The sequence below is a fragment of the Schistocerca serialis genome, chromosome 3 (assembly GCF_023864345.2).
Source record: "Schistocerca serialis cubense isolate TAMUIC-IGC-003099 chromosome 3, iqSchSeri2.2, whole genome shotgun sequence".
NCBI classification, from domain to species: Eukaryota; Metazoa; Arthropoda; class Insecta; order Orthoptera; family Acrididae; genus Schistocerca; species Schistocerca serialis.
Genome location: NC_064640.1, coordinates 468,831,680 through 468,975,858, shown reverse-complemented (window position 1 = coordinate 468,975,858; position 144,179 = coordinate 468,831,680). Strand labels below are relative to the sequence as shown.

Sequence of the window (144,179 nt, the reverse complement as noted above, 5' to 3'; positions counted from 1 at the left end):
ATCAGTTTCAACAGACGGAGAGGTAATCTTCGAAGGTTTCTGAGTAGTAACCCGAAAAAACTCAACCTCTTCAGATGCGGAACCAGTTGACTTCATCATGGTGATGGCAGGGAACAGTCACTCTTCTGCAAAACATCTGACCCATCGACAGGTTCACTGGACTTCGGTTCCAGTGTGTTTCTTGCAGTGGTTTCATCTGGCGTGGATACATATCTGAATCATAAGCACATAAATATATTAATATTTGCCATCAATGTGACAGTGAGTATGCATCTTATTTATAGAATTGAGGGGGATAGGGTTATCATTAAACTTCCACTACTTGGGTCAGAGTGAACCGAAAATCATTTACTGTGTGGTTACCAAACTTTATAGGAATGATGTTCAGAATGTGCTCAGCAGCATTTGCGTTGTTAGTAGTGTTAGTGTCTCGTCCTGCCGTTTGGCGTCTTTACCGATGCGGCAGTATAAATTTGAAACACAAGCATCAGTGTGCGTTACAGTTGCGGACAGTCAATATGAGCCCGGACAAGATGACCAGGGCTTTGCTCGTACGGTTGTTTTATCAAAACAACAGTAACAGTGCTGCTGCTCTTCACAAGTGTCCAAGTGTTGAAGCAATACTGAGGGGTCATCTCTCCGCTCAGGGGTTGAAGAACATGATTCGGAAGTTCGAACTATTTGGCATTTTCAGAATTGTTCTTGGGAGAGGTCGACGGCCATTTGCGCAATAAACTGTCGAAAGAGTTCCTGTTGCCATGACTGAGAATGCAGTGCACAATGTGCGATATACAAGCATTGCACTAGCGGTGTTCTGAGAGTTGTACATTATATGTTCCACCGTTAGAAAAGTGCTGCGAAAAATTATGAAATGGTATCTGTAGTGCAGTTCCAGGCTGTCGTTGACGCAGATTGTCATAACACTGAGCACTGTTTGCAACCTGTAACGTTTTCATGGTAAGCAATTGACAAATGTTACCATCTAATGTGAATATTAAAATATGTTGTTCTCAATAGTTTACTCATTATTTCTCTTCTGCGTGTCCTGATAAATGTTTCCTCGAAGTTTCAATCTCCTACGTTCACTTGTTTGTCCCAGGGAACATCACCAGTAGTGAATGCTTCGTTACAACCACTAACTGCTTTCCAATCATGGCAGTCACTACTTAGTGGAAAGTGGACGATGATCTACATTCCAGTTACCACTTCCCGGTCTGAATAAATTACCAAAAGAAAGTCGCCAAAGCAGGGGCAATATTGGGCCCGCGAGTTCGTAATGAATTCCACTTTTGTAAGTAATTAAATAAATAAGATATTAGGAACTAGTTTTAAGCGTTAGTTGTTGTTATAAGTATTATTGGAGTGTAGTTACGTAAGTGTAAGTGTTATTGGCGTCGCAGATAAGTTAAAACTGTGTGAAATATACTTTTTCTTCTTACGCTTACATTCCTAATATTAAGTCTGACTTTACACACAGGAAACATATGAAAATAGTAATATAAATTCGTATTTCATTACATCTATTACACCACATCCAGGTAACAGAAAGCTTACACCATTGCGTAAGGAAATAACCTGGTAAAAATCGGAAAATTCATAGTAGAGGTGATCGAGAAAAAATCGAAGCCGCTGCTGTGGACAGAAATACGGCTTTTGTGGAAGTTTTGCGGTACCACGATGAGTTCCGTGTTTTCTCTACTCTCACGTGAGGAAACATGGTGCTGAGGATGCTCCTTTAGACGGATGTCGAGTATCATATTAGTGCTGTTCCAGTAGTTGCTGTGGGAAGATGTGAGACACCAGGCTTAGGTCAACATCAGCGTTAATACAGACAGTGATAACCTAAATTAAATCGATAGAAACTGTCAGTTAATATTATAAAAATAGAATGAAAGATAAAATCAGTCTGTATCATCAGAATACATGGGGGTGAAAAACAGAGAAAACTATTTTTTACGATATATGGATGGTCCTATTACTTGGAAAGAAATTGTTGTCATTCGTCTCTAAACTATAGAATGAGAAGGACAGAGAATTTATATGTAAGTAGTTATGAATTAGCTGCACACTTATGTAGATACAGTATCGGTAGAGGAAGAGCTGTCACATTCATAAAGCAGGAATATAAATAAAAGGATATTGAAATAAATGAATTACATATAGATCAGTGTACAGAAATATGTTCTTGTGAGTTAATGTTGGGAAATGATATATTTGTGTTTGTCTGCGTAACTGTGAATCACCGATAAAAGTTTTTGATGGCTCATTGTGATTTTTGTCACACAGAATGACGGTATTATTGATTTGTTGTGACTTTAAAGTCGATTTCTCGAGGGAATCTGACATGAAAAGTGATCTAGTGGTGCTTACAGCTACTTGTAAATTAGTCATAAACTTCCCTGCTCGACTTGTAGAAGATAATAGTACCGTTACAGATATTGTATTCATACAACAGGTGGAATTTAAGTGGTAAGTGGATTATGAGATCACGATGTGTAGTGAATCACATTACATAACATACTCCATCTACAATTAAGAAACAGGATGATATATGAAAAAACGAGTAAATATTCTAAAGAAAACATAAAAATATTACCTGGAGTGATGTCTGCAATGAACCTAATGCTAGATTTAAATATAAAATATTTCTTAATAAATCTGTATCCAACTCTGAATGTAGTTTTCGTGGAAAGATAATTAAATGCAATATCGGGAAGTCATTAAAGAGACCTCAGTGTACTACAGGTATCATAGTATGTTCCAAATGAAAAAATAGGAAGAACTGAGAGTGTTCCTAAAAGAGATGGATGTTATAAACAGTACTGTAATATTTTAAGAAAAGTTGTAGTAAAACCCTGGAGCATGTGCCTGCTGTCTGATGTTGACTGACGAGACAATTAAATCAAATCTGTATGGAATATTGTTAAAAGAGACATGGAAGAAACCCATGGAACATGACATCATTTTCCTGAAAAGACAGATCTTGTGTAGTAGAAATTTTTAATCATAACTTTTGAGCTACTCGTGGAAACAGTTCAGAAGAGAAAGCTAGTTAAAGAAACGATACAGAAGGTATTTAGTGAAATTACAAGTGATCCTACTCTCTCCTCTGTAATCTGGAATATTATTATGATCCTAAAAGAGTCAGGTCTCAAATTATGAGTGTCATTCCGCGTCAATTGTAGAATACTTCAGAAGAAATGGAAATTTATGCCAGACCGGGACTCCAACCCGTATTCCCCGCTTGTCACCAGCATTTGTCTTAGCTGCTTCGGCTAACGCCTGCAAGAGCGGCCGAAATCTCCATTTGTCCTGGTGTCCTGGTTTCTTCAATCCCTGCTCGAGGCCTAGTCTGGCACAAATTTTTATTTCTTCTAAAATATGTTGCAACAGTTACAGATCCTTACACGCAGTTTTCGATTTCATTCTTAATCGAATACCGCTTTTGTTCGTCAACGCAGTGTTTGAGACTGCACTACAACATGTTTCTGAAAAGTAAAGTCTCCTGTTGGGTGATTAAATTCACCTACAAAACGATACGAATTCGTGGGCCAGTAACACGTATTATGTTACTATGGAATGCGTAATTAATTCAAGACGTTTTCCAAGATGTGTTGAAATATGGCGCTGTTAGGCCTCTCTTTGCGAAGAGTGGCACCACAAATGTCAATAAACATCTTGCAGTGACCTTCCTTATAGCATACTCTACAATTCTGTTGAAGGTGACGTTCTCTTTTTGATGGCATCCCTTTAAGCAGCTGCTAATATTAACCACAAGCTCATTCTACTTTCATTAATTATGTAACTTATCAACAGTCCACATAAATTTGAGAGTGACAGAGACATTCATAACTACAACACTAGAAGAACAATACTATTCTGCACAATCTGCACAGTCTGTGACTTGGGCGCTGGACGGGGGGAGATATAGAGCTATAAAACTCTTTGTTGGTACATCAATAGAAATATGGTGTTTCACAGACAGAAAATGTCAATAATTAGTCATTTATGGGTAAAATTCCTGTAAACGACCAGCATGTAATCAAATACGTTCTTTACTACATGCTCACTTTACACATTCCACATCATTACGTTTATCATGAATATGACTTAATGCATTTATGCTAATGTATTCTAGATAACTGTGAAGAGCACCAATTCATTTATTTCCTGTTGAGAACTGCGGAAAGCTAGTCATAAAATTCTAGAACGAACTTTAAGTAATTAGACAAGAATAGACCAATTACCCAACGTAAAGAAACGTTTAAGTAATCATTCTTCCCATACGTGAATAGAATGTGAGGATGTCTTAATAACTGATACAATGGGACGTACCATCTGCCACGCACTTCACAGGGATTTGCAGAGTAATGATGTCCCAGAAATATTGCGACAGACTTCGAAGGGTAGTAGAGGCTGCCTCGAGGAACAAATCGAGAACAGGAACCCGTGTCCGTAAACGTCGTCCAACGGTGCTACAGGGCATCGAAGTTACATGCACCGGAACCTGCTGCTGGGCCTCCCGTTTGGCAGCAGACGCCATGTACGCTGACGGACTGTTGGCGGAACATCTCGCAATGTCCTTTGACTGTCACGATGAAAATTGTACAAGGCATAGCTAGCTGCTGCGTAGAAAGGCCTTATCTCCAACTGATGGAAAGCTGTGTTGCTCTCGTAGATAACGGTTTTGGACACGGGTTTCCATCCGTAGTTAATTTTTCTCCTAGAACCCTCTAAAACCTCAAATGTTTTTCGGTATACAGTGGAGAAATAAAGTTCAGATGAAAATCAGTGTCAGAAACTGTCGTCCACCAAGGCAGAAGACAATCGCATTCACAGGAAATAAGTCCTGTCTTAGCAGTAGCAAGATCCATCTTCTTCACAGGTCATAGTGACAATGAGCCGCGATAACTGAATTGCAAACCAAATTGTGAGACACTCCGACTACGGTCCGTCAGCGTACAAAGTCACATTTGCTGGCGAAGTATGGTCTAGTTGCAGGCGCCGGCACCTTTAACTTCGACGCTCAGCAGCGTCGTTGAATGACTTTCCTGACACGAGTGCCCATCATCAACTTGTCCCTCAAGACACTCTCTACAACCATTCGAAATTTGTCGCAACGTTTTTAGGACACCATGTATATGTAGATCGACACTGCGATTTTTTGTGCAGGGCAAAATGTTGTGTGATACGATACTACAGACGTGTACCTAATTCATTTTATAATTGTTGCACATGGTTGAGGAGTTATATGACATTGAATATTGTCCTTAATTGTTGGACAAACTCGTTTAGTTCCTACTAGTTAAACGGATTCTACCAAATCGCTAAAACAGACAAATGTGTTTTCGTTAACGTGTGCTGCTGAAAGTTTATAGTACCATCTAGGAACTCAATAGAACAGCCCAGTACCTCGCCTGTGTCCATGGCTACATACTGTTATAGAACATATGACGGCACTTTGAATACACGGTTTGCTGGTACCTAATCAGAACTGTGCCACCGATGAGTGCTACCATGAGGATACTCACAAGGGAACTGCATCTGTGGACTCGCCACCTGGGAAGTCATCAAAATATGGAGCAGTATCGTCAATGATAGGGAGCTGTTCTGCACCTTGGAGTGCTGGAAACAAAACAAAACAATTCTCTTCAGCCATTTATAGCAGTGTTATAGCACTGTTATAATATCACACGTTGATAGAGCTACATTTGTAAAAAGTAATTTGGCTTTACCCGATATTTCTCCAATTTTATACTTACCTAGTGAAATCAATCGTGTTAGTTAAGTGGAAAGTCATTTAATGCCAAATAAATCACCTATAACTCTATGTAAAAAAGAACAGTGGGCATCATATTAAGAATCTGAAAAAAGACATACTGACACAAACATTTACGGAAGATGGCATAGCGTCAATTGATATGTGGTTGAATTCTTTACTTTCAATATCCACTGTGGAGAAAACTGCTACTGTTCTCTCCATAATCGCACTCTGCGCTCTAGCTGTCTGCTAGATGTACTGAGTACAATCGTTAATAGTCATGTTTAGTATTTTGGCGTCTTTAGCCAATTTCTCTATATGGGGTCACTGAGAGTGACAATGCGACAGCGAGTGACAATGAGGACAACTTCAGGAAAGCATCGTAAAAACCAAATTTTTAAATTATGTGACATTGTCATGTCCGAAGATCCTTGGATCCATTTTAACAGGTGGAGGACTTTGTAATATTTTTTTGTCATTGACCATTACTGCTGAACATGTCTAGTGGTTCAGTGGTCATTGTATTGTTCGAACAAAGTAAAATCTGCTGTACTGTTTCTTCGGCACGTTTTTATATCTAGCTTCTAAAGCAACATTTCTTGTCGTAATTTTATACTTATCACTCATGTTAATGTGAGCATAATCTCCCGAAAGTTTCTACACGTATTTCAAATGCACTCCTACGTTGTCATGTTGGAAGTCATAAGAGACGTAAGTCATGTAGTACCCACTGTGTAAAACAGTGACTTTATATAGCATCATATTAACAAATGAGAAGAAGGTCTAAGTATTAAATCTTCCTTGAAACGCTGAACTAAAAGTTGTAACACTTATATCGATTAGAAGTAGATTTATATTACGTAACTTTGTATCCGTAATTATTAAGTGTTTATTCTTTGTTAGTTAATGTCATTGATTCGTGACAGGCTATTCAAAGCTGTCAGGTATGTATGGAAATGGTAAATGATATTTAAAATAATGACATTTTATAATATGTGTATATTCAAAAGAAAAAAATGTTACTGGAAAGTGGTTTAAGCTTAGGCACTTCTATTGTAAAATATAAAAGACGTAGGGAAGTCCCTCCGCAACGGAAGTGGCTTGGCGCGATGTACAAGACGGTTTTGGCGATCGACCTGGGCAGCTCCTTGGTGTGAACGGTACGCAGTCAATGGCTAGGGAGGCAATTGGAATCCGCTTTGCAAGGAACTTCGCCTCGGTTATGGATTTCGCTGTTGCATGGTACTCTCATCAATAAGGAATGGCTCTTATACGTTAAAAATCCGTCGCTAAGAAGAAATCTTATAGAGCATTCACACATCAAGTGCCGTGAGTACAGTTAGAGGCCATGTCGTTTGCCACTACCACTACGCCACAGCTCCACCAACTTCATACATACAGATATTATCAGAGCATGGGCCAGTTAATTTGTGTGAGTGATTTTAATAATAATCCAAGTGCTATAAGCCTGTGTTTACAACCATATCTTCCATTCTCATCATGAACCTATGCAGGGCGCTCTCCTAAGTGTTTATAAAACCGAGTATCATGTTTCAAATGAACTAGTGATTTATTCATGTTTGTCAAATGTGCAAGAATTAGCAAAAGTTTAAGTTAGTTACAATTTTGCTAAGGAGCTCTCAATTTATTGCAAAGAAGAGTTTTGCAATAATTAAGTGCCAGACTGTGTAAATGTTCTGTCTAAATTACCTACTTCACAGATAATGAAAACAGTACATCAGTTAAATTTATTTGAAACATAGTTAGGGTTGAATACTGCCATGAACGATTTGTTTAAGTCAATTGAGCTTATTGTTGAATAATTTGACTTGGAAAGTCAAAGAGTAAAAATATAAACTATTCCAAGTTAAGTGGAGAGTTAACTTTGTTTAGTTTAGTCTTTGCTGCTGAAGTAATCTTAGAGCTTGAATTGTCACACCATACTAGTTTATAGAGCCCATCATATTCTTCACATATTCAAAAGATTAATGGACTATTATTACTGCTAAGGAAATCTTATATATTTCTATAAATGGGAGTATAAACAGTGTGATTGTGGTATTATTTATTTCAATTGTGGTATTTATATGTCAGTTAAGTCAGAAGTCCCTCCTGGCCAATTTTAGTTATCCACTTCTGGCACGAACATTTCAGTACTGATCCATGTAACAACATTTGAGTGTTGCTCTTATAGTGTGAGTTTGGTACGAGTTTGCTTTCTATGATCACTAGTATGTGCATTATTGGTAACTACTGCTGCTCGCAGCTCAGAGTGCCCTGTGTACTTTTGTATCCTGTGTGCTATTCAAACGGAATATTAATAAAAGTAGCTTCAATAAGTGACAGTCAGTTTTCTTAAACTTACATTTCCAAATTAATGAGCCTAATTAGGCTGGCCACCATGCGTTTTTTATTCAAATATGTATTGTAATGCTTTCATTAAACCCCAGACTTAGAGCCTGTTTTCTTTTTCTGTTAACTGCAATATATTCAAAATTACAGTCCAATACCTTTATCTGTTAGACTCACCCGCGGTCAATGTTTCAAAATCCTCTCAGAGGGTAACATTTGCTCGAGTAGCGGCAGGCTAGTGTTATAAAGTATCCATATGACTTTCGAATATTTTAAGTGACCTCAGAGCAGTTAATGACATAAAAAGCTTTATTCTTAATTTCGTTGAAATTTATGGACTCTCGTGATAATTTAGATATATAAGGTGCAGTAAAAGAAAAGGCATGTAAGAAAACTGTGAGCACGGTTTCACGTTGCCATGGCTGTATCACGTACGCTGCATATGTATGGTTGGGAAGCTCTTGCACATCTTCCACACAGTCCCCATTTCCCCTCATGCAATTTACATTTTTTTGGAGCGTGAAAAATGACAGTCGTGGCCGTCGATATGCTTCGGACGAAGAGGTGCACACTTTGGTACAGTCATGCATCCGTAGGCAACCGCAATCATTTTTCCATGAAGGCAGTGAACATTTTGTCTCACTTTGGGATAAATATATTAATATCTATGGCAATTACTTTTGAAATAACAAAAAATTTCCTTAATTTTTCTTAGCTGTATGTGTGTCGTTTATATATTATATTAGAGTAAACGATTTATAATTGTTTTTATCATCTTTGTCTTACACATTTACGGTTTGCCTTTTCACGAATTTCATTGGCTACTGTGGCCAATGTTATTTTGGTAACTATCTGCTCTACAAGGTTGTATGTGGTTTTACATGCTCTGTAGCGAACGGCCGATTTGATCTCTGATCTTGTTTCTGAGACGGTTGCAAAGTGTTTTGTAAATAACCATAGTTTTCGTTGTTTTATTTTGCGTAACAAAGAAACATTTGGATTTCCTTCCTGAAGTATAATGAAATAAGAAGAACTGTTTAACAAGAATGTAAACAAAGGTAATACATTTGTACAGTAAATATATTATTGATTTTAAAGACGTGTGTTTGGGTACAACACAAAAAATGCGTGTTGTAACTACGACAAATTCAGTACAGTGAGAATGACGTGACAACTGCAATGATTTGCACAATATGATGAAAGTAGTGTGGACTATGGATTTTCACACAATATCTACTGACGGTTACTAGGTCACTGCTTGTGTCCTCCTGCTGAGACGTGGTACATATATAGAAATGAGGATGCTAAAATGAAACAGGAAGGGATTAAGTATGAATGCATTGTCCCTCTTGCAGTAATGGAAACTGTAGACGTTTTACTTATTAAATCTGGCCCATACAACTTTTTCGGAAAGGTTTTTACATGAAAAACGCAGTACCGGTTTATCGAAGGAGCAATCAATAATCTTCTATGAAAATTTTCAACCAAGGTATGTGTTTCTTCGGATAAATATATTAATATATCTCAATGGGAAAATTAAATTTTCTTGCGATGTTTCTTATAACTTTCAGTAGTCTGCCTTGACATTTGTACATATTGCGAAAAACAACGCTCTTATAAAAATGTTGTAACATTTCCTGCGAGTCTTTTGTGCTGACCTTTTTTAAGATTGGAAATCTGTTCTAAGATTGATGTGAGTCAACATGCGTTCGTCATCTAGGTTGCTAAATATTATGACGATGTTGAAACGGAACTTGTTGTCCCGTTCCAGATTTTTCTCAATAAATTCCGGTACAGGGGAATTATAGCAAGAATGTTTTTACTCTGCAGAAGTAGATCCGTGGGTAAATAGCAGCAGAGAATGGACCAAGCGGTGTTTATTTATTTATTCATTGATTTTTTATTTCCTGTGTGCCACGTTTGCTTGAATCCTTTCCCTTATGCGACCTTGGACTGTATGAATGAGATATTATGTAAAGTAGCAGAAAGCGTTCGTAAGAGGTCGTAGCATTGCATGAGTAGAGTGGTTATGTGTTAGGATAGTACCAACCCCCAAAACACGAACAAGTTTGACAAAGATAGTGTACAAATCAGGTCAGAGAGGTCACGAATGCACGAGTATTGCCTGTGTTAGGTTGGCGAACCATCCCCTCCACCACTTTTGAAGGAACAATGTTTAGGCGAGGTGTCTGAAAGTCCACTTGCTCCTGGGTAGCGGTGCTGGACAGACGTGGAAACGCAGTTCTCGATTTTGGTAATGTTAATAAAAGTATTAGAGTGTCTCAGACCTGCTTGTTAATATGGTCCAGATCTTGAAATCAGGTGTGATATACCACGAAACTTCCATAAGGGAGTTTGTTTTCATAATTTAGTCAAATTTCAATAGAACTTTGCGTTTGTGAATTGGTTAGGCCACGCACCATGGGCCTTAAGCTCACGGTCGTATTATTGCTCTGTGCTTAACAGACGTTCACTCATATAATGTATTTTAATGTGATCTTCGTTTTACAGAAATATTTAGGGGGATTTTCATTTATTTGTCATATGTTTTCTTTGCCCCCCAGGAACCATGGACCTAGCCGTTGGTGGGGAGGCTTGCGTGCCTCCGCGATACAGATAGCCGTACCGCAGGTGCAACCACAACGAAGGGGTATCTGTTGAGAGGCCCGACAAACGTGTGGTTCCTGAAGAGGGGCAGCAGCCTTTTAAATAGTTGCAGGGGCAACAGTCTGGATGATTGACTGATCTGGCCTTGTAACACTAACCAAAACGGCCTTGCTGTACTGGTACTGCGAAGGGGAAACTACAGCCGTAATTTTTCCCGAGGGCATGCAGCTTTACTGTATGGTTAAAAGATGATGGCGTCCTCTTGGGCAAAATTTTCCGGAGGTAAAATAGTCCCAAACTCGTATCTCCGGACGGGGACTACTCAGGAGTATGTTGTTATCAGGAGAAAGAAAACTGGCGTTCTACGGATCGGAGCGAGGAATGTCAGATCTCGTAATCGAGCAGGTAGGTTAGAAAATTTAAAAAGGGAAATGAATAGGTTAAACTTAGATATAGTAGGAATTAGTGATCTTCGGTGGCAGGAGGAACAGGACATTTAGTCAGGCGAATACCGGATTATAAATACAAAATCAGATAGGGGTAATGCTGGAGTCGGTTTAACAATGAATAAAAAAATAGGAGTGAGGGTAAGCTACTACAAACAGCATAGTGAACGCCTTATTGTGGCCAAGATAGACACGCAGCCCACGCCTACTACTGTAGTACAAGTTTATATGCCAACTAGCTCTGCAGATGACGAAGAAATTGAAGAAATGTATGATGAAATAAAAGAACATTCAGATAGTGAAGAGAGACGAAAATTTAATAGTCATGGGTGATTGGAATTCGGTAGTAGGAAAAGGGAGAGAAGGAAACATAGTAGGTGAATATGGAATGGGAGTAAGGAATGATAGAGGAAGTCGCCTGGTAGAATTTTGCACAGAGCATAACTTAATCATTGCTGAAGGTTGTATACATGAAAGAAGCATGGAGACACTAACAGGTTTCAGATGGATTATATAATGGTAAGACAGAGATATAGGAACCAGGTTTTAAATTGTAAGTCATTTCCAGCGGCGGATGTCGACTCTGACCACAATCTATAGGTTATGAGCCGTAGATAAAAACTGAAGAAACAGCAAATAGGAGGGAATTTAAGGAGAATGGACCTGGATAAACTGACTAAACCAGAGGTTGTACAGAGATTCAGGCACATCATAAGGGAACAATAGACAGGAATGGGGGAAAGAAATACAGTAGAAGAAGGATGGGTTACTTTGAGAGATGATGTAGTGAAGGCAGCAGAGGATCAAGGAGGTAAAAAGACGAGGGCTTGTAGAAATCCTTGGGTAACTGAAGAAATATTGAATTTCATTGATGAAAGGAGGAAATATAAAAATGGAGTAAATGGAGCAGGCAGAAAGGAATACAAAAGTCTCAAAAATGAGATCCACAGGAAGTGCAAAATGGTTAAGCAGGGATGGCTAGAGGACAAATGTAAGGATGCAGAGGCTTATCTCACTACGGGTAAGATAGATACTGTCTACAGGAAAATAAAGAGACCTTTGGAGAAAAGAGAACCACTTGTATGAATATCAATTGCTCAGTTGGGAACCCAGTTCTAAGCAAAGAAGGGAAAGCAGGAAGGTGGAAGGAGTAAATATAGGATCTATACAATGGCGATACACTTGAGGACAATATAAAAGAAATGGAAGAGGATGAAAATGAAGATGAAATGGGAGATACCACAAATGGTGAAGAGTTTGACAGAGCACTGAAAGTCTTGAGTCCAAACAACGTCCCGGGAGTAGACAACATTCCATTAGAACTACTGAGGGCGTTGGGAGAGCCAGTCCTGACAAAACTCTACCATCTGGTCAGCTAGATGTATGAGGCAGACGAAATACCCTCGGACTTCAAGAAGAATATAATAATTCGAATCCCAAAGAAAGCGGGTTCTGACAGATGCGAAAATTACCGAACTATCAGTTTAATAAGTGACGGATGCAAAAAAAAATAACGCGAATTATTTACAGACAAATGGAAAAACTGGTAGAAGCCGACCTCGGGGGAGATCAGTTTGGATTCCGCAGAAGTATTGGAACACGTCAGGCAATACTGACCCTACGACTTATTTTAGAAAAAAGAATAAGGAAAGGTAAACCTACGTTTATAACATTTGTAGACTTAGAAAAAGCTTTTGACAATGTTGGCTGGAATACACTCTTTCAAATTCTGAAGGTGGCAGGGGTAAAATACAGGGAGCGAAAGGATATTTAAAATTTGTACAGGAACCAGATCTCAGTTATAAGAGTCGATGGACATGAAAGGGAAGCAGTGGTTGGGAAGGGAGTGAGACAGGGTTGTAGCCTCTCCCCGATGTTATTCAATCTGTATATTATGCAAGCAGTGAAGGAAACAAAAGAAAAATTCAGAGTGGGTATTAAAATCCATGGGGAAGAAATAAAAACTTTGAGGTTCGCCGATGACATTGTAATTCTGTCAGAGACAGCAAAGGACTTAGAAGAGCAGTTGAACGGAATGGATGGTGTCTTCAAACGAGGATATGAGATGAATATCAACAAAAGCAAAACGAGGATAATGGAATCTAGTCGAATTAAGTCGGGTGATGCTGAGGGAATTAGATTAGGAAATGCGACACTTAAAGTAGTAAAGGAGTTTTGCTATTTGGGGAGCAAAATAACTGATGATGGTCGAAGTAGAGAGGATATAAAATGTAGACTGGCAATGGCTAGGAAAGCGTTTTTGAAAAAGAGAAATTTGTTAACATCGAGTATAGATTTAAGTGTCGAGAAGTCGTTTCTGAAAGTATTTGTATGGAGTGTAGCTATGTATGGAAGTGAAACATGGACGATAGCTAGTTCGGACAAGAAGAGAATTTAAGCTTTCGAAATGTACTGCTACAGAAGAATGCTGAAGATTAGATGGGTAGATCATATAACTAATGAGGAGTTACTGAATAGGATTGGGGAGAAGAGAAATTTGTGGTACAATTTGACTAGAAGAAGGGAGCCGTTGGTAGGACAAGTTCTGAGGCATCAAGGGATCACCAGTTTAGTATTGGAGGGCAGCCTGGAGGGTAACAATCGTAGAGGAAGACCAAGAGGTGAATACATTAAACAGATACAGAAGGATGTGGGTTGCCGTAGGTACTGGGAGATGAAGAAGCTTGCTCAGGATAGAGTAGCATTGAGAGTTGCATCAAACCAGTCTTAGGACTGAAGACCACAACAAACAACATGTTCCCTTTGTGTACTTGCTTTCCCGTCACGTGCTGGATTGTAGCAACCGCCACATTGGTAGACTGCAGTTTCGGTCTGAAAATGTATAGTAGTCGAGTGAATAACCATATGGTAGTGGGTGAGTGTGAGACAGAGAACGAATAAATTTGTGTGTCCGTATTTTTTGCATTTCTGTTGGCTCCTGCTACTTGGCCACGTGTGAGGAATAGTACTGATGTATTTAATGTTTCTTGTGCCCCCATAACTATTTGCTTCGCCTACAATGAAGTGCGTTAGGTAAAAAACACGGTTTTAACTCTTGTATCTAAGAAAGTTGTGGTTTTAATGGACGTTGATGGAATAAAGATTTGCAAAATTTTCCCGCCATATGGTAGTAAATGTTCTTCCACCCAGCTCAGTAACGTGGAGTTGTTTCTGTAAGCAAGATTAAACCAAAATTGGCAGTCATAGTTCAGTGCACCACTTGCTACCCTTTCTTCAGCGTACGTTATAACGAAAATTTAAATATTTAGGTTAATACTCTTCTGTCCTGACCGAGTTCGCTTGTAGTGTCTTTGCTGAGCTTGTTCTGCGTGACCTAAAGCAAATGATTGTAATAAGCATGTGTTTAGGTATAATTGTGTGCCTGCATAAAATTATATTGAAACCAGGTCCGCGCTCCCCTCGCCCATTCCGTAATTATGTGGCGAAGTGAATAATGTTAACGAGAGAGACCAGTTGTGATGATGTATATTCCAACAGACACACGGTTAGTTATTGAAAGGCAATCGGTATTGAATAAACATCAATTGTTTCCTCCCTTGATCATAAAGAATAGGAAAAAGTCAGTACCACAGTTGAATGCTTAGTTATGAAAGTAAATTATGGCTCTATGCTCCCGATAATGGCCTGCATAAGTGCCTTCTGTAGTAGTAAAAAAAATATATTACGTTATCCGTTGCCTTCAAATTTTTACCGATTGGTTAAACCCTCCGGCCAGAATTTATTAATACCCGACAATAATTCTCAGGTGCCCGTAATTTCGCTGACCACACGAATTTGTTAAACCATTACTACAGAGGATAGCTTGCAGGAGCTGTAGGACATGACAAGCGACGGTAATCTTCTCACCAGGTGGAGTTATAACATTAACTATACCACCACCAGTAGGAAGGCTACGTAGCAATGGAACATAGTGACAGCCAGAACGAAATTAGATTGTTACAATTTGATGACTAAAGATAGTTTCACCAACTATATTTTGTAGGCAAGAGGAAGAGTTATAGTGACTGACAACTCCTGTTCATCATATTGCTCATCAGTATCCTCAATTAAATTTTTTGAGACAAACCCTTAGTGACATATGGGTTGAGGAAATCATATATTTTTAGGATTATTTGACGTTAAGTGCTACTGCATCTTAGGTGCCTTGGGAAAGTAGTAAAGTATGTGTAAGCACGGTAACTTATCTTCTTCCTTCATTCCAATAGCATTCCATAACGTCACAAACACATCACTTAACTACACAAGATCAACACCGTCCAGCATATGACAAACTTAGATATATGACACATTATAAACAAATTGGACGATAGAACTGAGCTACCTTCGCTAATATTTTGCCCTCAGTGGGTACCTTTTACATAATCCCAAATAGCCAACATGCTCAATTATTGAACTGGTTGAGTTGTAAGACATATTGCAGATGTGACGCTACAAACCTCAACTATAATGTGTTAACGTATGTGTCGTATTATTTATTACCTTCTCTGTTGTAGTCGTGCACTATTACTATGAAGAACACTCGCAGAATATCATAAAAATCTGGCTACAATTTAGAACCGGCATTTATTTTTTATCTAACAGGCTGGTTTATTTCTGTGTGCAGGCTCCGCTGTACACCAATTTTAGTGCTTAAAAACATGGTGTTTCTAAGTGATGTGAATAGGGTTCGAAACGTCACAGATTTATACTTCATTTAACTGACTGATTTATTTCTACATGTTTAATAATTCATTTTACGCCGAGAGCGTCCTTTCAAAGTTTCGTCTAGCTAATTCACCCCAGGATTCAAGAATGCTTCCGTGTATATTTTTCTTCTGTTGGTGTCACACCTCCTCTCTCATTCTTTGATCCCATGATGTATGTGGATGAACAAACGTAATTATGTATGGAATATATAATAATCTGGGTTAGTCAAAGATGGTAGCAGTAGGGTAGTTTAGCACCAACATAACTACGTGAGCAGATTCGGCAGAGAGTTCGTGATTCCAAAGATAGTGGGGATGAGCAGGGCAGAGTTTGTGAGGTTGATTCTCACTAAGGTCGTACCCCCACCACCAGCTTTTTTGAACGGTTGGCGGTTGGTCCTGGAAGGCGCCATGTTAGGACACTCTGGGGCCGCCGATTGAACGAGACGGACGCAGGTGTGCGGCGCTCGTCATTGATGGTGAGAAAAGTTGTTCATAATGTAGGTTTTTTGGGGTAACATTAATTATGAAGCATGTTCGGGTGTGAATTAATACCGGGAAACTTTCAGCGATAATTAATTTTTTAGAAATTTTTCAGATTAATGTGTTTTAACTAGCGGACTTAGGCGCGAGGTGATTGAGGGCATGAACCAACGGTTCTTGTTCTTACGTAAATAGCGGATAGGTTCATTAATGTTTCATTTGTTGCATAGTGTCTTTCTGGATACAAGCAATATAAATTTTTCATAATTCAACTGTTTATTTTACTCGTTTCTTTGTTGTCAAACTTGGCCACATGGTGCCTTCATTCATAACGGCAGTCACTGGATTTGCCATTCGTTAATCATAGTATGAATAATATGGAGTCATGAAGCCTGGGATGGTTTGCTCACGTTGCATTGCAGTTGCATAATACGTGGTTTCAACATGAACTTATCCGCATGGTACTGTATGTGTAGTAACACAAGTAATAATTGAGAGAGTGAAGGGTAATATCCTTCCCTACTCCGTGCGTTAAATAGGTGTGACAATAACTGAGTGGTGTTAAGAGGCCACCATTCAGTAACTTTCATTTTACCCATTTTAATTATTAGTAGATGTAACTGGCGACGAAGTGTTGTCTATGTTTCCGGAATGACGAGATACAAGAGATAATGAGTGCTTCATGTAGGTTTTGTCACTTAGAGTGGTAGTTTTCTTAAATATAATAGATTTCATGAATGTTTTGTCACAAGGAATAATAGTTTCCTTAAATGTATTGGCGCAGAGAGTAATAGTTTTCTTAAATGTTTTGTCACAGAGAGTAATAGTTTTCTTAAATATTATCGAAATAAATCAGAATGATAATTGAAATTCTCTCTTAGCGTTATTTAGTATCCTTCATCCATACCACTGAGATAATGACTATATTCTATGAATTTTCAATCTAGGCATATCTACTGTATGCATTATGCACTTCATGCGACTAACTGAATTCATAGTACCATAAAAAGAAAGTCTTACCGTCCCTAATGTGCACGTATTATTCCACGGCCATTCACCGATGTTGCTTTATCCGCTGCTTCATTTTAAAATTAGTATACTATCTTTTCTAGCGGGTTTGATTACCCATATCTCAATTTATCGGGCCTAATTGAAAGAATTAGAAACATAGCGGTAGGAATGGGAACCATGGAGCACTGCTTCCGCTTATATTAAACGGAGATACTTCTAACATGAAAATTAATCAGCTTAACAAACAAGGGGTAGACTTTCAGGTTCTATAGTCAAAAATTTCACGAGAGAGTAAATCCAAGGTCGTGGCTACGGACGACGAGGGAACAGTGAAGGTCATGAGTAAATTTTGGCTTCTCCAAGTAAATGGACAGATGGAGTAAAAGATGCATAAGGAAATTTGGTTATTGCATAACGAGTGTGTGGAGCCCGTAAGTCGCTTGTATTGAAACACCCAGCAAGAATCTATGAAAAATGCTCAGAAGTATGTCAGTAGGACCCACGGGAGGCCTATATACTGCCAGGAGGTAAACGTGTTTCCTGAAGGAAGTGACCTTTTGGGTATGAACTTCTTGAGACAAACAAATGATTTAGATAATTCCTAATAATTAATTGCCCAACACCAGTACTTCCTTTGTTTCCTGTTAGTTATCACGGAACCGTGCAGTAACGAGTCAACATAGGGGCACATTTCCATAGGTTGAGTATTAGGCGTTTAGAACAGTGTCACATCAAACCTGGACTCGGAACGACATAACATTACAAACAACTAAGGAACAACCACCGCAGTATGATGCACCTATATTATTTTATCAAAAATATACGAATTAGTGGACATAGTACGCGGTGTGTCCACCCTTCATCTTTATGACTGCTTTATGTCCGCTGGAGACACCTTCAGTGAGGTGACTAAGTGTCTGTGGGGGAATGGCAGACCATTCATACTGAAGAGACGAAACCAGAGAACATGGCTATACGGGACACTAGGGTCTGGAGAGAAGTCGACATTATAGCTCTTACCAAAAGTATTCCATTGGGTTCTGGATGAGTTTCTTGAAGAGCCAGTCTATTTCAGGAACGTCATTGTCCACAAACCATATCCCCCCAGCTGCTTCTTTATGACAGCTTACAGTGTCATGCTGCTACAAACGGTTACTGTCCCAAGTTGTTCCCCTGATTTACGTAATATACAACGTTGTAAGTGGTGTTAAACTGCATCTGCATTCAGAATTTTCTTAAGTCCAAAAATAGGGCAACAACCTAAACGTATAAAAAAAAGCACAACACTGGCACACCACATCCTTTTTACCTCACTTTTGGCACTGTTCTTGATGGATGGTAACGTTCGTCTGACATTAGCCAAACCCAAACCCTTGAGTCGGACTTCCACAAAGCATATCGTCATTTATTACTTCAGATAATTCGTTTCAGTCGTCAACTGTCCAGTGGCATCGATCATAACACCACCTCAAGCGTCGCTTAGCTCTGACTACAGAAATTTGTGAAACGGTAATGAAATCGAGACCCAAAGCCATCGTCAGGCGATATACATCAACGGGGACAGTTGAAAATGTGTGCCTCCACCTGGACTCGAACCCAGGATCTCCTGCTTACATGTCAGACGCTCTATCCAACTGAGTCACCGAGGACACAGAGAATACTGCGACTGCAGGGATTTATCCCTTTCAAGCTCCTTGTGAGACCCACATTCCCAACTTAACGTCCACACCACACACTACATTCGTAATGCCCCTGCCAATTACACTCATTACTCGAGGCAGACAATCTTACTGAGCCCGTAAGAGTTCGGGCAAGGCGTGTGCATCCAGCACAGAAGAAGAAGGTTAATGGCCAGTTAGCCTTAACTATATGAAGATGGTATCTGTTTTTTTGGACATGTCCGAAAGAACATATACCATCTTCATATAGTTAAGGCTAACTGGCCACTAAACTTCTTCTTCTGTGCTGGATGCACACGCCTTGCCCGAACTCTTACCGGGCTCGGTAAGATTGTCTGCCGCGAGTAATGAGTGTAATGGGGGGGGACACTAAGAGTGTAGTGTGTGGACATTAGGCTGGGAATGTGGATCTCACGGGGATCGTACAAGGGCTAAAACCCTGCAGTTCCACTATCCTCTGTGCCTTCGGTGGCTCAGATGGATAGAGCGTCTGCCATGTAAGCAGGAGGTCCCGGGTTCGAGTCCCGATCAAGGCACACATTTTGAACTGTCCTCGTTGTTGTATATCAACGCCTGTCGACACCTCAGGGTATTGATTTAATTATCATTTCATTCTAAGAGAGCTGCATGGTCACCGATGCTATCTGTTCTTTCGGACATGTCCTAAAGAATAGATACCATCTTCATACAGAAATGTGTGGCTTGTGAGAGGTACCTCGACCAATTTGTTAACTCTCTGCTCACAATCACTGCGCTACACCGATTGCTAAAATTACTTCCGCTGATTTCAGGCGATTTCTCACAACCACTATCCACAGTTCTCGATGGTAGCTATACGTCGACATATACGGTCTACCCCAGATTGATTTATCTGCGACTGTTTCTTCGTGTTTCCACTTCAAAGTCATAGCATAAGCAGTAGACTTGGGCAGCTTTAGAACTTTTGAAATGTGACTGATGGATTTGTAGCTCAGATTATATCCAATGACTAGTCCAGTTTCAAAGTCACTAAGCTATCGGACCGACTTATTCTGCTGTTACTGCTGCTGTACTGAAAGCACAATACTCATGCCTCCTTTGGTACTGGCGGGTCAGCCTCTCGTGATAACTAGTGATCAGTTCCGTATTATATGGGGTTGCCCGTATGGTTTTGATCAGAAAGTTAATGAATACAGAATGAGTCGTCAGAGCAATAGTGCGTAAAGAGGACTAGCATCTTACAAATCTGCAATAGTATACTCAGCCTTCCCGTAGAAATAGTAGACGAGTGAGTGGAAGAAGAGGACAAGTTCTGACTGAAGTATAGTAACAGCCAACAAGATTATCGGCAATAGTGAAAATTATCGTCAGATCTAAAGGAGTTCCCTTCATTTCGAAACTTTTACTGGTAAGAATGATCGTAATTTAGTCGAGATTTCAACACGTAAACATGTGTAGCACTTGTTTAGGTAGGGTATATAAGGTCATTAACAGCCTCAGACGTTGAGTGATCACTGTGAAGGACACGGAGGTGCCACGTAGCCATTGATGCGGCATTATCAGCATCTGACAGAGTTTAAAAGTGGTCACATGTTGAGCCCTCATTTGGCCGAGTGTTCGTATCGTGCAACATCCATCAAGATTTGTGGAGTTTTCGGATGTGGCAGTGGCTAGATGTTGAGCTGTATGGCAACGGGATGGGACGCATACTTGTCATGTTTCTGGTTGACGACGTCTGACCAGTACAATGAAAGCACACCGCGCTGCACATCAAGCACATCGAACCCCTTCACATCTGTGCCTACCATCCGAGAGCAAGTAACGTACTCCTTGCATCATTCTGTTGCATACCGGACCATTACACGTAATCTAGCTGCAAATGGACAAGTGAGTTACTGTCTAATGCGTGAGCTGCTGTAAACAACACAACACATACAGCTGCTTTTCAAGTGGTGCCTTAGCCGGGAAGCATTAAGAGCTGTTGAATGGCATTTCTCCGTAACCAGCGATGAATCATGTTGTCAGCTTCCCAAGATGTCGATCTTAATTATGACGGTGACCTAATTCTGGCAGTGTTTTTCAGAGGCACAGAGGTGTTATTCCTGGCGTCATGGTGTGGGGGAGCCGTCAGGTACAGCTTTATGTCACGGCTGGTAGAATTGTAGTGACTGGACGAACTCCGACGGCGCAACGGTACGACACGTTCATCCTGCGTTCTAATGTGTTACCGCTCATGAGACGGTATCGTGGTGCCATTTTTGAACACTCACCTTCACTTGTCACCTATCTCTATGAACAGTTTGCAAGATGTGGAGGTACTCCCACAGTCAACAAGATCCTTACGTCAGTCAGCGATGGAACATTTGGGGACCCAGCTCAGATGTCAACTCCTTCTCAGAGCCTATATCCACGAAATCAAGTACCAGTTACAACAGTTGAGGGCCATATTGCCTCAGGAGATGATGGAACTCGTCCCAGCCGAATTAGTGCACGCATCCAGGCCAGAGACGTTGCAGCAACTTACCGATATGTGGCCTCATACTGCCAAGTTTTCTAAATTTGACTCAATTTTGAAATCACTGAAGTAAAATATCCTCTCAACCCATTAACTTTAATTACCTTTGCTCCTCCTCTTCTGTGCCGTTAACTTCTTTTGTCAGGCTGTGTATTTCTATTTCCCTCTACAGCAAGGCCTGACTGATTCGCATGCGTGTCCTGAAATAATCGTATCGTATATGCAAGATGAATTCATACGAGTGGCAGTGAAAACGTATTGATGGGTAGTTGAAATCAAATACCCGTCCGCTCATGCGTGTTTCTGGTTCCCATGGTATCCGCAAAATGTTACAGAGAACTAGTAGGATAGTTTCTTTGAAAAGGCCACACAATGTTCCTTTCCGCAGCCATGCCCAATCCGACTTTGTGCCCCGTATAATTATTTCGTTGTAGATTGGGAAGTGCGTTCTGAACTCACTTTCCGGAAATGATCGCATCGTAGAATGATAAAGTTATATGTCTCGTGAATATATCGAATGTATGAAAACAGTGAAATGAAAACTGGACTATAGTGACACACCGTTACTGAACAGTTATTCTCTCAGATTTAATACCAACATCTAAATATGATGGCCAGTACCTTAATGCAATAGGGATGGAAGAAACGAAACATCTAGTGCCACACAATGTAATCAGTTTAAAAGGATACCTTGTAATGTATTTCATTTATGTCGCCAGAAAGACAATTGTACACAAAGAGACGGTTGGTACGTAAATAGTTGTTCAAGCTGAAGCATTCATGTACCTCGTTACAAGTTACTATCGTTTCTTATAGTATTAATCTAGTGAGAGACATGCTCCGGTGATTTGGTTGGCAAAGACTTCAAATTCCTCATCATTTCTGGAAGCTACGAATAAGTTAGACAATTTAATATGCCATCGATGTCAAATTTATATGTGTTAGACCACTAACTACTGTATATATCAATGTGGAAGGAAATCTGTTCGAGCCTCAGTAATTGAAGAATCTCAGCTTTAGCCAAAGATATATTGAGTGATGATAAGTATCCGTATCAGCATCGAAACACTTTATAACATACCTGATCAAACGGGAATAAAAAAAATTATAGCTGTAATGTTGTAAAGAGACTTACTGTTGACAAGAAGAAAGGCGACGATCCAAACGAAAGATTTCATTTTAGCTGAGAACTCCTTCGCTGCGATGATGTACGCACTGCACGGCAACTGACAACCGAATGAGCCTTACTCTCTGCACTCACTGCTGAATGGTCGGCAGCTGACTCACTGGCGATGTGTCACAACTGCGTAGTGGAGGGCAGTATTCCTCGTTCCCAAGTTTATCACGGACTTCCCCGCTAGTGCGATCATGAGTCACGAAGTGAAGTCCACAGAACTGTTAATCAAGTACATAAGAACTCAGTTGAATTTATTTTAAGTTATAGTTATCTTTTAGTATACTGAATCTAAAAAAGTCAGAGTGACTAGATAAATTTTCCATTTCAGCCGGTCCCATTTTTTTTCCACATTCAATCAATAAATATTTACTTTTACACATATCTACGTTTACAGGTATTACATCCATAACCGTATGTGTAAATTCTCAACACTTCGTAACGAGTCGCTACATTGTGACGCATACTGATTATAACACCTTTCGAATGGCTTAAGCAATGATCGATTGAGAGTTTGGCATGTACTTCAGCAGCATTGACTTCAGGAAACCAAAGATGTAATAAATCCTTAAAAAAAATAATCTAAACTTCGCCAGAACAGGTCATGAAGGCCCAACGGTGCCAACCGACCGCCGTGTCATCCTAATCCACAGGCGTCACTTGATGCGGGCATGGAGGACATGTGGTCAGCAGACCGCTCTCCTGGCCATATGCCAGTTTACGAAACAGAATAATCCTGAAATAAATAGTGAATATTATTTACCATTCCTCAGCAATATTACCATTTAGCAGTCTTCGGGAAAAAAAAGACACAAAGCTAGCAACAACTCATGTGATGTAAGGCCACAGTAATTTATAGCTCTAAGTTTTACGCTTTGCCGAGTTTTGAGACTGCTTAATCGATGGATGCATTTCCACACTAAAATCGCATTATATAGCAGTGAACAGTGCAAATGAATTGCAAACAAAAAAAACTTTTAACGGAGTAACAACTTACTTCTGTAGTAAGGCAGATCGAGGTGGTGTTAAAACTGAAGGAGGAGATTTTCAAAATCAAACATACATCTTGTACCGTATTACATCATTTAACTGCCTAGTTTCATATCAAATAGCGAGAAATTATAACAATCACAGAGATAGAAAGTTTCTTCCAAACCAGAAATAAAATAGGACAAGTACTAGCATATATACAGCTGATACATAAAATAAATAGAAGAAAACTCCTTCTACAAAATACAGTGCATCAAATATGTATGGCAAGCATCTGACTAAAAGAAAAAAGGAAAAACAAAAACAACAGCAGAGTAATCCAGGTGATGCTGCGCCTTTCGGCTGCGTTGATGATGGTTGAAATAACATGGCGTGGACGTTATAAATGCATAAAACCCTTACCAGAAGCTTTAGGAATTTCTATGGGTTCGTTGGTTCTTTAGTTTGTCCAGAAACAGGTACTTCCCCATATTCGACTGTGCTTTACCCAAAATGATACCTAAGTCCTTATAAATTGAACAGTTAAAAGAAACGTATCTTACAGTCAGAGAGTCTGTATTTTCTTAGATTTGGATAACAGTTACTCTCATTCGGGCTTCGATGAAAGTAAATGCATTATTAAATTCCTCAACATAAGAACAAAACATACTTCACTCTAATTCCGCAGATTTTTTCTGACAAACAACTGTCATGAGTGTACAACACAAGAAGTAAAAAGCTAATATCTGCGGAAGAGAGTTAGTTTCAAGCGAATTGTTAAAATAGCCCAAATGTCGTAAATGTCCTAAGTGAAAACTGGTGGGCAATTAAAAAAAAATGAGCTTCTGCCCTATGAGTGCCAATTAAAAGTAGATCAATTGCTCGAAGTATAGAATCCAAGATGATGCACCATTAGATATGGAAGTAGACTGCAGCACCGAATACGTGCTGCCAACTCCACTACAAGAATTGAAATAGAGACCGCAATCAGTGATCTCTCACATTACAACACAGCACATCCGGCCTAGGTTAAAGGTTGTGAGAAATTTGACATCCAAGATAGTACTTCAGATTTCCAGTATTGGTTGGTTGTTTGAGAAGACCCTGCAGTCACCATGTACATTATACAATATCAATACCTCCAGCAATATCTGAAGCTTGAGTCTGCAATTGGACAGAGTCACCCGCATTAAATCCGCCAACAGCGTTCCGGATCGAAGGAATACATTGTTCTAAATACCGAAATGTGGCTCCTGTCATTTATGACTTTCAAAAGGATTTTATGAAGTTATGATTAACGCAAACATATGGAAACACATGGAAAATATAGATATGATACAGCGTGAAAGGTTTGACAAAGCATTGAAAGACCTAAGCCGATACAAGACCCGGGGAGTAGACAACATTCCATTAGAACTACTGATAGCCTTGGGAGAGCCAGCCCTGACAAAACTCTATCCTCTGGTGAGCAAGATGTATGAGACAGGCAAAATCCCCTCAGACTTCAAGAAGAATGTAGTAAATCCAATCCCAAAGAAAGAAGTTGTTGACAGATGTGAAAATTACCGAAGTATCAGTTTAATAAGCCACGGGTGCAAAATATTAACATGAATTCTTTACTGACGAATGGAAAAGCTGGTAGAAGCCGACCTCGGGGAAGATCAGTTTCGTTTCCGTAGAAATGTTGGAATACGTGAGGCAATACTGACCCTACAACTTATCTTAGAAAATAGATTAAGGAAAACCAAACATACGTTTATAGCATTTGTAAACGTAGAGAAAGCTTTTGACAATGTTGGCTGGAATACTCTCATTCAAATTCTGAATGTGGCAGGGATGAAATACAGGGAGCGGAAGGCCATTTACAATTTGTACAGAAACGAGATGGCAGTTATAAGAGTCGAGGGACATGAAAGGGAAGCAGTGGTTGGGAAGGGAGTTAGATAGGGTTGTAGCGTCTCCCCGATGTTATTCAATCTGTATATTGTGCAAGCAGTAAAGGAAAGAAAAGGAAAATTTGCAGTAGGATTTAAAATCCATGGAGAAGAAAGAAAAACTTTGCGGTTCGCCGATGACATTGTAATTCTATCAGAGACAGCAAAGTTCCTGGAAGAACAGCTGAACGGAACGGACAGTGTCTTCATTGGAGGATATAAGAGGAACATCAGTAAAAACAAAACGATGATAATGGAATGTAGTCGAATTAAATCGCGTGATGCCGAGGGAATTAGATTAGGAAATGAGACGCTTAAAGTAGTAAAGGAGTTTTGCTATTTTGGGACCAAAATAACTGATGATGGTCGAAGTGGAGAGGACATAAAATGTAGATTGGCAATGGCAATGGCAAGGAATGCGTCTCTGAAGAAGATAAATTTTTTATCATCGAGTATAGATTTAAGTGTCAGGAAGTCGTTTCTGAAAGTATTTGTATGGAGAGTAGCCATGTATGGACGTGAAACGTAGACGATAAATAGTTTGGACAAGAAGAGAATAGAAGCTTTCGTAATGTGGTGCCATACAAGAATGCTGAAAATTAGATGCGTAGATCACATAGCTAATGAGGAGGTATTGAATAGAATTGGGGAGAAGAGAAATTTGTGGCACAACTTGACTAGAGGAAGCGATCGGTTGGTAGGACATGTTCTGCGGCATCAAGGAATCACCAATTTAGTATTGGAGGGCAGCATGGAGGGTAAAAATCGTAGTGGGAGATCAAGAGATAAATACGCTAAACAGATTCAGAACGTTGTATTTTGCAGTAGGTACTGGGAGATGAAGAAGCTTGCACGGGATAGGGTAGCATGGAGAGCTGCATCAAATCAGTCTCTGGACTGAAGACCACAACAACATGGAAAATATCAGAGAACACTGTGAAATTAGCTTAGTCACCCATTCGAATGGTAATTACGGAGCAAGAGTCTATATCACCATGTGAAATTTTAAAGTGACCATCATCTTCAGTAAAGAATTCATCACTCTCACGATGGCAATAATTTCGATAGAGTACATGAACCTTGTTTATGTAGTGTATGTGTATTAAATCAACCGAAACTCCACATGTAGCAGTATCATTACGAGTTTAAAAACCGTATTTTTTTGGTACACAATTAATATTCATGCGAAATATATTATTATGTATAAAGTTAATCAGACTTCATATTCAGATGCAGGTTCCACTTTCAAAAAGTGAAGTAAATATGGACAGAACGCTTATGGCGCTTGATCGTTCCATCACCAAGCTAGTCACTTCCAGCCAGAAGTTACTTGCATCATATAATTAAAACAGGAATCTGCGAGGTAGATCATTTTGGAAAATAAAACCAAGTTTAAAATACAGTGGTCCAGTTAATAATGACAAAATGTACAATGAATCCACTTATATCTGTATAGTGCCGCTGCCATAAAGCGAATAAGGAAACATTGTAATGTCACTATCTTTATAAATATAGTAATTAAAACTTGGCAGAACAAAGTTTGATATCATATAAGGGATTTACAAACGTTATCCCTTCCAAAGAGTATGCCTTTTTTATAATCCATTTAAAAGCAGTAGTTCCTTACTGTCCATTCGATTCAGCTGCCATCATTTTGTAACATTTTTCTTAAATAACATCAGGGGTTATTACATGAGTCCATAAACGGGAAAATTACACAGTGGTTTCAGGTATGTTATACAGCATCGTCTATTGGTTAGGGCAGTGTTCATTACTGTAACCTGTGTATCAGCATTGAACTGGATAATATTCGCTTCAAGATTTACGGAAATGTTTGGAACGGCACAGAAAATATTAGTCACTTGGCTACTGTAATTGATTAGTGTTCGTGGTAAGAGAATGATTTTCCTGGACAATACAGGCTGTCGTCAGAATGTGGTTTTGCTAAACAGACTTTATTATTACAGTCCTTCCACGGCATAGTATTCACCTCATTAGATAGTTATAGATCTGATCAGCTTTACGCTGGATAATTAGAGATGATAGCGAATGGTTAGAATATAGATTACTTTACCAATGCTTGCAATCATATTTTACATGTTTATCCCTCTATTCAGGCGAAGAAACCAGAGCTAAAATGCGGGACAGGGCCTTCTGACAATAACGTACTTCATGATAACAAATAGTATGGATCAGAAGGTGCTTGTCACAGAACGTTTGGCATTTACTTGTAGTACACCGAATTTCAGATCTTTGAAAAATGGTTTCAGTGTATGGATTTTAGACGTACTTCATGTAATTCAAACAGGATTAGTAAAAGTGAAGGTATTCTGGCGTATACAACATCCAACAAAATTTAAATTTTCTCCCTAAGCAGTGGACATACCGCTGAGCCCAACGTGTTATGTCTGGAATAAAATAAATAAATTTCATGGAATTTACTGTGTAATAACAGCCTTTCCAAAAGCATCTCGCGTACACATGATGTGAAGGGAAAATTTTTTTCTTGGCCGATAGAAAAGATGAGTTGGGTTTTTACAAGAATCATGGACTTCTGTCAACGTTTGTAAAAGAGACACACGGGTTAATATGTGGTTTATAACAGTGGCTTTGAAAAGTTTGGACTTTTGGGACTGTAATTGTCGACGTGGTCTTCCTTGCTGAGACGGGATTAACTGGATCCCCGGTAGAAAAGAAATGTCGATCGTTGACGCAGAATCAATTGTAGAGAGGAAGCGATACGGTCAGCCAAACCAGTGATGTCGTAGAATGTTACGGACCTCAAGATAGGTTCCTGTCATTTCAAGGAGAGAGCTCATCAGATATGGACAACATGAAACAGTGGTACATTTGTATCAATAACACTTGATGTGACACCTGTGGTAGAGTGTTTAGTAGTACAAGTCTTATGAACACATACACTGACAGGAAACAATCACAACAGCAAGAAGCAGTTATCCAACATAGACGAAAGTTGGGACGCGTGTTACCTACATCTAAAAGTTGATGTCCACTCAATTTTGCGCCAGTCGCATAAGAGTGGCGATAGTAGCGCCACTATAAGAATGCAAATAAGGATTGATTTAACTCTCAGAACCATTACAGCGTGTACTTTCGAGACCGGACGTGTGAGTTTATGTAAGTCAAAAATGCCTTTAAGGCGACAAAGACGACTTTGTTAACTCCTTATTCAGTCTGAATGGGGTCGTGTAATAGGGCTACAAGAAGCTGTAAGTTCCTTCTGCAATACTACAGAAAGAGGAACAGTAATGTAGTCACTGTGCATGATTATTGGCAGTGGTGATCACGGGAATTAACGACCGCAAGGTTGGCTACGGACGACAAAGCAGCATGAGGGGAAAGACCAACGTGTTCGGTTTATGCCTCTGGCGCATCGTAATATATCTGGAGCATAAATATAAGCAGCAGCTGGCATCACAGTGACAACGAACTGCTACAAATTGGTCACATCGTGGATAGCTCCGAGCGAGACGCCCAGTATCTTACGTTCTACTGACCTTGAAATACCACCATTTGTGACGTCATTGGTGTCAAGCGAGAAGCCATCGGAGGGCAGAGTGTAAGTCTGTTGTACTTTCTAATGAAAGCTGATTCCACCACTGTACCAGTGATGGCCGTATGTTGATCAGAAGGGGGCCACTTGATTACCTGCAACCAACCAGTCTGCCTGCTCGACACCTGGAGTAACGGTATGGGGTGTGGTTTCATATGACTGAAGGCAAATTTGCACGTCAGGCTGGTGATTCGATCTGCTGTGCCGCCATTCATGAAAAGTATTCCAGGGTGTGTTTTCCAACTGGGAAACACTCGCCCACATACCACTGTTGTAACCCAGCATGCTGCACAGAGCGTCGAGATGTTGCCTTGGCCTGCTCGGTCACCAGATCTTTCTCCAATCGTACTCATATGATACATTATTGGACAACAACTCCAGCGCCATTCACAAACAGCATTAACTGTCCATGTATTGACCGAGCAAGAGCCTCATGCATAGAACACCATCAAACTAACACACGCCTGGTACTTTTACAATACAATGCATGAACGTTTGTATGCTTGCATTCAACATTCAGGTTCTTACACCGGTTATTACTGTACCAGTATTTCACATCTCCAGTGGCTTATCTCGTGCTTACATTATATAGTCATCTTGCAATGGTGTTCCCTTAAATATTCCTGAAATTTCATTACTCTACATTAATTACTTTTGGTGTTGTGTTTTTTCCCTCCCTGTGGGTAAGGTACCCTTAAGAACAAAAAGTAATTTTTTGTTACTTGATTATATTAAACATAAAAGTCTTTCGGTTGGGGGCCATTTTTCTCTTTTGTTTAGGCTTAGTGGTCTGTTCACTGTCCATTCAACCGTACACTGAGGAGTCAAAAGCTATAAGTACATACACAAATGGCCGTAGTATCGCATAAAGGAACACTAGAAGAGAAGTGCATTGGCGGAGTTGTCATTTGTACACGTGTCACTGAAGTGAATTGGTTTCCGACGTGATTAAGACCACACGATCGGAGTTAACATACTTTCAACGTGAAAACGTGGTTGGAGCTAGAGTCATGGGACATTCCATTTCTGGATTCGTTAGGAAACTCAGTATTCCGAGATTCACAGTGTCAAGACTGGTATTCTCGACACAAATTTGAGGCATTATCTCTCACCACTGATAGCTCCCTCTTAACAACCGAGAGCTGCATTTGCTTAGAGTTGTCAGTGCTAACATACAAGAAACACTGCGTCAAATAACCATAAAAATCAGCGTGGGACGTACGACGAACGTATCCTTTAGTACAGTGCGACGAAATCTGGCGTTCATGGGCTATGGCAGCAGACTACCGACACCAGTGCTTTCACTAACAGCACGACGTGGCCTGCAGCGCCTCTTCTGGGCTCGTGACCATATCGGTAGAACCATAGACGCTGGAAAACCGTGATCTGGTCAGGCGAGTCCAGATTTCAGTTGGTAAGAGGTGACGATAGGGTTCGAATATGGTGAAGACCCTGCGAAGCCATGGACCTAAGTTATCAACAAGGCACTGTGCAAACTGGTGGTGGCTCCATAACGGTGTGAGCTGTGTTTGCATGGAAAGGGCTTTATCCTGGTTGTGTTCGGCTACTTAGGGATCATTTGCAGCCGTTATTGGACTTAATGTTCCAAACAATGATGAAGTTTTTATCAATGACCGTGCGCGGAACAACAATTGCTCGCATTTTGTTTGAAGAAACTTTTTGGACGAGCCTCGTCGTCAATCTTTTGTGTCTAGGAATTCTGCGTACTCGTTTCGCTAGTCAAACTATCAGACAAGTCGTATTAATGACTTTTATTGCAAGTAATCAAATGCAGTACTTAACTTTGGCAATTACACATATGTGTGGCAAGCAATGGGCAACTTACTAAATAATAAGTCTTTGCAGAGGCTGATGATCTGAAACTTACAAGTCTGTCCTGAACTGCTTTCGAAGTCGCTATCATTGAAGCTGCTATCCAAGTAGCTAATCTTGAATCTGCTATTGAAGTCGCTAACGGTGACGCTTCTATCGAACTGACAGCCACCAGTCGGGCGAAGCGCTTGTCTTCACATAGGGGTCGGTGCTGTCTCGTTGTCGTCCTGGAAGGGGGCTGGTCATCGTGCGATTGGCTGCCTTCTTCTAAAATTTTATGACATAGCCAGTCTTTGAATCTGCTAAACGCCATACCGTGTATCCTCGTTTTACTGGCTTGAGAGGCATATACTGCTTGAGCGAAGACCGTCACTAGAAATATCGACGTCCATGGAGCAAGAATTGTTTGCACTGTTATTGATATTAGGTTGTGGAACCAAACACGTATCAACGTTGAAAGATCTCTGCTGGATTCCTTTTATGTTAATTTCTTAAATTTGTTGTCATTTTCAGCATAAATTCCACTTCTAAATTTACTGTGGCGTTTCTATCTGGGAGGAGACTGAGTAGTGGAAAGTGTTACTTTTACACATAAACAAGAACGATCTGTCACACTACTACACTTTAAAACACAGTTTATATGGAATTCATGTCACACAGTCTCATACGGAACCTACATCCGCTTTCCTTTATTTACTGTATATGATAAGATACTGTTATCCCCCTTCCCTTCTGTGTGAGAGGATGAATGAGCAAATGTATTTCTAGTTGCATGCTTGAGGGTAGCAGACCTCTCTGCTAGAGAACAGTAGGACCAACGTCGGAACAGGTAGCTACGCTTTCTAAAAGCAAAGAGGTTTCTATCCTTAGTATGGTCCTGTCCGTCCCTTGTCATGTTGGTATAGGAAGCTGCCCCTCTGGCCACTTCCGTTTGTATTTGTGAGCCACCCTCAGGAAGCGACCAGGTCAGTCTGTCCGTGGCGAGCGTCTGAAGTGGTAAGATCGCCGGCTAAGCGTGTGTCTGCTAAGTCCGTAGGACAATGGATTTCTTAAGTTCAGCCTAACTGAAAATTTAATCACCTTTATTTCAGGTTTAGCTCTAAAATATCCAATGTTATCTTAATTTGCAACGCAGTGTAATTCGAGTGTGAAGTTCAGAATATATTCCGGTAGTTGCTTTGTCACTACTTCATGAGTAAAGTGGAACCACGTGTTGATCAGTAACTCTAACTAGCATCATCAATCTTCAATGCGAATGTGCGTGAGATTACAACGTCTCGTCTTGACAATATTTTTCAATATAGCAACTTGTCTTTATGTTCAACCCACGTGGGGTGTACTTTGTGAGACCAGTACCACGTGCTTATACAGTGTTTGACCCATCAGGTTAATAGTAAGACGATAGTAACCAGTTCGAGGTTTTTCTTTAGTAAATTGCGTTTCGATGTAACTTATTTTAATTATCAAAATTATTATGGAGTTACACTCTTTGTGTAAACCAAGTTGACCACGTGAAGCTTGTGGTGTAAGCATCAATAACCCTCAGCTATTCTTTTCGGGAAGATTTCGCAGAGAGTTAGTAAGAATTTAGTATACCAGTGTGTGGTAATTTCATGACGGACAGGATTGCGCTACGAACATAACTTCTTTGGGTGAAAATTGAATCGGTTGGTTGTGGTTAATTTCCTCTTGCATGTGTTTCAACGTTCTTCGTGTGTTATGAATGCAGTGTTGTATGCAGTCTCCCAATTTTTTCTCCATAGTTGATGTGTTCCATAAGATTACAAACTCACGTTTTCACAGTCCTAAATAAGGCACCAGCTTAGTTAAGACTCACGTTTAATATGCTGAAATTTCAATGATCAATGTTAAAATAAATTTCGAAATATAAACTGATTTATTTCTTGTTATTTAAATTCGCTTATATATATATATATATATATATATATATATATATATCACCAGTTGTCGTATGACTATTAAAAGATTATAATTAATGTTAGTCTGGTTGGGAATTTGGTTAGCTAGACTGGATACCTGGTGAAACAGTAGTGCAGTATGCAAGGTTAACTGCCCCAGACAGCTCACAGCTTTTAACCCGCTTTTATTGTCTATCAGCACCGCTTTCGTAGAAAATTAAAGCAACAATGTTACAACGTCAGGAACAAATTCATCTTTTGGTGCTTCATCACTTCCTATTTCAGAATCCTGAGGATCGCTAGGTAGTGAAAATAGCAACTCCAATTCTTCTTCTGGTGTGTATTTCTTAGTATAGGCGTGCTTCTTTGACATTTTTGATACGAAAAGCACAGAAAGATTGTGAGGCGAACGATAAGTGATAATATGACATTCCAATTATGTTTGCCACCAATATTAAAACTTACTTACCACAATGTGAAAACAGTAAAGCTATGAACTGATGATAGTAACACAGACATATACTTCAGAAGAGAAGCAAACTCTTCCGACAACAGTAGTGACCCCACGATACACACAAACTGAACATTAGACGAAAAACTAATCCAGCAGACAAATAAAATCGACAAGTCGATGCAGAGAGTGTCTGATGATATCTCACAAAGAATAAACAATCTTGCAAGTGAAATAAAAAGTGATATTATGAAAGAATTAGGCCGTACATTTGAACAAATCGATGACCGTCTGCAAGCCTTAGAACAGGGCAAGCGGAGTCGCGATGCGGAATCTAAAGAGAGTGAAGAACAGTTACTTAGGAATTTCCAAGACCTGAGAGAAGAATGCCAAAGAGAACACCATCAGGTACTCTCGAGGGTCCAAGAGGCGGAAACGGATTGTCCCACGTCCGTTAGCAACACAGTAGTGGACAACAGTCAAGCGATTCACACACTCGAACAGCAAGTAGAACAATTGAAGCAGACTGGGGCGGAGGACAACAGACAAATACATGATAAGATTACGGCATGAGAGGACATCGTAGGCACGATGAAGGTGACGGAAAGCGAGAACAATACTAAACTGGTAGCGGCCGCAGAGACCGAAGAAGTGCGTTCGCTTCTTAGATTTCAGAAGGGGCAGTTCGAAGTGAACAGGCGGCACAAAGTCGTAACAGGCGAATTACAAGAACGCGTGGCGTATCTGGAAAACCGCATGGCGTGTGATTACGAACTCGACAATAGCACTAAAAATAGCCGTACGAACAGTGCAGAGAGGGACTCCGGCCACGAGGGAGATTTTGACGACAGGGATGAATGTATTTTGAGGGGCAGACATGAGAAAAATAGAAACATTCAAGGGCCTCGCCGGGAGGAAATGCGGGGATTTGATTTCAAACATTTCCTTACGGGGAGAAAGTTTGAGACATTTCGAAATTCGCAAAAAGGAATACATCCACGAGCATGGCTCGAGCAATTTGCGTTCTGTCTTCCCCCCGACTGGGCAAGTTCACATAAGATAGAATATATGTGTGGCTATTTGGAAGGCGAACCGGCGATTCGCATGAGGTCAGCAGCGCGTCACTGCAACTCCACTCGGGAGTTTCGACAAGCCTTTCTCTCCGCCTATTGGTCGGAAGCGGCACAAGATAGGGTCAAGCATGGCATAATTATGCTTCCAAATTTGAACCAGTCTGGTTTCGGCAGCCCAGCACGCCTATTCGACCACATGCTGCAGGCGAATCAATTTCTATACGATCCATAAGGACCTGCGGAACTAATTAGGATATGCATCACCAAATTGCCGATGCACTTGCGCCACATCATTCTTGCGGGACGATGCAAAGAGGACGTGAAACGTTTAAGACACTTCTCCAAGAGTTGGAATATAATACAGCAGAATGCCCGCCTAATCAGGAACTAAGATATTACGGGGCACAGCAGCGCGATCGCAGTCGTGGCCGTAGTACTAATCAACGGCGTGACTGGTCGTCGCGACGCGAACGGAACAATAATCGGGACCGGCCGTATAAAAACTGGGGTAACAGTCACGAACACAGGTGGAACAACGGAATTGATCGAGGACGTGGACAGGATCGTGAACGCAACAGTTACGGCAACCAGAATCGATACTACGGTGAACACGGTGGGAATAGGACTGTAAGCGGAGCACCTCATGATGTTGAAATTCGGCCGGCTAACCATAGACATAATCCAGCAAATGGAAATGAACAAAACCGGCAATGACAAACGATCAGCGCAGAAGGCGCCCAATCGGAACAAATGAGCGACATGGCAAATGAGTGCATACGGTATGTAGAGAGGGAAGATATTATGGAGGATTTGTTGCGAGAAACTACGAGTGCTAAAATTTCGGAAATAAACCAGTCGTGACGGTTGCAGTAAACGAAATATGTTTTAGGTGTGTCATTGACACTGGAAGCCCTTTCTCCATAGTGAGCGAGGCAGCATTTCATAAATGCGAAGGGACTGGGACATGGCCCGTTTTTCAAGTGCGAGGAATAAAGGTGAAGGGCGCAATCTACGGTAAGAGCGTAGAAATCCGGAGGCAGACACGGCTTAATTTTACCTGCCAGGGATGAGAGTTTGAGTACAACTTCTTTGTGCTCCCAATGCTGAATGTGGCAATGATTTTAGGAAATGACTTCATGAATGCCCACCATGCAGTAATTGACATGGGTGAAGGAGTAATGACAGTTCAAGTTGGGGATCAGCCAATGAATTTAGTATTTGATGAATGCATATTACGTGCCGAGTCAGAAATTCGTTGCCTAAAATTTCAAGGTCAAACCGAGTCGCAACCCAGACTGGAGCTACTCGTGGACTATGTAAGTGAGTCGTGCTCTGCGTCTTGTGAGCAGGGAAAAGATGTTGTTTTTGCTGATGCACTGAGAAAGAGCATCGCGGGTGTCAGAACCACGGACAGGGAAAAGGAGAAATTGTATTGCCTATTTAGGAATCGTGAACGGGTATTTTCTGGGACTCCGGGGGCGATTAAGGGTTTTACTTACCAATTCAGAGTACGTGACCATCAGAAGTTTTCTGTTCGACCATACCCTATTCCCGTGGCGTATAAAGCCCAGGTGAGGAAGGAAATAAACAAGGAATAATTGAGCGGGCAGTAAGTTCGTACAACTCACCCTTGCTTGTCGTACCAAAACGCGACAACTCGGTTCGTTTGGTTCTAGACTCGAGACAGATAAACACAATTATTATGTCGGAAACGGACAGGCCTGAGAGCCTTGAGGAACTCTTACAACGTTTCCACGGGGTAAAGGTACTATCATCTGTCGACCTCCGAGTTTTTGGCAAATCGTGCTACACCCATCTTGCAGATTATATACAGCGTTCCTGTGTTATGGAAATTGTTTCCAATTTCGGCGTCTACCGTTCGGACTAAACGCCTCATCAGCTGCTTTTATAAGGGGATTAAATAGCATTTTGCCTGATGATTTGAAACAGCGAGTGACAATTTACGTGGATGACATATTAATTGCGGAAAAGTCGTGGGAGGATCATAATGACGTTCTGATCAGACTACTGGATGTTTTTGAGGAGGCAGGTGTAACAGTCAACTTAGATAATTCACAGTTCGGACGAGAGAACATAAAATTCTTAGGCCATATTGTCTCTGCAAATGGAATACAACCTGACCAGGGAGAAAATTGCGGCGATAGAGGAGTGTGCAGTGCCGACAAATAGAAAAACAGTTGCGAGCATTCTTAGGACTGTGTAATTTTTATAAGAGATTTATAAATTTTAGTGTACTTGGTACACCCCGTCTATGTGGACTAACAGGGAAGAACGCTTTGTGGGTCTGGGATCAAGAGGCACAGGATGAATTTTATAAATTTAAAAAGGCATTGGTAGAGGCTCCCATCCTCGTGCATCCCGACCTGACACAAGAATTCTGTTTAATGACGGAAAGTTCCTTGTCAGGGTTAGGTGCGGCACTGTTTCAAACGGAAGGAAATGATGATATTACAACTTGGAAAACAATCTCGATGTGAAAAAAATTATTCCTTAACGGAACTCGAAGCATTCGCGATAGTTTGTGCATTCTCAAAATTTTGGTATTTCTTATTTGGGAGGACCACCAGGGTGTAAACTGACCATCGTGCACTCCAATTTCTTATGAGCACAAAAATCACGCATGGGAGACTGTGACGCTGGGCACTATACCTACAGGAATATAATTTCACTGTAGAATACATTCCTGGACAGAAAAATGTAATTGCTGACGCTTTATCGCGCATTCGTATAGGTTTGGTTCACACAGAAGAAGGGGAACTCGGTGAAAATAATTTTAGCATCCTATACTTACAGAATGTAGCGTTCGAGAATTTTGTTACCACCTCTTTAGGGAGTATAGCGGACGAACAGGATAAGGACACTGTATTGAAAGATATAAAGAAGAAGTGGGAGGACAAGGAGGATGTAGGAATACGCCAGTACTACTTTGTGCGCAATTGAATACTATTCAAGAAACGAGCCCCGGACGACTCCAGATGGGTGTTGGTGATTCCGGAGGAACTCGTAAACAAAATTATAAGGTACATACATTTGAGTTATGGTCACTTCGGAGCACAGAAATGTTGTGAAAAACTGAAAGAGACATGCTATTTTAATAACATGCTACGGCGTATTCGTTGTGTACTTAGAGTGTGCGGACCTTGTCAGCGAGCGAAGGCGGCCACAGTGACTTATGCGGCATCATTGCACCCGATAATACCAAGCAAACTTTGTGATCTCGCGGCCGTGGATCTATTTGGGCTACTAATACGATCTAAAGCAGGTTTTGCATATTTTTTCGTAGCGGTGGAGCTAACCTCCAAGTTTGTGTGTCTGACTCCGTTGAAGCGAGCCACAGGAAGGGCAGTGGCAACTGCATTTGCAAAGCAGTTTCTGCATGAAGTTGGGAGCGTGAAAAGGGTTATCTCGGATAATGGACCACAATTTAGATCGCGATACTGGCAGCTGATGCTTCAAAGGTGAAGAATTAAACCTATATATATATATATATTTCACCCCAGCTCGAACCCCAGTGGCGTATAATGCGTGAATTAGGAAAATTATGTAGGTTATACTGCAGTCGTGATTACCGATCGTGGGACATACACCTAAAAGGATTTCAGAACATAATTAATGAGTTGCCTAATACGTCAACAAGGCTTCTGCCAATCACTGTGCTAAGAAACAAGGAGCCCCCGAGCAAAATCAAAGAGGTGGTACCTTGACCACTAGAGCCGAGACTACGCCGGAACGCAATTGTTGACTTAGCTTTACGTAACATCAACCGTGCAGCAGAAGCCAGAGTCAAGGCATATAAGAGAAACGTGAGAAAAACAGTGTTTCATGTAGGACAAAAAGTCCTTATTAGATCACACAAGCTGTCTAACAAACGGTCAGGTGTCAGCAAGAAATTTTTTAATCTCTTTAACGGCCCGTATCGGATAAGGAAGATTCCCCATGAAAACACCATAGAAGTGGAAACTCTTCGATCGAAGAAATCAAAAGGGCTACACCATGTGTCAAACGTAAAACCATACATTGAGTAGAGAGGACAGTGAGGAGTAGAGAGGACGGGGAAGAGAAACAATTGATTAGTTTACGTTTGTGATAAATGCATTTTGAATAATATGTTGGTAAAAATAATGATAAAGGTGTTTCTATGTGATTGATTGAAGTGATGTTTTTAGTTTTTTTTTTCTTTCCTTGTGCAATTAGGATTTAGGTTGCTTCAAATGTGAAGATAAAAGGTTTCTTTGTGAACGAGAAAATTGCTGTTTATGGTTTTTTTGTGTAAATTGAAATGAGTCGCTCCTGAGAGAAGCAAGATCTGTGTTGAATTAATGCAAAACTCAGGGGAATATCCGATCTGTGGGTATTATGGGTCTGGCAAACCCAGGTCCCCAACTGTTAGTAGCCTTGTTTCCCATTTTCTGCTTTCAGTGCTACTATCTATCTATTAGTATTCTATATCTGTCAGTATAAATGAGGATCTCTTACTATAGTATGCGTGCTGTATGAATATTTTAAGATAGGAGAACTCTGAGAAGGGAATGAGGAAGTTTGGAATCTTGAAAACAGGATGCGATAATACGATTGTTTAACAAATGGCTTCCCATATGCGCTAATATGTTAATATTGATGATATATCTTTTTTTTTGTTCTTTATAGCTGAGTAGGTAAAGTGCTGTCTGTGGATTTCGTCAGTATATTGATTCCCTTCAAGGTGAAAGAAGAGTTGTGGCTTTTGTAATTTACGTGGCCCTGAAATATTATTGTGGTAGTCAAACGACGAGTAGTTTTCCAGCAAATGGAGAACGGAACAGAAATATGGATCCTTTTTGTAGCCTTCATGTATGTTGAGCCAGAGCCTGAAAAATTATTCTGCGTTAATACTTGTCCTAGAAAAGTGACGTTTATGTGTTTTGCTGATGCTGTGAGCATTACAGCTTACTGTTTTCGCTGGTGCGGGTTGCACTGCAGCCTATATGATTTGTAATGAGGAAATTTCCTTCTTGAAGGTAGAGGAAGATTAAATAAATTTGATTATGGGACCGACGAAAAGCTTTGTTTAAGGTAATAAGGATGAAGCAAAACATTTGTCATTTAAAATACAGGAGGATTTGGATCTTTTGTGTCTGTTGTAAGTTCAATATGTTAAGATGAAACTGTTTTACAGAATAGAGGAGACCACAATTTTGCCATTCATGAGAAATGAATCCAGAATAACCACCACAGGCGAAATAACTGATATGGAAGCGAAAGGTAACTTAAAGAAGGAACGAAATCGCAGCAAAATGGGTAAGAAAATGTAGTATAACCTGTATGATTCAGATATTTTCACCGTTCTCAGTGTCATCTGCGTGATTAATTCTGTTGATAACGTAATTTTAGATGAAATTGTCTTACTGTTTTATGTATAAACACATGAGTATGATAAATGTATAATTGCGAGTCTCTTATCAGGTGTGTCAACTGGTATAAATGTTTTGGCGTGTAAATAACCATTGTTCTTTTTACTGTGTATGTTTAAGGAAAGTTCTCCATATTTATCATGTGACAAGACATATGTGGCGAGCGTCAGGAAGAGGACGAATTAGAACAATGTTGTAGTGGTGTAAACACTTTGTTGAAGTAGCATTGAAGTAGCTTGTTGTATTAACTAGTAGTGGATAGAGGTAGAATTTTGAGTAATGCATGTTTATGGGTAGTTAGTTTGTAGAATAGACAACAGGTATGCATGTGTGTGTGTGTAAATAACATGTGAACCCTATGCTGTCCTGACCTATACTTCCACAAGGCATAATCCAATTCATTTTAGTGAATTAATAAGTAGCATTTGATTTGTTAAAACGCAAGTGAACCACATTAGTGATATGGATTTAGATATTATATTGTCAGTTCACTTAATTTTTATTTTTATACTGTCAAGTCATTTCACTTTTATTTTTTATATTGTCAAGTCATTTAAATTTTAATTTTATATTGTCGATTCATCTAAATTTTTTATTTAAAAAAAATTAAGTCTCACTTTTGTTCTTAAAAATTGTGAAAGACAATACTAAATGGTATTATGTATGACATTTTGTAATCACATAACTATGATGAACAATTTCTGTGAAGGCAGTTGAGAACGTGAAAGTGAAGCGGCTAAATTCTTACGTGACAGCGGGAGCAGCGAGGAGGAGGGCTAGTTGTAAACTGGCGGGTTTCCCAGTAGGACACACTGTCAACCGGGCCACTTTGGGAACACGGTCACAACAAAAGAAGGGTACGGGACAAACACTTTCCCTTGAGCCCGGAGCTAATGGCCGGCCGCACCAGTGCGACCCTTCATGGAGGCGATGACCTGAGATGGCCGAGCGGTACACCGCGCGGAAATCCATCTGCTGGCAACGCACCACACGTACGTGGCCATGACGAGACGGCCACGGTGAAACGACAGAAGACAGGGGATAAAGGGGTGTGGAGCCTTTTGGCAGGTACTGTCCAGAGAAACTCGCCGACGTCAACGACGCCTATCAACATTTCCTGACGGATGCCCACTGTCAAGTGACAGTAAATCATGGTTCGATGTTCTCTGGTCGCTAAGGGCGGCACAAAGAAGAGCCATTAAGTGTCATCCTTGCCCAGGAATATCAAACCAGCGAGCCAATTGAGGATAACTCAAGAATGTAACAACACAAGGGGCGTGGAGCCTTTTGACACATACTGTCCAGAGAAACTGGCAGACTTCAACAACGCCTATCAACATTTCCTGGCGGATGCCCACTGTCAAGTGACTGTAAATCATAGTTCGATGTTCTCTCGTAGCTAAGGGTAGCACAAAGAAGAGCCATTAAGTGTCATCCTTGCCCAGGAATATCAACCTGGCGTGTCAAACGAGGATACCGCACGAATTTGACAACACAAACATGGAACCAAATCGAGATGTACGTGACACGGGCCACCAAGAGAAACTTCATGAAAGGGCAGAGACGGCGGGATTGCACGCAACAGATGGACAAAAATCCCTACTGACAGCTGCAGCGAGGAAACCCCCCCCCCTCCCCATATATTGTGCCACGGAACAGTGGAACTACTGAGTGTGTCAGTGAACAGTGATTATACGATTCTTAGTTCAATGCATATACGTGTGTTTCTGGCAGAGAAACTTTGAGTCGTGTGTTTTGCAGGGGTTCGATTTATTGGTGTTTATTAGACTGACTCTTGTATTTTGCAGGTGTTCTATTTATTGTTTTTTTTAGACTTTGACTCTTGTATTTTGCAGGTGTTTTATTTATTGGTGTTTTTTTAGATGGTGACTATTGCACTTTCAGAGCTGTTTTATTGATCAAGGTTTGTTCTTGTGTGATGTATTAGATTTGTGATATTTTGTTTCGTAAATTCATTCCTGTGGCATTGCCTCGTTTATCAGTCAGATAGCTATTCATTCTCATTGGACTGTGATCGATTAGCCTTTGCATGGGGCATATTTATTGTGAGGAACCCCTTAAGGGTAATAATCACATAATTAATTGTAGTTTCAGTATAATGACACAGTGATCATTGTTTGCTGACTAAATGAAATATGTTGTTGTTGTTGTGGTCTTCAGTCCTGAGACTGGTTTGATGCAGCTCTCCATGCTACTCTATCCTGTGCAAGCTTTTTCATCTCCCAGTACCTACTGCAACCTACATCCTTCTGAATCTGCTTAGTGTATTCATCTCTTGGTCTCCCTCTACGATTTTTACCCTCCACGCTGCCCTCCAATACTAAATTCGTGATCCCTTGATGCCTCAGAACATGTCCTACCAACCGATCCCTTCTTCTGGTCAAGTTGCGCCACAAACTTCTCTTCTCCCCAATCCTATTCAATACTTCCTCATTAGTTATGTGATCTACCCATATAATCTTCAGCATTCTTCTGTAGCACCACATTTCGAAAGCTTCTATTCTCTTCTTGTCCAAACTATTTATCGTCCATGTTTCACTTCCATACATGGCTACACTCCATACAAATACTTTCATAAATGACTTCCTGACACTTAAATCAATACTGGATGTTAACAAATTTCTCTTCTTCAGAAACGCTTTCCTTGCCATTGCCAGCCTACATTTTATATCCTCTCTACTTCGACCATCATCAGTTATTTTGCTCCCCAAATAGCAAAACTCATTTACTACTTTAAGTGCCTCATTTCCTAATCTAATTCCCTCAGCATCACCCGACTTAATTAGACTACATTCCATTATCCTTGTTTTGCTTTTGTTGATGTTCATCTTATATCCTCCTTTCAAGACACTGTCCATTCCATTCAACTGCTCTTCCAAGTCCTTTGCTGTCTCTGACAGAATTACAATGTCATCGGCGAACCTCAAAGTTTTTATTTCTTCTCCATGAATTTTAATACCTACTCCGAATTTTTCTTTTGTTTCCTTTACTGCTTGCTCAATATACAGATTGAACATCATCGGGGAGAGGCTACAACCCTGTCTTACTCCCTTCCCAACCACTGCTTCCCTTTCATGTCCCTCGACTCTTATAACTGCCATCTGGTTTCTGTACAAATTGTAAATAGCCTTTCGCTCCCTGTATTTTACCCCTGCCACCTTTAGAATTTGAAAGAGAGTATTCCAGTCAACATTGTCAAAAGCTTTCTCTAAGTCTACAAATGCTAGAAAAGTAGGTTTGCCTTTCCTTAATGTTTCTTCTAAGATAAGTCGTAAGGTCAGTATTACCTCACGTGTTCCAGTGTTTCTACGGAATCCGAACTGATCTCCCCGAGGTTGGCTTCTACTAGTTTTTCCATTCGTCTGTAAAGAATTCGTGTTAGTATTTTGCAGCTGTGACTTATTAAGCTGATAGTTCGGTAATTTTCACATCTGTCAACACCTGCTTTCTTTGGGATTGGAATTATTATATTCTTCTTGAAGTCTGAGGGTATTTCACCTGTCTCATACATCTTCCTCACCAGATGGTAGAGTTTTGTCAGGACTGGCTCTCCCACGGCCGTCAGTAGTTCCAATGGAATATTGTCTACTCCGGGGGCTTTTTTTCGACTCAGGTCTTTCAGTGCTCTGTCAAACTCTTCATGCAGTATAATATCTCCCATTTCATCTTCATCTACATCCTCTTCCATTTCCATAATATTGTCCTCAAGTACATCGCCCTTGTATAGACCCTCTATATACTCCTTCCACCTTTCTGCTTTCCCTTCTTTGCTTAGAACTGGGTTTCCATCTGAGCTCTTGATATTCATACAAGTCGTTCTCTTATCTCCAAAGGTCTCTTTAATTTTCCTGTAGGCGGTATCTATCTTACCCCTAGTGAGATAGGCCTCTACATCCTTACATTTGTCCTCTAGCCATCCCTGCTTAGCCATTTTGCACTTCCTGTCGATCTCATTTTTGAGACGTTTGTATTCCTTTTTGCCTGTTTCACTTACTGCATTTTTATACTTTCTCCTTTCATCAATTAAATTCAATATTTCTTCTGTTACCCAAGGATTTCTACTAGCCCTCATCTTTTTACCTACTTGCTCCTCTGCTGCCTTCACTACTTCATCCCTCAAAGCTACCCATTCTTCTTCTACTGTATTTATTTCCCCCATTCCTGTCAACTGCTCCCTTATGCTCTCCCTGAATCTCTGTACAACCTCTGGTTCTTTTAGTTTATCCAGGTCCCATCTCCTTAAATTCCCACCTTTTTGCAGTTTCTTCAGTTTTAATCTACAGGTCATAGCCAATAGATTGTGGTCAGAGTCCACATCTGCCCCTGGAAATGTCTTACAATTTAAAACCTGGTTCCTAAATCTCTGTCTTACCATTATATAATCTATATGATACCTTTTAGTATCTCCAGGGTTCTTTCATGTATACAACCTTCTTTCATGATTCTTAAACCAAGTGTTAGTTATGATTATGTTGTGCTCTGTGCAAAATTCTACCAGGCGGCTTCCTCTTTCATTTCTGTCCCCCAATCCATATTCACCTACTATGTTTCCTTCTCTCCCTTTTCCTGCACTCGAATTCCAGTCACCCATGACTATTAAATTTTCGTCTCCCTTCACAATCTGTATAATTTCTTTTATTTCATCATACATTTCTTCAATTTCTTCGTCATCTGCAGAGCTAGTTGGCATATAAACTTGTACTACTGTAGTAGGTGTGGGCTTCGTATCTATCTTGGCCACAATAATGCGTTCACTATGCTGTTTGTAGTAGCTTACCCGCATTCCTATTTTCCTATTCATTATTAAACCTACTTCAGCATTACCCCTATTTGATTTTGTGTTTATAACCCTGTAGTCACCTGACCAGAAGTCTTGTTCCTCCTGCCACCAAACTTCACTAATTCCCACTATATCTAACTTCAACCTATCCATTTCCCTTTTTAAATTTTCTAACCTACCTGCCCGATTAAGGGATCTGACTTTCCACACTCCGATCCGTAGAACGCCAGTTTTCTTTCTCCTGATAACGACATCCTCTTGAGTAGTCCCCGCCCGGAGATCCGAATGGGGGACTATTTTACCTCCGGAATATTTTACCCAAGAGGACGCCATCATCATGTAATCATACAGTAAAGCTGCATGCCCTCGGAAAAAATTTCGGCTGTAGTTTCCCCTTGCTTTCAGCCGTTCGCAGTACCAGCACGGCAATGCCGTTTTGGTTTTTGTTACAAGGCCAGCTTAGTCAATCATCCAGACTGTTGCCCTTGCAACTACTGAAAAGGCTGCTGCCCCTCTTCAGGAACCATACGTTTGTCTGGCCTCTCAACAGATACCCCTCCGTTGTGGTTGCACCTACGGTACGGCTATCTGTATCGCTGAGGCACGCAAGCCTCCCCACCAACGGCAAGGTCCATGGTTCATGGGGGGAAATGAAATATAGTAAATTGATTAAATTAGTGCCACAAAATTATTTTAATTCTGCAAATTATTAGTTTTATAAAATATAGAATTTTTTTGCGATAACCATTTGGTAAAACATGTATTTTTTTTCTTCTATCACTTTTTTTGCTTTTGCAGATTGTGCATTGTAATGTTCTGCTTTACAATACTGATGTTATTTTCATGTTCCTTTTTTAATTGCTGTGCAACATTTGCTGTTTTCATAAATTTCAATTGTTAATAAACAGTGATAAATTTTCCGGTGATCAGTTGGCTCTTGCAATGAGCAAATAATGGTGAATTCCATAAGGGTAACAACCAGAAATTGTTTTTTCATATTAATGACACAGGAACCATTGTTTTTACTTGCTGATCGAATTAGGTCTACACTATCTTTTAAATAGGTGTCACAAATTGTTTTTTTCTCTTTGAAATTGGTAGATGCTAAAGATGTGTTGAAATTATTGTATTTTAGCAAGTAGCTGGTGACCTTTTGCCTTTTCTTTACACTTTTGGTTTAGGTAGGGTGTGAGAAGCCTGCTTGGGAATGTCCTAGCATGGCCAGAAAATTCCCTGTACAGTCTTTTCTCGGAGCGTTGGGGTTATGAAAGGTCTCTGCTGGATTCCTTTCATGTTAATTTCTTAAATCTGTTGTCATTTACGGCATAAATTCCACATCTAAATTTACTGTGACGTTTCTGACTCTCTGGGAGCAGACTGAGTAGTGGAACGTGTTACTTTTACACATAAACAAGAACTATCTGTCACACTACTACACTTTAAAACACAGTTTATATGTAATTCATGTCACACAGTCTCATACGGAACCTACATCCGCTTCCTTTTATATACTGTATATGATAAGATACTGTTATCCCCCTTCCCTTCTGTGTGAGAGGATGAATGAGCAAATGTATTTCTAGTTGCATGCTTGAGGGTAGCAGACAAGCCTGTCTGCTAGAGAACGGTAGGACCAACGTCAGAACAGGTAGCTACACTTTCTAAAAGCAAAGAGGTTTCTATCCTTAGTATGGTCCTGTCTGTCCCTTATCATGTTGGTATAGGAAGCTGCCCCTCTGGCCACTTCCGTTTGTATTTGTGAGCCACCCTCAGGAAGGGACCAGGTCAGTCTGTCCGTGGCGAGCGTCTGAAGTGGTAAGATCTCCGGCTAAGCACGTGTCTGCTAAGTCCGTAGGACAATGGATTTCTTAAGTTCAGCCTAACTGAAAATTTAATCACCTTTACTTCAGGTTTAGCTCTAAAATATCTAATGTTATCTTAAATTGCAACGCAGTGTAATATTTTTCAATATAGCAACTTTTCTTCATGTTCAACCCACGTGGGGTGTACTTTGTGAGACCAGTACCATGTGCTTATACAGTGTTTGACCCATCAGGTTAGTAGTAAGACGATAGTAACCAGTTCGAGGTTTTTCTTTAGTAAATTGCGTTTCGATATAATTTATTTTAATTATCAAAGTTATTGTGGAGTTACACTCTTTGTGTAAACCAAGTTGACCACGTGAAGCATGTGGTGTGAGCATCAAATAGCCCTCAGCTATTGTTTTCGAGAAGATTTCGCAGAGAGTTAGTAAGAATTTAGTATACCAGCGTGTGGTAATTTCATGATGGACGGGATTGCGCTACGAATGTAACTTCTTTGGGTGAAAATTGAATCGGTTTTTTGTGGATAATTTCCTCTTGCATATGTTTCAACGTTCTTCGTGTGTTATTTTATGAATGAAGTGTTGTATGCAGTCTCCCAATTTTGGTTCCATATTTGATGTGTTCCACAAGATTACAAACTCACGTTTTCACAGTCCTAAATAAGGCACCAGCTAAGTTACGACTCACGTTTAATATGCTGAAATTTCAATGATCAATGTTAAAATAAATTTCGAAATATAAACTGAATTATTTCTTGTTATTTAAATTCCCTTATATATATATATATATATATATATATATATATATATATATATATATATATATATATATATATTTGTCGTATGACTATTAAAAGATTATAATTAATGTTAGTCTGGTTGGGAATTTGGTTAGCTAGACTGGATACCTGGTGAAACAATAGCGCAGTATGCAAGGTTAACGTCCTCAGACAGCTCACAGCTTTTAACCCGCTTTTATTGTCTATCAGCACCGCTTTCATAGAAAATTAAAGCAACAACCTTACAACGTCAGGAACAAATTCATCTTTTGGTGCTTCATCACTTCCTATTTCAGAATCCTAAAGATCGCTAGGTAGTGAAAATAGCAACTCCAATTCTTCTTCTCGTGTGTATTTCTTAGTATAGGCGTGCTTCTTTGACATTTTTGATACGAAAAGCACAGAAAGATTGTGAGGCGAACAATAAGTGATAATATGACATTCCAGTTATGTTTGCCACCAATATTAAAACTTACTTACCACAATGTGAAAACAGTAAAGCTATGAACTGATGATAGTAACACAGACATATACTTCAGAAGAGAAGCAAACTCTTCCGACAACAGTAGTGACCCTACGATACACACAAACTGATTGTTGTAGCTGTTTTCATACACCTGATACAGTGTAATACCACAAGATACATCCCAAGGACCACAAAAGACATTGTGGTATATATATTTCCCGAGCACCTTTCAGAAACGACTTTTGGTGGTAAGCACACTTCCCAAGAACCCTGGGAACTCCATTATTTGGTGGGATTTATACTTCCCACAGCCCTAAAAGCTATGTTTAGCAACAAACAGAAACCAGAGTTAGTGCAGCGGACTACCACTAGGGGCCAGGAGCGCAAGGAAGTGGGAACACGTATTTCCATGAATGCAGCAAAGGAATACAATTAGTGGAAAGTATATCTCCCACAGCCCGCGAAAGGGTTAACTCGTGTGAACTTAAGGTGTGACTTCATCACGGATGTGAAAACAATTGGCTACAGACTTAAATAAATTGAGCGAGGAATCGCAGTTTATCCATTTATGTAGTAGACTTGTTTATGTCAGCATTTGCTAGCATCGCTTAGAGGAGAGTCATTAACTGTTCAAACTGTAAAACTTAAAATCAAGCACTTCTACATGAAATTCTTAGTATTACGTTCTTACATTTCCTAATTTAAGTAAACAGATGTTTTAAATATTGTGTCCACGGATAGTAATTACTCAAAATACACAGTGCCAACAAATGTATTTACATTGTATTTACTTGTTTCATAGGACACAAGAACACTCGTCCATAACGATCACACACATTTATGTGTTTGACAGTTTGGCGTGAACTGTACAGACACATGCACTCTCACAATCGTATTATATTTACTGAACGTATACAATATAATTATTTATTTTGAAAGATATTGGGTAGGTATAATAGAACTGAGAGCATTCAGAGTGCTGTAGTGCTTCCTGTATACTTCGCAGGCACAAACATTCTGGGTATGCTCGTTAATCGGTGCTCACATACACATATCAAAAACGTTTTGCATCACATCGGTTCCGAGAGTTCCGGAGCCGGTACAGAAAATTGGAATAGAGATCAACATAAACATCATATCGGCCCTTTTTACAGCTCATGAAAACCACAAATTGCATGTTGTACCACCGTACAGCGAGACCTTGAGTGGTGGTGGTCTAGATTGCTGTACACACGGGTGCTTCCAATACCCAGTAACACGTCCTCTCGCATTTATGCATGCCTGCATTCGCCGTGGCATGCTATCCACAAGTTCACCAAGGCACTGTTGGTCCAGATTGTCCCACTCCTCAATGGCGATTCGGCGTAGATCCCTCAGTGTGTTTGGTGGGTCACGTCATCCATAAACAGCCGTTTTCAGTCTATCCCAGGCATGTTGAATAGGGTTCATGTCTGGAGAATATGCTGATCAATCTAGTCGAGCGATGTCGCTATCCTGAAGGAAGTCATTCACATGATGCGCTCGATGGGGGCGCGAATTGCGTCCATGAAGACTAATGCCTTGCCAATATGCTGCTGATATGGTTGCACTGTCGGGGGATGGCATTCACGTATCGTAAAGCCGTTACGGTGCCTTCCATACCACCAGCGGTGAGCGTCTGCCCCACATAATGCCACCCCCAAACAGCAGGTAACCTCCACATTGATGCACTCGCTGGACAGTGTGTCTAAGGCGTTCAGCCTGATGGGTTACCTAAAACACGTCTCCAACGATTGTCTGCTTGAAGGCATATGCGACGTCACACCTATCGGTGAAGAGAACGTGACGCCAATTCAATCCATTCGGCATGTTGTTGGACCCATCTGTACCGCTTTTCATGGTGTTGTGGTTGCAAAGGTGAACCTCGCCGTGGACGTTGGGAGTAAAGTTGCGCATCATGCAGCCTGTTGCGCACAGTCTCAGTCATAACAAGATATCCTGTGGCTGTAAGAAAAGCCTTATTCAGCGTGGTGGCGTTGCTGTCACGGTACCTCAGAGCCATAATCCGTAGGGAGCGTCCATTTACTGCAGTAGTAGACCTTGGGCGGCCTGAGCGAGGAATGTAATCGACAGTTTCTGCCTCTCTGTATCTCCTCCATGTCCCAACAAGATCGCTTTGGTTCACTCCGAGACTCCTGGACACTTCCCTTGTTGAGAGCCCTTCGTGGCACAAAGTAACAATACGGACGCGGTCGAACCGCGGTATTGACCGTCTAGTAATGGTTGAACTGGAGGCAACACGAGCTGTGTACCTCCTTCCTGCTGATATGACTGGAACTGATCGGCTGTCGGACTCCCACCGTCTCATAGGCGCTGCCTGAGGACCACCAGCTGGGGTGCAGCTCGCTCCACGCTGCTGCAACTCTACAGAGTCTGGTTTATGTTTCAGCGTTTACTCGAATCAGTGCACCACTGTTGTGTTCGCCTAGAGACAGGAGCCGTTAGGAAGAGTCCAGTGACCAGCGTCCTGCTGGAAGCCAGAGTCTTTCCATTGCAGGATAGGCTTGCACAACTGCTGGCCAGTTTACATTGCACACTATCGTAATTCTCCCGCGCATTGAAATTACCATATCCATTTCCCACCTGTAACCGTTCATCTCTTACACTGGCGGCCCAGGTTAGGGCTTCCAGATGCAGTTCGTGTCCCACCCCTCCTTTCCTAACTGGAGTCCTTTCCTTTACCACACTGCTGACAAATTACTACTTGAATCTAGAAGTGCATCTACCATTTCGTTGCCAACGTTAATTTCAGTAATTTTGTGTACATTTACCATTCCCTTTCGTTCAAAATATTTCTCCCTCAATAAATCATTTTCTATATCTCGTCCCTTGTCTTCCCACACCCCGTCTATTCATCCCTCAGTCACATGTTCATCCCAAAATAATTTACTAAATATTTCCTTCACCCCAAATTCATTCCTTCCCTTTTCTAAAACTCTAGCAATTTTAAACTTCTCTCGTTTCCACATATACGGCGGTAACGACCGTAATATTCTACCGTACCAATGTAAATCAGCCACAGTAAAATCACACTCCTCCTTCATAAACCAATTCGTAAGTACTTTATTACACAAACTACCCTCATCCAGAATGAGCTTCTCACTCGGCAGCGGAGTGTGCGCTAATATGAAACTTTCTGCAGATGAAAACCGTGTGCCGGACCGAGACTCGAAACTGCCTGTCGCGGGCAAGTGCTCTACCAACTGAGCTACCCAAGTACGACTCACGGTCTGTCCTCACAGCCTTACTTCTGCCAGTACCTTGTCTCCTACCTTCCAAACATTACAGAAGCTCTCCTGCGAACCTTGCAGAATTAGCACTCCTGAAAATAAGGATATGAGGAGACATGGCTTAGCCACAGCCTGGGGGATGTTTCCAGATGAGATTTTCACTCTACAGCGGAGTGTGCCCTGATATGAAACTTTCTGACAGATTAAAACACAGTTTTAATCTGCCAGAAAGTTTCATACCCTCCTGCACACTATTTACTTCAGCCCTCTCTAAATTTTCTGTTAGTTCTTCCACACCTTTCGCCGATTCACTGCCCACAGCATGCACAACTTTACTGTTTCTCCGCTCCAAAATATTGACACTAGCAGCTTCAACGAAATTACACATCAATTCACTGTTAAACACTTTATATTCCGGAAATAACACATCGATGCCTAAGGCATCATCACCGTAAATATTCATCTCAGCAACCTTATCTGCTGATACACCATTTAAATCACAACAAAAATTCACATAAGAAACCTTACTTTCCTCCGTCGACAAATTAACTTTACTTGAATCGTACACGACTTTATCCTCTGCCGCTATATTACACAAAGTGCTGCTACCTTGCCGTACAATTTTGGGACTTCCACACTTGTTACATTCCGCTGTGATCGGACAAAAATCAGAACACACTGCCATTTTTACACACATTTCATCCAGATTAACCCCAGATCCGACTTTACATACATTCTCACATTCACACTCTGACAAATATCTTAGATCCACACATTCATCAGTAAGTTTATTCGTGACTAGAAAGGAGTAAATTCCTTCCTCCGAAGTATCAGTACTAGTACCTTTTACATCGTTACATAAATTACCAATACTCTGTTCCTTTAAACTGAAATCATCTACCTCCGCCAGTACATTTTTAACTTCAACTGCTGGTGAGACCAATGGTAAGCCTCCCTTAGTAATATTAATTCTTTCCGCCGGAACACAATCACCCTCTCTTGCAGCTGGCGAGACCAAAGCTACGCCGCCTTCACTAACATCGACGCTTTTCACCGATTCTCAAATACTTGCTACTATGACACCTTCCTTACTGGAATTGCTACTATTTGCTGAAACCTCTTCAGAACTCTCCACACAATTTGCTTTCACATAATTGATCTCCTTTTTTACTTCTTTTTGAACCACTGCATCTTTCCATTCATCGCCATTCACACACACATTCATTACACATCCATAAGTTACATCATTCCCCGCAAATCTATTCTCATTACTTTTACTTAAATCTCTCACAAATCTATGCTTCCGCCGTTAGCGCCTGCTTTTATTGAAAGAGCCGCCTATATACCCTTCCTCTTTAACATACTCCATATTACATATTTGTTGCCTTTCTCCATAACTATCAACATTTCTACCATTACTATTATCCTCAGCTCCTTTCATCATCTGTTCAGTTCACCATCCCCGGACCTAAGATGTGGCGAACATCAGTTTCCCGACCGGTTGCTAAGCGACTGCACTTCGCGCGAGTTTCCCCCGTCCAAACTGAGTTCTTTACTTGGGTCCCGTTCACGGAAGTTATCACTCCCGTTAGTACTCCGACCATTTCTGCTCATTCCAGCTACTATCTCCATGTGAATTCCTTTGATTTCTCTCACTATTATTATTTTGGTGATAACTACGACCCGCTTTGATCTGAGGTTTGAACTTCAAAGCCCTCTCTAATTTTTCTACAAATTCTAGAAATTCGTCAATGGAATCACATGGACTATGGACAAGATCCGACTGCAAAGTTTCGGGTAATCGCCTTTTTAACGTGGTGATGTCCGTTAAAACCCCCGACGGATGTTTCACATGCATAAGCTTGCCAAGTTTGCGCTTGCAAAAATCTCTCATTGTCCCATTACCATACCTGATACTCGGACCACTTAAAAATTACTTTTGGTTCCTCGTCTGTTTTGCCTTACTCCAAAATTTATTCAAAAAACACATTTCGAACTCTTCTTACGATTCGCACGAACTGCATTTAACATTTGCCCAATACCGTGGGTCTCCCTCCAAATACCACTTAACGTATTTTATTTTCGCTTCGTCTGGCATGCCGTGAACAAATGTGTCCCTACACGCTGCCAAGAATCTTACTGGGTGATATCTTCCATCATCGGTGTAACATTTCACAAATCCGGTATTTGCCCAAGGGATGTTTATATCGTCATGCAAATAATGGTAATGTACATGTTACTTTTTAAGGTTACATGATCCCTCTGGCCATTATTAATTTCTACATGAGCTGTGTAACGTCTGCCATTGTGGTTTCAGAAAGCTTTGGCAATCCCAACATACACATCTCCTTCATCAACACAAAGCACAATCCTCATCACAGCGTCAACATGGAATTCGCAGCCATGTGTTGGCCTGGACCACGCGCTGGGGCTACCCCTCTTGCCCCCGCTAACGTTCAGCACCATACGGCACCGACGAGCTGTGCCGGCGAGAGGCTGCCGCGCGGCCTCGCCAACTCTGAACTTAGAATATTTTTCGGGCGCCACAACTCGCCCATTACCTCACAGTACGCACAACAAACTACGTGCCATTAAGGAGACTACGAATGTGTAGCAGTCCTCCATGCAGGCCTCTTGCTGGGACTCTGTGGTTCTCTGCCGGCTCCACATTAGCCACGCTTTGGCGACCCACGGCTACCTCCTGCGCTGTGAAGACCAGCCTCAGTGTCGATGCGGCGCTCGGTTCACAGTGGCCCGTATTCTGGTGCACTGTACCACTTTGAGTGCCCTGCGACGAAATCTTCGGTTACCGGTCTCGTTGCCGCTAATTTTACCTCACAAAGCCTCATCAGGTGATCGAGTTTTACGTTTCATTCGTGAGGGAGGGTTTTATCATTTGATCTAAGTTTTAGCGCATGTCCTTGGTCCCCCTGTATTCTCCAACCTAGAGCTTTTAGGGTGGAGGTTTAATGGGTTGCAGAGTGGCTGGCTTCTCCTTTTTCTTCTCATGGTCAGTCAGCTATGGTACTCTGTTTTGTCGTTTTCATCTCTTTTATCCGATTCTTGCGTTTCTGTGGTTTTCTTCTCCCCTTTAGTCCATTTAAGTGTTTGATGCCCTTCTGTTGTTCTTGTGGTTTTTCCTTTCTCTTCGTTTTGTGTTGTCAATCTCTCTTGTTTTATTCTCACCATTGTAGCATTGTTTTATTCAAAACATGGAACCGACGACCTAGCCGTTTGGTGCCTCCCCCACCCCCCGCCCCTCTCTTTTAAACCAACCAATCATCCCATGGTACACCCTGTCCTCCTGGTAGCCCCACAACCAGAAACCACAGGAAGTGAGATCAGGTGATTGTGCATGTCAAGCATTTGGAAACGATCGGCTGGTAATTCGATCGTTTCCAAATATGTTTCGGAGAAGCAGGTGAACTCCACGACTGATGTGCTGTTGGGCCCAATCTTGCATGAAAACTGTTGAGTTCTATGCTTATTTCTCCTTTAGGGTGGGTATGACATGCTGGCGAAGTATATAGCAGTAACGCTGGCCAGGAATATTGCACGTCTTTGGTCTTGAGTGCCAACCTGTACAAAAATATAATGGGCGAATAATGAGCGTAGCCGTGAAGCCACACCATACGGTGGCAAGTTCATCATACAGAGGAACTTTCACTGGAGGTGAAGATCCCCAAAATGGTTCAAATGGCTCTGAGCACTATGGAACTTAACATCTGAGGTCATCAGTCCCCTAGAACTTAGAACCACTTAAACCTAACTAACCAAAGGACATCACACACATCCATGCCCGAGGCAGGATTCAAACCTGCGACCGCAGCAGTCGCGCCAAGTTCCCCGAAATACGCAATTCTGTGTGTTAACGTCTCCCGTCACAGAAAAATGAGCTTCGTGTGTCCAAAGGATTATCAAGGGCCAGCCCTCGTTAATTTCAATCCTTGCGAGAAACAGGAGAGCGAACTCAACACGTCGTTGTGCGTGGTGTGGTGCAAGTTGCTGTACGATATGGATCTTGTACGGATACAATTTGCGAATGGTTCGAAGCACCTCCTGTACATTGGACCACGTGATGTTCAACTGTCGTGACACAGCACGCGCACTACCTAACGATTGGGAATTGTCCGCACCGTTGCCTGCCATTGCAACAGCTATTGCATCAACAACCTGTGACGCTATTGGTCGTCGGTCTCTAACTGGAGCGACGCCCAGTTCTACAGTTGAATCGAACTTCATGACTCTCCGCACATCAGATGGTGAAAGAGGACAATATCGTAATCCTTTCAGCCGGCGATATTCACGAAGTACAGCTGCTGTACTGCTGTTGTTTTGAAAATATGGCTTCACCAGTAAGGCCCTGCTCTTTTTGTTCAACCTCATGTTGACACGTCAACAAATGCATTGCTACTGGTTACGTGTGTGCAACTATGAGTTACGTTGACTGATAGCGGCAGCTGGTGACCATAGTTGGAACTAACGACAGAGCTGTGACGCATGGGAATCATGCACCCCATACTCTGGACATAAATGCTACCAAGTTTGGTACCCATATTTTCCTTGTTAAATGTGTTAAATAAGAAAAGTTTAATTACAATCATCCGGTATGTATTTCCTATTTCACGCATTATGAAGTTCCTCTTGGATATTGTGAATATCTAACGTTCAAGTGTATGATGACTGAACGATCTTTTCTAAATGTATCACATTTGTTATGCATTGATTTGCTAAAGGGTCAGAAACTGTAATGCTGGTGTATAGAACACCAGTGGTACGTAACTGCAGGTATATAAAACCAATTCAAAAAATTATCTTAGTAAGGCAATTACGTGAGTTATGTTTTTCTACTGTAGAACATGATGTACTATCTTCTCCTCACCCCTCCTTCCCCCAAATTCTGCTGGTGAGGTGCTGCATTACTGGAAATGTCGGGTGATTATAGTTTGATCAGTGTACCACGTGTAAAATAGCTTCAAGTATGGCTAAGATCAAATTGCCAATAACATTAGGTATTGTGACATTTAATTTAAGGGCTCACAATCATGTTTAGGCGTCAGTTGTTAGTTAAGCAGTACCTGCTTTCTTCCAGTAGTTGGCCATTGTAGAAAAGTAATTCAGACTGCATCTTTGTTACTGTGATTAGCTGTAATACTGTAGCTGACATGACAGGGATGAAATTTACAAAAAAGGCAGTATGGTTTGTGATATAAATATTTTTGTACTTAATACCTTTGCGTGATTTATGCTGGTGTGTGTTCCCTTGTGAGATGAAATTTGCTGAAAAAGTAGAACAGGATTTGACATAAACATTAGTTTAGTGAAGTACAAACCGGAAGAGAGAGAGAGGCAGAGGGAGAGAGAGAGAGAGAGAGAGAGAGAGGGAATTCTGGGGTGAAATGTTATGCAACATGGATGTGTGTGTGTGTGTGTGTGAGTGTGTGTGTGTGCGTGTGTGTGCGTGTGTGTGTGTGTGTGCGTGCGTGCGTGTGCTTGTGCGTGTGTGTGATAAGGACTGGGGCATAGAGAGAGAGAGAGAGAGAGAGAGAGACTTCTTTTTTCTCATGAGTTGTTTTGGTGTGGGTATTATTTGTATAGTTCTTCAGTTACAACACTGAAGGTTTCATTGCACAGTAATGGGTATTCATTTAGTACTTTCTTTCCTTGGTCTACTGATTCCTGGATGTGATAGTTTCCTTCTATAGTTAATTTTTGGTATAAGCTGCTAGTAGTTTTAGGATGTGTAAGACAGGTTCAATGTTTGTTGGGTGGTGATTGTGTGCTATCAGGTGGTCTGCGAATGTTGAGTGTGGGCTATTGCTTTTCAGTGCTCTGAGATGTTCTATATACCTGGTTCTGAAATTCCTGTATGTTTGACCCGCATATACATATTGACAGCAGTTGCAAGTATGTTGGTAGATGCCGGACCGGCTGTATTTGTCAATGTTGATGGTATTTCTAATTCAAATTATAGCACCTAATTTGTTTGGCACAGTAGTGAAAGACTTCAAGTTCCTGAATCCTAAAGCCAGTTCTGCAATGCGTTTAAGCCCCTTCAAGAGTAAAACTGATCAAACAGATGCTGTTACGTGGAAACTTGGAAAACGTGACGGGGATACATTTCTAGCAGTATAGGCTGACAATTATTAAACTAAATGAATAGAAACGTACATTAGATAGTAAGTACGGTGTGCACACACTTTAATCAACATGTAAACGTTACTAAATATAATCAGATTTAGGTTATGACATGTTCTATATGCCTGCCATCATTGGGAATGATGTGGTGCAGACGAATAGCGATATTCTGCAAGATCCGCTGAAGTGTCGGAACATCGATGCTGTCAATGAGCTCGTGTACGACTCGTTTCAGCTCAGCAATGGTTTTGGAGTTATTGCTGAATACTTTGTCTTTAATATAGCCAAATAAAAAGGATTCGCATGTGTTGAGATCCGGAGAACATGGCGGGAAATCGAGGCCTCTGTGTACCCCAGAGACAGTATGCGGTCCCCAGAGTGCTCCTCCAGGACATCAACACTCTCCTGCTTGGATGAGGTCTTTCATGAACCACATCTTGTCGAAATTAGGGTCACTTTGCATAATGGGGATGAAATCATCTTCCGAAACCTTCATGTAGCGTTTGGTAATCACCGTGCCATCAAGTAATAACGCACCGATTATTCCGTGACTGGACACTGATTGCGAAGAGACTTCTCGATTTCGAAATGCGGATTCTCAGTCCCCCAAAAGCGCCAGGTTTGCTTATTGACGAAGCCATTTAAATGGAAGTGGGCTTCGTTGCTAAACCAAACCTTAGGCATGCACATACTAATTCTCATCATGCCCCGCAGTCATCTGTGCAGTTTGAACGTCGTAACGTGAACCGTTTAGAATTTATGACGATTTCATTTCATACGCTCCAATAAATGTCACCCTGGTCGAAGAAATACTGAAGCGACCATGGCGGGTTGTACAAACCTAAAGCCATGCAAATTTCTAAAAAAATTCCACAAAACTCGTCAACCTGAATTGTGACCAAGACTTCGCAATGTAAAGAACGAAATCAGTCATCAGTAAACCATACTAATACTTCTTTGGTTTCCATTTGCAGTAAAACAGCTAATAAAGTATATATCCACAATTTTAATTTTAAATTAGTGTGTGTCTTGTAGCGCATAATTCTGGAACACCTCTAGCAATGCCAATCAAACTTGGTACCTATATGTGTTAGTACCAGGAGATACTTCTCATGAGAATAAAACACCGTTACCATTCTCATTTGTGGCGCTGGTGGTGAGAACATGATGACATGTAAGGATAGCTCTTTAACGCCTCTAGCAGCCTGATACATATTTGACTTGTCTCGAAAAATGTAGACATTCTTACCAACTTTTGAGGTTGGGTGGTATTCTGAATAATTTTAATTGTAAACGTAATTGAAAACGACCTATATTAACCCTTCGGTGGGCACGCCTTTCATACTTCCATGAATGGGTGCGTTTCGGCTTTTGCACCGCATTTAGTTTAACATTTTTAACCTAAGGAAAAATAATCATCCCAACAGTAATAGATAGGTAAAATGCGACAATTTCTTTTTCCGTAATTTCAGCACATGCTTTTGGACCTGACAAAACTTTTAGGATGTTCTTGGCCTTGGTTTCAGAAGATGAAGGATGCGGTTCACTTGTACAAAGTGTTTCATCTTTTCCTACTTAAAATCGGTAATCCTCTGTTTGTTGTCTCCCCTCTTCAACCAGGTGGTTATCTGTTTCCTCTGTTGATGGTTCGGCGTCACTGTTGTGGTTTTCTTCTTCATAACATCGCCTTCAGACTCAGATTCACATGAACCTGACAATTCTAGTAATTCTTCTTCTGACAATTCTCGTAGTACTTTGTCATAGTCTTCAGGACGCACAAATAGACGGTGGCTCTCAAATGCCACCTTTTTCTTCATTTCCACTCTTTTATGAGATCTAAGGAAACACATGTTTTTCTAAAAGTAATATATTGTAAAAAATCAATTTCCAAGACTGTAAAAAGTAATAAACATTGAAACTTTGATTCGATTCGAATATTTATTATATACTAATATAAAAGGAAGGTTGCGTTGAGGCGAAAGAAAAACACGAGTATAGAAAATACTTACATCACAAGACGCGTAACTGTAAACACACTGCAAACGCAACTCTCACGTTTCAAACAACATTAGCGACTAAACTGCTGAAAGCATGAATCGCGCAAATGTAACAAGTGGTGACATCCGTTGAGAACAACAAATCCGTGTCGGGACGTGGACGTAATTGTAGCGCTATCTGTGATACTAACAGAAAACTAAATCTTGCGGTTATCTGCCTCAAGCGCGCCCACCCAAGGGTTAATGTAGAACCTATAAATTCACTCTTATTTAGGCTGATTAGTCAGGATCCGAATGACATTTAACCGCTGAGTGAGAGAGCAGAAGCCAAAACGGAATGACATGTATATTAACTAAGTTTTCTCTTAAACTATAGCCATATTGCATTGCTTTTCCCAATCTAACATAAGAATAATACGAATAAGTTCCTTTAAAGCGTATGGTTGATGTATTTTTAATTTACGATATTTAAGTGCATATTTTACTGACCAAACCCGATTTTAGGATGAACTAGTTTCGGCTAGCTCAGACTCGTTCAGCCTGTTACCGATAGGATAAAATAGTTTAGCCTAGGTCGAATCGGTTTATCCTAGCTGGAATTTACATGCTTTAGGATAAACTGGCACATCCTTGTATTAACTAGTTTCACCTTGTTTTTATCTTCTATAAGCTTTTCAAAGTAAACTAAATAAAGGAATAGAAATAAAACAGTCAATATGATTCATTAAAGTTATTAATTAACTAATCAGTAATTTCACATCAATCACTAGTTCAAATTATATATATCCATCCACCGAAATCACCTTATATGCAATTTGCTTATTTACTTATTTTTGAAAGGTTTTTTTTTGGTGGCACTTGGAACTGCAGAGTACTTTGGTTTTCTTACAGCTGTATTTGTTTGTTGTAGAGATTTTCATGCAGCTGCATTACACGAAGTCTTGTCCTGATCCAACAGAATGTTTTGTGGCTGTAGTTCGTAAGATATTTCTATATCCTGGTTAATATCTCCCATATCGAAAGACTTCAGAATGCAGACGTCGAAATCACTTCTACAAAAGTAAATAAGAAGTTAAAACAAATATATTTTAATCTTCTATTAGAAAAAAATGGAAAATTTTAATAAAATAACACCTGCAACGTTTTTGAAGTACGCCATGTTTGGTGCCAACTTTGTAGCGGTCCTCGTCAGGCTTTTGAAGTATTACTCCAATTATGTTTCCAAGGTCAGCTCTGCCTTATCTACATCTGGAATAGGTATGGTTACGTTGTATCCAATGTCAGCTCGTGGATGGGATTTGTCAGAGAAAGCTTTCATTCTTTTAGCTTGTTTTTTTTAATTTCCTGTCGCAGTTTTTCTATCATTTTGAATGTCATTTGTGTCAATTTTCACAATGTTATTATCATCACTTTCTTCGTACTGTTCAGCATCGCTGACATCTTCGATTGTCTTCTTTAGGTCATCTTCATCCTCAATATCATATATGATATCTTGAGGCAACGAGGGAGTGAGTGGAAAGTCCTACTCTACGTTTCATTCCGAATAATACTTTGTAAGGTGATTGTTTTATGCCAGTGCTGTAAGCTCGATTTTTCATGAATTGGACATACCTTAAACCTTCCTACCAGTTCGTCGAATTGTTGTCCATTAACTACAAACCTATCGTATTTTCAATGTCTTGGTTGGCACGTTCAACAAAACCAGGACTTTGGCTGTTCCTTGGTTTTCCATGCACAATTTTCAGTTCTGACCAAAGATTTGCGAGTTCAGTTGTAACATTATTGACAAATTCTCTGCCATTATCAGACTGAAGAATGCACGATGCCCCTACGGTTAGGAGTATACCATTCAAAGGATAAGCCACTTATTCAGCCCTCTTTGATGTTAACGCACGAAGGACAAGAAATTTTGTGAGATGGTCTTAGTAAACTCGAATGAATTTAAAAGTCAAATCGACTTGGCATCTGCTGTTCATTTCTGAATGGAAAATTCGCATTGAAACTAGTCCTCTTTTCTTTTTTGTCTTCTTTTGTTGACAAACATCACACTTTGATAAATAGAGGCATATCATTTCCTTTGTGATATTGGCATATTTTTTTGAAGTCTCGACTAACATTCTATCGCGACCACCATGACCTACAGCTATATGACCTGCGTCAATCACATCAAGAAGTTCATCAGCTAGAACAAAAATATTATATATTCCCTTCACACCTGGCAATTATTTTTTTTCACATCACCAATTTTCAAAACAGAAAAGAGTTTCAGTCTTATGTAATGATGTTCTTTTTCCAAATTTTCCGCCTCCTCTACTTGTTTAAACAAATCCGCATATCCGTCCACTGATAACACGCTATAATGAGAAGCCTTTTTGTTTTCGCTCTGCAAAATTTCCTCCATAACCTTTCCTCTCCACACCTTTTGATTGGCTTGTCTACTACACGAAGGCTCATCCATGATGAAACGCCCCAAAACAATTATACTAGGATTGTAATAAAATCTTTTAAACGCAAACAGTAACTTAGCACCCGCACTCATCGATGTAACAGACCGTTTAAAACAAAGGACAGTGCGAGCGAAGAGCAGTTGAGAAGAGCGAGGGCGAGCCGAAAATAACTGGGGGATTCTCCGTTCGTACAGGTAGCGACATGCGTTCCGACTAGGCAAAATTAGTTCAGAGTAGGACGTACCAGATTATCCTAAAGCATATAAATCCTAAACAGGATAAACCGATTCGACCTAGGCTAAACTGTTTTATCCTCTTGGTATTAGCATGAACGAGTTCATCCTAAAATCAGGTTTGGCCGGTAACACATATATCCGGAATTTAATACACAGTTCTGGTGTTTTTAGTACATAGATACAGGTACATTTCAGGCATTTTAAGTGTGTATCATATCGCCTTCTAGCAATGAGACAGCAAACATTAAGTTACAGCTATAAGAAGGTACAGAAACTGTCATTTATTTCGTTTTCCGTCGTTCCTCAGTGGCTTCAAACATCATGGAAAGATGTTCTGTTTTTACAAATAAATGGAGTCAGTTAGATTTTTGCAGTACTAGTTTTGCTTTTTTTGTTTATAAATCATCTTCATTGGTGACTTCCAGTGTTTTTAATCCATGTGTTTCATCCTTGAGGTGCATTTACTCGGTCTCCATGCTCTGAACGTCTGATTTTCAGTTTTTTTTTTTTTTTTTCGACCGCGTTTATTTCAACACTTTACTTGCGCGTTCCACTTTGTACTGAATGACACACACTCACAAACACTACGAAATGAATGGTTCAATTAACACACTGAGGTCTCCAGTAGCATCTTCTAGCGGCTATGCAACTAGCGTCACACGTCACACCGATAAGCTGCCGGGACCCAGTGCATGCCATAGTGGCTACTCGCGCAGTCTGCTGGCGAAATTGAGGCCCACAACAAAGACAGGCCGTGCGGCGTGTGTCACAGCACGTGACACTACAGGTCTTATGAGTGCCAGCAGCCATCTCCAGCGGGAAGCGAGTAAATATTTCAGACGAATTTAGTAATTCCTGAATGCGTCGTTATGTGCTTGGAAGTTCTCGATACCATACGAAAAAATTGAGACCTTTGTTGGACAAATGTTCAATTTAATATTGATTTCCCATCGGCCCTGCACGGAGCCTCGCGTTCACGAAGTGTGGCGGATTAGCTGACTAGTGTGACGTCACAAGTTCGGTGCCGGTCTCGTAAATATCATTGGCCCTGGACGAAACGGCGTGAAGTCGTCCGGAATACGGGAAACGAGAAGCGAGTGGCGAGAACACTACACTTGTGATGTTAATGCACGCAAATTCTCAAATTCCCCCATTAAAATTTATAGAATGAAGTTCATATTAGCTATTCTTCTTGTTGCTCGAATTCTCATAATATGAACAAAATTAGAAATTATTGTGCTCTTACTGAATGCAAAAATGTTTCATATAAAACTGCGGATGTCTCTTATCATCGATTTCCTAAAGACATGAGAACTACAGCTCAAATGAGTGCCACGCTGTAAAAGAACTGACCCAGTTAATGCGAATAGTGCAAGTATTTATTGAGATAATTTCCTTTCCGAAGATTATGAACAGGACTTGGGCAAAGAAGCTTTTGCGGATTCCTTTTATATGATAATTGAAGGGTGACTTTTTGCATCAGAAAAAATTACCAGTTGGCACGGATATGCATCCAAGGCTGTCGCAAACACCAGCAAGGGAAACGTACGTATAATTGACAGGTATTCAGCTTCTTTGGAAACATATTTCTACGTACTAGCGTCTTTGGAATTAATGTCGCATTGTTTTTGATAGAGATTGCCGAAATGGAAAGAGAAGAATACGCTGTCAGCTTTAAAAGATTTATCACCAAAGAGAATTAATTTAGATCCGTTGACCAGCACAGATGTAGTTTTCACAAAGACGCTACTGCTAAACACGAAGTAGTCAGATTAAAAATTAAGACACAACTGCTGAGGAGAGAAAACTACATATTGAAAAGAAATAACAGAGTCCAGCAAGTCAAGCATTCGAAATATGTTGTCCAAATAAACAGATGTGCCTCTTCTACATCCACACGACTACTCTACGTTTGGCAGTGTGTACCATAGGATTCATCTAAACACCTTCAAGCTATTTCTCTACCATTCTGGTCTCAAATAGAGCGTGAAAATAACGAAAATTTAAATCTCTCCGTGTGACCTCTGTTTTCTTTTATTTTATTGCCATAATCATATCCCTACGTAGGTGGGCACCAAAAGAAAATAATTTCGTTTTCGGGGCAGAAATAGGGTGGCTGAAATTTCATGAGAAGATCCTAGCCGTCTGGGGTGGCCGAGTGGTTCTAGGCGCTTCAGTCTGGAACCGCGCGACCCCTACGGTCGCAGGTTCGAATCCTCCCTCGGGCATGGATGTGTGTGATGTCCTTAGGTTATTTAGGTTTAAATTGTTCAAAGTTGTATGGCACTGATGACTTCAGATGTTACTTCCCATAGTTCTCAGAGCCTTTTGAACCATTTAGAAGATCCTACCTCTACGAAAAATGTCTTTTTTTGAATGACTTTCATCCTAACTCGCGTGTCATATTCGTGGCACTCTCTCCCCTGTTTTGCGATAATACAAAACGATCTGCCCTTCTTTGAACATTTTCTGTGTCCTCCGTCAATTCTGTATGCTGGGGATTCCGCACCACGTAGCAATATTCCAGAAGAGGACGTACTGGCTAGTATAGGCAGTCTCTCAGGAGACCTGTTACATTTCCTAAGTATTCTGTCAATATATCGCAGTGTATGGTTTATTTTGTCGACGTTATTGCTGTTTGATTGTTGCAAACTGAAGTTATTCGTAATTGTAGTCCCAAAAATGAATTTCAATTTACAGCCCTTTAGATCTGTGATTTATCGTGTAACCGAAATTTTGCGGAATCCTTTTAGTATTCGTGTGGATGACTTCACATTTTCATTTTCAAAGTCAGTTATCAGTTTTCTTCCGCAATGAAACAACAAATTAAACTATGTTTCAAGCGGTGTCAGATTCTGTCATACATTGACAGTTCCTAGGGTTCAGTCTCAGAGACACTTCTTCTGGCTTCCGATTACATCACCGGTAATGACTGCAGCTCCGTAATCTCCAGAGGTTGGCTCGCTTCTGCCTCATTTGACTGGATCAATAAACTAAACGCGTTTGAAGTGACATTTAGCACTTTTCTTGGGTGACATGGTGCTATGTTTGACAAAATAATGCAAAAGGTAATTTCTACAGTAACGTCAAAGTTCCCCAAATTGCGTCACAAAGTGGTTTCTCTCTACGGTAGGTCCTAGAACCTCCATTTAATCAAGGCATTTGGAGAAGGAGACAAAACAGGAAACTGGAAAAAAACACACAGTGAGGAAAATTATTCAAGGGGATGCTTCACGATCTTTCTGAGTTACTGTATTTATCAACACAATACGATATCCCAGCAAGTAACATTAAGTCCTTGAAGGTGGGTACTATAATGACTTACAAGTGTTTATGTAGTGGACTGGCCAGACAGCCAATCCACTATGACCGGTAGCCGAAAGGCACGCGCTTAAGCTCTCGCAGGCTGGCGTGAGGTCTGGAACAAGCCAGAGAAATAAGACTAGCAAAACAGGAGGCAACTGGTAGAATACTTAACTTTAATCTATAATTGGTGAACATCGGTATAACGGTACAGGCATCACAAGATAAATAACAAATGTTAATGGCGCCTTGCTAGGTCGTAGCAAATGACGTAGCTGAAGGCTATGCTAACTATCGTCTCGGCAAATGAGAGCGTAATTTGTCAGTGAACCATTGCTCGCAACGTCGGCTGTACAACTGGGGCGAGTGCTAGGACGTCTTTCTAGACCTGCCGTGTGGCGGCGCTCGGTCTGCAATCACTGACAGTGGCGACACGCGGGTCCGACGTATACTGGCGGACCGCGGCCGATTTAAAGGCTACCACCTAGCAAGTGTGGTGTCTGGCGGTGACACCACAGTTTATTTAATACTTTTAGATACAAGAGATGCTTAATGATGTGCATCAGCACTTTGCAACATACAGTTCATGAGGCTGGTGTTAGAAGTCTCGTGAACTGCGGAGACAGTATTCCCAGGCCCAAGAGGAGGAGCCCCAAACAGTATTTCCGCTGACATCATACGCATTAGCCAAAAGCACGACGGCCCCTCGGAAAGGCCTACATGACTGTGTTTCTATCTGCCTTCGTCGGGACCGTTTTACCTGATAGGAGAACATGAAGTCTCAGAATGTCAACAGCTGTAAGTTCCGCCCAGACCACGCCCTGTTCCGCCCACTGTATGGAGTGGAGGACACGGGCATTTCATTGGTTGGGACACTCGCCTTCTTCCGTCTGCCAGGTCGGTGCCAGAGGAGCAGGAGACCGGAGGAGGTGAACAATTCCGGCAGCTGCATTATCGGAGCTCTGTTAGGCACAGTTCACCACTGTCTTGTGTTGCACAGTGACAGCGCTTGTTATATCTAAGTTCGTTTCTCTACACAGTCTTAAACTTGTGCAGTATGTCAATGAATGATTTTAAATAAGTTTTATCAAACGTGATCAGCCGTAATTACAACCAACACTGTGTAAAATAAACGGCTCAAATTTGTAATCGTCTCCTCAGTCTTTCCTATTGGCAATTTAATAACACATTAATACTAATTCTCTAGTTTCCAGTGAATTAATCTTCACAATAAAAGTTTAACAAGTTAGATTAGCAATAACATGTAGTCTGATATGACTGAAGAACTACTACAAGAGTGCCCTCTTGTGGGAATGCATGAAAAAGCCGTTCCATATCTTCAAAATATTCCGAGGATAGCTGACACTGTTACCTCTTCTTTATATCGAAATCATACACTACAGTGATGTTCACACTCCATTCCGATGTCTTTCATTTGCCCGTCACTGTTCGTGAAACTGAAAGTGCTGCTAGATCACGTCCTAAGCTACAAAAGACTGATTTTATGACTTATTGTACTTAAATTGAACGCACAGTTGAACATTTCATGTTTTTTACAGTTCGATCTAAAAGCATGAGAAATTGAAATATTCATAACCACTGAGCTGGACGCAGGGTGGCGATGGTGGGGTAGTAAGGAGAGAGCGGAATATTTAGGCGTGTCATCTGATCAGGATGCGGCTAACCCATATCTGACCATCGGCATCGGAGCCAATCGTTCGAGAGTGATCTAACTCCGTTCTATCACGGCCTGATCCTGGGTACTTGGTGCCTGTGGCACTCATATCTGACGCCTTGTAGGCACTAGGGTTTTGATGTCCACTGTGTTAAGGAGGAACCGTTAGTACTTCGATTGGGGAAAACAGTCACTACCATAATAAAATGCAACAATGTGCTCATAATAGGGTCGTTGAAAATATCGCAGCTTGTTATAGCGGATAAGCAGCTCACTACGCAGAAAATCAGGCCTCAATGTAAACTAAAGAACAACAACCACTGAGTAGATTGCCATCCGGAATAGCATTACGAAAAAGGCCAATGGTATTGCACGAGTACGATGGAAATCACAACAGTTAATAAATTTGGTTAGTCAACAGGGCATAGTTTAGGCAGATACTAGAAGTAATTTTCTTGCACGTAATTTCATATGCTTACGACACTTTTTCTCATTCACACTCCCCGACCAAATAACGAAAGAAAAAAATGTTTACTGGAAATTAAATTCTCGCGGTGTTACTGCATTAGAACTGACACATCAGGTATGACGTTTCATGGTGGGTTGATCAGCTTCGCGGTGGTCGTATGAGCATAGACGGTAAGCCAATAACCGGAAGGCCAAAAACGTCAACAAATGAACGAAGACTTGAAGACGATCTCAGTGCGACTTGCGAGAAACTCTATGAATAAACGGGAATTCCTCCAGTAACACTATTCCGTATTATAACATATGACTTGAAGAAGAGCAAAATTTCTGCGAGATTGGTCCCAGACTGTTTGACTACTGAAGAGTAGCATAAGCGCCTGGACATTTCAACCTTGCTCAAACGACGATTGGACCTTGAAGATCAAGGGATCTTGTTTAAAATTGTCGCTTTTGATGAAACAAGGATTAGTACCTTGGAATCGGAGTTGAAATCACAGTCAGGTGAGTGGAGAGCTTCACATTCTCCATGTCCAATCGTAGCTGAAACAAATGACAATTTTTGCTGATGATCACCAAGTAATCATCATGACAGGTAGTCCCATGCGGAAAAACTGTCACAACAGTGTATTATCGTGACTTCATGTAAATCCTGCTTGACGCTGGGCCACTCATTAGTCGAAGACAGTCCTGGGTCACGTATCGAGAATGTTGTAGCCCAAAAACTACGAGAATAAGGATGAGAAATGATTCCGCATCCTCCCTAGAGTCTGGACATACACTCGACTTGTTCCCGAAGTTGAAAAGCTATACGCTTGGACGTCATTATCCTTCTATGGCAGAGATTTCTAGATTTCTACCATTGTTACCCAAGCCTTTCGAGAGATGTACACCACTGGTGTCCTGGATGGAATAATAGGGTTTCCGAGACGTTGGGATTCAGTCATAGTGAACCAGGGAGGCTGTACTAAAGGACTGTAAAGAGACATTTTCAAAAATAAACTTGTAAGTAAAAACCAGATTAGAGTGTATGGTATGACGTCATAAACTTTAAGTCGCGCTAAACGAAACTTCAGGACGAAATTCGCTAGAGATACAGGTGATACAGGTGTACAAATACGTGTGAAAAACGGGTGCCAAGTGCTTATTTGGGCAAATACGTGGATAAAAAGCTCTTTCAGAACTCACAGATCAGTTCCAGTTATCTTGGTAAACATAATACTAATTGTGTGGAAAGAAATATTGTAGGCGTAAGAACCAGAAACCGCATATTGGGGTGGGTGTGATAGTGTCGATAGAGAAGGGGGAGATAAATATGGAGAGGCATAGGGGGAAGAGGAGGAGATGAACATGGGTCTGGAGCAGGAGGGATGGACAGAGAGAGGAGAAGGAGGAGATGAATAGAGAGAGGGGGAACGAGGAGGGACTTAACAGGAATGGTCACCTCCGATACGCCGAAACCTACCTTAAAATTACTGATTTCTGCTGCACGAAGAACCGCTTGTACCAGTGGTTTGTTCAGCCCTTCTTCGCTTGCGCAATTCGGTGAATAAGTAACCGCAGCTGTGACAAGAGGTCGTAGCACCACTTACCATGAAGTCGAATGTGTACATATCTGAATTTTAAGCTCTTAAGCTATAACAGAAACGTCTTAAACCACTAAATTTCGAATAACTAGCAGTTTATATCGACAACTAAACTGTTCTAAATGTCGCTGTTACGTAAGTGGCTAGCAGAGGGAAAAAAATGATGCAGTGTATGATGTCACATTATAGATGACTTCCTCAACCAGGACATTTCTTATTCATGTTTTACGAAACTAAACCGTCTTATGCACCGATTATGCGCCAGCTATTCCTCCTTCTGTCGTTTAAATGGCTCTCAGCACTACGGGACTTAACATCTGAGTTCATCAGTCCCCTAGAACTTAGAACTACTTAAACCTAACTAACCTAAGGACATCACACACATCTATGCCCGAGGCAGGATTCGAAACTGGGACCGTAGCAGTCGTGCTGCTCAGGACTGAAACGCCTAGAACCGCTCGGCCACCGCGGCCGGCTTTTGTCGTTTAACTAAAAGTATGTAGCCTGTAATTTTTCAGTGAAAGCCTATACTGTACATGGTTCTTTGTGCCTGTTCCCCGACTTTTAATTCGCAAAATATGATCGTTCGAATCACAATTCAGGGAATTTTCTGTTTCTTCCAACGTTCACGCGATTTCTAACAAAACGTCGACATCATTCAGATAAATGTAGAAGGACTTAACTAATAATGTAGAAAGAGTTAATTAATTATAGATCTTCAGCAGAAATGAGTGATTTTGACTGCATATCACGATCTTCATATTTTATCTCTGCAAGATCGAAATCGTAAACTGGACTGCACATCATTGTGGAACTCTGCAACATCCACAAAGCCAGAGGCTATCACCGAGTATATACGAAGAAAGCCCATAGAATATCAATTCAGTTTCACCTCCATTTTCAACACTTAGCGATACAGCAAAGGCCAACTGTTAATTACTATGGATATTAAATTAGAGCGAATAGTAACTGTGAAAAATTGTGTCAGAGAAACTACCAATGAAAACAGAAATTAGCTTTACAAATTATGACCGCGTATTGCCAAGTGACCTGTATACCGATGTGCCGTCAACCAAGAATGTGTGCCCAGCGTGTTGCGCATGTGCTGTCTGATAAAGTAACGCCAGAGGTGTACAATTCTCCTGCCATCTCCAAAGCTACAAATTTGACAAACTTCACCATTTCTTAAATATTTATAGTGCGTCTTAAAATTAAACTACATACCGCCCGAACAGGCCATGAAGGTCAACGATGCCGACAGGCCGACGCGTCAGTCTCAGCCCACAGGCGTCACTGAATGCGGATATGAAGGGGTATGTGGTCAGCACACTGCTCTCTCGGGTGTTTGTCAGTTTACGAGACAAGAGCCGCAACTTTTCCATGAAGAAGCTCCTCAGTTTGCCTCTCAAAGGCTGCGTGCACCCCGCTTGTCAACATCGTTCGGCACAGACCAGTTGGTCACCCACCCAAGTGCTAGCCCAACCCGGGAGCGCCTAACTTCGGTAATGTGAGTGGAACAGGCGTTATCACTGCAGCAAGGCCGTTGGCTACAGCGTGTCTAAGTAACTAAAATTTTGACATTCTCTTTCTTTCGGTGTAACCTTCGTGAATAAGAAAATTGAGGGCAGGTTTCATCTCGTTGGTTTGGATAGTTGCCTTGTTTTGGGTGAGGGTGCCTGGAGATAGAGGGGATGGAATAAGAGAGCGAAGGAGGAGATGGACAGAGGAGGAAGGATCAGATGTACAGAGAGGGGAGGAACACATGGGCAGATAGACTGGGGAAGAGCAGATAGATAGAGAGAGACGGGAATAGCAATTGACTTACAGAACTGGAATAAATGCATACCTAGGCAACGACAGGTAGTCATCTACTACAAATATTTTAGAATGTGGTACTATAGACTGTTTCCAATAAAGTGTTCTCTACAATTTGTGCCCAGTTTTATTGGTTTCAGTGATGCAGATGAAAAATGTAACCACGACAAACACTCTCGAAGGTGTTAAGGAAAGGCAATTGATAATTCTGAATTTAATTTTCTTAAACTTCACATCCCAATTCAGTGTTGCTTTTAACTCCTTTACAACACGAGTTTTCTGGGGACAGCATTATTAATAATCCCAGCCAACAGTTCGTCCCTTATATTTAATTTACTTATGTAGACTTCTGCTTTCAACCAGTCTCAAAGCCACAAATCGAAAGGGGTAACGTCCAAGAGCCTTGGTGGTCAAGGAGTGGCACCATTTTTCCTGAGTCATTTTCCACTGAACATTTGGTCTAGTCGTGGCTGATCAACGTTAATCAAAAAGTTTACTTCCCTAATCGTTAATCCGTTACCAAAAAAGTTACCTTCGCTAACCGTTAAAGCGTTACTTCACAGCAGATTTAACGGAAGTTAATCATCAATCGTTACTGCTCAATAGTAAACTTTAAGTTGGGGATATAGTGAAATAGCAAGTAAATCACACGCATTACTGCTGGTTAAATAAAAATGTTTGGGTTGAAGAGGTTTAGGTACGACATCGAATATAAATAAAAAAGTTAAATCATTTAATAGTTTTGGTTTATAATTATTTAGCTACCAATGTTAAATCGCGGGGAATCAAAATACAGGAAAATCAGATAGTATCTGACGTAAGTTGCATTTTCTCTTTAGAAACATCAACATGTAAAACATTTCAACAATTAACGATGCGCACTTTGGAGACAAAACGTCTTTGATTACAGAAAAAATTGAAAAATTGTTTGACTGCACTATTTGAGTGTATAGGGGTATTATATTTAACTAACAAATGTACTAAAACCTGGTTGCCAATAAATACTGCACCGTTTATTGAGTCTGTTGATTTTATGTTCAGCTACAGTTGAACTAGGCTCTAGGCTTTGCTTTTTACAGATGTGCTACTACTTAGCCTCTTATTAGATTGAGTTAGAGAGATAAAAAGAAACCTCTTTCTTCGTCTTCGTTGTTGCTACTGCCGCAGCTGCCTCTCAAAGTATCTCTGTTGTTTGAATTTTGACGGCTTTGTGTCTCAAAGCCTGTTCTACAACTTTTTCCCATTCATTTTTTTAATATTTCCACTCGATTACTGTTAATCACTTCCGGCCGCATCAGATGGAACTTTGGATTAAAACCCGCAGTAAGTTGGAGCTTCTCATCGTCTGTAATAGGTCCACAGCCTTTATGTTTGCCACTTAATAAGACACTGGCTAAAGACGTGTACTTCTCCAGACTTCTATCCTTCATATTCCTCAATTCAAATTCAGATGCATCATTTGTCGGCAGGAACGACTCGAAATGAGCTTAAACGTCTTCTTCAATTTAATCAAAGCCGCCAGCGACCTGGCCATAAGGTACAAACATGTTTACTAGTAATATTATTTTATATAAGTCACAAATCAAAAGTATATCTATATTTATTTTGTCAAATTTACCTTCACATACTTCTTCATTACGGTCACATTCTCATCATTGAAAAACTGAACCTTCAAATGAGTTATAACGCTATTAGGAGCGGAACTTTGTTTCCAATATTGAATTGAAAACAATAACAATGTGGCAAGTAGAGCGTCATCTCGTTGTACTTGTATGTACCCCTCTGCAGTCTAATTTAGTGTGAATGGCATATGCTGCCACCATGCTACGCGATTGTTGATTTAATAGAGCAAATGCTTTGACCACAGCATTACTAAAGCTAATTTTAAACCAATTATTAATAGGGCAGCATCTTCATTTATGCTTATGATAAAGTTAACTGTAGAGCTAGCACACCCAATCTGAATTGGTAAGGTATTGAAGTTTTCTAGTAATTATTACATTTTTCAGCCTCTATTTTACAGTTGCTGACTCTGCTGCACCATGCTAAAAATATTCAGAATATCTAGTGATATTCTCATGGCCATCACTGAGTTACAATGGCACGTAAACAGTGAGGGTTTTCTAATGAAATAAATTCTAACTCATTATCTTGAGAGGACTGATTTAAAAGGATGAAACAGCAGCATCAGATTTTGAGTCCATATTATGTGACTGTAGGTATGGTAGTGTGTCTGTCTCAATACCAAATTGGACAAATGCCTTCACCAAGTTACTGCCAACGTCGGTTGTAGTTTTATGTGAAAAAGATTCAGTTAATTTTATGTTTAATAAAAATAGATAGAAAATCAATAAAGTCTCTCTCTCTTAAATTTTCCAATGACATAAACATATCCAAAAATAAAGTGCATATACGACTCACTATCAACACTTGCTTTGCACTATACAGTAAGAAAGTGACCATGTTATATAACATATTTTAGTAAGCTAATAGGAAACTATATTATTTCCAAAAACATAATTCATGTTTATTCACTTCATTGGAAAAGTCGAGACAAATTAGTCTTCTAAAATAGAAAACACGAATAACTCAATTTTCATATGTATTACTACATTAATTTTCATTCTTTTTTAATGAAGTATATGAAAGTACTTATCTTCTTAACTAGCCTGGTTATTTTTTTAACTCATAATGGATATCAAACATTGCCTGCATTAGTACATCATGTGAATGACAACCTTTTAATCGTATGCATGACAACACTGTATGCAATCTGGCTTTTGTTTTAGGACGTAACCAGTGAGTAGTAATGTCCAAATAACATTTTTGTGAGCTGATCAGCAGTCAGCAGTAGCCAAGCTTACCAAGTAAAGTGAAATAATTTAATATCCATCAAACCACCATGGGATCATGAGAGCCGTAAAGGACTCGAAACGAAGGGATAAATCAGATATTACACGTACAATTCATGCAACTATAGTAGGAAAATATAAATTTATTTACTTTAACATCTTCAATATATTTACATAATAATCGTAACATCTATACTGTTGAAGTGATGTATGTGTATTAGGTTTAAAAGACCCTGTGCGAGGCACTCTACATCACTGATGTTAAAAATTAAAGTGAAGGTAACCTTTATAAGGCAGTGACTCATACTCATCATATACTCATACGTAGGTTAGTTTGAATTTCAGTTAAAAGTTCCTAGTTACTTAAGAAGATGTTGCTTTAATCAAATATACTCATCAACGTTGCATCTTCCTAATGTTCTCCTGGAAAGTGATTTTTTAGTGGGATTTAAAGTTCGTAGCAGCTTTTTAAACAACTTCGATTCAACGATATATAAAGGAGTTATGTTTGTAACAAAAGACGTTTATTGTGAATTCGCCTTCACTATCTTGAACACACCGTTACCGGTTGCTAGGATGCGAAAAAACTCTAATGCTTCGCTGCCGTATTATCTAAACCGGATTACTGCTAATGGCTCCCCTGCCGATATCTGAAAGCCCACGATTGATTTACTTTTTTCGCGTTCTTCGACTGGATAATACCTTCAGTGTTTCTTCAAACTGTAGTTACCACGTTTCATCGGCTCTCCTTTCGCCTTGTTTCCAATTGCTAAGGCTCGAAGTGTGAGCCCTAATTCTTGAATTGTTACGCAAGCACAGTCTACAAGCGAAAAATATTTGTTAACCCTACCTGGTTGCAAAACTGACGTAATGATTTACACTCGAGCATGGACTTTCATCAGTTTTAGAGCTGGAAATCGATGCTACGATTTTGTTTCATTACTCAGTCCACCAACAAAAAATAGTACTTAACGCGAACTCACTGAACGAGAAACAAACAGCCAACACGTTATTTACTCTCACTCATACTCGATTCTTTACATCAAACATACACACCTCTGCAGAGCCACAGACCTACATAAATCAAACTTGTGAGAAAACTATATCCATCTACATCTACATCTACATTTATACTCCGCAAGCCACCCAAAGGTGTGTGGCGGAGGGCACTTTACGTGCCACTGCCATTACCTCCCTTTCCTGTTCCAGTCGCGTATGGTTCGCGGGAAGAACGACTGTCTGAAAGCCTCCGTGCGCGCTCTAATCTCTCTAATTTTACATTCGTGATCTCCTTGGGAGGTATAAGTAGGGGGAAGCAATATATTCGATACCTCATCCAGAAACGCACCCTCTCCAAACCTGGCGAGCAAGCTACACCGCGATGCAGAGCGCCTCTCTTGCAGAGTCTGCCACTTGAGTTTGTCAAACATCTTCGTAACGCTATCATGGTTACCAAATAACCCTGTGACGAAACGCGCCGCTCTTCTTTGGATCTTGTCTATCTCCTCTGTCAATCTGATCTGGTACGGATCCCACACTGATGAGCAATACTCAAGTATAGGTCGAACGAGTGTTTTGTAAGCCACCTCCTTTGTTGATGGACTACATTTTCTAAGGACTCTCCCAATGAATCTCAACCTTGGTACCCGTCTTACCAACAATTAATTTTATATGATCGTTCCACTCCAAATCGTTCCGCACGCATACTCCCAGATATTTTACAGAAGTAACTGCTACCAGTGTTTGTTCCGCTATCATATAATCATACAATAAAGGATCCTTCTTTCTATGTATTCGCAATACATTACATTTGTCTATGTTAAGGGTCAGTTGCCACTCCCTGCACCAAGTGTCTATCCGCTGCAGATCTTCCTGCATTTCGCTACAATTTTCTAATGCTGCAACTTCTCTGTATACTACAGCATCATCCGCGAAAAGCCGCATGGGACTTCCGACACTATCTACTAGGTCATTTATATATATTGTGAAAAGCAATGGACCCATAACACTCCCCTGTGACACGCCAGAGGTTACTTTAACGTCTGTAGACGTCTATCCATTGATAACCACATGCTGTGTTCTGTTTGCTAAAAACTCTTCAATCCAGCCACACAGCTTGTCTGATATTCCGTAGGCTCTTACTTTGTTTATCAGGTGACAGTGCGGAACTGTATCGAACGCCTTCCGGAAGTCAAGGAAAATAGCATCTACCTGGGAGCCTGTATCTAATATTTTCTGGGTCTCATGAACAAATAAAGCGAGTTGGGTCTCACACGATCGCTGTTTCCGGAATCCATGTTGATTCCTACAGAGTAGATTCTGGGTTTCCAAATACGACATGATACTCGAGCAAAAAACATGTTCTAAAATTCTACAACAGATCGACGTCAGAGATATAGGTCTATAGTTTTGCGCATCTGCTCGACGACCCTTCTTGAAGACTGGGACTACCTGTGCTCTATTCCAATCATTTGGAACCCTCCGTTCCTCTAGAGACTTGCGGTACACGGCTGTTAGAAGGGGGGCAAGTTCTTTCGCGTACTCTGCGTAGAATCGAATTGGTATCCCGTCAGGTCCAGTGGACTTTCCTCTGTTGAGTGATTCCAGTTGCTCTTCTATTCCTCGGACATTTATTTCGATGTCAGCCATTTTTTCGTTTGTGCGAGGATTTAGAGAAGGAACTGCAGTGCGGTCTTCCTCTGTGAAACAGCTTTGGAAAAAAGTGTTTAGTATTTCAGCTTTACGCGTGTCATCCTCTGTTTCAACGCCATCATCATCCCGGAGTGTCAGGATATGCTGTTTCGAGCCAATTACTAATTTAACGTAAGACCAGAACTTCCTAGGATTTTCTGTCAAGTCGGTACATAGAATTTTACTTTCGAATTCACTGAACGCTTCATGCATAGCCCTCCTTACGCTAACTTTGACATCGTTTAGCTTCTGTTTGTGAGAGAGGTTTTGGCTGAGTTTAAACTTAGAGTGAAGCTCTCTTTGCTTTCGCAGTAGTTTCCTAACTTTGTTGTTCTACCACGGTGTGTTTTTCCCGTCCCTCACAGATTTACTCGGCACGTACCTGTCTCAAACGACTTTTACGATAGCCTTGAACTTTTTCCATAAACACTCAACATTGTCAGTGTCGGAACAGAAATTTCCGTTTTGATGGTTTTAGTAGTCTGAAATCTGCCTTCTATTACTCTTGCTAAACAGATAAACCTTCCTCCCTTTTTTTATAATCCTACTAACTTCCATATTCAGGGATGCTGCAACGGCCTTATGATCACTGATTCCCTGTTCTGTACATACAGAGTCGAAAAGTTCGGGTCTGTTTGTTATCAGTAGGTCCAAGATGTTATCTCCATGAGTCGGTTCTCTGTTTAATTGCTCGAGGTAATTTTCGGATAGTGCACTCAGTATAATGTCACTCGATGCTCTGTCCCTACCACCCGTCCTAAACATCTGAGTGTCCCAGTCTATATCTGGTAAATTGAAATCTCCTCCTAAGACTATAACATGCTGAGAAAATTTATGTGAAATGTATTCCAAATTTTCTCTCAGTTGTTCTGACACTAATGCTGCTGAGTCGGGAGGTCGGTAAAAGGAGCCAATTATTAACCTAGCTCGGTTGTTGAGTGTAACCTCCACCCATAATAATTCACAGGAACTATCCACTTCTATTTCACTACAGGATAAACTACTACTAACAGCGAGGAACACTCCACCACTGGTTGCATGCAATCTATCCTTTCTAAACACCGTTTGTACCTTTGTAAAAATCTCGGCAGAATTTATCTCTGGCTTCAACCAGCTTTCTGTACCTATAACGATTTCGGCTTCGGTGCTTTCTATCAGCGCTTGAAGTTCCGGTACTTTACCAACGCAGCTTCGACAGTTTACAATTACAATACCGATTGCTGCTTGGTCCCCGCGTGTCCTGACTTTGCCCTGCACCCGTTGAGGCTGTTGCCCTTTCTGTACTTTCCCAACGCCATCTAACCTAAAAAACGTACTTACAAATAACAAACACAGTTGCTACACAACGCAAGACAGAGGTGAAGTAAACGTAACATAGCTCCGACAAGGCAGCCGATGGAATTGTCTACCTCCTGTTGACTTCTGCTCCTCTTGTACCGACCGGGTGGCGCGTCGTTATTTTTGTTATAAACAGTAGATAATAATTATCAATTAACGGACTCAGACAACCTTAACCGAAGTTAAAAAGTCGGATAACGTTCTTTAAGATTAACTTAAATGTTAATCCGCTACTCGAAAAGCTAACTTCATTAATTTACTATTATGGGAAGTGCTCAGTTATGCCTAATGGCCGAGACCATGCTAGATGTTAGGAGAATATGACATCTCAGAAGGTCAACGGATGTAAGCTCCACCCACACCACGCCCTGTTCCGCCCACTGTGTAAAGTGGGGGAATAAGGACACGTCATTGGTTGAGACACTCGTCTTCTTCCGTCCACCCGGTCGGTACCAGAGGAGCAGAAGACAACAGGAGGTAGACAATTCCAGCGGCTGCCTTATCGGAGCTGTGTTACGTTTACTTCACCTCTGTCTTGCGTTGTGTAGCAACTGTGTTTGTTATTTGTAAGTACGTTTCTCCACTTAGTCATAATCTTCAACAGTGGGTCACTGATCGATTATAAACAAGTTGTATAAAACTTGATCAGTGGTAACAGCAACCAATAGTGGATGAAATAAATGTCTATAATATTTAGTCATCTCATCAGTCCCTCCTAACACTAATATAGTAATGGAACATTATTAATTTACTAGTTTTCAGTGAAGCAGCATTCCCACAAAATCAGATTAACAAGGTGTAAGACTAACAATAATATACAGTCTGATGTGTCTGAAGCAACTACGGCAATTGAGACTATATGTTGTAATGCACGAAATGTTCTCTCAGTATGTTTCCTGAATATTGAGAAACAATTAACTATGATTTATATTCAAAATGTACATTGTAGTGATGTTGAGTTATTTCATTTGCTTCTCATTTTTCATATAAGTGAAAGAGCTGGAAGATAACGTCCTAAGTTATAAAAGATTGCATTTATTACTCGTTGTACTTAAACTGAACGTACAATTTGGGATTTCATCACGTTTCTATAGTTCAAACTAAAGCAATGGGAATTTGAATCAGACATAGCCACAGTGTTGGAGGCAGAGAGGGGTAGTGGGACTGGTGAGAGGATAGCCGAATAATTGGGCGTACCGTGTGATTGAGATGTGATTAGGCCTTATACTGACCATCGGCATTGGAACTGAGCTCGATATAATTACGTTTTATCGCTCCCTAATCCTGGGTAATTTGTGCATGGGACACTCACATGTGATCCCTTGTAGGCACTAAGGTTTTGATGTCCATTGTATTGAGCGTGAATTACTAGTACTACAGTACGGAAAAAAAGCCAGTACCACAATTAAATGCAGTAACATGTTATGAACAGGGTCGCTGTCGTCTTTCGCGGCGTGTCGTAGGCGATAGGTTACAACGAAAAAATTCACGCCTCAATGTACGCCAAGAAACAATAACCACAGAGCAGACTACCATACAGAACAGTTGTATCTTTACGTTATTCAAACGCCACTGTAGCACATGTAAACGTTTACTTCCGGTAATTCACAGGACGCAGGCATCAGAATGAACTCATGAGCAACACAACAGCAAAATCCGTCCAGACAGATAAATCATGGTACGTGATTTAAGCGCCAATAGTAGTGTACTAGTACAACGGAATCCACAACTCTGTTTGTCAACAGGGGATAGTTCAGATAGGTACTAGATGTACTAATCGTGGGTGGCAGGTCTGTTTGTGAGGGTTTTGAATGGTAACCGTCTGTCACAAGAAAACGATGAAGTAACCTACCACTCGATCGTGGGCCAGTTTTCGAAAACCAGGGGTATTCAACGGATAACATCTAGCCTCAGCAAGGAAATTCGCTGAACCCCCTTCCCAAATTCACCATTAAGAGCATATACACTATGCCTAAAACGTTATGCAGCACATGTGTGACACCATGGAATGTGGCTCCTTGGAGATTACTTGAACAACCGCGTCATGAACTGTGGATAACACTAGGGAGACCTAGAATTAGGAAGTCCATCTACGTATACAGGCGGTTCCTGGAAGAATATATATATGAGTGTGTGTATTTGCGTATGTATGTTCATATCTCCACGTAAACTACTCTACCGTCTTCAGCCAAAATTGATACACATAATACTTACTGTCCAGAAGGAGCCCCTGTGGGAGTAAGAACCTCCTACCTCTCAAAGGAATGCGGTGAGGCTGAAAAAGTAGCGTAGCTCCCGACTCCCGAACAGCCAGAACTTATTTATTCAGTATTTGAGAATGAGAGCACTTAGTGACTTGCAACAAATTTTACACAAAATTTCAAATGTTTACGAGCAATTTGGTCACTCGCTCCACCATAAAATGTTGAAAGAAAATGACTTTATGTCTTACTACATTCTAACTGTTCACGCAGTAAAATTGTCACGTGAGGCTTGACTTTTTCATTTATTATTTCTGGGCTAGTTACTCTGTTTGGAACACATTTGCAGGCAGTAATCACATATACCACTAGATATACGTGAAAAATTCTATCATTGGTCAACACATATTTCAGGAGATATTACATCATAAAAATTGAGCCCCGTGAAACTGAAAGTGCAAGGCGAAATTTGATTGAGATAATAGTAAAATATTTGTATAAATACGTGTGGAATATGTTAAATATATATTAGATATGAGCATGTTGGCAAAACCATGGGTAGAAAGCTCCTTCAGAACACCTGGATGTATCTCAATCAAATACCTTACTCAATATCACGAAATAAATGATTTTGGGTATGGACCAGGAACCTCCTATTGGGATGGGGCTGATAACGTGAAGAGAGAAAGGGGAGGAAGAAATGCATTGACAGAGGATGGGGGAGAAGAGGGGGGGCAAAGATAGGGAGAAGGAGAGAAGGACAGAGGGAGGGAGATGGGAAAATTGACAGAGAACTGGAAGGTGAGGTGAGAGAAAGAATGGGGGCGGGGGAGGAGAGGTTAGCTGAATGAGGAGGGAAGAGGAAATGGACAGAGAGATGGGGAGGAGGAGATGGACATAAGAGGTAGAGGACTAGATTTTCAGAAAGGGGTGGACAGAGAGATGGACTTAAAGTGGGAGGCGTAACACATGGACAAAGAAAAGGGGTGAGTAGCGATGGACAGAGAAATGGGTTCAAATGGCTCTGAGCACTATGGGACTTAACATCTGTGGTCGTCTGTCCCCTATAACTTAGAACCACTTAAACTTAACTAAGCTAAGGACATCACATACATCCATGCCCCTGGCAGGATTCGAACCTGCGACCGTAGCTGTCACGCGGTTCCGGACTGAGCACCTAGAACCGCTCGACCACCGCGGCCGGCGATGGGCAGAGAGAGGGCAGTGTGATATAAAAAGAAAGTGTGGGTGGAAGAGGTGGACAGAGATAGAGGTACGGAGAAGATGAATGGTGACGGGGGCAGGAGTTGGACAGAGAGAGTGAGAAGGAGAAGATAGATTAATAAAATTGGAATAGTTAAATACCCAGACAATGCCAGGTACTCAGCGTAGAGTCAATATTTTAGAAGGACGTAGCGTAGACTGTTTCCAAAATAATTTCCATATAACATGTATCCAGTTCTTATCTTTTATTTTTTATTTTATTTTATTTATTTATTTATTTATGTATTTATTTTTTGTTACAGTGATATAGGTGTCAGAATATAACCCAAACAAATACTCCCATAAGGTGTTAAGGAAAGACAAATCTACTTCATTTTTGAGTCATCTTGACAACACGATAAAGGCGGAAGGTCTGGGGACTTAAGTAACCAAGAAATGTGAACATTTCTGCCTAGCCATCTTCCGTCGATCGTTAGGTTTAGGGTCTGTGCCACCTGCCAGCTACATTGTGTAGGGGTCCAGTCGTGCTGGAAGAACGTACCCATTTTAGCAACCAAAGGAACTTCATCCAATAACATGGGACCTCCGCATCAAGGAAATCAAAATATTGGGATAATGCTTAAACGCTATATGCTTTTAATAACATAAAGACCAGTTCAGTTTCGTAAGTAGAGCTTCAGGACAAAAATGACAGTCGGTGAATAAACCCACTACAGCTGGAGTGCCAAGACAGGATATGAAAGTTTATCTCTGTAACCAATAACGATGGACAGAGTAAACGTGGAATACTGCATTTCGAATTTATCGAGACAACCAACTCATGAAATATTTATTATTCCACCTGAAACTCCAAGCATATTCTGCAAACTACTACACAGTGCGTGCTGGAGAGTACATCGTACCAGTATTACGGATTTTCTTTAACATTTAAATCGCATATTAAACGAGGAAAATGTCTCTGTACGTTCCATAATGTCTCGTACATTACCCACATGATCCCTACACGAGATATACGTCGATGGCAGCAAAGTGGTCTCACAGTCGGTTTCGAATTCTGGTTCTCTAATTTTACCCAATACGGTTTTTCGAGAACTACGACGTCTTTCTTTCAACGGGTCTGATTTCCATTTCCCGAGAATTTCTGTTACACTTTCGAATGGGCTATGACGACCTATTACGAAGCTAGCTGCGCTTAAACAATTGAACGTATACACGGAAAATGTCTGGCCTACTAACTGAGTTGTTAGCGCAACTGACTGACATGTGGTGGTCCCAGGTTTGATTCACCGCCCGGTCAGAGATTCTCTCCACTCAGACACAGAGTTTCATGACATTGAGTTTGAATTTGTTATTTGTATCTTACTAAGATATTCGCATTATATTTTGTAGACGGAGTACCTACAGATATCACTATAGGTATCCGTTAATTGATATCATTGTGCAACACATATTTCAGGAGATGTGACGCCATAAACATCGAGACTCGTGAAAAACTAGCTTCCGCTTAAAGTGGGGTGCACATAACCCAAGCCACATTCATCTAGTGTTTCTTAATGATAGCAGGTAGCGACTTCCAAAAAACTTTTAACAGACTTTCAAACCTTTCTGTCTCCTTCCTGATAACATGCCTAAAGTTAAATACAGAAGAGATTAACCGATTTGTAAAGTAATGAGGGACCTGAAACTTTTATTGGGCGGGGGGAGGGGGGGAGGAGGAGGTAGGAGATCGATTCTGTAAGTATTCGGGGATACTGTTACTGTAGAGTTGGTCACATTTTCGTTTTATGTGCTATTTCGATTACAAATACATTGTACATTCCGGTAACACTTCTGGCTAAGTCTTCCATATCACTTCGCATATTAAACACGGTTGTGAGACGGCAACCATACAACAATATGATAGATATACAACAGGCAATCGGTTGCAACTAAATTTTACTTTTACCAGAAATCGACATCGACTAACGCTGTCTCCATCAGAACAGCCCCAGTTACCTAAAACGATTATAAAAAGACAATAACATAGAGAAAGAATTGGGAATAAACAGTTGTAATTCCGAAGAGATAATGAGAAGACCTTAATCTCATGTAGTAACTGACGAACAAATGTAAGAGCAGTGATGTTTACTCTCAAAGGCATCTACTGGAGCGCATTTGTATGTGGCATCAGAATACGATAAGAATCTTAATAAATTAAAATGAAACTAGGGTAGTATTAACGATGAATGTCTCTGATAGGTTCGATAATGCGGATCGCCGACAGTGCGCGACCGCAGAGCGAAAGATACTGCTTTGTTTGAGTAAGAGCCTCTGGACGCACGGTCGTAGGTAGCTGTCTGTGAGGGAACGACGATGGAGAATGCAGATTCTGTGGTGAGCTGTGAGAAGCTACTTAGAGTTAGATTAATGTAGGATGTCAGTACTGTTCAATATGGAAGCAGAAGTCTTCAGGCAAATAAGGTAACAATGTTCAATAGTTATGATTTCTGTTTTGCCAGCGCGTGAGTGTAGATGTGTTGGCTGATAATTTGTAATTGTTAAGTAACCCCAGAATCTACGTAAACTCTTTTGAAAAAAAGACTAGTTAGATATTTCATTTTTGTAATGCTTTTAAGATTTTTTAGCAGAGTTATGTGTGATTTGATGATTTGCATTTATGTTGGATTACTGAAGTTAGATAATACTTGGTATTTAAATCTCATTGTTTGTCAATCAATTGTGAGTAATTTGCTTCAATTGCCAGATGTTTTTGAAAAGCCAAACTTAACTTGCAATATAATTTTTCTAAAAAACTGTGTGTTAGTGATTCACCATAACCAGTACCGCCTCCCAGTCCAGAATATTGATTTTTCAAAGAAGTTGAATTCTCTTAAGTGTTCTCGTTTGTCAGCCAAAAGAGTTTCGTGTGCATTTCAAGTATTATGGCCAGCACTGCACACTGCTGAGCCTGTAGGTGGCATTCATATTTTTGTGAGAGACAAGAATATATAGCGCTCCACCGTTGCTGCTTTAGAGGTAAGGCAATTTAATTTACTTGTTATGTGCAGAGGTGCCAAAGTTATCAGTTTTGAACAGGCCACATGATTCAGTGCCTATGGCTGAATGTATTTTGGAGTGACTGTATTTCATTATTAGTACTGCGAGTTGCATTGCTCAATCAATTGGTGTAAGGTTTTGCTAACAATACCACCGAGTAATCACACCACTTGCAGTAACAACCCGCAACACAACACTTCGAGTTCTGTATCCATTCCACCGATCTGACTTCATTCAGCGTCATCGTAAAGTATATTATTTCATTATTATAAAAGAACGTTACGCTTGGCAACAGCTCTCCCACTCGCTCGCTTTGTGAAATCTTTGATATTAAAATAGTCAGATAAATATATTCTGTTCTCTCAAGCACTCTGTAGCGATAATAGTAGTTAGATTTTTTCTCGCAACCCAGTTTACGAACTTGTATAAAATTATTCTACAGTTCATTGGCAATCTTATGCTCCGCCTTGTTTGTTTTTTTTTTCATTGAGTTGAGTGCTGAAGATTTGTCTTTGGATTTGTGCCCTGTATTTGATTTACGATGCCGCGCAAAAGTGTCGAGGTTACGGCGCGTCGGTTTACAATTAGAGACACTGAAATAGACAACTTTCCGATTTTTGACAACAATTTTGACTATAACAGTGACCATTTTGCGGTGCAACAGTTGCAAAGCACCACAGAAAACATTAGTTCAGTTTCCAAAAGTAATGAACAAATTCCTGACACTATAATTTCACCCTCTAATTTGACTAGTAATTAGACGGTGGATTCCGGTATTGTGGACGCCGCTGATCTGCACATGGCTGATGTGCACAACTCGAAACTTGATTGTTTACTGATTGAGGTCGGCGATTTGCATGCTTATCACGTAGTTGATCTGACCGCCAATAGTATGTCAAAAGAAAAAATAGTGTAAAGTGCTCAGTGTGTTCTTGGAAAACCGTCTGCCTTTATTAATTGCAGTTTTGCAGATAATGCAACATACGAGACGTCCATGATTGTAGAACATGTCTCCAAACCACAATACACAACACAGGTGACATCCGACGCATCTGCTGAAAAGAATACAGAAGCGATGCTTCGAATTCTCATACAAAGGATGGTTAAACTGAATTAAAAAACTGATCATTTCAATGAACGATTTAATAAAAATGATGAAAAATCATCCATCATACGAGAATTCATGTTGTTGACATAACGACTCATTTCAATGAACAGCTTTCCAGTTTACGAGAAATGGAAGGGTTCGCCACGACTGGTAACCGTTTCAAACAGGTAGATACAGACATTGGGGCTAGTGAGAAACGTCTTGACGATAAAATTGAAGCTATAGCCAGGCAATGCGCAGACAGTACCAAACCTTTGAGAGATGACATTAATGCTTCATGATGTCAGTGTAGTGACACCTATGAAAAGCTTACAGATGAAATCCAATCAGTTAATGAGAGAATAGATGAACGAGACACTCGATTAGAAGCACGTCTTAAAGTTCACACTAGCCGGCTGCTGTGACCGAGCTGATCTAGGCGCTTCAGTCCGGAACCGCTCTCCTGCTGCGGTCGCAGGTTGGAATCCTGCCTTGGGCATGGATGTGTGTGATGTCCTTAGGTTAGATAGGTTTAAGTAGTTCTAAGTTTAGGGGACTGATGACTTCAGGTGTTAAGTCCCATAGTGCTTAGAGCCATTTGAACCATTTTTTAAAGTTCACACTGATACCTCGAAAAGCGATACCAAGACTCCAGCATAAACACACTGATGAAAACAGTCAGTTTTTACAGTCATTAGCACAACAGTCTTAGAACCCATGTTGAGCCTAGTATAAATTCCGTTACAGACGAGGTTAACAGAGTAAAACACTCACAGAACCAAACACAGAGAGATGTAACTGATTTCAAAACCACTGTTGACACACGAATCCAAAAAGTTAAAGAAATGCGTAGGGATGACACTGTAACGGCAAGATCCCTTCTTCAACAAATAGAGCTTGTGTAGGACCCTGAGACAGTTAAAGTAGAATTAAAAAAGATGAACAATACTACACGGAAACTGCAGAAGGAAGTCGGCGCTTTAGATGCAAACAGTTCCACACACATTCTTATGCTACGGAAAGATGTGATCAGCAAGTTTAGAAACACTTCGTAACACCATAGCTCTAATGCTGTACTGATTTATTTTGCTTTTTTGTTTTGTTTAGTGTTATATCGTTGAGTTTCTGTAAATGTGATTGGATTGATTCGATACCATGAGAGTGTTCACTCTTTTCTGTTAAAAACTTTGATGTCTTTTGGAGTGTAGGAAGTGTAATCATTGTCATAAGTACAATATGAGCAAATTATATGTTTTGTCTTCCTCATGTAATCTCTTTGGTTATCTTTAAAATTAAATAATTCTGTCTACAACTACCAATATATGCAAATGGTCTGTTTTGTTTAAAATGTTTGTTGGATGTTATGTAAATTGCTGACCTTAACTTAGGGTTCTTAGTTATTTTGTATGTAAAAGGTATTTTGGTTCCCTTCGGGAACGGAAGTGTGTAGCGCGCGCAAATTGTGGTCGGCCTAGGTAGAAAAGGCGGAACCAAGAGTCAGTCGGGGACGACCTACTGAACTATCAACTGCTCAAGTAAAAGTTGTGTCTTGTGCTGGTTCCGAGATAGGCTTTTCCTGACGCTTTCCAGTGCCTCGGATGGATGGATAAATAGCTGGAACTATTCTGGAATTGGTATCTATCATCATCACCAAGAAATGACAGAGACCAACAATTCTACCTGCAGATCCACCTACCAACATGCAATTGCCACCATATTGCTCAATCACTGTAATGGAACACTAAACTAATGTGCAGTGAAGGATCAGCTCATAGGATGTTACAGTGTACTTAAATATAAGGTAATATATAAATGAATTTATGTACCTACCTTCATTTTTTCCTTATCATAACACCTCTCAGGTTCCTCTCCGTTTGAACTAAAGTGATTAACGAGTGTCCTTTATTAAAAGCGTATTAAAATTAATATGGCAATACAGGGTGCTAACATAATATTGTTTCTTGAAAGGATCTTACAAATATCTCAATTTTATGTTTCAATGCAGTAAAAGACCGTAACTGCAACTGTTGTGAGTTATATGTTCATACTTGCTAAGTGCTTGTTTCCCTGATGTAATGGAAGTGTGTTTAATTTTGCTCTGGTACAGTGGTCAAGATTAAGGCCCCCCTCCACTGAAAGTAGTTCAAATGCACAAAAATACTTACTTATAGAAAGTTTCAATTACTCTTGCTATTCAAGTCAAATTCTGTACATTATTGGGTTCCTCGTGTGTATTAAAAGTGCATATTAATGTCGTAACAGGATCCACAGTTTGTCTATTGTGCTCATGCTACATAACGATTAATAGAAAGACAACTATCTATGAAAACAGTAACTCCTTTATTCAAAAGACAGTGAGAAGTAATATGTTAGTTAATTCCATTTAATTTTCAGTCTAAGTAGAAAGTTGTTTAGTAGTGAAAGACTTAATCTATGAACAGTAACTAAATTTGCTGTGAACCATATCCATGTTTCATGTCGGACAGGAATTTGTTTGAAAAGTAATACTAAAACTATGTCCAATATACGATTCTACAGTGAATATTAATAATAGCGTTATTGAGACCATTCAGTTTGACTAAGTCCTCAAGGTAATAAGGTGTTTTCTTATCTGTTATATTTATGCAAATAGTTTCTTCTGATGTGTTAACTCAAACCTTAACGTGAACATACTGTATTCAGGTGCAAGAGTTCATTGCACTCGCGTGTGGCAAAGTACAGGCTGTGTTTGTCGGTTAAGGTTACTGCTACCTGTTGTCTTGAACAAGAATGTCACTCATTCTCTTGCCTAATTAGACTGGTGACCGTTTTCTTTATTCTTTGAACAGCGCAGCTAGGTAAAATATTGTTTGTTACTGTTTAAATATTTACGTAATTCTGACTTTCACTTCCGATAAGCCACTTCCGTTCTTTTACCGCCACGAGACGGGCGTGCATCGCACGTTTAAGGAGATGCGGCCAGCCCCACAGGCGGCCACGACACTCCCAGGTCTCCGAAGCGGGGCAAACGCCGCGCGCTTCAATATACGTAGCCGACCCTCAGCCAGACGTGGCCCGGGAACGGAATCCATAGACCGCAATGTGCGTTAGAAACGTCGATGTTCATGTGTCCTGCAGTTTCCGTTAGGTACAACACGATCTACATAACATTATTCCTCTCAGAGGGTAACACTGCTTTGTACCATAACTGCTTTAATAAGATAGTTTTATTTCACGACCCGACTCCAACTTTAAGGTTATGGTATAGCAATAGCGCACAGTAGTGTTATAACTTGAAAATCAAACCGAAATTAAAACAGACGACACAGCTCCCATTCCGTTCACCGAATACCAAGAATGTTAGTACATGCAGCAAACATTAAACCAGATTGCTTGACATAACAGTTCGCTACATAGGAAAGTTAACAGTTTACATCAGGAAGTGGACACTATCAGAAAATTTTCTCCACGTAATCACTTTCAATCTAACTTGCAGCAGCAACAGTCACCTACTTTTCAGCCTCACATTAATATGAGCATACTGCAAAGAGTGCATGACTTTCATGCAAGCCCGTCGTCTCACAATCAGTTCTTTTACGCCGCTGAACCCTTTCGAAACCTACAACGCGAAGGATTCGTCAATAAACATTTCCTATGTGTAAAGAAATTAAAGGTAATCAGAAGTAACCGCACGGATGTGCATCCCCTTGATTGGGTGCAGCAATTTTCATTTTCACTGGCACTAAACTGGCCAGTGACACACAAGCTCGAATTTATCTGTAGCTTTTTAGAGGGAGAAAATTCGATGCGTATGAGACCCATAGCGAGACAATGTCACTCCGTCGAAGAGTTTCAAAATACTTTTCTATCTACATATTGTTCGGAAGAGACTCAGCGAGGCATTAAAGACCAGCCAATTAGTTTACCCAATTCTGAACACTCCAGTTTTCCAACTGTCACCCAGTTATTTGAATATATGGTTCAACGAAACCGGTACCAGACCGAACCGTATAGTCAATCTGCGCTCATACAATTATACATCTCAAAACTTCCGCGCCCATTACGACTTTCCGTTCTCACCGGACAGAAATAGGAAATTATTTCAGCTTTCAGGGACTTATTACAAATATTAGAAACTCAGCCATACTAATACCCGTTTGTCAATAAAAACTTTAATAACAGCAATCAAGGTAACTCGGTGACAACGAGCAATCCCGCCCATTCCACAGCAAGAGAAATAAATTATTTGGTTCCGATAGCGATTTTAATGAACATTTTAATAAGAGTCAACATTTTGACAACCAGTCTATTCAACAGCATCAACTATACCAGAATTTTGGCGACAACAAGCGCAGTTTCCAAGCGAAATTCTTGCCGCAGCCGCAGCAGCCCGGAAGTATCCAACAAAAATACGGTCGACAACCACAACCGAAGCTCGATGTGCCACCGTCAAGCTTTGCCAGTACAGCCCAGTCGAGTAATTTTACGCAACCGCAAGGGAATAACTTCTCCCACAAAAACGAATGGTCGCAGTCACATCGAAACTATCAACGGCAAAGACATTTTCACAAGCATGAAGGGAATTATCTACAATTTAAGTGTCATTTTGGTAACAACAACTTTCATCACAATCAGCTTCAGCAGTCTCAGTTCGTTCTTAATGAACCTAATGTTAGTTTCCATCCACCGCGCCACTCTGCCTCCCGTTCACTGATAAGAAAAAATGAAAAAGTGTAAAATTTTTGACTCTTCGTCCCACACTCAGTTAAAAATTAATACGATACCACCTTTAGCCCGTATATTACATGGCCAGCTTACAATGAAAGCTAAAAAGTAGATAACATCATGCAACAAAATCTACGAAGACAGTGTTTCAAATTACTTGAACATGTGAATGCTGTAAAAATGAAACAAGTTTGTTTACATAAATAAGTATAAAAAATATGTTAGTAGTGATTCCTCATTGGGCCAGTCACATGCACAAAATAAACAGTACTGTTTACTTGCTGTATAAGCTGAACACGTACATCTTCAAAATTAATTGCATCTGCCGTCATGCATTTATTCAAGTCTCCCAGCATGTAGTGTAGTGTATGTCCGGTGAATAACAAAACAAGAAAGAAGTGTATATATGCGTAAGTCTTTGTGTGTGACAATAATATGCATAAGAAGCTAGCTGACAGTGGCTAAATCGATCGCCGCAGGAGAAACTGCCAGTTAATGTACACGTATTGCCGACAGGTTGTTGTCATCATAGCGTTCACAGCTCGTTTGGGCGTGGCGAGGTATGGGGAACGCGACGTCCCTTCCCTTTGAAGATTAACATCACATAAAATGTCACGCTCCGCTGGTCTCTGCTCTACTGTGAGGTCATTCGCCTCAGTCAGCTACCACCTAATCTGAAACATTCGGAGGCTCCTAGAAGCACAATATTTCTTCTTTCCCCCTGTTTACAAACTCCCGACTCAATTCTAACTTTTTAATCTTTCCTCAAAGTGGAACCTAGGCAAAAGGTGATTGAGTCACAAATTTTTAAAGGGCATTCCATTCAAACATAAACATGCATTCTACTGTATAGTTCAAGTGTAAAAAGGATGAGCAATAACCTTGTTCAAAAAGGCAAGATGAATAAATAATAGACCCCCTTCCCCACACTCAAAAGAAACTTACATCTAAACATGTGATTCGTGCTCGCAGTCTCATTTCAGTCCTCGCGATGGATTATCATGAGTCGGAATTTCTGCGTGGTTGCTTCGGCAAAGATGACGAAATATATTCACTGTGTTCATGAAATAATTTGTTAGGGTGATAGCAAGAGGAACTGTATTGACAGTTCTCTATATGAATACCTCCTGAGCTCGTTCAGTGCTATAGTGGGTTTAGCTGGCACCTTATAAGAAATATTAAGGAAAAGGATGGTTATTTTCCTGGAGCGATCATTCATAGCCGGTGGAAAGCCCAAAATCCTTTCACAATGTTCATATTAAAAATCACTCTCATCAACAAATTGTGACAGTACACTGACCTATTATGTTTTGCTATTCTGATTAAATTTCGAAGCTGTATAAGTCTAACACTGCTATAGAGAAACACACAGCTAGCACATTCTGGAGTATGATTCTTAATTTTCTCATCCCTGAAGCTAACCGTAGCTAACCAGAGCAGGAAGACTGTATGGACTGAGTGCTCTGAATATGTAATCGGTGAAACCCACTGTTAGGCTATAGGTTCACAGAATTACTCGGCCGATAGATAACCTGGTTCCACTGTCCACATGCGCCTGAGGTCCCGACGTATCTGCCCTTCCTGCTCGCTAATGCAAACACGCCAAACAGAGATTTTTCCGTTTAAAGAGTGGGAAAATTTGTGATACTTACAAAACGGATGTTGCCAACCATTCCGATGAGTACGTGGCATGAATGTCTGAGCCAATTAGTGACGATACAGCAAATGCAGTGTACCAACCTCTAGTTAGTTATCAAAATCATATTAATACCGTCAGCTGCCGACGGGCGTAGAGGTAATGCGGTAAAACGTGGCCATGAGGTATATGTAGATACAGGTGACCTATGAAATCTGGGGTACTTTGCTGAAGTTGAGTTAATGTCACTTTCAGTGTTAGCACTGCCTTTGCCCTGATCAGCTCACAATTTGCGAGTTATATTCTCCAAGTTCTTTTGCTTATTCATTGGTTTCACTTACTTCGATCATCGATCCATTTTTTAACTTATGTTTGCGAGAGTATGAAAGCAAATCACAGTTCAGTAACTATATTTTATTACGTTTGATGTACGTCTCAGTACGTTGTGTTCCAATTCAAGTTCACTTAATCAGTCAATGTTGTATTTCTGCGTACATCAAACTATATACCGTTGCGAAACTGACGTTGTTAAAAGCATTTTGAGATACTCCTTCGCGTTTAAATAATACTTTAGTTGGATCTTCAAGAAAGAAGTACTCTCTCTCATGATCAAACGAATTGATATGCATCTTTTGTTTAAAATAATTAATTGTATATCATTTAGTTGTGATACTAACTAGAGAAAATAAACTCGTAGGTTAAAGCACAGGATTGTGCTCTCATCCGTCCTACAACAGTTCTGGTCAGGTGACCCTAGTTAAAGTATAATAATGTCCGATTTCTTTTGCATAACTACATGGTGCTCTCACTGTGGTGGCATTCCAATGTAAAATAGGCGCCGCAGCTTGGAACATTTGATGAGTGATGAAGGAAATTTACTCCATTTGCATCATGAAGTATTAATGAGAATTGCTCTCATGTGAATTTACCACACTACTAAGATTATAGAGTGTTTCAGTTACCAGCTCGTACAACACTTCTGTGCCAAGTATGTAAGTGTGATCGGCTCTTTGCACACACTACTGATAAGTTCCCACACGTTTGTTCTCATACCGACAGTAAACTTAAAGACCTCTGTAATGATCTGACAATTGGAGTCAGAAACAGTACTGTGAAATGCCGAATATTGTTGTAGCGCTCTTTTGTGGTCACCGCTTTGCTTGTTTTATTTTGTTTTCAGTAGTGGCAGCTTCACCATCGCTAATTACCTGTGTTTCACATTCTTGTTTTTTTTCTTGTTTTATTATGTTGCAAATGAGGATAGACTGAACTGAGTGTGAATATATTTTACGTGCGTAGGGTGTCTATATGTTTATTGTATTTTCTGTATTGTCTATTCATTGAATAGTAGATTAAATGTACATTACTTTAAAGCATGGAAATTTCAAACCATGCTGGATAGAGAGAAACTTGGAAAAAGGTTCTGTATATACAAAAGAGTAGCAAATGTTACCATTCCTGCCACACAGGGGATTGAACAGATTAAGGAGTAGAGTGGAAGTAGTCTGGTTGGTGAATGCGAAACAGACGTTACGTCAAGCAGTTCGATATTTGTTGCTATGCGGGACGTGTCACTATGTGTTACGAAGTGATAGCGGTGCAAGTAAAACTACATTAAAAAATCAGATGAATGAAATGCAAAAGCTGAGACAGGCAAAGCTAGCGCAAAAGAAAAGGAAGAAAAGCTGCAGTCGGTAGAGCTAGCGATAAGAAAAAGAGACGAGAAAGCTGGGGTAGATAGACGTAGGGCAGATGAAGTGGATGCAAAAGCTGAGACAGAAACGGAAGAAGCGAACGAGGACAGAAATCAGTTCCGGGAGAAGATGAAAAAGCTGTAAACGAAATCGATCTTCCTGCAACACTTTCGAGAAATACATCGAGGAAACCTCCAGAACAAGAGAGAGCGGCCCAAAATAGGGTACCCCAGGCTGAAACTAGCACGGGAAAGACGAGAAAATTAATACCTCACTATGTAAAACGGTAAAAACCATCGACGGCACGAATAAAGAATTTATACATCGAATGTAAAATCAGTAGCACGACCAGACGCAGAAGCGAAAAAGCCCATGTAGTTCGTTTAAACTGATAAGTTTGCTTCGATAAAACTTGAAGTGGATAATTTGAAAACATGAACTGAGTGACTGCAAATAGCGAAACGCATGTAACAGTATCGTAAGGTGCGAAAGTAGTTTGGGAAAATTCACAGTCCATTAGCGCAGCGCTATCAGATACGAAGAGAATCTCTATTAGAGAAGCGAGTATACCTTCCGGTTTGCGTCCGTATACGAGAGGTCGTTTGATGAAAAACACTTTTTCTCGTAAAGGATATTTTAAATGTACACTGTAGGCAGGGACCTATAAATCAAAACTTGCATGGCACAATTTAGAAATAGCCTAACAAGTTATTGGTTTTGACGAAGAAAATTTCAGTTTATTAAAAGCCAATTGTGTCGTGGATTTCTCGCTAGAGTGCTGCCAGTAACACAAAACTGTGCAACGATCGAGGGCTTTGAGGGTGAGATACTGAATATTATTGTTGGGTGACGGAACACAACAGAATAGGCTTGAGCATCAATAAATCCCCGGACACTGTAGCATCTCCAATCATACGCCAAATACTTTGAGGCAATTCTTAGAATAGTGCATCAACGGATCTGGACATACAGCCTACCACGAGACAAAGTGCTCTCCACGTTCCATATTTGCTGTGAGGCCATGTGACTAAAAAGGGTAGAAAACTGAATAATACCCTATAGAGTGTTATTTCCATTTCTGTGATCGGATCATAAATCCTAGATAGGACTAACGTTTATGTATGCAGGCAGCAACCTATACCATTAAATAACGTTAGGAAAGCTGACAAATACTTTCAGATAAGACTACGTAACACATAAATTTATATTGAAAATTACCATCTGTATCTGATTCCGAAAAGGGGTTGTTGCTATTGTCATTCTACATTTTATGTACTTCCTACTTCTGCCGCCATCGTTTACTTTCCCCCACAAATAGCAAAACACTTCTACCACTATTATCATCTCCTTTCTTTACTTAATTCCCTTAGCATCGACTGACCTAACTAGCATACAGTTCATTATCCTTCTATTTTTATCTGTACCTCAACAGAACAAAATAGATCATATGCACGTAATATTTAGTGCACGGGCGTTGAGCATTATTTGCCAATAAAAGCGCAGAGCGTCCTATGAACGATCATTTCAATTTGCAGTCCACTCCTGACCGAAAAAACATAATACCAAAACCATCATATCATCGTGAGCGTATGCATAGTTTCACATAGTACCCTGAAACTGGTTCAAAATGATTCAAATCGCTCTGAGCACTATGGGACTTAACATCTGAGGTCATCAGTCCCCTAGAACTCAGAACTACTATACCGAACCAAGCTAAGGACATCACACACATCCATGCCCGACACATGATTCGAACCTGCGACCGTAGCGGTCACGCGGTTCCAGACTGAAGCGCCTAGAACCGCTCGGCCACAACGGCCGGTATCCTGAAGTTGGTGCAGTTTCCACCAAACTATCATTTTCATAGACCAAAAGCCGCAGTTAGTACAGAAACATCAACATATTCGTAAAGGAGTTCCTGTCTATGTGTAATTTTTAGAATAATACAGAAAGCGTTCCATTTGCGACCAACGCTATTTCTAATTTCAACCTGACTCCAGATGACGTACTGACGTTCTGTTGCTTGCGTCCCTGATTTCATAAATACGGCGTCTGACAGTCAGAACTTAATGCAGACTTGCGCAAAGACTTCATTGTTCTAGAGCATTGAATCCATTTAGCAGGTAGTTGATCCGTACAGCGATTCGAATATAAAACAGGACCACTTCTAATGGACGCCCTGATAGCAGCAGTTCCTAGAATAAAACACTGGGAGTAGTAAACAATGCTTAGAAATAGACTATATGGTCGACGCATACATAGATCCCTGCCTGCCGTACTGATTAAAGTGTGTCCTGGGATCGAGTTTCACACAATTCTCCAAATTCTAAAAATTTTTATTTACCCACTTCACAGTAACACAAGTTTTATGACATAAGAGACAGAAATCATTTACAGGGTTTTGGAAAAAACTTATTTAGCTATGAATAATATCTAGTCTGGTCGCGTCTGGGAAGGTTCGCTTTTTTCTGTGGATATAAATTCGAGCAAACAGATTTCAGTTACTCCTCTGCGTTTGTGACCTTGGTGTCGGTTTTTGTGCAATCGAATGATATTAACAGAGCCAAGTAGCGACTGCTGTCATTCTCACCGCACTGGCTATCCAAGCGTTCATTTTTCCGTCAACGTAAACACACCAGTTGGTTTGGCAATCTACCCACCACGTCCTTGTCGGTAGTCTGCTGTCTGTTTTCTATATATCGCCCATTAAATCTATATCTTCGTCTCTATCTACATGATCACTCTACATTCACAATTATGTGCCTCACAGAGGGTTCATGGAGAAACCTTCAAGCTGTTTCTTTCCCACCCCACTCTCGAACAACGGGCGGAAAAATCGAACCCTCGTATTTTTCTGTGCTGGCTCTGATTTTTCTTATCTTACTATGATGATCATTTCTGCCTATTTAGGTTGCCATCAACAAAATATTTTCCCACGCAGAAAAGAAAGTTATTAATTGAAATTTCATGAGACGATACTGCCGCAACAAAAACGCCTTCGTTTTAATGACTTCCACCCCAATTAATGTATCATATCGTGGGCACTCTCTCCTCTGTTTCGTGACAGTATAAAATGAGCTGCCCTTCTTTGATCTCTTTCGATGTCCTTCGTGGATCCGATCTGGCTCAGATCCCAAGCATCACAGCAGTACTCCAGAAGAAGACGTACTAGCGAAGTATAGAGAAGCTATTTAGTAGACCTGTTGCAGTTTTCTCAGTGTTGTGCCAATAAATCGTTGTTTTGGGCTTGCTTTACACACAGCATTATCTATGTGATAGTTCCAGTTTAATTTATTTGTACTTCTAATCCCTAAATATTTAATAGAATTTACAGCCTTTAGATTTATGTAATTTATCGTGGAACTAAAATTCAGTTGATTCGTTTTGGTGCTCAAGTGTATAACTTCCCACTTTTCGTTATTTAGAGTCAGTAGCCACACAGATAACTTATCTAAATCGTTTTTAAATTGGTTTTGATCTTCTGGTGATATTATAAGACGGTAAATGACAGCGTCTTCTGCAAACAATCAAAGAGTGCTACTCAGATGCTCTCCTAAATCGTTTATGTACATCAGGAACTGCAGATGGCCTGTAACTCTTCCTTGGCGAACGTCAGGTATTACTTCTGTTTTTCTGGATGACTTTCCGTCATTTACCACGGACTGTTACCTTTCTGATATGAAATCACGAATCCAATTGCACAAATGAGACGATAACCCATACGTACGTAATTTGATCAAAGGTCACGTATAAGGTACCCTGTCAAAAGCTTCTGGAAATCTAAAAGTATGAAATCCATTTAACATCCCCTGACAATAGCACCCATTATTTCGTAACAATTAGGAGCTAGTTTTGCTTCACAAGAACGATATTTTCAAAATTCTTGTTGACTGTTCGTCAATAAATCGTTTTCTTTGCAATGACTCAGAATGTTCGAAAATAGTGCATGTTCCAAAATCCTACGGCAAATCGATGTAGGCGGGGTCTGTAATTAGGTGGATTACTCCTATGTCCTTTCTTGGATACTGGTGCTACTTGTGCAACTTTCCAGTCTTTAGGTATGGATCTTTCAACAAGCGATTGGTTGCATGTGATTGCTAAATATGGAGCTATTATATCACCATAGACATAATGAGCTTTCTAGACTCCGAGAAGCTCATCTGCAGAGACCAGCACGATTTTAGGAAACGGCAGTCATGCGAGACACAGCTGGCCTTCTTTGTACCTGATATACAACAGGCTCTAGATACCGGCTCCCAGGTAGATGCCATATTTCTCGACTTTCGAAAGACGTTCGACTCAGTTCCGCACTGTCGCTTGCTACAAAAAGTGCGCGCTTACGGTCTATCCGATGACATATGCGGTTGGATAGAAAGTTTTCTAACAGACAGGGAGCAGTAAGTCCTCCTGAACGGGGTGACTTCAACAGGTGTACCCCAGGGCAGTGTAATACGTCCTCTGCTTTTTACGATTTACATAAACGATCTGGTTGGTGGTATTAACAGCAGCCTTAGACTGTTTGCCTATGATGCTATAGGCTACAGGAAAGTAGTATCACACGAATGTTGTGAACAAATCAATGAGGATTTGCAGAAAATAAATGCATGGTGTAATGACTGGCAGTTACCTCTCAATATTAGTAAGTGTAATCTACTGCGTATAACAAAGCGAAAATCCCCATTAATGTATGAGAACATAATAAATGATCAGTCTTTGGAAGCGGTAACATCAGTCAAATATCTGGGTGTGACTATTCGAAATAGTCTCAAATGGAATGATCAAATTACCCAAGTAACGGGTAAGGCGAACTCCAGATTGCGGTTTATTGGTAGAATCCTGAAGCGATGCAATCCTTCAACAAAGGAAATAGCTTACAATACGTCTATTCGTTCAGTCTTAGAGTAGTGTTCGTCTGTATACGACCCTTACCAGTTGGGTCTGATTCTAGAAATTGAGAAGGTCCAAAGAACAGCCGCAAGATTCGTGACTGGTACGTTCAGCCACCGCGAGAACGTTACAAATCTCATAGAAAGTTTGAAGTGGGACACACTTGCAGATAGACGACGCGCTAAACAGAAGGGGCTGCTCACTAAATTCCGAAATCCATTCTTCACCGCGGATGTAGAGCATATACAGGGTGATTCAAAAAGAATACCACAACTTTAAAAATGTGTATTTAATGAAAGAAACATAATATAACCTTCTGTTATACATCATTACAAAGAGTACTTAAAAAGGTTTTTTTTTCACTCAAAAACATGTTCAGAGATGTTCAATATGGCCCCCTCCAGACACTCGAGCAATATCAACCCGATACTGCAACTCGTTCCACACTCTCTGTAGCATATCATACATTGTGACGGTTGACTTTCCCGTTAGTGTGGAAAGTTGCTTCATCACTAAACACAATCTTTGAAACGAAAGATTCAACTGTTTCCATTTGAGCAAGGATAAAATCACAGAAATCGATTCTTTTAATCTTATCAGCTGCAGACAGTGCTTGAACCAATTTCAGACGATAAGGTTTCATAACTAACCTTTTTCGTAGGACTCTCCATACAGTTGGTTGTGGAATTTGCAGCTCTCTGCTAGCTCTGCGAGTCGATTTTCCTGGGCTGCGAACATATGCTTGCTGGATGAGTGCTACATTTTCATCACTCGTTCTCGGCCGTCCAGATCTTTTCCCTTTGCACAAACACCTATCCTCTGTAAACTGTTTATACCAACGTTTAATACACCACCTATCAGGAGGTTTAACACCATACTTCGTTCGAAATGCACGCTGAACAACTGTCGTCGATTCACTTCTGCCGTACTCAATAACACAAAAAGCTTTCTGTTGAGCGGTCGCCATCTTAGCATCAATTGACGCTGACGCCTAGTCAACAGCGCCTCAAGCGAACAAATGTACAACTAAATGAAACTTTATAGCTCCCTTAATTCGCCGACTGATAGTGCTTAGCTCTGCCTTTTGTCGTTGCAGAGTTTTAAATTCCTAAAGTTGTGGTATTCTTTTTGAACCACCCTGTATTATTATCACCAAATTTCAAGTCGCGTAATGATCATCACTCAAAAATAAGGGAAATAACAGCTCGTAATGAGGCGTTCAGACAGTCGTTTTTCCCTAGTGCGATCCTCGAGTGGAACAGAGAGGAGAAATATGACTTTAGCGCGAATAGTGGCCTCCACCACACACCGCTTGGTGGCTAGCGGAGTATATATGTAGATGCAGATGTAGAACCTGAATGGTACACAGTCATGACTGGAGGCCTTGCCTTTTTTAATTGTTTTAAGCTGCTGTGACAAAACGAGAAATCTACTTCTAAGTTATTCATGTTAGCAGATGTTCTTGGTTCGAATTCTGGAATGTCTACATCGTCTTGTTTGGTGGAGGAATTTCGGAAAATGTTATTTAGTAACCCTACTTTAGATACACGGTCGTCTGTAGCATCACCATTGTTATCGCACAGTGAGTGTATTGATTGTGTGTTTCCACTGGTGTACCTTACGTACAACCAGAATGAATATGTATTTTCTGCAAGATTTCGAGGCAGATTTTCGGTATGAGAAGTATTAAGAGCATCTCCGATTGAAGTTCGCACCACATTTCGAGCCTGCGTAAAATATCGTCAATCTGGAGGGCTTTATGTTGTTTCAAGTATGGTATTCTATTTTTGTTACTTCTGCAATATTGTTCTGATCTGTTTAGTGTATCATGCGTGATCAGAAGTATCTCTTTTTAATTTATTTCGTATACGTTTCTCAAGAGCCATCGATAGTATTTCATTAAGTTTGAATCACATCTGGTCTGCGATTACATATTCCCATTGGAAGGAGTGGAAACGGTCTCGTAGGAAGGCCTCAACGATTTTTAGCTACTTTTTAAATGGATATATTTGCGTAAATTTTTGGTGTATATGGATGTTACGGTATTCAGTCTCTCATTAAAAACCGTGTGGTCATTAATCACTGTATTCGTCATGATGCTGCCTATTTACTCTGGATTATTTGTTGCTAAGAGGTCAATGTTCTCGCAAACATTTACATTTCGAGTGGGGTACTGTACTAACGGTTGAAACAAATTTTCTAAGAACGTGTTTAGAACGATTTCGGGTGACGTTTTATGCCTACCTATGACTCAAAACATGTATTTTCGACGGGTTATCGAAGATAGATTGAAGTCATCACCAGCTGTAAATGTATGAATGTGGCATCTATCTGAAATCAGAATCAAAGTTTTCTTTTAACTGTTCAGCAACTGCATCATAAGAGTTTGGGGAAAAAAATAAAAATAAAAAACTTGTATGATATGAGGGTCCATACAAGCGACAATAAAAGTGCGGGTACTTGCCTTATCTGCAGCAGCAGCGGAAAGCGCCCTCACGCTGGCGTTCCTACCAACAATAAATTAAACATTTTTCTAACATCATTATTGGCACATAACACAAATTGAAAAGAAAAAATAATTTTTTTAAATATTTTATTTATTAACAGCAGACTGTGCAAATAATTTGACTCTTTCTTTGATCTACGAAAATGCTGATGGCTTACAGGAATTAATATACAACAAAGACGGAGAAATGTGTGGAATACCAAATAAATACCTGGAGGCTACTGGAAAGACTCTCAGGAAACAGGCTATATCACACGAATAGGCGGAGGTGGCCATCCCGGTATTTCCAGTGAAACAAATGTTGTACGACTCTTGGACAACATATCCGTCATTGCAATCATCTGCTATCGCTCACTGAGAGAGTTTCTTCGGTATCTTGAAAACTTAAAAAAATGTTGCAAGGATGACTGAAGGATGTCAGACTTTATAGTCAGAGAGCTGCTACAGGGCAGTCTTTGACTGACTAGAAGTTCGACCGTGGGTCACCTGCATCAGATCAGTACCCTACACATTATCCGTCGTTTTTTATGACTGCACGAAGATATAGCGGCACTGGCAATGCTCAATGCCTAGAGAGATTTTCCTAATCATATACCTTCCACCATGTATTATCTATCTCTGACCACAGAGTATCGGAATCCCTTGCTGCAGGTGGTAGCGGCCTCGTAACCTCCGCCACACATTTTCTATGTGGTTGAAGTCTGGTGACCTCCGCGCAATAGGAAGAAGTTTAATTCTTTGCTGCCGTTGGAGTCAATTCAGAACGCCTATGCTGTTACGAATGCGGCTGCGAACCTGTATGGAAATTGTCATCAGTTACGTTGGAAATAAAATATCCTGATTAATTCTATAGATTTTAATCTTCCATACTGTGAACAAATTCGACCCCTGCAATGCGTAAGCTACAGGTTTATCCGTCATATTAGGTGAAGTGCTTTCAGATTCCATGATACTTCGTTGAGTGCAGTGGACCGAAAACCACACCGCACTCACAAGGGAAGAGCGCGGGGATGGAAATCAAAGTACAAAATCAATGGCGATATAGTTTAAAGTGTCAAGTATATAACTCCGGTTGGCCTTCGTTTGTGGTATACTTTCCTCCATTAAAGTGACATCAGTTTTCGTAACGGTGAGATAGCCCAGTATGACTAATTGTAGGTTGACCTGTTTGCGGTCTTGGATTCGAACAAGTCGCGGAATATTTACATTTTTTTATAATTATTAGCATCGAAATGCGTTACTGTACTAACTGAATATAGTCTATAAAAAATGTCACTTACCCTTTACTCTACTATTTTCGCTTTCTCTCGCACCAATCGCATAGGTTCAGGAAAGATACAGATATGTAATTGCAGCGAGATGTTCTGTAAGGACTTCACACACACTCGCTCGCTCAATGGGCTGCGTTTGCCGAAGGCGACCGTGACCGCCAGCGTCGCCCTTGCAAATAACGTGTCACTGTGGTCAGTCACGGCACGTTGCCTGGGGAAAAACGCCTACATTGATATACATAACTGATATCAGAACGTTAATGATATAAGTTTCTTCTTCAATTTAGTAACAACTAAACGCCACTGTGAGGACATATTTCCATGCATATCTCACAATGCAAGAGTAATTTATGTTTCTAATATTGCTATGACGACCAACACCTTGTTACGTGCAAAAGTATCATAACGAATACATTTACATGTGTCAACGGCTTAATTAATACCAAAGAATTTGTATTTTGTCTCTTTGTAATGCGTTTTGTAATCAACGTAATGGAGGCAGTTGTCAGTTGTTAGCAACACGTAAAATTAGAAAGGGACAAAGAAATAGAAAAACGGTGATCAGTGTTCGAATCTGATCCGAATGGAACTCAAACAACATAACGACTAAACTGGGACCTTACAGATACCATTATCTCTCGATTTTAATGGATGATAAAATCGTCTTGCCTACTTACGGAGGACGATATACCTAATCGAAGGCTCACCATTGAGAATGGATTTAGGGTGAGATTGCTAACGCCTCAGACTTCGTAACCATTACGTCCGCTCTCCGATCGCTATCCCCGACCTCACACACGTCCCTTGTGCACGTGCCTTGTCAGGTTGGCTTGCAAATGTGAGGACGGACGACATGGAATCCGCTGGGACGGATCTTGCCACCCCTGACTGGCAAAAGCACTATCATTCATGCATTCAGCCGTACCAGAAGAATGGTAAATGCATTTATGAAACGTGGGACACATTTCAGTTAGACACCTCAATAATACAGAGCAGTTACATTCTAAAAAAAAAAAATGGTTCAAATGGCTCTGAGCACTATGGGACTTAACATCTGAGGTCATCCGTCCCCTAGAACTTAGAACTACTAGAACCTAACTAACCTGAGGACATCACAGACATCCATGCCCGAGGCAGGATTCGAACCTGCGACCGTAGGGGTCGCGCGGTTCCAGACTGATGCGCCTAGAACCGCTCGGACACAACGGCCGGAAATATTCTAAGATATGCCAGTTGGCTGCGTTGGAGTAGGGTCTTACCTTACAGTCGGCCAATGTGACCGAGCGGTTCTAGGCTCTTCAGTCTGGAACCCCGATACTGTTGCGGTCACTGGTTCGAATCCTGCCTCGGGCATGGATGTGTGTGATATCCTTAGGTTAGTTAGGTTTAAGCAGTTCTAAATTCTACGGGACTGATGACCTTATATATTAAATCCCATAGTGCTCAGAGTCGTTTGAACTATTCTTACCTTACAAGAGAGGCTATAGATTAAGAGTATATTGAATTGTTCCGCGAAAGACCGATGAGCATTAAATTAACTGTTAGCAACAAACTATGAGTACGAAGAGGCTGTTGAATTACTGGCAGACTTCCACAGGTGGTGTGTTTGTGATGGAGGAGAAAGGAACGCTCGACCAGCCAATGTGATCTGAAAGATAGCAGTCGCTTCTTAGCTCTGATAACATTATTAGACTGCACAAAGACTGGCACCCAGTTCACATATCCAGAGGAATAACTGAAACCTGCGTTACTCAAATATATTTCGTCAGAAAAAGGAAACCTTCTGAGACGCTTGACACTCGGAGGTCTCCATAGCTAACTGAGATTTTCCAAAACGATATCAATTATTTCTTCCTCTTACGTCATAAAACATGTGTTGCCCTCGTGGAGAATCTACACAAACTCGATGCCAGGAAACATTTTAATCATTATGAGAAGCTGGGCTCTATGCACGTTTCCACAAAATTGTCTATTTCTACGCATTCGTTGTTAGTACCCTTAGTATTTCATTCTAGGACCTGCTGCCATCAAGCCCTAGATCAGAAGTGTCCCCTGTTATTTTCGAATCGCTGTACGGAACAACTAGCAGCTAAATCGATTCGATACTCTACAACAATGAAAAAGTTTGTGCATATCTGCATTGTGTTCTGACTTTCAGACGACGTATTTATGAAAGCAACAAGGCATGCAACAATGAGATAATTTAGGAATCCATTCAGTACGTCATCAGCAGTGGGACTGAAACAATGCTGGCCACAAATTTAACACCACCTAACGTAGCAAAGTGCTCTAACAGCGATACCTCGATAGTAATTCCCACATGAATACATGGATATATTTGTACTAACTGTACCTTTTGAGGTACGAGGAAGTTAATTTGGAGGAGACTAAACCAAAGCCGGCTTGAGTGGCCGAGCGGTTCTAGGCGCAATAGTCTGGAACCGCACGACCGCTACGGTCGCAGGTTCGAATCCTGCCACGGGCATGGATGTGTGTGATGCCCTTAGGTTGATTACGTTTAAGTAGTTCTAAGTTCTATGGGACTGATGTCCTCGGAAGTTATGTCCCATAGTGCTCAAGCCATTTGAACCGTTTTGAACTAATCGAAAAACAGCGTCGTGCTTCAAACCATGCAGCCGTTCACGGTAGTAACCCTGCTGGTCCTAGTATTATGTTTTTTTCTCAGTCTGGAGTGTACTGCAGATTGAAACGATCGTTCATCCAACGCTCTGTACTTTTATGAGCAATTAATCCAGAATATCTGCGCAGTAAACATTTTGTGTAGACGTTTCTCTTCATTCTGTTGATGTATAGATAAAAGTAAATGTTCAATAAACACTAAACCCGTTAAGTCAGTTGACACTGGGGGAGTTATGTAAGGAACTATGACGCTGATCGTAGTAGAAGTATTTTACTACGTGAGCGGGAAACAAGATGATGGCGACGAATGAAGAAGGATTTAAAATGTAGAATGGCAATAGCAACAAGAGGTTTTCTGAAAAAGGGAAACATGCTAAATTCAAATATGAATTTCAGTGTTACAAAGTCTTTGCTGAAAGTATTTGTCAGCCTTACAGCCATTATTTAGTGGTGTAGGTTGCTGTCAGTACACATAAAAGTTAGACAAAGCTATATTTTACCCAGGATTCATCTCATAGGAATGGGAGTAACACACTACACGTTTTCTACTGTTCTAGCCACGTAGCACACAGTGTATCTGCAATGTGGGGTGCACACCTTCTCGTGATAGATTGTGTGTAGCATTCCGGCTAAGAATTCACTTTCTTCTTGGCACTAGCGTAGGGAAGACTTTGCAACGTGGTAGGCTTTGTTTGGCAATGAGAATGTGTTTTCTGCAGCAGTGCCTTGACCAAATTGTTGGAAAGTGCTCACTTCCCAAAACTCGAAATAAGTTCTAGTTTGGCTACAAACACTGCATCTTATCAATTTCTTCCATTGCCTTTTTCGCTGAGCCATTAACAGTGACAAGCAAATAACGAATCTTAACCTTCCGTGTCATATATCTCCTGGCACCATCGAAGGTGTTGGCGTAGTCGACTGCTCAAGAATACTAAGTTTAGCAAGCAAGAGAAGGGAAAGACTCTGAGCAAATTGGCAGCATCTGTCAGTCACACGAATTTGAATTTTGTTCGTCATCTCAGTATCAAACCAGACAGGGAAAATTATGGAAGCAATGAACAACCTCTTTCACATGCACTGTATATGATAGATCTGGGTCCGCAGCTCGTGGTCGTGTGGTAGCGTTCTCGCTTCCCGCGCCCAGGTTCCCGGGTTCGATTCCCGGCGGGGTCAGGGATTTTCTCTGCCTCGTGATGACTGGGTGTTGTGTGATGTCCTTAGGTTAGTTAGGTTTAAGTAGTTCTATGTTCTAGGGGACTGATGACCATAGCTGTTAAGTCCCATAGTGCTCAGAGCCATTTGAACCATTTTGTTAAAATAGGATGTCGCCGCAAACCGAACAGATTGATTGTGATATACATTTGTAATTTTCAGTGGTGTAATCTGCTCTAGGTTAAAGGTCGTCACTTCGATTGGCGTCTAGTGGCGCAACTCCACAGAGGGCTGGTTGGAGCAGGCTGCGAATAGCACTGAGGACATTGAAAGCCATCCATGAAGTTTTTCTTATTGCTAGTGGATTTGAGAATTGGCACTTCTGATGACTACTTCTGACACCTCTTGATCGTTCGCTCACTTTCAAGATTGTCATATTTAGTTTTCATTCTGATGAAGCAACCTGTATAATCATCGCGTTCATAGGGCATTGAGATCCTAAATTTAAAAGTCGGGTACAGCTTAGCAACTACACGCTAATAACACCTTTTCATTGTGCCAGATAAAACGATCAGTCATCTTTCACTTATTTTATTGTTAATCGCAATCCTTCTGTAGTGCAGTAAGCGTTATAACATAGCACTTATCTCTGATGTAATTTCACAATGCGTTAGTGAGAATTATAGAAACGTCATGAATTTCCATATTATGCTTTTACCTTAAGTATAATGAGTAATAAAACCAATCTTTTGTAGTTAAGAACGTGATCTGTCAGCCCTTTCAGTTACATGACCAATGAGAAACAAATGAAGTAACACAACATCGCAATGCAAGTTGTGCATTACTGTACGATATGTTTTCCATATCAGACAGAGTTAATGGTTTCAACTCCACTCTCAATATTTTGACAACATATAGAGAAGACTTTTATATGTGTTGTTGCCACATGAGGTCTCACGTCTAGTAGTTGCATCACTTGTATCATACTATATGTTATTGTTAATTTTACACATCAAACATTCCTTGTGGATATAATGCGTCTCCAAAAACTAGTGAATTAGTAATAATCTATTCTTAAATTTCCACTAGAAGATTTTATCCACTACTGGTTGCAATTATTGCTCAACTTTACTCAGATCAATCAATGACAAACTAGAGATATTTAAGACTGACTGGAGAATCCTATCAAAGAATAAGAAGCTCAGTCTGTTTACATCGCAAAATATAGGTGAAGTCCGCGTGACAGTGTCGATAAGGTAGCCCCTTTAATCGTATACCTCCTACTGCCCCCTTCTGCCCTGACATCGAGCGGGAAGACGGAAGGAGACGAGTGTCTCAACCAATGAGACGTCCATATACCCCACTATATGTAGTGGGCGGGACAGGGCGTGGTCTGGGCGGAGCTTACAGTTGTGGACCTTCTCAGGTGTCATGCTTTCCTAACACCTAGCTGGATCCGAGGCGCTTGGCGGTGCTAAGTGTCATCCGTCTTGCATACCCGCCAGGAGATGCTACTAGAGATGTCAGTGTTTCGAGAGTTACGTGATTTCAGATGTGATTTATTTTGCCTTGATAGTTACTTTGAGTTATAGGAAACACTGAAATGTTCTCAAGGACTGAAACCGCAAACTGACTGCAATCACTAAATGGCATTTTTCAATCTTTGTGCTATACCCCTACCATCTGTGGAGGGTAGCAATTGAATCTGTCTATAGTGGAACAAACAAACTGGTTAATTTACATGTCATTCCATATCCTCTTGTGTTCACACTCTCAGCGCTTAAATATCATTGGGAAAAGCAATGATTTGCCTAGGAACACCGAAAATTATCTGTTCGACCATAATATAGTTAGTTTTCAATTATGTTCACAGCTCACACTCTTCAGAACAAAACCCAACACCAAACGCTGCTACAGGCATTTTACACCAACACTACGTTTTTCCAAATAAGTCAAATATGTGTCAACTACGTCCCATTACTAGTCATTTCCTTTTCTCCTCCATTCGGAAATACATCTAGGAAAAATGACCGTCTATGTGCTTCCGTACTAGCCTTAGTCTTTCTAATCTTATCTTTATGCTCCTTTCGCGAAGAGTACGTTGGCAGCAGAAGAATCGTTCTGCAGACAGCCTCCAATGCCGTATCTCAAAATTTTCTCAATAGTGCTCTGTGAAACGAACGTCTCCTGCTCACCAGTGATCCCCAATTGAGATGCTGAAGCATCTCCATAATACCTGCATGTTGTTCGAACCTGCCGATAGCAAATTTAGCAGCACTCCTCTGAACTGCTTCGGTGCATTCCTTGAATACGACATTGAGCGGATCCCAAACACTCGAACAATATTCAACAACAGGTCCTCTATGCGGTCTCCTTTATAAACGAAACACACTTCTCTAAAATTCTCCCAGTTAACTGAAGTCGATCATTCGTCTTCCTTACAGCAGTCCTTTCATGTTCATTACATATCATACTGCTTTGCGACATTACACCTGCATATTTCATAGTTGTGACTCTATCATTCAGCACACCACTAATACTGTACTCGATCATTACGGATTTGTTTCTCCCACTCATCTGCATTAACTTACATTTTCCTAATTTAGAACTTGTTGCCATCCTTTACGCCAACTGGAATTTTCGTCTAAGTCGCACTATGTTCCCGTACAGTCACGCAACGACGACGCCTTCCCATACACCGCAGTATCATCAGCAAACAGCCACACACTGTTGATTAGCCTGTTCGCCAGAACATTTAAATACACAGAAAATTATAGCGGTCCTATCACACTTCCCGAGGGCACCACTCAAGACACCTTTGTCTCCAACGAACACTCGCCATCGTAGAAATTATATTGAGTTCTGTTACTTAAGAAGTCTTCGAGCTACTCTGATTCCTGGGAACGTATTCCGTGTGCTTGTACCTTTCTAACAGCTTGCAGTGTCACCACGTAAAAATGCTTTTCGGAAATCGACGAATATGGAATTTGCCTGTTGCTTATAATCCACGGTTCGCAGAGCCTCGTGTGGGAGAAGGGCAAGCTGAGTTTCACAAGACCATTGCTTTCTAAAAGCCTACTAATCTGTGGATAGAAGCTTTCCCTCTCAGGTACATTAGTTAGGTTCGAAAGTAAAATATGTTCATGGTTTCTGCAGCAAGTCGATGTTAAAGATATTGGTTTGTCATTTTGGGGGCCTATTCGTTTCCCCTTCTTATACGCAGGAGTGACCTGCGATTTTTTCCAGTCGCTATGAACTTCTTACCGAGCGAGAGATACGCCATAAATGTTGGCTAAGTAAAACGACAAAGCAGCAGGTACCCTTTGTGAAATAAAATAGGGATTCCATCAGGACCTGGTGACTTAATTACTTCCAGTTCTTTTAGTTGTTTCTCTACACCAGAGATGTTTATTACTATGTCCTCCATAATGGATTATGTGCTATGGTCAAATAACATTAGGTTTGTGCGATTCTCCTGCGTGAACGGTATCTTAAATGCGAAATATAAAACATAGGCTTTACTTTTGCAGTCTTCTACTGCCACTCCAGACTGGTCAAGCTTCACGTATCCAACTTTTAACATACACGTAAATTTCTGTTAACTTTTGCCTGTTGTCAAATGAGTGTTCTCTCTTGAATCGGAAGTGCAACGGCTTTTGTATTCTCAGAATGTTTCGAATTTTGTTGTTATGCCACGATAGGTTCTTTCCATCTTTAATCCACTTACACGGCAAATTATACTCCAGAGTGCGATTTGCAATCAGTTTAAACTTTCCCCGTAATTCCCCTTCGTCCATTGTACTAAAAATAAATTATGTCAATTAATTGTCTTCCTGAGATGCTAATAGCTGTATATGTTCCCTTTCTAGTTGAAATACTCTCCAAACATCCTTGACTGATTTAATAAATTTACTAACCGAAATCGCAATGATGACATGATGGTCATTCGTCCCTTTCACTGTAATGACACTGTGGAGTAGGTCGGGCCTGTTTGTAGCCAGGAGGTCTAAAATAGCTGCTAAAGACAGTTATCTGGAAAGGTATTCATAAGAACTTCACAAGACTGCCTGTCTGTACGAGGTGCAGTGATTCCATGGACATCCCTGCGGTAGGCTGTATACCCTCCAACTATTACTACATGATCTGGGTATTTCGCACTACTGATCGTAAACTTTCTCGCAATGATTCAAAAACCGTCACGGTGGAATCCTGTATGTGGTAAAAACATATTACAATTAACTTGATTTTATCTAGAAATGTTGTGCGTGACCGTGAAACTTCACTGTCACCCTCAGATTCGAGGTCAGTAGAGTCAATATTTTCGCCTTCCTATGGCGTTTAATCTATACTTTCGATATACGCTCCATGAATTGCTAAATATCTCTGACCTTCTTACTTCGGGTTTCAGCCAGCTCTCACTGCTGACAGTGAGATATTTCCTTGAGGGCAGTAGTTTCGGGAACTTTCGAGAAATCTCTGATAAAATTTGACAATCGAAGTGTCTTTACTCTGAACGCGATCTTGTTTCCCTACCTGCGAGTCACCTGGCAGGTGTTCACCAGAGAACGTTAACATACTGCCTACCCAAAAAAGAAAATACCCTTGCTACTCCACAAGTACTCTGTTATTCGAGTAGGTACTTCCTATGTGAACTACAACCGTGACTTTTCAAGGGGAGTCTTATAATTCCCCACCCGATGACACAGATCCATAAATTTTTTGCCAAGTCCATCATGGAGTGGATGAAGGCTTTGGTTAAAACCCTCTACATGGCCCCAAAACAAAGTACCCTGATCAACTCTGAAAATAATGCTCAATTTGCAAGCTTCGTTTGCACGCCGTGCGCGAGGCCTGCAACCTTCAACACCTCCGTCAGCTGCCTGTATGAAATGGTCTCGGGGACTGGCATCATTGGGTCAACGCGGGCCACAAATTGCGGATGACTGCAGCCGGCACGCTCAATGGCGAAAGGCAACGCCTCCTTCTCATCGTAGATGGCACCCTCCCCCCCCCCCCTCACCATCCCCACAGCAGACATACCGAGTGCACATTGGCTTTCTTTCCGGCCATGAACGCTAGGTGTCTATGAGAATCCATAACGCACCTGACGTGGGAGCTCCCGATAACTAGAAAACCCCTCACTCTGTGTGCCCCTAATGCTCTTGATTGCTAACATATTCGAAGCATACAACAAACATCCGGAATCAAAACTCTGCTAACGATTTTCCTTATATACGAATTCAGTATGCAGCTGTTGACTAATGAAGCACAGGTAGCATAGGTACATTAGCTTCCATCGAATCACGTCAAGGAGGCAACAGTGATGGAATTCTGTTGATGGTGACTATCAGATCTGATGCCCTAACTGTGACTTCTTTTCACTATCTCCACGTAAATAGCAGCTTACCTCAGATATCATCATGTCTCCTTGACTGTGGCTGTGTCGGAGATCGAAACCCACAGCAGATTTTTCAACCATAAAATGTGGCAGAATAAAGGATAAGTGAACGCCGACAACAGTTAACAGAGAGTTAGCTAGTTTTACTGTACACTGAACTATAAACACACATACAATGGATGGAAATTAACGTATTAAGGCTTCGAACTCCTTACACGTGCTCGCAATAGACCCGTGATTGTGATCAGAGGGTTCGTAATGTCCTCTACTGAATATATAGCCCCTGCCTGCGATTGGATTTTACATTAACTGAATAATTTGGTACTCTCTATTTGTAGGGACTGGACGAAAGGGTCACTGAGGCATCTCCTGGAGTGTGAGAAACGTCTAGGAAAGGTCTTAGGTATACAAGCACACTTTGTAGTATTTATTTCCGAATTAAGCTTCTGATAATACGAAACCGCGTTCACAGCTGTGATGACTGGAATCGAGTACCCATTTGCCAATTTCCTACCCTAGCCGTACCTAAAGCATTGATTTCATTTCCTATTAAGTGCTTTATTCAATTCTGTCTTCGCAATCACAGCTGATAAATTAAGGACGCAAGTGGATAGTCCTACCCTACCTGAATAATAGTCGACCCCATATTAGATTATATGTGTATCTTTATAAAGGTCAAAAATTATTATAAAGAAGCTCACAAATAGAACCGGGTAAAAATGCATAGAGATGGGTGGCAAACTGCCTGCCTATAAGAAAAAATGGTTCAAATGGCTCTGAGCACTATGGGACTTAACATCTGAGATCATCAGTCCCCTAGAACTTAGAACTACTTAAACCTAACTAACCTAAGGACATCACGCACATCCATACCCGACGCAGGATTCGAACCTGCGACCGTAGCGGTCGCGCAGTTTCAGACTGAAGCACCTAGAACCGCTCCGCCACATCGGCCGGCTGCCTATAAGAGAAGTATCTCTGGACCGCTACACAACCCTCAAAGAACTCTAGTCCTACAAGTAATCAATGGATACAAAATGAAGAAATAAAGAACCTGGTTGAGAGCGACAAATAGAGACATTAATGAATGCGAATGGCAACGAAACGTCACAGATTACCTCAGAAGTGGCATGGTGGAGTTATTTGTTGCGTTGTGATCCCAGTTACGAATTGCCATCTTAATTACAACAAACTACTAACAATGTCAATATATGGTTCTCTGAATAACCGACAATTTACTGTAGGACCTCTTGGTGCTCATAGCGCTCAGTTGACCAGTTTCAACATGACAGAAACGTCATATATTATTTGTGATTCCAGTTAAATTTTGCAACTGTTTACATGTAACATTGCTGTAGGAAAATAGACAGTGGGTTCTGGCCTACGATCCTTAAATTTCTCCTCCCAGGGGCTGGACAGAGTAGCAGTGTTGCGAGAAGCCTAGGTGGACTTGGCACTTTGAATACAGGTTTTTTTACAACAACCTGTTGAACTGTAGGTACACAGAGTTACTAGCACAAAAGCTGTCGTTCTAGTGTCCTTTTGTGGACATGATCCTCTCAAATTCGAGCACAGTGACAGCAGGTCCTCTGAGTATTGCTGGCGTGACCCTGATGCAAACACACCGAACTGCCATTTTGCCGTCTCCGCTGTGGGAAGATTTATGAAGTTTACATTAAACATACTGTCAGCCACTCAGATGGATAAATGGCTCTGTCACTTTCACATTAACGTCTGAGCCATTTGGTGACGATACAGAATATTCAGTTTATTAGCCTCTGGTTAGTCAACTGACATTCAGCAAGCGACGTTTCAGAAGCTTTAGCAGGCTTACCTACCTTTTGGGGTATTCAGCAAAATTCTTGCTCATCACTGTGATGAAAGTCGTGAATCCCCCCTCCAAGTATTCGGTTTTTGTGGATGGGGAGGAGAATAGATAAGGCAAGTGGATGACACGTGTTCACGGGGTCATATCTAGAGAGAGGTGCCCAGTCACATCTGGGGTACTTCGCTGATGGTTCAGTATCTCTGCTGCTGTACTGCTTATCCGGCATAGCCCCCCCCCGGACATCCAAAGAGATACAGCAGCACGGAGTGAAATGAGGAAGGCATTAACATCCGAAGCCCACCCACTACATGGCCACCAACCGGCACAGCAAAGACTTGTGTCTAGAAAGAGCTTCCTTCACAGTACAGAACCACTCGCTGACACTCCACATCAACACCGGGAGAAGAGGTAGCAGGTCAGATGCTAGCATCTGGAGGAGTGGCTGATCCCGCAAGAAGTTCTTCCCCCAGGTCACACAGAGAAATGGTCCACAGGGAAATCACTCTACCGCCTGCGTTCTTCTGTCACAAGATCCAAGAGTGATCTGGAGAGGTGGGGCTTTCAGGTGGACTCTCTCCAGTGTGACTGCGGAGCTGCCGTGCAGACATCAACACATCTACTACAATGCACATTACCTCCAACTGTGTGCACCACGGAGGACCTCGTAAACGCTACACAAAGTGCACTGGACGTTGCAAATTTTTGGGCATCCACTGTATAGATTAAAATTATCTTATATTTGACAACACAATCTGTATCTAATCATTTATTTCATTCTTGACTAGTTTAATTTATAAACTATAATGCATGTATGTATGTAGTAATGTATCCAATATTGTTTTTAGTTTGCTTCTGACACGATAAATAAATAAATCTCTTTTACAATTACCGCTGCCTTTGCTCTGAGCAGCTAACAATTTGACAATTATGTTCTCATAATTGAGTTGCTTCTGGAGTCATTTTACTTATTTCGATTATCGATTCGTTCTTTAACTTACGTTTCCTAGATTCACATATTTCTAAAGCCAATCGCGATTCAGTTGCTGTCTTGCATATCGTTTGGGGTACCTCCCGGCTATTAACAGTACATTTAGTTCCAATTGTGCTTCACTGAGGCAGTCATTTATTGTACTTTTGCGTACAGGAACGTACATTCCATGTCAAATTATATTTGTAAGAAACATTCTGAGATAAACTTTCGAGGTAATTAATATTTTAGTTGGAGCTTAAGGTAAGCAGTCCTCTTTGTCACAATCAAGCAAATTGGTATTCATAGTTTCCCCTTAATAATTAACTGTAACTGATTAAATTAAAGCTTAGGATTGTGTTCTCTTCGGTCCTCCAATGATCCTGGTCAGATGACTCCAATTAAGGTATAAATATGCCTGATTTCTTTTGTATAGTTAAATTATGCTCTCTATGTCGTTGCATTTCATTGTAATACTGGTACCTCAATGTGTTAAATTTAATGTGTGACATAGGAAATTTATTTCATTTCTATAATTAATTATTAATGAGAATTGTTCTCATTTGTATTAACCACAGTATTGACAGCATAAAGTTTTTCAGTTACTGCAACTGCCAAATTGTTCATTTAATGTTGTAAAAGGTATTGTAGAGCGTCGAATGATTAGTGCGATTAAGTTAGTAGTTAAACGTAAGCGCTTTTCAGTAATAAGGCTGCTGAGGGAGTGGCATTCGACCTATACCAGCGCAGCCAACGTCCCAGAAGTGGGCGCACGTATAAGCGTCTGCAGTCACCTTCGTCACTGCCGAGAATACTGCAAGTGGAAGACAGCTTCGTACAGAGGGCTTGAAAGATTCCCGTCTAACCTCCTTGCCTAGGGGCGCCAGATGAAAGTTGATGTCGTCAAGCCCAGAATGAAAATTGCGCAAAGGATAACTGGGGAGGGGAGCTTGAGAGATCCTACCTACCATTTTGTACGATACTAGGCAAGAGGCTGTAGGGCTCACACGCTGATGTGTGGATCCCTGCATTATATATATTTTATTTTAAATGAATTCCTTTAACTTGACTTCTTTGTCATTTTTAAGGAATGTTAAAGATTGATGACAATTGACTACCTATTTATTTTAAACATTATCACTCGACTTTACAGCGATTGCAGCAATTGTTTTAGTTTACAGATATTACAACTTTACAACTTATAGCTCGGGTATATTATATACTAATCTGCACGCACGTTTCTACGGGCAAGACCGAACTGTGAAATGTATACCACCAAATTCTCCCAATATTTTACATGGGACATCCATTATGTGAGGAAGATAACGGGCAAACTGGGGACCAGATACATTAACACAGGGGGTCAAATTTCCGAAATTAAACGAGAACATTCATTTCCTTACACAATCCGAAGCAGGAAATGAAAGAATGAGTACAAATATTCAAATACCTCTCTTCGATGCGTGAACATTGAGACAGACGCACTGCGGGCACGTCTGCTCACTTACCCGTCTCCTGTAACAATCCCCGAACATGGCGGGCACCCAGAGATCTTCCTGGGCCCCACTGGAGGGGATGGTCGAACCACATTGCCGTGACCAACCTCTCAAAACCAAATCTTCTGACACTGGAACGTCTTCGACTTGTACTGGCCTGTGCTGTCTCTCTGATCCCCTACCCAGGAGTGAGGTTGGCACTACTACACTACAGAACTACTTCCCAACTAAGATTTGGCCACGCTTTACGGAAAGGTGTGAGGAGGATTAGGAAAGTTCATATGCAGATTCACATTCACGTACAAGAAATGAATAATACACGTAATATATCCGCCGTCCGCGGATAAGAAAATCTCTGAGTGTGAGATATAGCGTTTTTATTTAAACTAAAGTCTTTCTTCAAAATTTACAAAACAATGTTCGTGAGGTAGGACTGATCCTTCAAGCCTACCAATAACTAGATCAGAGATTTTTCCAAACATAAAATGTCTGTAGTAACCATACAACTTCACCAAACCAAGCCCCGGGATTCTCGTGAAGAGCGGCGCGGAGTCCATGTTGCCGTCACCTGAGTCCGAGGACGAGTAGAGGCCTTGCGAGGATGTCTCCGGTACGCTGGCGGCGGTGGACGATGACGCGGCGGCTACGATGACACCAATGGGCTCGCTCGGCGTGAACTGCCTCTCCAGGTTTTTCTTTGTTAATAAAATACACAGGAATCAGAGAAGTAATACAGTAGACACACAATTAAAAAAAACATGGCGACAGTCTGGTTTCTGTTCGCAAGAGATAAAAAATCACATCCAGTGACATTATGATGGCCGTTCGCAACACTTCCCAAAAAGACACACAACACGGAACACTCACTGAAAAACACTGCACGAAAATGTCGGCACAAAAATGACACTCCCTAGCCAAGGGCAGATGGGGGGAGGGGACCTGGAGGAGGGGGAAAACAAGGAGGGAGGAGAGGAAAAAACGAAAAGGGGGGTGACCAAAGGAGGGAAGGGACTCATAAGGGGGGAGAGGGGCCGGGCAGAGGCGAGAGGGAATGGGAAGAGGCAGAGGAGGGAAATGCAAAAGGACTCGGGGTAGAGAAGGGGGGCAGGGAGAGGGGAGGTGGGGAAAAAAGAGGTTGGAAGGGAGGAGAGAGGGAGCCCGGCAAAAGGACAGAGGAAAGGAGGGTGAGTGAGGATCAGAATTGATAGGAGGGATAAATGGAGGGAGAGTGGGCATCATCCGGGAGGGGGGGGGGGGTTGATGGAAGACACCTTGGGAAAGGAGATGAAGGGTCTAGAGATGAGGGGTAGGGGGGACACAACAGTGAAGACGTAGCAGGGGGCGCGGATGGGAGAGGAGAGGAGCAACCAGGGGGTGAGGGGGATCAAATGGTTCAAATGGCTCTGAGCACTATTCGACATAACTTCTGAGGTCATCAGTCGCCTAGAACTTAGAACTAATTAAACCTAACTAACCTAAGGACATCACACACATCCATGCCCTAGGCAGGATTCGAACCTGCGACCGTAGCGGTTGCTCGGCTCCAGTCTGAAACGCCTAGAACCGCACGGCCACTCCGGCCGGCTGAGGGGGATCAAGGTGGCGGGAGGTGTAGAGAATGCGGATATGTTCGAGTAATAGGAGCAGATGGGGGAAGGGAATGAAGTCATAGAGGATCCGCGTGGGGGATGGGAGGCGTATACGGAAGGCGAGGCGGAGTGCATGACGCTCAAGGATCTGGACAGACTTATAGAATTTGTTGGGGGGCGGGGGGTGGGGGGGGGGGGGCTCACCAGGCTCCTGCGCCAGCCTAAATACCGATTGGTGCATGGATATGGCTGGCTCTATTTGCAGTCACGTGTCGAGCGGAAGGAAAGAGGTCCGCGACTGTAGCGACCTCTTGCGGCGCCGTGGACGCCTACTGGTGGTCTCTGGGAAGCGTCTGTGTTTCCGGGACGACGGGCCAGTCTCACCCCTACTCGGTCCGGGGCCCGCTGTACCGGTCTGCTTCGCGGGAAGCGAGAGTTGCAGGCGCTTAGTCTGGACACACTAACACGAGAGATATAAATACGTATTATGAAGCCTGACACATTTCTTTCCACCAGTCCACATGGGTTCAGTTGCACCTGCGGCCGGCCGCGTCTTGCAATAAAATTGGCGGTGGAGCCTCCTCTGTTTGTATTTTTCCGTGCGAGCGAGCAGCGAAACCTGCTGCTTACAGAGCGGAAACTATTGTACCGTTTCACCATCCCATTCGTGGATGGAAAGAAATGATCCGGAATGTTCTTCTCATGGGAAGACAATTCTGGTTCATTTCTTTTACCAATGCTATGTTCTATGCTTACGTAAAAAGCAAAGTAGAAACAATTGCAAACAATAGTTTGTGCTATAGAAAAGATAAAATAAATTGCAACGTTCTGATCTTTGGCATGAACGAATATTCCCGCTACGAGCGGATCAAATATGCACCCACTTGGCATAAGGCGATGGCATTTAAAGGACATAGCAAGTGAATAACATACCAAATGTCTGAATTTACGTCCTAGGCAAACAAATGATGACCATTAAAAATCATCCATCTCGTGATGAAAATTTAAGTGAAAATGAACCACAGAAATGTCATTTGTAAAACTGCAAGATCAACAAACAAATCCAATTATGCTAAAATAATTAACGAAAGAATTTATGTTAACATGAACCAAAGAAATGTGATTTGCAAAATCAAATGGTGCTGACATACACCTAAAAATCTAAGTGAAAAGTGCAAAATCAACAACTAATTAATAAGTTATGTGAGAGTGACACACATCTCTAAAACTTAATTGATATAAACTAACAAGTGCAATGATGCTAAACTCACTAATGCAAGCGGAGCAAAAAGTGAGGCCACTCAGCATACAACATAATAAGTGAATAACATAGGAAATATCTAAATTAACATCCTAGGCAAACAAGTGATGACCATTTAAAATCATTCATCTTTTAATAAAAATTACGTTAAAATGAACCAAAGAAACGTCATTTGCAAAATTAAGTGGTGCTGACATACACCTAAGAATCTAAGTGAAAAGTGCAAAATCAACAAATCATTGTAATGGTACTAAAACAATTAAGTAATGAATGATATCGAGATTGGTCATTCGTAAACCATTAATGTAGTAATGATAACGTCGTAATCTGTCACTAAACTTGTGGTTGACTAGTGGAATTAGCTAAGAAAGCTGTGCATCTTTGTCCGTGATTGGAGGAGTTGAAGTGTCTGTTCCACATAACTAATATTGGCATTTCCCGAATCGGGCTTAAATGAAGTGCTGACAGGTTAATTCAACTGCTAAAATGCAGACTCCATAGAGAGCAATGTAACTGACAAAAAAGTTTTTATTATACTCTTCAAACACTTTAGCTCCTCTCTGAGACCCTTATTTCACTCGTCAACACATAAATAACCACATATACAAAATAATACACAAGTACACATACAGACATAGAAATGGCTCTGAGCACTATGGGACTTAACATCTATGGTCATCAGTCCCCTAGAACGTAGAACTACTGAAACCTAACTAACCTAAGGACATCACACAACACACAGTCATCACGAGGCAGAGAAAATCTCTGATCCCGCCGGGAATTGAACCCGGGAACCAGGGCGCGGGAAGCGAGAACTCTAACGCACGACGACGAGCTGCGAACAGACACAAATAGAAATTAACTCGTTGACACCCTCTTATTCGGCAATTTTGTCACATGGTAGTCTCACTGGGTATTTCTTTGGGTGCTGGGGTGGACGTCTCTTCTAAAGGCGACTTGGACGATAGGCTACTAGGGAACCACAACACTGAAATGGGGAGCTGGCAGCGGCGTTGAGTATAACGTCCGTTGTCTCGCGCAGGTTTTTTTTTCCCTATACCGCAGCCCGCAACGTTGCCTCTCGCCCGGTTCCATCTCCTGCGTCCACACAACTATGTGGGTCGACATTGGAAATTTGCTGGACATCGCTGTTCGTCGGCCCTCTCTCGTTATCGACAAGCCAGCGTGGCAGTTGTCGTCTGCATACTGTGGAGGGATGCGTCTGACGACACACACCCCCTTCTTCGCCGCATCGTCTAATGATTGCTGTCAGCCAGTGGGTGTGATATTGGCGACACGCCCCCTTCTGCCGGTACGCATCAGTGGTGAGACACGCCCCCTTCTTCTGCTGCTGCGTGCCAGTGGTGAGACGCGCGCCCTTCAGCGTCGCATCATCTAGTGATCGCTGCCAGCTGGTGCGTGTACTATTGGCGAAACAGGTCCCCTTTTTCAGGTGCTTCATGCCAATGGTGAGGCGCTACATTCTGGAACCGCGCGATAGCTACGGTCGCAGGTTCGAATCCTGCCTCGCGCATGGACGTGTGTGATGTCCTTAGGTTAGTTAGGTTTAAGTAGTTGTAAGTTCTAGGGGACTGATAACCTCAGAAGTTAAGTCCCATAGTGCTCAGAGCCATTTTTTGAATCAATGGTGAGACACGCTCCCTTCTGCGTCCGGCTGTGTCTAATGTTGGTGCGGCGCACGTATGTGTTTCGTGTACCGTCAGACAGCAAGTGGACGCCCTATATACTGCGCGTCCCCAGTTTGGCGCAGGTGCGCAGCGTTATTTGTTGCCGGGCGGCGTTGAGTGTCTGGGCAGTGGGTGTTGCCTTACTGCAGAGGCCGTCTGGGCGAGAGCCGCGTTGGGTTCTGTGACCTAGCTCGGCATGCGTCACGCATTCCCTTTCCCTTGTCAGGTGACTGCCGCGGGGAGGGATGCGCTGGCTCTCAGCTGGCTGCTGCGGGGTTGTCTCGTGGTGCTGCCGTTGCCGGTCTTTGGGCAACAGCCTGCGCTGCTGCCGCCCCGGCTCGCTCGGCGTAGACGCCTGGTGTTAGCTGGGGTGCCGTGGACTCGCGGAGTACTATCTCCGCGGAGTAGCATGAAACATGTTTCCACATAGATTACATATCTTATTTGTTTTATATAGATAATAATGCCGTCTATGCAAGACAAAATCATGTAACCAGTCTTAGGTTCCTAAAGCTACAACATCGACCCAAGATAAATATGAACTAATTTCTCTATTGACAATAAACACAGCTGGTCACACACCAAACAGTCATGAAAATAATTAAGTTAAAATGGTTCTAGTTATGAGCAGTGTCATTGATGTACAGCAATAAATACGTCGTTGAGGACATATAAAACAAAATACTTCTGCCAATGTGGCATGACATTGTTCACAGTTACAACACAAATATTGGAAATGGAATCAAAATGGTGTCAGGTGGTTTTGGAAAAATTCCGTCACCAATATACTCTATGTTTAGTTCAAAGCTACTCCCACAACCACCAAGAAATATTGAACTGAGCCAACTGTTTCTACTCTACTCGACATAGCATTTAGGCGTGATTACATGAAAAATGCCCCTACCTAAAACTTAGACTGACTTCATCGTATTACTACGCACATCTAATGCAATTCATTAACACTTCTTCACGCGTCTAAGATGCGTACATGGAGTTACTGTTAAGGCATAAATTAAGCATAAAATTCAGTGGGCACCCGTTTTACACTAAGGGCAAAACAAAACATAATATTGTCATGGAACGACACAATACTATACCAGCTTTACCACGGTTTTGAAGGTTTCCAGCCTGTAATTACATGATTACCCTTACTTCATTTGTCAGTGGGATGTTGGGAATGAATTACAGATTTTTTAGCAGGTCTTTGTCTCCTAGATTCATTTATTCGCTCATTCCTTTGGCTCTGTAGGCATAGTTCAGACACTTATAATTATGTATTCTTATTAGGTTAATTAGATCTCTAACATACAAAACACACGGTTCTAACAGTATATTAGCTTACACTCATCATTTTAAAAATACACTCCTGGAAATGGAAAAAAGTACACATTGACACCGGTGTGTCAGACCCACCATACTTGCTCCGGACACTGCGAGAGGGCTGTACAAGCAATGATCACACGCACGGCACAGCGGACACACCAGGAACCGCGGTGTTGGCCGTCGAATGGCGCTAGCTGCGCAGCATTTGTGCACCGCCGCCGTCAGTGTCAACCAGTTTGCTGTGGCATACGGAGATCCATCGCAGTCTTTAACACTGGTAGCATGCAGCGACTGCGTGGACGTGAACCGTATGTGCAGTTGACGGACTTTGAGCGAGGGCGTATAGTGGGCATGCGGGAGGCCGGGTGGACGTACCGCCGAATTGCTCAATACGTGGGGCGTGAGGTCTCCACAGTACATCGATGTTGTCGCCAGTGGTCGGCGGAAGGTGCACGTGCCCGTCGACCTGGGACCGGACCGCAGCGACGCACGGATGCACGCCAAGATCGTAGGATCCTACGCAGTGCCGTAGGGGACCGCACCGCCACTTCCCAGCAAATTAGGGACACTGTTGCTCCTGGGGTATCGGCGAGGACCATTCGCAACCGTCTCCATGAAGCTGGGCTACGGTCCCACACACCGTTAGGCCGTCTTCCGCTCACGCCCCAACATCGTGCAGCCTGCATCCAGTGGTGTTGCGACAGGCGTGAATGGAGGGACGAATGGAGACGTGTCGTCTTCAGCGATGAGAGTCGCTTCTGCCTTGGTGCCAATGATGGTCGTATGCGTGTTTGGCGCCGTGCAGGTGAGCGCCACAATCAGGACTGCATACGACCGAGGCACACAGGGCCACCACCCGGCATCATGGTGTGGGGAGCGATCTCCTACACTGGCCGTACACCACTGGTGATCGTCGAGGGGACACTGAGTAGTGCACGGTACATCCAAACCGTCATCGAACCCATCGTTCTACCATTCCTAGACCGGCAAGGGAACTTGCTGTTCCAACAGGACAATGCACGTCCGCATGTATCCCGTGCCACCCAACGTGCTCTAGAAGGTGTAAGTCAACTACCCTGGCCAGCAAGATCTCCGGATCTGTCCCCCATTGAGCATGTTTGGGACTGGATGAAGCGTCGTCTCACGTGGTCTGCACGTCCAGCACGAACGCTGGTCTAACTGAGGCGCCAGGTGGAAATGGAATGGCAAGCCGTTCCACAGGACTACATCCAGCATCTCTACGATCGTCTCCATGGGAGAATAGCAGCCTGCATTGCTGCGAAAGGTGGATATACACTGTACTAGTGCCGACATTGTGCATGCTCTGTTGCCTGTGTCTATGTGCCTGTGTTTCTGTCAGTGTGATCATGTGATGTATCTGACCCCAGGAATGTGTCAATAAAATTTCCCCTTCCTGGGACAATGAATTCACGGTGTTCTTATTTCAATTTCCAGGAGTGTATTTACTTTGAGATGTATGTATACTCTCTCCTCCATTTATTTGTTTCTGGTTTCTTTGCACAGATTATTGGCGTTGTTATTCGCCTGCTTCGATTCCTCTTTTACTGCGGTCTTGCTTTTATCCTTCCGCTATACATCGGATGTCTTCAGCGCATTCCTGAAACACACACTGCAGGGCTTTCCTTCTATCAGGGTCCCTCCTACAAAATCACATTGCAATGTAAAATTCATGGCACACTTAGGCGCAGACAGCCTCCACTACTGGCTGTTCATGCTCATTAGACTAGTTTACAGCGTCTTTATAATTTGTATGTGGGACCATTCCGTGTACGATGCGTCGTACATCCGGACGCAGTGCAAATAGAAACAATACGAACGAGGAGGAGTCATGGGTTGCACCACATCACGAACATTAAGCTGGGATAGCATAAAAGTAATAACGCATCTCCTGATATCGTAGTCAATAGGCAAGGTCAAACGTAAACAGCGAAGGCCACAATTCATACAACACTCTGGTCATAAATAGTCCATCACTGGCAAGTAAACTGGTCCACTGAATCAAGCGATTCTTTGGTTGTGCTCGGACAAGATTTGTCGTAATAAGTCGTCGGCCTCCAAGTTAAATCTAGACAGGCTTGCGATAGAAGTACTCTCAAATAGGTTGGAACCACGCAGGAACGTGATACACTGTCATAGATACTCTAATAGAGGGGAAACGGAGAAATGATCATATGTAGTGTGCTCTAGGTTATGCTGTAGATGCGCCGCAACGAGCGCCATTGCCCGTCTATAAACACTCTGTGCACTAGTTTAATGAGCTTGAACAACCAGTAGTGGAGGCTTTCTGCGCCTAAGTGTGCCACGAATTTTACATGGCAATGTGATTTTGTACAAGGGACGCTGATAGAAGGAAAGCCCTGCAGTGTGTGTGTCTCAGGAATGCGCTGAAGACATCCGATGTATAGAGGAAGGATAAAAGCGGCATGTTAATTAAATGCCAAATAAAACCATACATTTATCAAAATCGACTGTCTACTGAAATGCCGCAGAAATATCAGAGCCACTGCACTCCATCACTGGCAAGTAATCTGGTCCACTGAATCAACTGATTCTTTGGTTGTGCTCCTACAAGATTTGTCGTAATAAGTCTTTCACAGAACCTTTCTGTCACAACTAAGTCTCCAGTGGCGCTCCACACATTCGGAGTCGAGTACCCCACCGAAATTCTGTATGGCTGTGCCAACGTTTTTCGGGAACAAATCTGTTGAAATTCGAATCGGTTGTAGATTCCAGAAAACAAACTCATTCCAAAACCACTCAGGAACAGCACTGAACTCTTCCTCCAGTAGAATCGATACAGCCGGCCGCTGTGGCCAAGAGGTTTTAGGCGCTTCAGTCCGGCACCACGCTGTTGCTGCGGTCGCAGGTTCAAATCCTGCTTCGGGCATGGATGTGTGTGATGTCCGTAGGTTAGTTAGGTTTACGTAGTTCTAAGACGAGGGGACTGATGACCCCATATGTTAAGTCCCATAGTTCTTACAGCCATTCAAACCATTTTTTGAATCGATACAAACAGATCTAAATCACAAAGGAAACAACTGATTTACTGCGTTTGCAAGATGGCCGTAAATTCTACAATGATCCTGACACGTTATTCAAGTCCCACTAGATACATTCATTTCGTGAAAGACTCCCAATCGACTTCATGGGCAAATTAATATTTCCTGTTAATTTAAATAACTCCCTTAGACTCAAAACAAGAAACAAATATGAAGGAACCTCACCCATCGTTTAATTCCGTGCAGTGAAGCTGCGTACACAAATCGATACTCCATACAACAATAAATTATTCCCCCAAAGTATTCACAGATATGTAGGTAAACATATATCTGTCTTCCTAGGTAAGCATTATAATTTTTCATTTTCCAAATTTCTCCAACCTCCATGCACCCAAGTTTGGTAATTACAGCAAACATAAAACCATCAAATAACTGAAACAAAGCAACATACATACTCATCAATAAATGCGTTATATACCCCCAAAAACCTAAGTTATATGTATACTGCGCACTGATTTTTGACTAAATACCGTTCACCAAATAACTGAGTTCTCTGACCTCCGCGCAACCAAATGTACGTCTAAACCATCTCTTTATAATTGCATAGACCTAGTGCCAAAAATTCTTATGAGACGGAGCAACAAACAAGCTGCAATATATCCTGATGTATAACATTGCAAATTACCCCTCCAAATAATCTTTCAATCTAAACACGGACACACTTATTTCTTAGCCTACTTTCCCCTTCTCAAAGTACAGTCTCAGTTTTGTCAGTTTTCTTAATCCTAGAAGTTTTCCTGAAACAGTTAGTCAAGTCGGTAGACATTAGGGTGCGATCATTATGCCACTACAATTGGCCCATAGTATAGCTAAAACTTTTTTTTTAATTCTCCATCCACTTCGCTGGACTTATCTTTCGTACGTACTAGGACTTTATCTTCTATTTTTATTTAATTCGGTTATACCGCCCATCATGCCATTTCTTCCTTTCCGCTGCCAACTTTCCCATATGGGATTTTACCGCCTGCTCCCTATCAGCGTCCCACTCAGCCAGGCGCCGCGGGATCTCCACAATTTCCGTTAATAGATATTTCGGTTTGACTCCCGTCATCACCTCCAAGGGCGAATATCCTGTTGCGTTACTTTTCACGCTGTTTAGAACGTCCTCAAACAAACGTACGTATTCCACCCACTTTGAGTGTCTGTCACTCGTGTAAGGCCGACACAGTCATCCAACTTCTCGCATATACCGCCCCCAAGGGTTACTCGCCGGGTTGTACACGGATATTTTAGAGCGTTTTATATCCTCGTCGTTCATAAGTTTGTTCCAGTCATTTAAAAAATGGCTCTGAGCACTATGGGACTCAACTTCTGAGGTCATTAGTCCCCTATAAGTTAGAACTAGTTAAACCTAACTAACCTAAGGATATCACACACATCCATGCCCGAGGCAGGATTCGAACTTGCGACCGTAGTGGCCTCGCGGTTCCAGACTGCAGTGCCTAGAACCGCACGGCCACTTCGGTGGGCTGTTCCAAACGTTTCATGTAAACTGAGATCCGCTGTCAGATAACAGCCTTACTGGTTTGATTACTTTTTAAAGAAATCTTTTTCTTATTTATAAGTCAGCGTGTTGCTGTTCACTTTCCGTATCGGATAAAGCTTAGTATATTTTGAAGAGAGGTCCACGACAACGAATATGTACTTCATACCGCCACGTCCTGTAGGCAGTGGGCCAAAATTGTCAACCGCCAGTAACTCTCATACCTTGGTTGGTATTATACTTTGCATTTCCCCTTGTTGAGTTGTAGTGCAATATTTTACTCGTTGACATCGATCACAGGCGGCCAGCTGTGCGTGTACTCGTCTGGCGAGGTAATTAATACGGATGTATTGCTCTATAAGTTCCGTGCACTTCTGTTCCCCGTAATGACCGTGACTTACATGGACGTATTCTATCAGCTGTTCCACGTATTTGTCTGGGAAGCACAGCCTCCAGTGATCTCTCTTCTCGTCTATTCTGCGAAACAGCCCACCCTTGTGGATCTTGAAATAGCGGGGTATTTTTTCGTAGCCCTTGCTGTCAAACTTGATTTTGATGTTCTGCAGTTCAAAGTCATCGTTTGGCACTCACCGCATATCCCTGCAGTCAGCACGACTTTCCTTCTCCCCCGATACTCGTTTCATGTACAGCAGCTGAAACCCGTTCTTTGCCTCCTCCCCTTCACTGTCTTCCTCTCCAAAGGGAAACCGCGACAGAGATCGGCAATACTATTCTCGGTCCCTTTAGTTTACAGAATCTGGTAACTAAATTTCTGCAAGAGCATTGCCCAGTGCATTAAACGGTCTTTAGTATTATATAGTCTTGCAGAAAGCTAAGGGTCTTATGGTCAGATAGTACTATTACCTTTCTACCTTCCAAATGTATACGGAACTTTTTCAGTCCATACACGATTGCAAGCAGCTCCTTCTCTGATAAGCTGTATCCGTGTTTTGTTTGTTGAGTATGCGGCTGGCGAAAGCCACACGCCGGTGTTGTATCATCCTGTCGATTCGTTTTTTTTTTTTGCAAGATTTCGCAGCCTATCCCATAATCTGAACTGTCCGACGGCAAACAGAACGGAAGTGTCATGTAGGAATAATGGAGCATCTTTCTCGCATACTGTTTATCCTTTATGTTCTGAAATCCCTTTTCACATTCCTCGGCCCATTTCCAGGATGCGTTTTTCTTTAATAATTTACATAAATTTTCGTTACTCATTCCTCTATCCCCCAAGGATTTTCAATAAAACCAGCATAATCCGAGGTATGATTTTAATTGCTTTCTGTTGGTTGGCCTTTCACAATCCTGATTGATTTTGGTTTCTGGGTACTCGCTAAAATTCCCTCAGATATAAGAGTGTGTCCTAGAATCTGAATTAGCATTTGGCAATCTTTGATGTCATCCCTCCTATTCTTAAGACCACAAGCATTACCTCCAGCAGTTTACAGTGTTCGCACCAGGACACCGTCACTATCGAAATGCCCTCCACAAAGATCACCAACTTACTCATTAAGCGTTCTCCTAAAACAAGGCTTTGCGCTCTCACAAATACTGCCACTGAAATCGTGAGTCCGAACGGTACAACCTTAAACCGGTAGCTTCGTCCTTCGAATAAGAACGCTGTGTAATGTCTGCTTTCTTCTGCCAATGGGATTTACCAAAATCCTGAGGTCAAATCAACACTAGACATGAATTTTAGGTTCCTGAAATTTTGCAGCAGTTCCTCCATATTACCAGGCTGGCCGAGTTCTCTCACAATTACCTTATTTACCTTACGTGCTTCTAACACGATTCTAACCTATTTGTCTATTTTTCAAAAAATGGTGCAAATCGCAGGTTCGAATCCTGCCTCGGGCATGGATGTTTGTGATGTCCTTAGGTTAGTTAGGTTTAACTAGTTCTAAGTTCTAGGGGACTAATGACCTCAGAAGTTGAGTCCCATAGTGCTCAGAGCCATTTGAATTTGCGTTTCTTCGCTCCGAGGAGAGGGTCTGTGAAATGCCCGAAGAAAGTATTGCTGGAGGAGGGTTAATACTTCCAGTGGGTAGGACACTACTGGTTATATTCGATGGCAGACCCAAAGAGTCGTTATGTGCACATGTTAGAATCAGTGAGAGTTAAATGGCACACAAAGGTTGGTTCTGCAGGGTCAAGAATTAATACACAATTGAACTCGTTGTGAGATATGTGAACCCACTTTCCGCTTACGTAGTACGAAACGGGAACCATAACCATCATTATGGTCCATTCCTGAATTTATATACCTGACCTACCTTCCTTACTTTCGCCCCTGAACTACTTTTATATCCTAATGATACCATTGACGAGCACCTGCTCACATATCTGGATCAGATGATCGCCATCCAACATGGTCGTGTTACCATGGTGCATCTCTTACAGCATGTGTAAAGCTACTGAAGTAAGTAACGGTAGCAACTAGTAGTCATTGGTTCATCAACATCAGCAGTTTGTGTATTCCTTGTGTTGATCGGAGTTATGTATTCCTTGTTCAAGAGAAGAACTGCCCCACCACTCCCAACCTTCAGCACACAGATTCGAATCGCTCAGAATCGCAGCTCCCCCCCCCCTGTCCTCCCCCCCCCCCCCTCCAATGGACAAGGTAGCATAATGAGTGAACAAACAGGGAAGTTCAATTAGTTCTAATGGCTCTGAGCACTATGGGATTTAACATCTGTGGACATCAGTTCTCTAGAACTTAGAAAATTAAACCTAACTAACCTAAGGACATCACACACATCCATGCCCAAGGCAGGATTCGAACCTGCCACCATAGCGGTCACGCGGTTCCAGACTGGAGCGCCTAGAACCGCACGGCCACACCGGCCAGCGAATCACGGAGGGAAAGACCAAGTGTGCACATGGACCGTAATGAATAATGGTGTGTAAGAGGGAGAGCACTGTGGTGTAATTAGTGGTGGCAAGTTACAGTATATAGTTTCAAAGGAAGGGAACAGTGCAAATATGTAAAAGTCCAGTACAGCTAGAGGGTTCAAAACCACATAAATTGAGTAACGTGTAAACAGATGTAGTGGCATAATGCAGGAACTCATTCTTTCCATAAAACTGATAAATGTAGAGCGTCGAATTATTTGAACGATTAAGTTATTTAAAGGGAGGAGCTTTACAGTAATTAAGTTAGTTAAAACGTGAAGGAATGTTGGGAACCGGAAGTCATACGCGTACTGCACTCGGTTGCGCTGCTTAGTGATTTGTTACCGTGACCAAAGTTCGTCGGCGGAGAGCCAAGTTAAGCAAGACAAAGGAGAACACTGTGTCATCCACTATCGGATGACGTGACACAGTGTAAACAGGCGCGAGTCTCCAGTGCCGGATTCGAACATTGGTTTTCTGCTGGGCGTTGTTGCTGGGGGTGCGTTCTCGGATGACTCCGGATGACAAAATAACCACATTTAATGATCAACTGCAATACATTCGTTGTTAGCCTGAAACGGTAGAGTAGTTTCCGCTCTGTAAGCAGCAGGTTTCACTGCTCGCTCGCACGGGGAAATACAAACAGAGGAGGCTCCACCGCCAATTTTATTGCACGACGCGGCCGGCCGCGGGTGCAACTAAACCCATGTGGACAGGTGGAAAGAAATGTGTTAGGCTTCATAATACGATTTATATCTGTTGTGTATTATGCATTTCTTGTACGTAAATGTGAATCTGCATATGAACTTTCCTAATCCTTCTCACACCTTTCCGTAAAGCGTGGCCAAATCTTAGTTGGGAAGTAATTCTGTAGTATAGTAGTGCCAACCTCACTCCTGGGTAGGGGATCAGAGAGACAGCACAGGCAGGTAAAAGTAAAAGACGTTCCATTGTCACAAGATTTCGGGTGGAGAGGTTGGTCACGGCAAAGTGGTTCGACCATCCCCTTCACTGGGGCCCAGGAAGACCTTTGGGTGCCCGCCATATTCGGGGAGTGTTACAGATGACGGGTAAGTGAACAGACCTGCCCTCAGTGCGTCTGTCTGAATGTTCACGCATTGGAGAAAGGTATTTGAATATTTGTACTAATTCTTTTATTACCAGTTTCGGAGGGTTCAAGGAAATGAACGTTCTCGTTTAATTTCGGAAATTTGACCCCCTGCGTTAATGTATCTGGTCCCCAGTTTACCCGTTATCATCCTCACATAGTGGATGTCCCATGTAAAGTATTGAGTGACTTTGGTGGTATACATTTGGCCAACGCAATTCCATCTTGCCCGTAGAAATGTGCGTACTGATTAGTATATAATATACCCGAGCTGTAAGTTGTAAAATTGTAATATCTGTAAACTGAAACAATTGCTGCAATCGCTGTAAAGTTGAGTGATAATGTTTAAAATAAATAGGTAATCAATCTTTAACATTCCTTCAAAACCACAAAGAAGTCAAGTTAAAGGAAGTCATTCAAAATAAAAGATATAGAATGCAGGAAACCACACATCAGCGTGTGAGCCCTCCACCCCCTTACCTAGTATCATACGGAAAGTGTAGGTAGGAGCTCTCAAGCTCCCCTCCCCAGTTATCCGTTGCGCAATTTTCATTCTGGGCTTGACGACATCAACTTTCATTTGGCGTCCCTTGGCAAGGAGGTTAGACGATAATCTTTCATCTGGCCGACCCTTTACCAGGATTCTTGCGAATACGTGAAGACTCTGAGAAACCAGTCAGGGATTAATGTTCAAATTGATTGTAATACGTTAAAGATTGAGCGATTTTAGTAAGATAGTGATGCATGTAAATTATAGCGTGACTACTCATTTAGCGAGTACAGCAAATCAGGATATGCGCACGACGCGCTCGCTTAGCAATACTGGACCTCGGCTTGGCTGAACCCGGCAGCATGCCAGAGGCGGGCGCGGGAAGGTCACAGAGCCTCGACCGACCGGAAACCATTAGCGCGGGGACAACTTGCCCCCGCACGCCGACAGTCTCGGAGAACAGCGGTGGAACCGCACCCTCGCATGTGCAACGCGAAGCGGGCTGTGCAAGCCCTACGCCAGGTCAAGAACCGCTGAATAACACAGTCATAAGAACCGCAGAAAATATGCACGAAACACCGAATAACAGCACAATGCTAGACGCACTAGCGAAACTGCTCAATGAACGTTTCACTGAGCTGGAAGAATGCCAAGACAAACTCGAAGAAGTGCGAAAGCAGGTCACACAATGTGAGACAGCACTGCAGGATCAGATGGGTGATGTGCGAAAAAGAATAGGGACGCCTGCATCAGCAGTCCAAAATTGCATTTCATGCGTGGAAGAGAATTCGGATCGCACGCTTCCCGTCGCGGTCGGCGAGAGCGACGAAGTGCAATCCTTGTTGCGGTTCAAAGAAACGCAAACCGCAATAAATGAGCGGATCCTCAAGGAGATGCGGCTCCGATGTCAGGGCGACAGGGCAGGACGCGTAGCAAATGTCCAAAACAACATACGCGATTCGGAACCGAGTGCGAATGCCACAGACGAAGATGATGAGTTATGGGAACTACAGGAGCGTTTATGCACTCTACGGAGAGCAGGTGGAGACTCTGCTCCCACGCACATTACCGCAAGCACGTCAGAGAATGACGAAGAGTGCAAGAAACACTTTGTCTCGGTGCTGAAACACTCTACGTTCTCCGACCACTTAAATCAGCAACACGCCAAAGCTTGGGTTTCGCAATTTGACCACACACTACCCGATTCATGGGGAGACGCGCTCCGAATTCGTTTTGTGTACAATCGTCTCAGAGATGAAGCAGCTATTAGGATGCCACCGTCGCAAGACTTATGTAAGACGTATGCGGAGTTCCGTGCTGCGTTCATTAGAGAGTTCTGGTCTGCCACAGAACAAGAGAGAACGAAATTCTCGATATTAATGCAACCGGATTACAACTATTGTACGCACTCAGATCGTGCCATCTTCTTCCGGGACATGGTGCGAAGGAACCAGTATCTTGACGCGCCATATCCAGCGCCGGAATTAATCAGTATGTGCATGACAAAGTTACCTCCGAAACTTCGGCGGGAGATTACGATTGCAGGCAGAGGATTGAGCGACAATACCTCCTTCCTGCTTCTCTTGCAAGAACTAGGCAAGCCTATGATGCAACAAAATAACAATCAAAGTAGAAGAAACGAACCCCTGCCTCCACCAGGAGGGGCGCAACAGTCATGGCAAGGCCAAAACGGATCACGTGGAAACAAGGATCGTTGGGGACGGAATCGCGACCACGTCAATGGGCGTAATAGTCCGTATACAAGGAACAGGCCGCGAAACTGGGAACGCACGGCGCCTGTACAAAACCACGAGTCGCGAGAGGTAGTCGAAGTACGCTCCCCCGATCCTCAGCACAATGAGGAAAGGCAAAGAGAGAACATAAACGCGCAGCAGTGACTGACAGAAAGCACGGAGGGAACAGAAACCGAAAGAACGGAAGTAGGAGGCAGTACGGGAATTTTTTTTTATTAATTTTGAAGATATAAGGGAAGCGCTACTCGAAGAAGAGGACGAGATAGTATCCGTGAGGTGCCCAGTACTGAACATTAACATAAATAACATAACCGTACCTTCTGTGCTAGACTCAGGCAGTCAGACCTCGATCATCTGTAGGGCCCCCCTAGACAGGTCAGGCGTGCACTACACACCGGAAGCAGCTACTAGGGTAGCAGAGTACGTGTGGCGTGCACACGGGGGTTTTTTAGGTTAGAGGGACCCCCCCTTGGGCGAAACGATAAAATACCTGACGGCTTACCAGAGAGGACATTATCATCGTTGATAAAGAACGTCCGTCCTCAGAGACCAAAAACAGGAAAAGTTAACGTAATATTGGTAAACTGCAGGAGTATCCAGGGCAAGGTTCCTGAATTAGTATCTCTTATTGAAGGAAATAGTGCGCATATAGTATTAGGAACGGAAAGTTGGTTAAAACCGGAAGTGAATAGTAACGAAATCCTAGACACAGAATGGAATATATACCGCAAGGATAGGATAAACGCCAATGGTGGAGGAGTATTTATAGCAGTAAAGAATTCAATAATATCCAGTGAAGTTATTAGCGAATGCGAATGTGAAATAATCTGGGTTAAGTTAAGTATCAAAGGTGGGTCAGATATGATAGTCGGATGCTTCTATAGACCACCTGCATCAGCAACCGTAGTAGTTGAGCGCCTCAGAGAGAACCTGCAGAACGTCGTGAAGAAGTTTCGTGATCATACTATTGTAATAGGGGGAGACTTCAATCTACCAGGTATAGAATGGGATAGTCACACAATCAGAACTGGAGCCAGGGACAGAGACTCTTGTGACATTATCCTGACTGCCTTGTCCGAGAATTACTTCGAGCAGATAGTTAGAGAACCAACTCGTGAAGCTAACGTTTTAGACCTCATAGCAACAAATAGACCGGAACTTTTCGACTCCGTGAATGTAGAAGAGGGTATCAGTGATCATAAGTCAGTGGTTGCATCAATGACTACAAGTGTAATAAGAAATGCCAAGAAAGGAAGGAAAATATATTTGCTTAACAAGAGTGATAGGGCACAAATCGCAGAATATCTGAGTGACCACCATCAAACGTTCATTTCTGAGGAAGAGGATGTGGAACAAAAATGAAAAAAATTCAGAAACATCGTCCAGTACGCCTTAGATAAGTTCGTACCGACTAAGGTCCAAAGCGAGGGGAAAGATCCACCGTGGTATAACAATCATGTACGAAAGGTACTACGGAAACAAAGAAAGCTTCATCATAGGTTTAAGAGTAGTCGAATCATAGCTGATAAGGAAAAGCTGAACGAAGCGAAAAAGAGCGTAAAGAGAGCAATGAGAGAAGCATTCAACGAATTCGAACATAAAACATTGGCAAACAATCTAAACAAGAACCCTAAAAAGTTTTGGTCATATGTAAAATCGGTAAGCGGATCTAAATCCCCTATTCAGTCACTCGTTGACCACGATGGCACCGAAACAGAGGACGACCGAAGAAAGGCAGAAATACTGAATTCAGTGTTCCGAAACTGTTTCACTGCGGAAAATCGTAACACGGTCCCTGACTTCAGCCGTCGCACGGACGCCAAAATGGAAAATATTGAAATTAACGATATCGGAATTGAAAAACAACTGCTATCACTTAGTAGCGGAAAAGCATCCGGACCAGACGAGATACCCTTAAGATTCTACAGTGATTATGCTAAAGAACTTGCCCCCTTTCTATCAGCAATTTATCGTAGATCGCTGGAAGAACGTAAAGTACCTAGCGACTGGAAGAAAGCGCAGGTCGTTCCCATTTTCAAGAAGGGTCATAAATCAGATGCGAATAATTATAGGCCTATTTCGCTTACGTCAATCTGTTGTAGAATAATGGAACATGTTTTGTGTTCTCGTATTATGACGTTCTTAGATAATACAAATCTCCTTCATCATAACCAACATGGATTCCGCAAACAGAGATCATGTGAAACTCAGCTCGCCCTATTTGCACAAGAAATTCACAGTGCCGTAGACACTGGCGAGCAGATTGATGCCGTATTCCTGGACTTCAGGAAGGCATTTGATACGGTTCCGCACTTACGTTTAGTGAAAAAAATACGAGCTTACGGAATATCGGACCAGGTTTGTGATTGGATTCAGGATTTCCTAGAAGAAAGAACACAACATGTCATTCTTAACGGTTCAAAATCTGCAGATGTAGAGGTAATTTCGGGAGTACCACAGGGAAGCGTGATAGGACCTTTATTGTTTACTATATACATAAATGACTTAGTTGACAACATCGGTAGCTCCGTGAGGCTATTTGCAGATGACACGGTTGTCTACAAGAAAGTAGCAACATCAGAAGACTCGTACGTACTCCAGGAGGACCTGCAGAGGATTAATGCATGGTGCGACAGCTGGCAGCTATCCCTAAACGTAGATAAGTGTAATATAATGCGCATACATAGGGGCAGAAATCCATTCCAGTACGATTATGCCATAGGTGGTAAATCATGGGAAGCGGTAACGACCGTAAAATACTTAGGAGTTACTATCCGGAGCGATCTGAAGTGGAATGATCACATAAAACAAATAGTGGGAAAAGCAGGCGCCAGGTTGAGATTCATAGGAAGAATTCTAAGAAAATGTGACTCATCGACGAAAGAAGTAGCTTACAAAACGCTTGTTCGTCCGATTCTTGAGTATTGCTCATCAGTATGGGACCCTTACCAGGTTGGATTAATAGAAGAGATAGACATGATCCAGCGAAAAGCAGCGCGATTCGTCATGGGGACATTTAGTCAGCGCGAGAGCGTTACGGAGATGCTGAACAAGCTCCAGTGGCGGACACTTCAAGAAAGGCGTTACGCAATACGGAGAGGTTTATTATCGAAATTACGAGAGAGCACATTCCGGGAAGAGATGGGCAACATATTACTACCGCCCACATATATCTCGCGTAATGATCACAACGAAAAGATCCGAGAAATTAGAGCGAATACGGAGACTTACAAGCAGTCGTTCTTCCCACGCACAATTCGTGAATGGAACAGGGAAGGGGGGATCAGATAGTGGTACAATAAGTACCCTCCGCCACACACCGTAAGGTGGCTCGCGGAGTATAGATGTAGATGTAGATGTAGATCCGAGAAAATATTTTACAAACACGCACTGATCGCAAGTGGACGTCACTGCCGTTGCAACGTACGAAAGTACGTGGCGCGGTGCAAGGTAGACATGTAGATATAAAGCGACAGGTACTGGGCGGCTTTACCTGTCAGTCACGATCATTTACGGTAGTTTTCTTTGTGATTCCGTCGCTTGTTGTGGAAGTAATCCTCGGCATCGACTTTCTGTGTGCACGCCAAGCGTGCATAGATTTCCGCCTGAACTGCGTAACATTAACTCTCAAAGGAGAGAATGTGAGGCTAGATTTCGAACGTGGACCTGGCGAGACAGACGTCATTAATCTTTTCAACCTTGATAAGCTTTTTAATTTGTATGTGGGACCATTCCGTGTACGAGTTGTCGTACACCCAGACGCGGTGCAAATGGAAACAATACGAACGAGGAACAGTCGTGGGTTGCACCACATCACGAACATTAAGCTGTGGATAGCATAAAAGTAATAACGCATCTCCTGATAGCGTAGTCAATAGGCAAGGTCAAACGTAAACAGCGAAGGTCACAATTAGTACAACACTCTGGTCATAAATAGTCCATCACTGGCAAGTAATCTGCTCCACTGAATCAATTGTTTCTTTGGTTGTGCTCCGACAAGATTTGTCGTAAATGCATGTATCTAGTGGGACTTGAAAAAGGTGTCAGGCTCATTGTAGAATTGACGACCATCTTGCAAACGCTGTTAATGAAATGTTTACTGTGTAGTTTAGATCTGTTTGTATCGATTCAAAAAATGGTTTGAATGTTTGTAGGAACTATGGGACTTAACATGTGGGGTCATCAGTCCCCTAGTCTTAGAACTACGTAAACCTCACTAACGTACGAACATCACACACATCCATGCCCGAAGCAGGATTTGAACCTGCGACCGCAGCAACAGCGTGGTGCCGGACTGAAGCGCCTAGAACCTCTCAGCCACAACGGCCGGCTGTATCGATTCTACTGGAGGAAGAGTTCAGTGCTGTTCATCAGTGGTTTTGGAATGTGTTTGTTTTCTGGAATCTACACCCGATTCGAATTTCAACAGATTTGCTCCCGAAAAACGTTGGCGATGAAATGCACAGCCAAACAGAATTTCGGTGGGGTACTCGACTGCGAATGTGTGGAGCGCCACTGGAGACTTACTTGTGACAGAAGGGTTCTGTGAAAAAGAGCGCAGTGGCGCTGATATTTCTGCGGCATTTCAGTAGACAGTCGATTTTGATAAATGTATGGTTTTATTTGACATTTAATTAATATGCCGCAATTCATAATTTATGTTAGATATAAGTTCCTTTAAATTTCAAGCATGCTGCATCAGCAGCATTATAAAAAGTTGCACTGTTGTTTTGGCTCTTAGATATTTATGTCATTGTATTATGAATTTCTGTCTTGTTAATATGGGTGCTACTTCATAACATATACGGCACGCCAAAATGTTATGAAGTGGAGGTGGCTGAGTTAACGAGCATTTCGCTTTCATTTTAATATATGACCGAAAGAGTCAGACTTCAGGAATTGTGAAAAGCATGCTGTCGTCCAGGACGGTGTGCCACAGAGAGCGCAGATGCTCCACGAGATGGGAAATTCAAAGCCATCTATTGTGCTGAATAAGGCCTAAGAGCTGTAGCGTGCGAGTGAGACACACATCAACATACATCATATGGAACCCCAATAGAAGCCGTTTGTGGCCGGGGATGATGATGATATTTGGTTTGTGGGGCGCTCAACTGCGTGGTTATCACCACCCGTACAAGGTCCCAACATTTACTCACTCCGATCTCGCCACTTTCATGAATGATGATGAAATGACGAGGACAACGAAAACATCCAGTCATCTCGAGGTAGGTGAAAATCCCTGACCATGCCCGGAATCGAATCCGTGCCCCCCTGCTCGTAAAGCCAGAACGCGACCGCAAGACCACGAGCTGGGAACTGTGACCAGGCAGACGTATCAGTGTTAAATATGGCGGACCTAAGATAGGCCATAAAGGGAAACATCCATGAAAATATTTTAATTCTGTAGTAATCTAGAAAGTGAAGCCACAGTAATTTTAATCCCCAATCCTTTATAAATTTTCATGGTGATCTCAACAAAACTGGAATATCTATCATATCTGTAATAGTTTAGGATTTACTGTTAAAGGGAAATTAACATTTTTTATAACAAATACCTGAATGCTAAATCTGAACTCTTTGGCCAGTTATAAAGATCGACATTTCATATAGAAGCGCATCATTGAAATGACAAATGATGTAAATCTCAACTCGGTAACTTTATTTGTTTGAACTATATAGTAAATTTAAATTATCAATATTTTCAATTAAGCATCAGATCATCATTTCGTCCACACAACACACATTGAACGATGACAGAATGACACCTTATTGAGTCATTAGGTAATAGAATGTTTGTTGTAAAGCTTAGTGCGTAACAGATACTTTTGTTCTTTATTTATTTATCAGAAAACACGTTGGTTCAAGACTACTGGCCGTGACATTCAAAGTTAAGAAGGAAATTGTATTGCTTTATATAAAAGAATTTAACGTTTATTATTTAATGGATATTATTGTCACTTTATTTAGAACGTGAAAGTGGTCAAGCATTGATTATTTAAACATGTTAAAATGTAAAATAATGTTGAATAAGCTGTAGCCAATCACACGGACGGCTTCAGGAAAGGGAGCTGCACGAGTCAGTTGAGCGAGGATATTCGGCGCGCTTGAAACGCGGCCGGGGACGGTCGGAGGGTGAGTGCTGGTGCAGACCTGAAGCGGACAAATCGGCTGGAGACACCAAAGTGGACAGTGTTGGTGCAGACGCAAAAGCTGACGGTCGGTCTTTAGGTAGCTTAGAAGTGAGACGACTTAGAAAATTCCGTGTTGTGTGGTATCGCGGGAGTTAGTCCCTGAGCGGTGAATAGTCACGCGCCTGGTGTGAACTCTTACTTTTCGTGTAGTTAACGAGGTGAAGTATCGAACTTTTAATTCGGGATGAGACTGTGAATGAACGAACTCTATCAAATGGGTGTGCGCTCCAGTGTAACAGAAGCTCTAAATACGACCACTTTCGCTATTAGTTTGCTTTATGATGGTTCAAATGGCTCTGAACACTATGGGACTTAACTCTGAGGTCATCAGTCCCCTAGACGTAGAACTACGTAAGCCTAACTAACCTAAGGACATCACACACAACCATTCCCTAGGCAGGATTCGAAACTGCGACCGTAGCAGCAGCGCGGTTCCGCGCGGAAGCGCCTAGAACCACTCGGCCACAGCGGCCAGCTTGCTTTCCGAATAAGCATTATTCTAACTAAATCACAACTGTGTGGCCTACATCATTTATGGGTCGTTAATTTAGTTCAAGATATTGTAATTACTGTTATTATATCTTATATTAACTTGGTATTTCGCAAACTTGTCATTAGCCAGACAATTTAAACGAACGGTCACAAGTGTCTAAGTTAGAGTGTGTAATGTGACACGTACGGTTCAACCCCTAGACGAGTTTGAGCCAAGACATTTCGACGAAGAAGAACCGCATGCGAGCTCGAACATCTTTGGGATGTTAGCTCGCAATAGTCATCGAAGATATTCGGGAACTACGTCCATTTCCTACTCACCATCACGAACATTCGTCAACACAAATCAGTTCAGAGTTCAACATGATGTTTCATAAATTGACACATGAGACAGAATTAACAGTAACTCATACTCTGCCTAACCTCATTAACTTATCACAAGCGGAATAAGTGGGAGTCCTATTCCGGAGGACATTCAGATCTCTCGAAATATAAAAATACTTCAGAAGTTAAGGAAAGGTAGGGGCCGTTCACTGATGTCGTGGTGCTGTCCTACTCAGCTCTCCATTGGCCGACGTCGTTTCACCGCCTCCTCTGGTCTGGTGTTCGTCTTTTCTTTCTGGTGGTGGTGGTTACGCCAGAACATTCCTCCCCCACAAAGCGTCAGTCCTTCATCGTGTAGAGAGGGCGACCACGGTGGGGGATGCAACAGCGTGGGCGCAACGTAGGGCCGGAAGCTGTGGTTGCTGGGGACACCAAGCTTCCTGCCGGAAACCTCCATCCGGCCTGCCGTCTGGAGGAAACGTCCCCTTAAAACGACAGAAGGGTACACATCCAGCTAACGCTGCCATGAACCAGACGAAGTACGCGGCGACTGCTGAGGTGTGGGCGAGTACATGGGTAGGACGATAGGAGGCGGATGAGGCGAATGCTCCGTCTCCATGAGGTCCCGCGGTGTCATGATGATACCCTCCGGTGGCTGCAGTGGCCACGCTGCCCTGTGGATCCGTGAATCTGGGGGAAGAGAGACTGAAAGATTATGGTGTACATGATAGAGGTGAAGTAGATTTTGATGGCGGCGCTGCAAGCAATCTGGACCTAAAAGAATATAAAAGCAAGTTCCAAGTCAACAGACGATCTCGCCTCGCTCCCACTGTCTGCTGCCCCTGAAAACGCTGTCAAAGACAATATCATGCGGCGCGAAGCGATACTTGTGGCCTCCCATCGGCGCCAGATGCTGAGGAAGGTGGAGCAGGTGGTGCACCGTCCGATGGCGGCGACCATGAAGCAATTCCGCCGGCGATGATCCAATCTCGTGGGTGCGAACGATATGAGGCGAGAAACAGTTGCAATGCTTGATCCCTGGTGTGTGCGGAGAGAGGTTTGGCCATCTCCTGTTTGACTGTTCTAAAGAATAGTTGGAGTTTGTCGTTTGACTTGGGATGGAAAGGTGCACTGGTTAGATGGTGTATGTCATTGCGTTCACAGGATGTTGCAAATTCATCGGACGTGAACTGTGGTCAATTATCTGACACCATTGTGTGTGTGTGTAAATTCCTAAGGGACCAAACAGCTGACGTCATCGGTCCCTAGACTTACACACTACTTAAACTAATTTATGCCAAGCACAGCACACACACACCCATTCCCGAGGGAGGACTCGAACCTCAGGCGGGAGGGGCGGCGTAGTCCGTGACATAGCGCCTAAAACCGCGCGGAAACTCAACGCGGCTCTGACACTATTACTTCAGGTAAAACTTCGAGGCAAAAAATCGATGACAACACCTAATATATGCTACGGGACTTTGTCGAGTACATTGTTATCGCAAAAGGAAACTGACTATATGAGTCAATCACAACCAACAGACGGGTGATCCAAAAAGGTCCCGCGAAGTCTATGTGCACACGTTGCCATGGTGATTATTATTTAGGCCAAGCAAAGAATTTCTTCGGTGAAGCGGACGGATTTTCCTCACATGCGTGAGACTGTCACGTCATTTGTTCTTCTTATGTGTCCATACCCTGACAAGTACAGTGTCGGCGTGCTAACTGGTACATACTAACAACCCTCCAGTGTCGTTGGTGAAGTAACTGCATCCCTTCCTTTTTGCAACGCTTTAGGGATCAACACACGTGGCTGTCCACTGTAATTTTGAACCAGTATCACACCTTCCTGTCCAGCATAGCTATGCCGTCGTGCAAAGTATCGGCACACTACTGAGTCCTTTATGCTATGCAAGGAACAAGACCAAGATGTGCGAATGTATGATAGCCAAACGTACAAATCTAGTTCAGCTTCCGTGGCCTGTGCAAGTTTCTTGTAGTTCAGCAAAAAGATTGAAGCAATTCACAATCATGGGCATCTATGTGACGACAGGATGCAGTAGAAGCGTCAAAGTACGTATTAGGGCCACTCGGAAGACGTGATGCGCGTCCGCGTTACTATATTGAGCCTCAGATAACACACGAGACAAAGTACACAAATTTGCAACATGTTCTTCAGGTTTACGACCTGTTACGACAATATCGTCCAAATAGTTTCAACAGTTTAGCACTTGTGCAGTCAGCTGTTCCAGATACCGTTGGAGAACGGCGGCTGCGGAAGCAATGCCCAAAAGCAACCGCAAAAATGTAAACAAGCCCAAATGAGTATTAACTACTCACACTTTTTGAGATTCTTCATCAAGTGGTATTTGAAGATACGTGTCGCGCGAATCAGTTCTTGAAAAGTAGCGTCCACCGCCTAATTTGTCCAAAAGATCCTCTCGGCGTGGCAATGGACAGTTATCAATTACAGTTTGTTGGTTGACTATAGACTTAAAGTCAACACAGGCGAATGCGGCCAAAAAGTATTGGGAGAAAAACCAGTGAATTTTCCGACTGACTGAGTGATACGGGCGCAATAGCTCCGTTATCTTGCAATCGACTGACTGAGTGATACGGGCGCAATAGCTCCGTTATCTTGCAATTCGTTAATTTCGGCAACGACTTCGTCCCGTAATGCATTGGGTCAGTTCTGGCGCGGCAAAATTTCCGCTCAGCATTGTCTTTTAGCGTAATATGTGCAACAAAACTGTTAGCTTTGTCTAAACCTTCAGAGAAGAGTTCTGGGAATTCTTTTAGCAAACTAGCTACACCGCATTTTGCATGGAACACAGACACTGACAACACATTATCCTGAATGTTAAAGCCAAACAAATCAGTTGACTCAAGACCAACATGTTCTCATAATCATGTGATTGTAGTACTGTCACTGCTCGCGTATGTAGCCACCTGTTTAGTGAACTGCTTACGCGGCGTGGAAGGTTGTTTACTCAGAGTGGCGAGCCCTTGCCGCCGCCGAATCGGCCGATCGGAAACGAGGGACTAAACTCCACAAATAGGCTGCTCAAATATATAAGCCAACAAAGCAACGGAATTGTACTGATCTAGTATTTGCACTACATGCTGAAATGATGGATCCGACTGCTTCAAAATCTGTTCTCTGAGTTTGACATCAGGTACACTGTACACGATCGCATCACGCAACATAACATCTGAATATAAAGCACCACGAGCTCATTTTAATTTGCATTTCCTTGTCATACCCTGAAAATCTATTACCCATTCCCGATAAGTTTCTTCTGACCGTTTTTTACAATTAAAGAATTGACAACTAGCTGCTACCACATTCAGTTATTGGTCATAATAGTTAGTGAGTCGATAACTTTGTCATACGCAAGTTCACTCGGAGTAAACTTTGGAAAGAGTTTTTGAATGAGGCGGAAGACTGCACTTCCTAACGTGGGTAACAGATATGGAAGTTCCGCAGTATCTAGTACATTGTGAACGGTAATGTGCGCTTCAAACTAGGACAACCATTCGAGCAATTCCTCGTCTTGCTCACTAAACTGTCGAAAAGGTGGTATAAAAGTGTGCGTTGCTGTAGGTGGTGCCTGTTCCCTCAGGCACGCAGCGTTGGCCAGTAACTGCTTCACCATGTTGAGTAGTGCAGAAATCTGCTGCATCTGGAACTGAAATATCTACATTAACTATGTGGCATCTAACGCTAGCGGTTGTGGCGCCTGAGCAGGGAGCAGGACAGCTGGGGTGGGCACGAAAATGGCTCAAATGGCTCTGAGCACTATGGGACTTAACATCTGTGGTCATCAGTCCCCTAGAAGTTAGAACGACTTAAACGTAACTAACCTGAGGACATCACACACATCCATACCCGAGGTAGGATTCGAACCTGCGATCGCAGCGATCACGCGGTTCCACACTGAAGCGCCTAGAACCGCACGGCCACACCCGTCGGCTGGGTGAACACGTTCGAAGAGACAAATGAAAGAAACAGACAAGGCAAACAAGCAAAATAAGTACAGAAGCAAAGAAATTAACAGCAGCGCCCACCTGAGAACATGGGTTAGCAAAAGTGACAAGAAACTGTAAAAGCAAAGAAACTCCTCTGCAAAGTAAAGACAGAAGAAAATTAAGGAGCCAGCAAAAAACACAAGATATTTCGCGGTCGTCAGGAGCGCGGTTTGTCTGTAAGCCCTCGAAAATGGTTCAAATGGCTCTGAGCACTATGGGACTTAACATTCGAAGTCATCAGTCCTCTACAACTTAGAACTACTTAAACCTAACTAAGCTAAGGACATCACACACATCCATGCCCGAGGCAGGATTCTAACCTGCGAACGTAGCGGTTCCAGACTGATGTAAGCCCTCGTCGCTAATATGGAGTCCTGCCCACTCGTCCCGTATAGGGTGCCTAAAGGATGCTGCGTTCAAGGATTTCTATACAACAATTCAAGAAAATCACATTAATAGTTTTCATTACAATAAAGAAGTTAGACAATACCTAACATTGAATTACAAGAATGTGTCGCAGCGATGGGCGACAGGCTAACAGTCATTCTCTTCCTCTATATACAAGGTCCATACGAGCAATGGATATGGATCACTAATAATTGCTGCCGTAGTGCTCTCCTAGTGCCGGTCTAGTTTTGTGCGGCCGAGGCTGGAACGAGCGGCGCTTATATTCTCTTCTTGTAGACGCCGCTCCTGTCGTGGTGCGGTCCTAATCAGCGGGCTGTTGGCTGACGTCGTCTCACGGTCTTCTCTGCTCTTGTGTTCTTCATCTTTGTGTCGCCGGAACACAATTCGTTTATCTGTCACGATACATTTCAAACTGAACTGTCAGTGATTCAGCGAAATGATACGTTTAAAGGCATGACATAGTCTTGTAATCTGAACACTTTCCTAGTTGACCATCCGCTGAAGAACCAATCATTTATGCACAAAACTTCGCAGACTGTATATACTATACCTGTTTCAACAGCAGAAGTTGAGTGCAGTTTCAAAACTAAGTAAAAAATTAATACCTTCTTCAGGGAAAGTTTTAATAAAGAAAGGCTTCTTTTTAAAAAAAAAATTCTTTATTAAGATAACCATCATAATTAATACAAAGTAACCCACTTCCTTAGCTCATTAGTGGGTCCTAATAGTTACACATTCCTTATTAAATTGTGCAGCTAGTTTTTTAGTTTTATAGTGAGC

General features: G+C 41.7%; 1 non-coding gene across 1 annotated transcript; it reads left to right on the top strand.

Moving 5' to 3' along the window:
- Nucleotides 1-19,506: 19,506 nt before the first annotated feature.
- On the top strand, nucleotides 19,507-19,581 carry Trnat-ugu (transfer RNA threonine (anticodon UGU)). The gene has a single exon. It is a non-coding gene; the product is annotated as a tRNA-Thr (tRNA).
- Nucleotides 19,582-144,179: the final 124,598 nt, after the last annotated feature.